The sequence below is a fragment of the Bos indicus genome, chromosome 20, assembly GCF_029378745.1.
Source record: "Bos indicus isolate NIAB-ARS_2022 breed Sahiwal x Tharparkar chromosome 20, NIAB-ARS_B.indTharparkar_mat_pri_1.0, whole genome shotgun sequence".
Classification (NCBI taxonomy): Eukaryota; Metazoa; Chordata; class Mammalia; order Artiodactyla; family Bovidae; genus Bos; species Bos indicus.
In genome coordinates, this window is record NC_091779.1 from 35,745,554 (window position 1) to 35,867,449 (window position 121,896).

Consider the following 121,896-nt stretch of genomic DNA (forward strand, 5'->3'; position numbering starts at 1 on the left):
AGGAGAGCAGGCATCCCTGGTCCAGCGGGTTCCAGGAAGGAAAAGACCCTGCCCCTTGCTTTGTCAGCCTCTCACCCTACAAGCTACTTCTGTGTCTTTCCTATGTGCAACACTGAACTCTCCAACTCAGACCTCCAGGTCCTGAGTTGATAATCTCATTACGACTAATCCTGTTTACGGCCACTCTCTTGGCAGAACAATCTTGCCAGGACCGAGGCTCTTTTCCTTGCCACCTACTGTTGTTGCTGTTCCATTGTTTCTGGGGACGGTGGCCTGGCCGCGTATATGCTTTCATTGATAGAGCCTATCCTGTTTACGAGGAGTCTGCCGAAGGGCCCCATCAAATACTTCCATCCCTTCCTTCAGTAAATGGCTCTCTTTGATCTGTGAGAGGCCAAATAGTGCTTATCAGAAGCGGAGCTTCCTCTCGCTAATGATGGGGACATCCTGTCCCAGAAGACTCCCCAAAATAACACTTTATGAATTTCAGAATATTTTCAGGTTTCTCTTTTTTGTTTTTTCATAAGCGTTTTTTTTTTTTTGTTTTGTTTTGTTTCGTTTCTCAGCTTATCTCTTTATGACAAGTAAAGAAAAGGGTTGATTTGAGTTGCTGAAGTCCAGGATAATACAAAGCTAAGTGATTTTCTGCAGGTTACCACCAAACAGGAGGAAAGTTTGGGGCTGGTGATAATATAAATATTTGGAAGCAGGACAAGAGACAAGATTAGGGCTGGCCAGGTGAGATCCCTTTTCACATTGTCAGTTTACAGCTTCAAGTTATCTAACAAGGTGAGAAAGAGGTCATGGGTATTAGTCATCTGAATACCGAAGTGGTAGGAACTAGCTCAACTATGCAGATGAATGATTAGTGGAGTTTTATACTTGTCATAACTTTTAAGAAATTTCCAGAGAAGGCAATGGCACCCCACTCCAGTACTCTTGCCTGGAAAATCCCATGGACGGAGAAGCCTAGTGGGCCACAGTCCATGGGGTTGCTAAGAGTCGGACACGACTGAGCGACTTCACTTTCACTTCTCACTTTCATGCATTGGAGAAGGAAATGGCAACCCACTCCAGTGTTCTTGCCTGGAGAATCCCAGGGACGGGGAAGCCTGGTGGGCTACCGTCTATGGGGTCGCACAGAGTCGGACACGACTGATGCGACTTAGCAGCAGCAGCAAGAAATTTCTGGGTGAAGAGATTCTCTCTGTGTTGCAGTGGTTCTCAAAGTGCAGGACCAAAAGCCGGTGTGGGAACTTGTTAGAAATGTTGATTCTCTGGCTCCATCCCAGACAGTGAATTTGGCACCTCTGGAGATGGAGCCAGCATCTGCACTACCCAGCCCTCCCCTGATTTTAATGAAGCTGAGAAACATGTCTCTATCCATAACCCTCAAAATGCCCAGTACCTATGAAACACATAGGGACCTGATGAAAATGCAGGTGTCCAGAGCCCCATCCTTAAAGACACAGCTTCACTTGGTCCAGATTGGGCCCTGGGAAGCCTGCTTTGTTAATAAGTATCCCAGGGTGATTTGAATGCAGAGTCCAAGGCCCAAGCTTAGGGAAGCCCTGATTTCTCTTCCCAGGGGCACTAGAAATTTTCTACAGTGCTCCAGTTCTGTTCCAGAGAGACTCCCCTGGGTCCTGAGAATGAAGTGGGTATCACAATTCAGCTTCCCTTCCCAGTCATTCCATGAAGCTGGCTGCTAGGGTTACCTATTGTGGCAGGTGGTTCTTTTCAGGATTACTCAAAATACTGGAAGGTCAGGCTGGCCCCATCATTTCCTTTTACTCTGCCGTCTAAAGCACTTTGCTAACTCCTATCCTGCCCTGGGCTCACGCCGCTAGCCTGGAAGGAAAAGCTTTGTATCCCACTACTAGTTCCTTGAACCACAATCCAAGACACAGCTTGGTTTTCCCAGGAGTTTTGGTTTGCACAACTGATGCATTCCAGGCATTGTTGGGACGCATTGTTTTCTCCTCTTTTCCTCCACCCCTCAGCCTATGCCATATGAGTAGCATATATAGCCTCCTGGAGTGACCATCCTCAAATCCTAACCCTCTCTCAAAGTTGTCTCTCCCGCCAGATACCCTGCCTTTCACCGTGCAGAACTGCACTCGCCAAGACCACTATCGGCTCCGAATTCCAGCTCCGAGAGGGAGCTGTGGCTGCTGCTATATCTAGGCTTCCAGGTACAGTATTGCTGTAGTTGGGCTCCTGTCTTCCTGGTTTTGTTTCTCTCATTCTTTTTGACGTTTTACCACTTAACTTTTCTGCTGCTTCTGAATGTCAGGTTCTTTTTTTTTTTTTCTTATGTGGTTTACTATGATCTCTTCTTGACAGATTCTTCCTTCAGTTTGGCACCCTAGACATAGGGTCCTCCTTTGTCCCCAGTCACTGTTTGGAACCCCATAATAGCGATGGCTGGGGTCCCCTAGAGCCGCTGCATACAGCTGTGCAGTCCGTGCACTGCACAAAGACACCCGAAGAAGGCAGCAGGTACCGACTGAAATCCAGCTCGTGCTCACCAAGATGAGTGCCTGACACTGTGCTGTGGACAGCCGCAAGAAGGTACCCTCTTTTGTTTTCTCTACGTGACAAATATGTATATACATCTCTCTCTCTCTATGAACATATAATTACATGAGATTATCAGCTGAGACTAGGTTGATGTGTTTTATTGTCATCTCAGTGTTTACATGAAAATGAAGACTTTGAGAGGGCTTGAAAACATTTTATGAGAAATAGTTAACTCATAAGTTTTATTTCTTAGGACAGTTTTAGGTTTACAGAAAAACTGAACAGAAAGTACAGAGCGTTCCTGCACGGTCCCACCCACCGCCTCCCACCCCACCTCCCATTTCCTCTATTATTAACATCTTGCACTAGTTGAGGTACATTTGTTATGATGAATAACCTAATATTAATCCATTATTATGAACTGAAGTCCATAGTTTACATTAGGTTTCCCTCTTTGTAGTTGTACAGGTTTTGGCAAGTATACAATGTCTTGTAGTCACCACGTTTGTATCACACAGAAGAGTTTCACTCTCTAAAAACCCCCTGTGTTTCACTTCCCATAACTCCCTCCCTTGCTTCCCTTCCCCAGGCCCTAGAAACCATTGATCTTTTCACTGTTCCATAGTTTGGTTGAAGGTATACTTTTCTTTGTACAGAGGAATATCTACCAGCTAAAACCACAAGGTTGCTTCTGCCCAGAGACATACCATTTAAAAAGAAAAAATTAGTCAATGCCTAGTTTAAGTTCTTTCTCTGGATCCCTTCAGTGTATACCATTTCCCTCATTTCTTCTTATCCAGTACCACTCTTTTGAATTACTTTATGGTCCCCTTGCTCCATTTAGCCACCCCTCCCCTTCTACGACGCATCTTCTGTGTCAGTATTGTCCCAGAGACCTTTCGGCAGTGATGAAAATGCTCTACATCTCTGCCACCCAATACAGCAGCCACTAGTCTCATGTTACTTATCGAGCACTTGGAATGTGGCTAATGCAATTTTTTCATTCTATTTAATGTTAATAATTTCAACTTACATAGCCCATGTGGCCAATAGCTACTGTACTGGACAGCACAGATTGAAGTTTTTGCATCAGCCAGATCACCCATCCTGATAGCATTCAGAATCTCCCCTTCTTCATACTTGAATCCTCCCTGTCCTCTTGAATCCTCCCTGGCAAATTAGAAAAGTAATTGAATTCTGCCTGACCCCGTTCATCACTACAATACATAGCTCTCACATCGGCGACATTTATCACCATCAAATATATTCTTTTCTTACCCAGAACATTAAGATGTCTTATAAAATGTACTTAATGTATGAGGCTCTCCCACATTCCTTGTCTATGCCTTTTTATGTCTCTCTCTGTTAAATGTTTTCTGTTCAAGACTCCATACCCCTAGAAGACAGAGTAGAATTACATAACTCATGCTTTATTTGGCAGTCACTATAAGCCATTGAAAGTGGGCTAATACATGCCATTTTAGAAGATTGTGTCACAACTTTGAAGGGTTGAAAGGGGAGGAAGAGAAGAAACAATAACATCAAAGAAAATAAAGGGAATTAAGAGTTTCATCTTGGAGTCAGCACGGTCTGAGTCAGGAGTTGTGGCTGGGGGTTCTCAGGAGGCTGGCTTTCTGTGCCACCAGGAGGCCCATGACCTTGGTCATACTGGAGGCTCAGCTTTCTCCTTCATAGAATGAAGGGGCTGGACCAGAGGCTCTGGTTTGACCTGCCTCCCACATTAAGATGTTCCTTGGGTCCACAGTAGCCTGGGAATGACTAGGGCACTGGAAACAGGCTGTGATCACATGGAATATTTCACACAATCTCACCCCCACCACCCGCTTCCCCAACTAGCAGTGTCAATGATGAACACATTAACTTTGCTAAGGACAAGACTGAAATAATATTTTAAGAACCAACGGAACCCAGTTCAGAGTGAGTCATTGGTCCTGACTCTAGTGGCTCAACTGACCACAAAAGTTTGTGAATAGTCTATATGGTGTCCTTAAAACATCTGCACAGACCTTTTATTTCCAGTGCTTTGGACAGAGATAAACACAGTCTTTCATCCAAAGCCTACATTCCACAAAACAGATGAAAAGTTGCAGTATAAGCGCGGCCTCCCTGGCTGAGTCTGCCTTGCCTGTATGCCCATGTGAGTGGTCAGTTAAATGCCTGGTCTCTGTTGTATAAGCAGTAGGAAGTCTCTGCATTTAAAAATAGGGTGAGTTGTACTAAAGTAAAACTCATGTTCTGGAACTCTTAATGTGCATGTAATTACCATTTAGGATTCCAAGTTAAATGATTTGCTAATGGCCACTAAATGTGACATACCCCTGAGTAAAATCATTGATTCCTAACTTGGGAGAGTTTGAGTGAAGTGTCCTCAGCCAAGTACTCAAGTATGTTTTCTTTCTCTCCCTAAACCTTGCTTCTGCGGTGAAGAATAGGAAGAGCAGCGTCGTGATGACTACAGGAGACCAGGGCATAGCACTGCATAAACCCTTCAGAGGCTTCAGCGCCATTGCAGTGACCCATTTGTTGATATCACTTGCCTACTGTCTCTCCCTGCTAAAATGTAAGTTCCAAGAGAGGAGGGATTGTGTCAGCTTTGCTCAGAGTCTGGCATGGGAGATGGAGTCAACACAAATCTTTTGAATGAAACATGTAAATCATCTAGCGTCCCTGCAGTCAGATCCCTGGGCTTGGCTCCTGGGTTCTTGGACAAGTAGCTTTCCTGCCTGTGTCTTTGTTTCTTCTTCTCTAAAGGAAGATAGTGATGGTATCTACTTGATTGAGTAATCATGGAAATTAAGTGAGATGATATATGCAAAGATCTTAGAACAGTGTCTGGTACATAAAACCCAATAAATGTTAATAATTTTTAATGATGATAGTTGATGTGTAATAAGTACTTCATAAATGACATTTCTTCTTCCTATTTGCTATCATTATTGAAAGTGTTTTTCCCCTTTGAAGTAGGAGTTACATGGTCCCCAGTTATGTGTATTACTATAATAGGATGGCTGCTTTCCCTTTTTATGCTATGCCCGGCACAAGGGTGGAGACATCATGTCAAAGAAACACCAAAATGCTATTCACAATCGTACATGGGTCTTTAGGGTCCAAGGAAAAGTTACAAAATGATTCACCTCCCTATATTACATCATTCCTCTCTGACCTCCAATACCCTCCTTTCATCTCTATTTGACCAATCGTCCCAGAAAGTCCCCAGTTTGCAAATCAGCCTCCCCTACAGGATCTGTCTCTACCCATCAGAGTTAAAGGATCCTTTTTAGCAATCTGTTCTCTCATGGAAATAATTTATTGCCAGAAGGTAAGCGATAAAAGTCTGTCTCTTTGTATTTAGGACAGAAAGGGAAAATAAGAAACAATACTTGAAACTAATTCTAGATCTTGCCTTTACTAAGTCACTTAGTAAAGTCACTTAATCATCCAGAAGGTAAGTTACTGGATGGAATATGTCTCAGAATAATATCAGATGGTACTAATCAATATGTGATCCACCTCTGGGCTTTTGAAAATTAAATGAGAAAAAAACATGCAAAAGACCTAGTTCTAATTAAGAGAAGAGAGTTTCTAAATTGTGAAAAGAACAAATTTTACCACCCCCACCGTAGTCACTCTGAGTTTCCACGTTGATCTGGAAGATTTAGCTAAGGGCTTTTTCCTTTCCCTAGGGACCCCGTTTTTAAATGGTGGGGCTACATCCTGCCTGAGGACAAAGGAGGGGCGGGGAAGGACACAAACACAGGCACACATGCACACACGCTTTCTTTTTGCCTTCTGACCTCTTTTGCAATTCGTAAGTAGGATTTGACTCATGCTGTAATTTCATTCCGATATTTTCTACATACTGTTCTTTAATCAAATAAGGCAATCAAATCTTATCCTTACCCTCTCCCCTAATGTGCTAGATTTAATGACACCAGTTTTGAATTTTATAGCATTTCAAGAACAAGCTTTTTCCCATACAAAGTGGGATTCAATTTCACTTATTTGAGAACTGACTGTTGTTAAAAATCTAATTATTTTTAATAAGCAAAATCATTTTGATCCATTTTATTGTTTTTTATGATTAAGGAGCATGCACTTTAAGATCTGTGGTTCTTTGAAGTATAACATTATGCATTACTAGTTCAGGTTTAAACATGATCTAGCAAGATCCGTACCTACTTGTAAAAAAATGGGGGAGGGGTTAGCTCGACACTTTAAGAAGGCAGTATTCTAAAGAATATAATTGTGATAAATGACAGTAGTATCATAGATCTCCTCAGTTTAAATTAATACTAAGAAATATGTGCATAAGCTGATCCATTTAATTCTAAGAGAGTATATAAAAACGTTGCTAACCTAGAGACAGATGGTTTAGACTGGGTAAATGATCTGGAAAACAAAGTGAAAAGCTTGGAGGATTTTATAAAGTTTGCCAAAGCAAACCTAGTTCTAAAGAAAAACATTCAGGCAAGTTCCCCAGTTCAGATCTTAATATACCTTTTATCCTATTAGAAGCCATTCCTTTCTTGAGCTTTGAAAGACAAAATCTGAGAGGTGCTTGATTAATCCTCAGGGATCTAAGGCCTTTTTAAAAAGGTACTCAAAGACCTAAGCAAATATTACCTCTGAATTTTATATTTTATTCCTTATTTGTCTGAGCAAAATCATATGTCCTACTAACAATTCTAAGTGGATACAACTTCTAACCTAAAAGAAAAAAAAATGGAAAGTTAAAAATGTACTTTGGGATTTAGCAAGAATTGAAAATCCATTTTTTTTTCTATGAAGTAATGACTTTTATGGGGCTTTTATAACAATAAGTTTGGTTAAAAATACTTAAAGCCAAGGGGACTAATTGGAGAGTCTCAATATCATGCTTTGGCTTTCCTAGTGGCTCAAATGGTAAAGAATCTGCCTACAATACAAGGGTTCCATCCCTGAGTGGGGACGATCCCCTGGAAAAGGGAATGGCTACCCACTTCAGTATTCTTGCCTGGAGAACCCCATGGACAGTAGAGCCTGGCAGGCTACAGTCCATGGGGTCACAAAGGGTTGAACAAGACTGAGCAACTGAGCATGCACACACACTGCCTAGCAGAGAGCTGGTAAAGTTAGAAGATGGTAGATAATGACGGGTAAAGAGCAAAGGGTGGGAATCAAGCACACTGAGATCAGATTCTAGCTTTGGAGGACAAAGGTGGGAATTCTCTGAATCTGCATTTAAATCTGATTATTCTTCTCCCTATTCACCCCATGGTCTTTACTCCCCCCTCCACACACACACATTCACACTCACACAGAACTGTGACAACTACCACTCTAGATGGCTTCACCTTGTCTTTAGGATAAAGTCCCAAGCGTGCTCCCACAAAGTAGTGTCCCTCTCACATCTATCCCTGGTTCTCTTAGCTCCCCCAGCAGTGCCCCTTTTCAGTCCCCCAGAAGTGCTCTCTGGCCCTTTCTTGACCCCGTGTTATCCAACCATGTCTTGTCTCGTCTGCCTGGAAGTAGTTTATCCCGAGTGCCAGTACCTCTTCTCCCATTAAGTGAGTAACCCTGAATGTCTAGGTTTAAACATCATTTTCTCAGTAAGATTTTACCTCCTGTCCCCCTCTAAGTTAGGGCTTGACATTGTGCTCCTAGTTTCCCTCTTTCTTCCCTCTTGTTTCACTGGGATATTTCTTCCCCCAGCCCTCCATTAGACTGCGTGAGACATCTGTGTATATGCAGAAAGTGGTGCCCAGCATGGAGTGGGGAGTGGCAGGTTTGCCTTTTTCTCTACTGCAGTCCCAGAGTCCAGCCCGGAGGCTGCTTGTAACACGCACTGACTGGATGCGTGAAGGACTTTGTATCGGAAGACTGAGATCTCCTCCCAGATGTGTGAGGGCCAGATGTCTGCACAGAGTTCAGAACCTCTCTCAGCACCTGGTAAATATCTCAGCCAATGGTGGCTATTATCATTAATAGAAATGTTTAAGTGATGAATTTGTTTCATTTCTAAATTTTTTGGTGGGCACCTCTCCAATTGGGAGAGCTAAAAGATTAGCAAAGATGCCCATTTCTATCCATTCTTTTCAATACTATTGCAGGGTTTTGGAGCAGAACAAGATGAAACAATGTGCCAAACCAAAATTGGAGCCAGGATAGAAAATGGCTTTGATGTGATGGATCCAGTGTAATTGTATGTTTGCATGGGCCTGGCTGTACTCCAGGTGCACACATCCATAACCCAGTCCGTCAACCAGATGTTACCAGTTTTTTTTTTTTAATAAAAAAAATACAGAATATGATCTATGCCTATAGAAACCTACATGTTAGCACTTGGAAAATGATGGCAATGAATATCATATAAAAACATAATTTGCAAAAGATAATTATAGAATCCACATGAAAGTCTTATACCTGAATCTTAAACTTGAGTAATAAAAGGTTAAAACTGTACCTCCCACTGGAATTATCTTCTTTTATTTAAAATTATAAATAAGTGTAAGACTTCTATTATTTTCAATCAACTAAGCCTCTTAAGTTACAAACTCTGCTGAAATCTAAAAGGGCAGGATAGATGCTAATGATTCTTAGTACTGGAAGAAACTTTATGATTCAAAGCAATGAAGTCATAATATTGGTACATCATATATCAGGACTGATATTTTAAAATGGGAACTTTTAATTCCATCTTCTATGACTGGTCTGGGGCTTCCCAGGTGGCTCAGTAGTAAAGAATCCACCTGCCCATGCCGGAGATGCAGGAGACGTGGGTTCCCTCCCTGGGTCAGGGAGATTTCCTGGAGGAGGAAAGGGCAACCTACTCCAGAATTATTTCCTGGAAAAACCCATGGACAGAGGAGCCTGATGGGCCTCAGTCCATAGCGTTGCAGAGTTAGACACCACTGAGCAACTAAGCACGAGCAAGATGACTGGTCCAAAATTTCATGAGGATGTTGCAGGCGAAATGAAGGGACATTTGGAAATGGGGAGAAAAATCTGACTAGCTTCTACCTCTTCTAAACTGTTATCTCTCTACTGCTAATAGCCTGAGACTGGCTTTCCCCTGAGAATCCTTAATTTCGCTTCTGTTGATAAACTTGGTATATAAAGTTAGGGATGTCTTAGACTGCAAATAACAGAAAACCCAAGCCATGTAGCTTCAGTGAATAGGGGATTCACTCATTACAAAAATCCAGAGTTAAGTGATTGCTAGAGTTGTTTATAGTTCATAATGCCATGAGGGACCCAGGTCATTCTATCTTTCTGCTCTGTTATCCTTAGAGCCTCATGTTTCAAGATGTTCCAAGATGTTTGCTGTAGTTGACATCACATGTGCTATGAAAGCAGGAAGAGAATGTTATCCCTATCTCCTTCTAACAGGAAGGCAAAGGCTTTATCAGAACTCCCAGGCAAACATCTCCTTGTGTTTTATTGGCTGGAAAAGAGAATACTTAGCTGGACACTTAACACTTAGTGTTAAGTGAGGAAAAAGGGGGAAGTGGATATTGGATAAGCAGCTGACCATGGTGCTTCCCTTGGCTTGGCCTTCACACTATCCTGGTTGCTGATTGGAGGTAGGAAAAGGTTTTAGTTGGTCTATGTGATCTGTCCTTCTCTCTTGGTAGGGAGTGGGTGAGTGAGTGAAGATTTGACAGGCCATTTCAGGAAGCTTCCAAATCTGAGCTTAGCTAGCAAAGGAAATCACTAATAATATTTTGCTCTTAACTTAGACTTCAAAAATCATACTGTTGTTTAGATTAAGGTAGACAGCGATTCTGAGTTGAACTAGATGCTTTCCTGTCTGGAAGAGGAGTAAGTAAGTAACTATTTGCAGCGGTTCCTAGGTGTCGCTATGGCTGTGTGCCCCTGAACTCTAGAAATAGCCGGGCCTTCCTGATGTCCAGACTGGCATCTCTTGCCAAGTCGGAAAGAGATCTGAAAACTCCCATTCCATTCCGTTTGTGGAAGACACCACAGCATTTCTTCTTCCGACCCTAATGGGAAGCACATGGAGATCACTGAACATTGGGAACCCTTCTTTGCTCAAATTATGTTTTTCGAGCAAGGGCTATGATAAAGTAACCTCTAAACATGACCCTGGCAGAAGTCAGTAGCCTTGCTTATTCTGGCCACGTTCCTGGTGCAATCCAGGGTTCTGGGAAGATTTACTTTAATTACAACTTCTTTCGCCTTTTTTTCCTCTCCCTCTTGTACTCATGATCTCTTACATAACATGTGTTAGAGTTACCAAAACTGAAAATTTCATTCTCGAGCTAAATTAGATAAACGTAATTTGCACTTGGCTTCTTTTCTTTCAAGAGATTTGGCCAAATTAGCATGTCATACTGTTTTTCTAAGGCACACATAACTTAAATTCTCTTTCTGTCTTTAGTTTTTATATCTCAGTAAAAATTTCATTTTTGTTTTCAGTGGCAAGGATAATAAAGAGGCATTGTATCTTCTAAATTTTCTTTAACCATACAAGGTTTTATGAAGGGTAATTTTTATAGACTTTTTTCTTAGTCTACTAAAATTCACATGAGAATTAGTTCATTTCCAAAAAGTTTTGCAGAGAGCTTATATATAAAGGTTAAAAATCATATAAATTAAATCAAAACATAAGCACTGCATTCTTCATGAATCATGAAAATCACACATTAAAAGCCCAGATCAAAATCTCCTTTCAATTGTACTGTATTATTTAGCACAAAATGTGTAAGCTGTAATTTTTGCCTTCAGTTCAACAGGACCTCAATGTACCAAACATTAATTGAGCACGTTATGTGTGTTCAAAGGCACTTTGCTCTGATTAAGAGATGAATCTTATACCACAATACTTACTCTCAGAAAACTCTTATTCCATTAAGAGGAAACAGACATATAAACAAACAAGTACAATGTGATGTGATGAAACATGATGATAAAAAGATATACAGGGAGAAGACTTAACCCTATTGGAGGACATGTAAACAGAGGGCTGATTTTGAAGCTGAAACTCCAATACTTTGGCCATCTCATGCGAAGGGCTGACTCATTTGAAAAGACCCTGATGCTGGGAAAGATTGAGGGCAGGAGGAGAAAGGGACGGCAGAGGATGAGATGGTTGGATGGCATCACCAACTCAATGGACATGAGTTTGGGTAAATTCTGGGAGTTGGTGATGGACAGGGAGGCCTGGCGTGCTGCGGTTCATGGGATCACAAAGAGTCAGACATGACTGAGCAACTGAACTAAACTGAACTGAAAGAGAGGGCATTGGAGAGAGTGTAGAAGGAAGGTGATGCCTAACGAAAATGCATCCTTCATCAATTAAGTCATGCTTGATTAGAGGAGGGTATTCTGGGCAGAGAGAAACCAAGAAGGAGTTTGTAGTAAAAGTGCAGGTAAGGAGTGACGAGGGCTTCCCAGGTGGCTCAGTGGTAAAGAACCTGCCTGTCGATGCAGGAGACATACGAGATGCCAGTTCAATCCCTGGGCTGGGAAGATTCCCTGGAAGGGGAAATGGCAACCCACTCCAGTATTCTTGCTTGGAGAATCCCATAGACAGAGGAGCCTGATGGGCTATATATAGTCCATAGGGTTGCAAAGAGTCAGACATGACTGAAGCAACTTAGCACGCATGTGTGCAAGAAGTGATAAGAACCTGAACTAAGACGGTGCCAGAGGAGAGAGATGAAAGAGAATGAGTCTGCAATACTTAGGAGGTAAGACTGAATACTTTGTCAATTTGATTTAGTATCTTCCCAAAAAGCTGCTGAAGATAAGACTTATTGATAGTTCATCAAGACAATTTTACTGGTACAGTCTTTTCAGTAGATAACTGGATTTGAAACAAAGTTTTAACAAACTATATAGGCACCATCTGCTTTCTTTTGAATATGGCATGTATATAAATTCCCAAGGCTACATGCACAGATAGTATATTTCCAAACCATTTTGTCTTGGTACACAGCCATGGACTAAGGGCAAAATAAGAAAATGACATAATATTTGGTGGGCATGGAGGGAAAAAAGCACATGTGTTTTTCACTGGTCTTTAAGTCTCCTTTCTGCCTGCATAAAGGAGTTACTTAGTTACTTGGCCACCTCCCACTGAGTATTAGCAGAAAAGCTTAACCAACCTTGCCTATAAATGGCCAAGCAACAAACTGTCTCATTCATTCATTCTGTTGACATGTTCTGAGCCCTAGGATGCTTAGAGCCAGGGATAGAGAAATTGAGAAGTTGTAGCCTTTGCCCATGAGAGAAAAGGGGATGTAAACACATACTTTTAATAACAGCTTGACAAGCACTTTATTAAAAATGGGGCTGGAGTCCTGAAAGAATGATGAGAAATGAGCTGTCTGGTGCCAACAGAAAAATTCCATAAGGGAAGTGATAAGAAGGCTTAGAAGATTTTGAAAAATGGGGAAAGCAGGGACATGTGAGGGTGTTTCAAATATAGGGAATGATGGGAGACTATATTATTTCTTCTGTTAGTTTCTTCTTCCTAATATAGGGAGAGATATGTAGGGACAGGAGAGGTTGTATCTCCCCACCCTAATTAAAGTCAGGCTTAGCCAATTTACTTTCTTTGGCCAATCAAATCTGCATAGAAGTGTTTTGTGCCATTTCTGAACAAAACCTTTAAGATCTATCATAACATTCCAAGGTCACTCTTTCCCCTCTGCCACATGAAGAGCCATTTGCAGAAAGGGACTGCTTATTCAGTGTAGATCTCGGAGTAAAGGAGACTTCTGGAGTAGAGTTGAAGCTGCCCTGCAGACAACCTATAATTTAAGTAAGAAGTAAACTTATGTTGTTGAAAACCACTGAGACCTGGGGATGGTCGTTAAAGCAGCACAACTTAGGAAAGCTGACAAGCATGGAAGTAGTTCATGCAAAGGTGCCGAAGTATCAGTGGATATAGCTGCTGCTGCTAAGTCGCTTCAGTCGTGTCCAACTCTGTGCGACCCCATAGACGGCAGCCCACCAGGCTCCCCTGTCCCTGGGATTCTCCAGGCAAGAACACTGGAGTGGGTTGCCATTTCCTTCTCCAATGCATGAAAGTGAAAGTGAAGTCGCTCAGTCGTGTCTGCCTCTTAGCGACCCCATGGACAGCAGCCTACCAGGCTCTTCCGTCCATGGGATTTTCCAGGCAAGAGTACTGAAATGGGGTGCCATTGCCTTCTCCAATCAGTGGATATAGAGTGTCTGGGAAATGGTGAGAAGTTTAGCGCTGACCCAGTATTTAAAGCCTCATGTGGCCAGAAATAAACCCAAAAGAGCAGTTAGGAAGAGATTTTTGAAGGGTCTTACATGTCCTGCTAGGAAAGTTAACTTTATCCTTTAAATGGTAGAAAGTCAGTAGAAGGTAAGGAGTGACATGATAAGATTTATCTCTTAGGAAGGTGATTCTAATGAGAACGGAAAAACACTAGTACCAGTGAAATGAGCCAAGATGTTGTTATGATACTAGGAACTAACACCCAATGTGCATTTATAATGTGCTAGACATTGCATATATATTTACCAAAGTAATCCTCACAACAGCCCCATTTAGTGACTAGAAGGATCCTTATGCTTCCCAGTGGCACAGTGGTAAAGAATCTGCCTGCCGATGCAGGAGATGCAGGTTTGATCCCTGAGTAGGGAAGATCCCCTAGAGTAGGAAATGGCAACTGATCTAGTATTCTTGCCTAGAAAATTCCATGGACAGAGGAGCCTAGCGATTTATAGTCCATGAAGTCACAAAGAGTCAGGCATGACTGAGAGGCTGAGCACAGCATGACGCAATGATCCTTCTTTGTAGAAGAGGAAACTCAAGCCCAGGGAGGTTAAATAACTTGGCTTCATCAGTCTATAAGAAGTGGTTAGAGTCAGAATTCCATCCCAAGCTGTCTGGATGCCAGAACCCATACTTTTCACCACAATTCCACACTCTCAGTATCCAAGCAGATGGAATCAGCATCTGAATCAAGACAGTACATGGAGATAGAGAGGAAGTCTCAAGTCTCATACTTCTGTTATTGCATTGAATATGGGCATGAGTTGGAGTCTTGGGTAGAAGAAATGGAGGGGTCAGAGATAATGTCCCATTCTTAATCAGGAGACTAAATAAGTGGTAAAACAATGAATGGGAAACAGAATATTACAAGTCTGGGAGGAAAATGAAGAGTTTTGTTTGGGATACATTCACTTTGAGTCAGATATCCAGCACCAAGTGGAGACCATCTCTTGGCAATTAGAATATGATACCAAAGCTCAGGGAGGGAGGTATCTCCAGTCGTTCAGATGGCAAAGAACCTGCCTGCCAATGTAGGAGACCCAGGTTCAATCCCTGGGTCAGGAAGATCCTCTAGAGGAGGAAATAGCAACCCACTCCAGTATTCTTGCTTGGAGAATTCCATGGACAGAGGAGCCTGGTGGGTATAGTCCATGGATTGCAAAGAATCAGACACGACTGAGCAACTAACACACACACATACACACACACACTAAACCTCAGGAGCAAGCTGGAGATAGATCCAGGTGGGGCCCAAGCCTAGAAAGTGGACTCATTCACATTGGCAGGCATATGCAGAGTGAGTTGAGAAAAGGTCAAGGGACTAATCAGAAGAACTCCATTATGTGATGGATAGATCAGGAAGAGGAGCCAGGGAAAGACTGAGAGGCAGTGATAGAGCAGAGGACAGCATCAGAGAACAGAGCATGGGTTTTCAAAAATGGTGTTCACCACCAGTGACTTAACCGGGGAAAAATTGGGCAATGACCACAACCACCTCTGTTTGTGGAATGCTCTAGCCACATAGTAACTTGAGAAACAACACCCTCCACTTACACAGCAGCAAAAACACTGTGCATCACCAGCATCCCAGCAGGGATACAAGGATGTGTTGGGTGGAGGTAGAGAAAAAGTAGGAAATGACCTCCCCCATCATGATGCTGATAGATTTGAGTACTTTTGTGTTTATTTGTAACTACAGAACTGCTGATCAACTTGTAAAATGACAAGTTCCCATAAATGGGGAAAAAAAGTGCATTGCTTCAATTTACAGGAATTGCCTAATCCCAAACATGGTAATGAGGAAGATTTTAAAGTAAAATCTTTTCTGGAATACTCTCATCATACCTGGAAGAACCGGGTTTATTAGATTTACTTCTTAAGTGCTCTCTAATAATGCTACTAAATTTCAACAGACTTTAACTAGTTAGAATAACAAGACAGATATTTGCATAGAGTTCCCCAGGCTTTTCTGATGACTTAGTAGAATATCAGAATTTTTTAAAACACATGAATAGCTTGAAGCTACACGAAATTTATTATGCAATATTCTACTAGGAACATCCCACATGCCTGCTTTGCAGTCATAGAAGAAGAAAATATTATTTTGTCTACAGCACAAATTATGTCTTTTTCCAATGTCAAATTGTTGACATGTGTTGAGATGATGTTTGAAAACACCATGGAAACAAAGCTTGGAAACTAGGGGTTAATAATATTAGTTGTTTTCTATTGCAGGACTTCTGAGAGCCTTTAATATGCTGGGTTACATTGTGCAGCTCCAGAAGTGGCTAGAGTAAGCAGCAGTCCCCAAACTTATCTGACCATAGGCTCCCCCATGTTTTTCAAGAGCACATAATCTTGTTGAATTTCCTATGCAGTAGATTACATTTACATTCAAAATGTTTGCTGCTCTTCCCTTTAGTATCCTTTTCTATAGGATTATCCTTCCCTACTCCACTGAACACAAGAACAGTGATGTGACCTGCTTTGGTCAATGGAATATGGCTGCAAGTAACATGTATCACTTCTGAGCAGAGACTTTAAGAGCCAGCCTGAGGTCCCCCTATTCCCTTTACCCTCCATTAGAGGACCAGCTATGTCCCAGATAAAGATGGTTCCAATAGCCGTGAGTTCTGGAGTGTTCTGTGATGGATATGTAAATGCATAAAAAGTCAACCTTTGATGTTGTAAGCCATTAATATTTTAGGCCCTTGTTACCACAGAGATTCTCAAGAATGACAGAATGATCTCTGTTTGTTTCCAAGGCAAACCATTCAATATCACAGTAATCCAAGTCTATGCCCCGACTAGTAACACTGAAGAAGCTGAAGTTAAACAGTTCTATGAAGACCTACAAGACCTTTTAGAACTAACACCCCAAAAAAGATGTCCTTTTCATTTTGGGGACTGGAATACCAAAGTAAAAGTCAAGAAACACCTGGAATAACAGATAAATTTGGCCTTGGAGTACAGAATGAAGCAAGGCAAAGGCTAATAGAGTTTTGCCAAGAGAACACACTGGTCATAGCAAACACCCTCTTCCAATAACGCAAGAGAAGACTCTACACATGGACATCACCAGATAGTCAACACCAAAATCAGATTGATTATATTCTTTGCAGCCAAAGATGGAGAAGCTCTATACAGTCAGCAAAAACAAGACCGGGAGCTGACTGTGGCTCAGATGATGAATTCCTTATTGCCAAATTCAGACTTAAATTGAAGAAACTGGGGAAAACCACTAGACCATTCAGGTATGACCTAAATCAAATCCCTTCTGATTATACAGTGGAAGTGAGAAATAGATTTAAGGGACTAGATCTGATAGACAGAGCACCCGATGAACTGTGGACAGAGGTTTGTGACATTGTACAGGAGACAGGGAGCAAGACCATATCCAAGAAAAAGAAATGCAAAAAAGCAAAATGGCTGTCTGAGGAGGCCTTACAAATAGCTGTGAAAAGAAGAGAAGCGAAAAGCAAAGGAGAAAAGGAAAGATACAGCCATTTGAATGTGGCATTCCAAAGAATAGCAAGGAGAAATAAGAAAGCCTTCCTCAGCGATCAATGCAAATAAATAGAGGAAAATAATAGAATGGGAAAGACTAGAGATCTCTTGAAGAAAATTAGAGATACCAAGGGAACATTTCATGCAAAGATGGGCTCGATAAAGGATAGAAATGGTATGGACCTAACAGAAGCAGAAGATATTAACAAGAGGTGGCAAGAATACACAGAAGACCTATACAAAAAAGATCTTCACGACCCAGATAAACACGATGGTGTGATCACTCACCTAGAGTAAGACATCCTGGAATGTGAAGTCCTTAGGAATTGGAGTGGAGTCCCTAGGAATGTGAAGTGGGCCTTAGAAGTATCACTACGAACAAAGCTAGTGGAGGTGATGGAATTCCAGTTGAGCTTTTTCAAATCCTAAAAGATGATGCTGTGAAAGTGCCGCACTCAATATGCCAGCAAATTTGGAAAACTCAGCAGTGGCCACAGGACTGGAAAAGGTCAGTTTTCATTCCAATCCCAAAGAAAGGCAATGCCAAAGAATGCTCAAACTACCACACAATTGCACTCATCTCACATGCTAGTAAAGTGATGCTCAAAATTCTCCAAACCAGGCTTCAGCAATACGTGAACCATGAACATCCAGATGTTCAAGCTGGTTGTAGAAAAGGCAGAGGAACCAGAGATCAAATTGCCAACATCTGCTGGATCATGGAAAAAGCAAGAGAGTTCCAGAAAAACATCTATTTCTGCTTTATTGACTATGCCAAAGCCTTTGACTGTGTGAATCACAATAAATTGTGGAAAATTCTGAAAGAGATGGGAATACCAGACCACCTGACCTGTCTCTTGAGAAACCTGTATGCAGGTCAGGAAGCAACAGTTAGAACTGGACATGGAACAACAGACTGCTTCCAAATAAGAAAAGGAGTGTGTCAAGGCTGTATATTGTCACCCTGCATATTTAACTTATATGCAGAGTACATCATGAGAAACACTGGGCTGGGAGAAGTACAAGCTGGAATCAAGATTGCCGGGAGAAATATCAATAACGTCAGATATGCAGATGACACCACCCTTATGGCAGAAAGTGAAGAAGAATTAAAGAGCCCCTTGGTGAAAGCAAAAGAGAAGAGTTAAAAAGTTGGCTTTAAGTTCAACATTCAGAAAACGAAGATCATGGCATCTGGTCCTATCACTTCATGGCAAATAGATAGGGAAACAGTGGAAACAGTGGCTGACTTTATTTTTCTGGGTTGCAGAATCACTGCAGATGGTGATTGCAGCCATGAAATTAAAAGACGCTTACTACTTAGAAGGAAAGTTATGACCAACCTGGGCAGCATATTAAAAAGCAGAGGCATTACTTTGTCAACAAAGTTCAGTCTAGGCAAGGCTATGGTTTTTTCCAGTAGTCATGTATAGAAGAAGGCTAAGTGCTGAAAAATCGGTGCTTTTGAACTGTGGTGTTGGAGAAGACTCTTGAGAGTCCCCTGGACTGCAAGGAGATCCAACCAGTCCATCCTAAGGGAGATCAGTCCTGGGTTTTCATTGAAAGGACGATGTTGAAGCTAAATCTCCAATACTTTGGCCACCTGATGCGAAGAGCTGACTCATTTGAAAAGACTCTGGTGCTGGGAAAGATTGAGGGCAGGAGGAGAAGGGGACAACCGAGGATGAGAGAGTTGGATGGCATCACCAACTCAATGGACATGAGTTAGGGTAAACTCCGGGAGTTGGTGACGGACAGGGAGGCCTGGCATGCCGTGGTTCATTGGGTCACAAAGAGTCAGACACGACTGAGCGACTGAACTGAACTGAACTACCACAGAGAACTTAGCCTGAGCTGACTGCATCCTGCCTCTAGGCCTTTATAGATTACCTGAACCTTACTGCTTTTTATAGGTGTGCCAATTCAGCTTCACTCTTATCAATAATGAGATGTTCTTAGAATTACTCATTAGATTCAGACAGTAACACTTGAAGGTTTACTAAAAATACATACACGAAGCAGGACTTAGAAGCAAATTGTGCTCAAACTCTTGTATGCCTAGACAGTACCCTGGAATTTTATCCAAAATGAACATTCTCATGTCCAGTTCCCAGAGATGCTGATTCAGTGAGCTTGGAATGGGTCCAAGGAATCTGAATTTTAAACCATCCTCCGGAGAAATTACCAGTGTAGGTGGCCTGTCAGCCATACTTGAGTGTGTTACTCTAAAGCTATTCACTTATTTACCAATCTTATGATAACATGTATTTAAATGCCATATCAATTTAAAGAGGCACCATGGAGACTCCTCTTTGGAATTACTAGAAGCATGTATAATTATTTTCACATTTTAGTTCATATTAATTATATTTCATTATATTTGACTGCAAAATATTTCATGCACACAATGGTACTCTCTGCTTGAATGCCTATCACATAAAAAAAACCTGATTCTGGGTGACCCTTGACTCTTCCAAAATAATCAACATGCTTGAAAAAAATTATCTGCCATCTATGATGATTAAGGGCATTCAGTTGCAAGTGACAGAAACTGAATTTGAACCACCCAAAGCAAAATAGATTTATTGGTTACAGAACTAAATGTGCATGGTTTTGAGGGAATGAAGTTTAGTTGCTGGTTGAACAAGCTGGACATGTTAAAACTGGAGGCTATACCTATCTATGGGATGGTTGGGAGTGGGGGAGGTTGTACGCAAGAGGGCAAAATGAGGGTGTGCAGGTTCTCATGGGAGGAAGACTCTGGAGGGGGTTCTCCAGGGCACTACCTGGAGTACTGGGGACTGGGAGTGGAGTCTAGGCAGGTAATTTGTACCAAAGCAGTTTGGCAGGATGTGATCAAGTAGAAGTCCCAAACCTGAGCAGGTAAGGAGCAGAGTTAAGAACATCAGTCAGCCGGAATCAAGGCTTCACCTATGGCTGGGTCTAGATGCTCAGAAGACAACTTCAGGGGACTTCCCTGGTGGTCCAGTAGTTAAAAGTCCAGGCTTCCAATGCTGGGCGCGCGGATTCGATCTCTGGTCTGGGAAATTATATCCCACATGTCACATAGCATGGCCAAAATATTTTCTAAAAGATGGTTTCAAGTGTATTTTGTTTCGTTTTTTTTCCCCATCTCTCAGCTCTGCTTTCTTCTGTGTTAGCTTCACTCTCAGGAAGATTCTCCCATGAGAAGCAAGATGGCGGCCACCAATTTAGTTATCCCCCAACTGGGCAGGCATCATCGGTCTGGCTTGGGTCAAGGCCAATCTTTGACACAATCACTGAGGCCAGAGATTGACCTTTTGAGCCCTGCGTTCATCTCTGGAGACAAGAACGGGTTACAGCTACTGAATCACAAAGGTTTCCCAAAAGGAAAAAGGTTCATGTTATTCCCAGCAGGAAGGGGGCAATGAAGACAGGGCAGGGAAAATTCAATCTGTCTACTGTAGCTGATGACACTTCTGCTCTGGATCAGCAATCTGACAGGGAAGGAAACTCACACACTGGATTCTTCTTTCCCGAAAAGAGATTTTTTTTTTTTTTCTAAAATGAACAAAGCAAGCAATTATATTCCAAAGTGTTTGAATTGAGCAAACTGCCTATTCCTTCTTGGAAAATATCTGCAAGGAACCCAATGTTATAGGTTTGTTAGGTCTAATTGCAGTCATAGGAACTTGTGTTTTCTGCTTCAAGGTTGCATGTTAATGAATTTTTTTCCCATTAGATATGTTGAGCCTGCATACCTATTAATCTTGCTTGAAATTCATAATTATTTAGTTTCCATGGGGGCCAGATTTTCTATAGATGCATAAAGTTAAGGGTAAAAAAGTGCTGGCAACCTTTTGTCCCTTAAGTCAATTATTAAAAGGCTGAAATCGGAGCTGTTTGCTACAGAGTTCTCAAAATATCACAGAGAAAAGCAATTTGGTCTTCATTATGACCTTTACTGACTCACTTATGAGTGTTAACCCAGAGGCTTCACATCAAGTTTCTTGACAAAAACAGGTTTGGAGTTTGCTGTGTCTCTCTATTTATAGTTCATATTTTCACTTATTTATTATCAGGGAACAATGTTAAGGTAAGGAGGTTCATAAATAAAGTTGTTTCTCCATTATCCTATTCCTTTTATCTAAAAAAAAGGCATCCTTTACTTATTGCCTTAGTATAATTAGACTCCCTTTCTTGTATTTTTGTTTGTATATTGCATTAATACGACGCCTTGCATACAACAAGTGTTCAATAAATGTCACTAATTAATGACTCAACACAAGCTCAACATGTTTTGCATTATGCCACCATTCACTGAAGCACTGTGGAGTAATTTCTGAGATGACTTGGAACTCTTTCAAGATCTAGATATTTGGGCATTTTACCAGAGACTTGGGAAATTCCAAACATGAGATTTTTTAAAAATATGGCTTCCTTTTTTTAGAAAAAGAAAAAATGTAACTGTCACTTTTATTTCTTAAAGTTCAAATGTAAAGGGAGTGCAATTAATAACATGAGGTATATTTAGGAAGACTATTAAACTCTATGCAGATCTTGACAACCTTGGCACTCAATGTTTCAACATCTGACTATAGAAAAATATACATATGATGCATATAATCCATACATAACTTGTGTGATCACGCAGACTGAACTGTTTCTGCCCTTTCCCATGTCACATTTCCTCCTCGGCAGGGCTGATATGATAACAAGTGTATTTATCATTTTCAGACCATTGTAGAAAACAGAGACCCAACCAGGAAACCAGACTCCTGTCCTGCCCCTGCAGCCTCCTGGCCACTGTGAAGGTGATAAATGGCTGTCTTCCCACATAACACTCAGGCATTGAAAAGTTCAAGGGCATGGAGGACTTATCTGTCAGTTCCTTCCTTGGTAGGCCAGATGTCCAGAAACCAAATCATAATCATCTTTTCAACCAGTGTCCTTGAATTCCTTGAGCTAGCCATGAACTTCTCAAAATCTTGATTATCTGTTTATGTCATCAGTGTCAGTTCAAATCACGGATTCTGTGGACAGTTTGATAAATGATCTTCGGTTTTAACACAGGCAAACGCATTATGGTTCAATCAGTTGTTTTGTTTATTGAGGACTTTGGGATTATGTCCACAGATCTATTTCTAGGTAAAAATTTAAAGTGTTGCTTTGCCAATTTTTCTAGGTTTGTGCTTTGGGTGTATCTGGATTTTGGCCCAAACGCCTTCCCACAACAGGCATACAAACAAACCTTATGTAGAAAGATCCTGTGTCTGGTTATTTGATTCTTACTTATCACAGGCAACTAACTACCATATCTCAAGAAGTCCCTGCTGACATTATTGTGATGTCTGCTAAAGAAACTGTCTATTGTCACATTAATGCAACAAAAATGATGACCAACCTTGATTCCAAGTTCCCCTTCACTTGAGGCATCTTGACTCTTGGCATTTACAGCTGCTTGCTTATTGAACAGTGTCAGGTTTCTGTGGCTCTGAACACAGGCTCATATTATAGTCAAGTGGAAGCAAGAAAACTCAGGCAGCCTTTCATGGAAAGACAGGCCTGCCACAACTTCAGGTTTCATGGTAAATGAACAGAGGAAAAAGAGAGACGTCACGTCTTGACTTTTCCAAGATTTTGGCACATGGAAGTTACAGAGTTGGGGACGTAAGTAGATTGTGTTAGAGCCGGAGATCAGAACCACGTCCACCTCTGGGAAGGTGGTACCAGGGTGAGGGTTTGCTGGGACAAGAGGAGAGATGGGGACAGTGTGCAGGGGCAGGGCAGGGAAGGAGAGAAACCAGAGGGTCACAGCACTGGGAGACTCTAGGGACAGGAAGGTGGTGGTCCAGACAGGTCACCTGCATTAGGATGGTGGAGGCGAGGGAGGGACAGGTGAACATCCTGGCAGGTGGGCTAAGCACGACCAGAGGAGGTGGGGAGGAAGGAAGTGGTCACAATCAAAAGTGCTAGTTGACCAAAGTCACGGCGCCATGTGGAGGTGAGGGGTAGACCCTAATCTTGGGGGGATGGAGGTTACAAGAAGAACAGTGAGACAGTGGTTAAATCCTAAATTAATCTGGATGTCATATGCGTGTCAGACACTGAACTGGGCTTGCGACTGTATTCATTCATTTAGTCAACAAATTTTAATTGAGCATCTACTATGTGTCAAGCACTGTTCTGGGCACAGGGGACAGAACAGTGAAGAAAACAAAATTCTTGCCCCTTTGGATCTTATATTTTCTTAAGGGAGACAGATATCAAACAAAATAAGTTTTATGCTAGATGATCAGGTTATAAGTGCTCTGGATAGAAATAAAGCAAGCTAGATAGAGAGTACAGAGGATTCAATGTTTACGTAAGAAGGCCAGGGAAAGCCTCACTGAGAAGGTAACCTCTGGGCATATCCCTGAAGGAGGTGAGGGGGTGAGACCCCAGATACCTGGAGGGGAATGTTACAGGCAGAGGAAACAGCTGGTGAAGAAGTGAGGCGAGAACGTGTCTGGACACCAAGGAGTACACCAAGGAGGCCAGGTGGCTAGATTTGACAGGTCAGGGGCAGAAAGTGGGTGAGGGAGGAAGCTGGTAAGGGATACAGGTGGGGAAATCAGTTAAGCCCTGTTAGGCCAGTGGTTCTCAACTGGGGTCAGTTTGTTTCCTGGGAACATTTTTGTTGTCACCATTAGCAGTTTTTTTTTTTCAAGTGAGATTTTGAGCAATTCAAAGGAGGCTCTTTGCGTGCACAGGAAGCTCCCACTTGGGAAAAAAGCAGGCAGCATGTTGGACAGTAGCATTAGATTTCAAACTGGCCTCTGTAAATTGAGGTTGTCAGAAACAAACAGATATGAAGTCATTTCATAAAACCTATTATCAAACTCTAATATACATAAAGAACAGTATACACACTATGAATGCACATATTGATGTATCTTTGCAAGCAAAACACTGATACCTAGGTAGCATATAGATCAAGAAACAGATCATCGGTGCCATGAAAATCTTCATCATCTCCTCTAATTGCTATTCTTCCAAGAGTAGCCACTATCCTGACTTGTGATATTATAGTTTGCCAATTTTTGAACTTTTTAAGTATTGAATTTATTTGTTTATTTTTGGCTGTCCCGGGTCTTCATTGCTACGTGGGCTTTTCTCTAATTACGACGAGCAGGAGCTACACTCTAGTTGCGGTGCACAGACTTCTCATTGCAGTGGCTTCCCTCGTTGCAGAGCACAGGCTCTAGGGAACATGGCCTTCACTAGTTGGGGCACGAAGGCTCAGTAGCTGTGGCTCCCAGCCTCTAGAGTACAGGCTTAATGGGTGTGGCGCCCAGGCTCAGTTGCTCTGCAGCATGTGCGATCTTCCCGGACCAGGGATCAAACTCATGTCTCCTGAGCTGGGAGGTAGACTCTTTACCACTGAACTGCCCGGGAAGCCTTTGAACTTTTTATAAATAGAATTATATATTAATAACATGTACTTGACATTTTCCCCCTCAACATTACGTTTGTAAGACTCACCCACGTTGTCATGTAAAGTTGTAAATCATTCATTCTCATTGTCACATTATATGACATTATATTATATGCCATTATGTGGATACAAAAGAGTCGGTCTATTCTACTTGGATGGGCATTTGGATAACTTCTTGTTTGGGATTATTATGAGTAGTGCTTTATGAAAATTACCGTGCATGACTTTTGGTGACACACACATTTCTGGTCGGTATACATCTAAGAGTGGAATTGCAAGGCTGTCGGAGAGAAAAGAGGTCTGAGTAAAATGAAATGTAGCATATGCTAGAGCAGTAAGTTCTATAAATATGTCAGGGAAGATCTGAATTGGTTCAAGGATGAAAGTAAAAGTCCAGATCCCAGGATGGAAAACATTGCAACAGAAAGGATGCAAAGTAGAGTGGAGTTAAAGCTGTGGAGAATAATTGTGTGCAGATAGGCAGGTAGTGTGCAGAAATCAAGTGGCAGTCATGTGGGGTAATAAGGAGCTTAGATAGAAATAAGAAAGACCTGACTGTGTGACTTGGGTGTATCACTTGGCAGCTCCAGTCTTTGACTTTTCCACTGCAGGAAATAGATTGTTGAGAAGACTAAATTCATTCATTCGACACCTATTGATTGACTATCTACCTCTGTTCAGGATATTGGGGACTCAGTGGTGAACAATAGAAAATGGTCCTGTCCTCATTGATTTTACTGGGAATAATACAGTGAACAATGATCAGTTAATTACAATCATGGTTAAGTGCAATGAAGGGATCTAACCTAGTCTGGGCACCAGGGAGGCTTTTCTGGGGCCAAGCAGACATGAGCCAGGACAAGAGTTGGAGGTGAGAAATTCCAGGCAGAGGAAACAGCATGACAGAATTCTAAGGAGGGAAGGAGCTTGGCACATGTGAGGAAAAGGGACAGCGAGAGTGCAGACAGAAGGCACGTTGGAGGAGGGGGAAGATGGGTGAAGGGGCAGACAGGGTTTTTAAGTGATGAAACTGACATCAATTGATTTTTAAAAATTTTAAACAGAAGGTAAGGAGAGTTGGAGTCAGGAAATGGACAAAATTAGTTAAGTGAAAAAATATAGATTAATTTGTGCATTTGCATCTCCATATCTATCAAAGAATTTATTTACATTTATGGGATGTGGGACTACCAGGTGAATCTGGTAGTATCTGAAATTACTTAGGTATCAATAACTATTAAATGGATAAATACAGAAATAGCAATATACAAGGTTAATGCAACTTGAATCTGTTTAACATTATTTCATTCCTTTTGCTATGATATTAACTTAGTTTAGCTAGATCTCCACTCTGCTGCTGCTGCTGCTGCTGCTAAGTCGCTTCAGTTGTGTCCGACTCTGTGCGACCCCATAGACAGCAGCCCACCAGGCTCCCCTGTCCGCGGGATTCTCCAAGCAAGAACACTGGAGTGGGTTGCCATTTCCTTCTCCAATGCATGAAAGTGTAGGAACAACAAACATTTATTATGTTACTAGGCTACAACCTCTCTGTTCTGAGTGGAATGTAACAAGTGTATGTGTGCCTGTGCTCATTCTTGTCTGACTGTTTGCGACCTCAGGGACTGTAGCTCACCCGCGTCCTCTGTCCATGGGACTCTCCAGGCAAGAATACTGGAACTCCAGTGATCATTTTCTCCTCCAGGGGGTTCTTCTGACCCAAGGATCCAACCTGCGTCTCTGCACTGGTAGGCAGATCCTTTCCCACTGCACCACCTGGGAAACCCAGCAAGTATATAATCTCATTCAATCCTCATCATAACAGTCCAGGCAGGTACATTTGTTATTATTATGCTCATTTTACTGATAGGAAGACAGACTCTGCAGACACACTGACTCACTTGCCTGAAATCACCAGTAGTAAGCACAGAGGCAGGCTTCATGCTCAGGCAGTCTGATTCTAGCCCACAAGCTCTCAGGGACTACTCTTTATAGCCTCCAGAAAGAGGTGACAAACATGCCCACACAATCTTCCGGTTGGTCGGGTTGCTCCACGTCTCACTGTAAATTAATCAATGAGCGTGTGTGGTGCACATTCACCTCTAGTGAGTGGCTTAGCATGATTCGATTTCCTAATAGTGTACTGAGAGGGCTGAGCTTCCAGACCTGCCAGTCCAGCTGTGGTTCCATGACGACATCTCAGGAGAGTGATCGAAGTAGAGACAGGGGTTGGGGGCAGTAGGCAGGGTTCCAAATCCTGCAGGCCTTGGAGACCATGGAAGTAGTTCAGATCATCCTCTTAGTGCAGAAGGAAGCAATATGATTGGTTAGGAGGTGATTGAAATAGTTTGGGTGTGAGATGCTACCAGTCCAAATGGAGGCGAAGTGAGAGATTCTCAGTAGGAAAACTTGCAAAATACTTGGCACATAGTAGGTACCTTGTCATGAGTGGATATTCTTAACAAAGAAGGCAAGATCAATTCAATCCAGCAGCCTAAATTTCATGGACTGGAAACTGTTGTCTAAAGCATGGCTTTGAGAAAGATTCTGAGCCTTCTTTCAGACCCAAGGGGAACTTCACTTGGGTGAAGAGTTCTGTGATGGATTGGAGATGTCTGCCATGGGAGCTGCATCAGCAGCTAGTTAACACAATGCCGAGGGGTGCTTTCATAATGATCTTCAAGTACAGATAAGATTCTCACACAGATGACTTTGAGTCATTTTTCTCTACAAAAATATTAAAATGCAGCATGAAATACAGAATATAAAAGTAGGCTTAAACTATACAAGGATATTTTTAATTAGAAAAAAGCAATTACCTGATGGACGGTGGATTGTAGAAGCTGACTCAGCTGACCTTGGGCTTGTACATACTCATGGACAATGGACTGCAAACGCTGGATTCCACGAGCAAGTTAGTTCGACTTAGGTCAATCCTTTATTCTCCTCGTAGAGATCCATAATGCATATCAACATGTTAAAGGTTCAGGAAATAAAGCACACTACAAGGAACCTCTTTAATTTTATGCACCCAGAATTTTCCAAGTTGAGGTGACCATGGAACTTTTTTTCACCTAACATTATAGGAACATGATAATATCTGCATTGATAATTGTGTTATAATAACATGATGCTGTACTACAAAATTTAGAATGCCATCTTTTTTGGTTCTGGTGTTTGTGGAGCTCCATCAGTGAGAAAAAGAGAGGGAGAGAGGTAGGCAGAGACCAGTCCATAGTATTTGTTTTTTTTTAAGAGAACAATTCTTACTTAATGAGAATTGGTTGTATGTATGGCAACTTTGCTCTGAGTCCAATCACTGGCTTTGTGACTGACAATAGTTAATCTTTGGCTGATGACAATCAGTTCCGAGCGTGAACACATGTTCTGAAGTTGCTTGAATCTGAATGACCCAGCAGACACACTGATCCCGCAGAAGTAGGCCAGTCACAGAACACTAAGGCTCATTCATTTTAAAAGTTTCCAACTTTCAGTTGACTGCCTGGTACATAAAAGACACTTCACAAATAACTTTTGAGTAAATGAATGAATACATAACTGAAAAAATGATAATGGTTACTATTTGTTCTCACAAGAAAAGCTAATTACGAAACCACTACGTATTGCACCAAATCAAGCAAAAATTTTTAATTAAACAGTAAGTCTGAGAAATAAATGAGATTTCTTTTTTTGTTCTTTGGAGAATTAGCAAGTTAGATCTACATTTGTTTGAATTATACATACTAAAGAAAATAGCATCTTTAGGCAGAAACTGGATAATGTTATTGAGTAACTCTGTCCTTTAATAACTTGGATAAGTTTGTATGAATTAGACAAGTCACATAATTTCCTTGTTTTCTTGACTTCAGGACTAGGTGATCTCTAAAGTTCTTCTCAGGTCAAAAGTGAATATAAGTGAATCTATTCACTTATAAATGTGATGCTTTGTTGCTTTTTCTTTTCCCCTTGCAACATTGGAAAAGTGCATAATCTTCATTATAAAATCAGGTCAGAGTCCAGACTGAAAAGGCCCCAGGAAAGCAGAGAATTCCAGGACATTTTGCAAGAATTTCTTCACTCATTAAAGGAATGTTCATAAGAGAAAAACAAGAGCTCTGTTAACAGATTTCCCTGCAGAAGAGCTGTGTGAAGGCCTTTTCCCTGAATATATATTGCTTAGAGAGGGCAGTGGTCTCTTCTGTGGCCATCTTGATGACCACAGGTGAGCATGGGTCAACAAGGGGACTGGTGTGGCACAGGCCCTAAGAGGGGCCAACACTTACATGTGCTTATTAAGTAGGAGCCACTGTTCCAAATGCTCTAGTTATACTAGTTTATTCCTGACAACAATCATATGAAGTAGGTGTTATGATTATGAAAATGAGGATTTCACTGATGGATAACCTGGGGTATGCAATGATCAGTCGCCTCAGTCATGTACGACTATAGCCCACCAGGCTCCTCTGTTCATGGGATTCTTCAGGCAAGAATACTGGAGTGGTTGCTATGCTCTCCTCCAGGAGATCTTCCCCCCAGGGATTGAACCCACGTCTCCTGCATTACAGGCATATTCTTTGCCTCTGAGCCACCAGGGAAGCCCAAACTGGGGCATAAAAGGATAAATTTGCCCAGGATTATGGACCTAGTAAGTGATGGAGGTAAATTTGAACCCAAGTGGTAGAGATCCAGAAGTTCTGCTTGACCTTTTGTTCTGCTGCCCTCTGTTCAGGGTATCGTTTAGCCACTGATGAAAGCTGAAATAGACAAGTCAGTCCACATTTATGAGGAGCCCCCTGTGCTAGTGCTGCTGGGGGTGGAGGAGAGGTGAAAGGATGAGGACTTCATTGCTGTGCTTACCCAGCTATAAGCAGAATGGAATGATGACTAGATTAGAAATTCTGGGGAAAGAGGAAGTGAAATTTGAGTGAGCCCTGAGGGATGGATTTTAACAAATGAAGTGGGAGGAGAGCATTGCAGGTTCAAGCAACAGTGAGGATTTTGTTGTTGTTGTTGTGTTGTTTAGTTGCTAAGTCCTGATCAACTCTTGGGACTCTGTGGACTATAGCCCCCAGGCTCCTCTGTCCACCGGATTTCCCAGGCGAGAATACCGGAGCAGGGTTGCCATTTCTTCCTCCAGGGGATCTTTCTGACCCAGGGATTGAACCTGCATCTCCTGCATTGGCAGACAGATTCTTTACCACTGAGCCACCTAGGTGGATTTTGCTGTTGTTTAATTGCCAGCGTCTCCCACAGGTCTCCTGCATAGCAGGTGGATTCTTTACTGCTGAGCCACCAGGGAAGCCCAGTATGACTTTTACTTGGAGTATAATTCTGGAGATAGCATGGTGGGCTCTATCCTAAGCAGGAGGAATGAGGAATTAATTCAGGGAAGTTTTAGTGACAAATGTAAAAAGGGATGGGTTGGTGGATATTGTGATATGGTATGCAGAGCCCCTTTCAGGATTAAAAGTCTTACTCTCCTAGTCACTGGGAATGATGTCATCAGAGAGCCCTCAGCTGTGAAGCCCCTTTACCTAGGGTCATGCCTTCCTCTTGGAATGACTGGCATCCAATGACTGACTCTTGTGGGGGTATAAAGGCCCTCATCTCTCACTCCAGCTGGGAACAGCTCTGAAGGATCATCCCAGCTTCAGAACTCCTTACTCTGCTGTTGAAATTCTTTTCTGCCCAGTCCCATCCCCTTCCTTTTCTCTTTCAAAGGTCATTATTCCAAGAGCTGTCCCTAATTCACCTCCTCCTTCATACCTTAAAGTCTGCATTCTGGGAAACTCCACCTGCTTCCAATGACTGCAGGTGCTCTGTAGGAATAAAACCCACAGGTGGGCATGTAGCAAGTGAAAGAGAAGGCAAGTCAAAGAAGATGCCCAAACAAGGTAGCTAGAAGTTTGATGGTCTAAGCTAGCATGCTGTCCCCCCATGTACTAAGTCACTCCAGTCATGTCTGACTCTTTGTGGTCCCATGGACTGTAGCCCACCAGGCTCCTCTGTCCATGGGATTCTTTACCACTAGGGCCACCTGGGAAGCCTGATGCCTTCCTTGGACAACTGTAAAATTCCCCTTAATGACCTCCTTATTTCTCTTCTTGACCATCATACAAATGGTCCCCTCTTCGTGCATACACCAGAGGGATCATATACATAAGAAAATGAAAATTCCTTATCCTTTCTACAGTGTTCTACCTAATCTGACCCCCTGATGCTTCTCCAACCTCACCATGCTACTCCAACCTCTCCTTGCTTCTCCAACCTCTCCTACCAGCCTGGCCTCTGTTCATTTCTGGAACATGGCAACCATATCCCACTGTCCCTAGATATTCCCAAGGTTACATCTCTCATTTATTCCTCATTTATACCTCTTTCCTCAAAAGCTCCTTCTCTGGGAGGCAGCCCAATTACCCCATTTAGAATATCAACCTCTGTCATTTTCTATCCCTGAAACTCATTTTTTCCCCCCAAAGCAGTTATTTCCAGTTGACATTGACTTTATATTATTTAACCTGTTTGTTGGTGTGTTTTTTTCTCTCTAGCATGAGTGCTCTGTAAGGACAAGAACACTGTGTTCTTCTCTGTTGTATCCCTAGTAAGGAACATAATTTGTGCAGAAGTTAGTGAAAATCAGGGACATATAAGGAATGCACTTTCAGTAGAAAACATGAGTTTCATTTTGAATATGTCGAGTCTGAACAATGTTTAGAACAGTTACACCAGAAGTTTAGAAGACAGTTACCAATTTAGGTTTCTAGGTAAAGACAGAGACAAGGAAGTTCCTCAGAGTGTCCAGTACCCTGTAAAGTGAATGGAGGGTGGGGGATGAACCTGAAGAGCAGTTCCTAGGTTGCTCTGGGAAATGTTAATCTCAGGAGAGACTAATGAGTCTCTTTTTGAAAATAAGAATAGAACCCAATTCAGAAAAGTGAAAGTGAAAGCCGCTCAGTCATGTCCAACTCCTTGTGACCCCATGGACTATACAGTCCATGGAATTCTCCAGGCCAGAATACTGCAGTGGGTAGCCTTTCCCTTCTCTAGGGGATCTTCCCAATCCAGGTATCGAACCCAGGTCTCCCGCATTGCAGGCAGATTCTTTACCAGCTGAGCCACATGGGAAGCCCAGTGCAAACAGATGTATTAAAAGAAAAATAAGCAAAGAGAGAGAGAGAGGGAGACAGAGAGACAAAGAAAGGAAGGCCGGGAAGGGGGATTTGTTGACTCATGTGATTGCAAAGTCCAGAGGCTCAGGCTGGTACAGATCCAGGGACTCAAAGAGTGATACTAGAACTTGGTCTCTCTTTACCTCTCTGCCCTTCTCTTCTCTGCATTGACTGCTCTCAGCTAGCCTCCTTTGAAATGGACCACATGGCATGCAGATACCAGAATCAGTTCCAGTCTCTTCAGTCAGCAAACCTAGCTAAAGACAGTATGCCTTCCACAACAATTTTCCCCCACCAAAAACTTTCAAGGAACTGGGCCTAAGGGGCTGATCTGGCTCAAGTCATGGGCCCAGAGGGCTAAGCGTTCTGATTCTGAGTCTCAGTGTATCTGATATGGTATGCTAGAGGCTTCCACAACTCAACTGCTCCGTGCCTCTCTTTCCAACTCCACATTCAGTGATTTCACTTGGTAGCCTGACATTGGCCATGGTGGGAGTATTTATGCCATGGAAACTGGCAAGTACTATAAATCAAGGCTCCTTTTCTTTGGAGAATGAGTTGTTAAATACCCAGGAACACCTCACTTGTCTTATGATCATTTGTAAAGCCAAGGAATGGAAAATGGACCCCCAGAACTGAAAGAGTAAGAATGGTGGGGGAGTGGCTCCCTAACCAGAAATCAGGATACTGTTACTGAAAGATGAGAGAACGAATGTTGGGCAGTGTCCTCTACACTGCATATTATGTTATATTTTATTATCACATCGCATCATATCACATTATATAACTCCTTGCACCCAAACTTCTGTGATTCAGGAGTCCCTTGTTTTCACGAAGCTCTAATTAACTTCCTAACATCTTTGCAAACTAGTGAACCAGACTTTAGAGATAGAACTTAAGAGAACTAAGAAGAAAAACAATATGTAGACCTATTGCGTGTTTGTGGCTGGGAGCGAAAAGTCCACAATTATTTTCTGGTTCACTGTCTCTTGAACAGAAACTAGAAAATATCTAAAGTGAATAAAACGTTGACTTTATGCCAACTGAGATGTATGCATATTTTAAATTTTAGCCAATAAAAAAAGGTTTAAAATCAAAGGAATAACAAATTCCCTATATATATTTTAGGCTAGATAGTGTATGTTAATTTTTAGTACTTTTATGAGCTGTAATTAACCTTGGGCCTTTGAGAAATCAAATGTTAAGGCTTTAAGCATTTAGATATGAACCTCAGTCTAGTTATGTAATATACTCTGTGCTCAGGTTTTCAGTTATGTATCACTCTTTTCGACCCTTGGACTGTAGCCCACCATGCTCCTCTGTCCACGGGATTTCCCAGGCAAGAATACTGGAGTGGGTTGCCATAACTTCCTCTAAGGGATCTTCCCGACCCAGGGATAGAACCCACATCTCTTACATCTCCTGCATTGGCAGGTGGGTTCTTTACCACTAGCATCACCTGGAAAGCCCAAACAAAGAAACAGAAAACTGTGATGCTGAGTTGCTCAGTCATGTCCGACTCTTTGCGACCCCATGGACTATAGCCCGCCAGGCTCCTCTAGCAGATCTTCCCAACCCAGGGCCCAGACCCAGGTCTCCCGCATTGTGGGTAGATTCTTTACCAGCTGAGCCACCAGGGGAAGCCCAAGAATACTGGAATGGGTAGCCTATCCCTTCTCCAGCAGATCTTCCATACCCAGGAATTGAACTTAGCTCCTGCAATGCAGGTGGATTCTTAACCAGCTGAACTACCAGCAAAGTAATTTCTATTAGTTAATACTTAACTAGTAGGAAATTAATTACATTCTGTGTTTTGAAAGAGTCTTACAATGCAAATTTCATGAGGATAAGGGCTTTGTTTCACTCACTGTTGTACCCTTCACATTTGTATGTAGTAAGCGTTCAGTGAGTAAGTGTTGAATATTGAATTTAAAAATCTAAAAATGACAATCAGTTGAGTTGTTCAGTCGTGTCCGAATTTTGCTACCCCATGGACTGCAGCATGCCAGGCTTGCCTGTCCATCACCAACTCCGGGAGCTTGCTCAAACTGATGTCCGTCGAGTCAGTGAAGCCATCCAATCATCTCATTCTCTCTTCATGGATGTCTATTATACTTAAAACTGTATCTGTGAATTACCGATCTTTGTTCTTTAACTGAAATTTCTTATTTTCTAAAGATGGAAACATGTATTGAAAATTCAGGATTCAACACATATAATTATATGGTAATTCTAAGAAACTCCTAACAAACTGCTCTATGTGAAGTAAAAATACCGTTGGCAGGCATAGGTGAAAGCAACACTCTCTCTAAATCCATTGGAAGTATCTGGGGTGCTCCTGGCCACTGGGGTTCTGAGTATAGAGACACTTTCACTTTGAGGAAGTAGTAACCCCACAGAGGTAGATGCTAGCGTGAAAATCTGATCATGAGGTCTATTGCAATGCAGAGGGGAGAAACTTGGGGATGGTGGGATGGGCTGGGCCCTGTAGACACAGTCCTGCATGAGATGGCAGAATGCAAACAATACCCAGAAGAAATAGCAATTCATCTCTCTCACTGAGTAAGAAAATCTGAAACGGGTATATGAGAGAAAGAGGTCTGTGCCAACAGAGGCAAAGGAGAGGAGCAAACTGGACTCAGGAGAGATGGGAGAACACTCAGAGTGTGGCTTCGGACTGAGAAGGGCTTTGCAAAGCACTGGTTCAAAATGACGGCAGCAGCAACAAACTGGAAGCAGTGCAGGGGTGAGCAGCCAGGCTGGCACTGACAGCGGAATGCAGAGCCCAGTAATCAGGTGTGGGTTTTGGAGGCACACTGCAGTGGTTTGAAATAAACTGTTGTCAACATCCATGCAGCCTCGTTTGTAAATGTGAATGACAGCCCTCCTTGAAACTCACTAGGTTGCAGGGAGCATGGAGCAACTCGGTATAACCTGGAACTCTGTAAGCGCTCAATAAATGTTCATTCCTGGTATCTATCAAGTAAGTGTTCTGAACCATACTTTTAGTTAATGTCTTTTAATTTAGAATAATGAAGCTTTTGAATTAGCCTGGAATTCAGACCTTTGTTATTTTCCTTCTTTTGCTATTGAGCTTTGGTTTCGTCATCTGTCAGTGGGACTAATATATATAACACAAAGAAAGTGCCCTGCACTGAGACTATTCATGCTAACAACTAATTAATACTCATCTCCCAACTTGAGGGTCACATGTACACCTGTTTCTCTTTCCTAGAGTTAAGAAAAAAACATCTAGTGAGACTAGATTAATTGATGTAGTCCATGTTAGGCCTATCAAGGTGGGTAGAACAAAATTCTAAATGCACTTGAGTTTGATTTGGATGATATCTTAATTTCGGCAGTTTTAAGGTTTCTGTCAGCTCTTTAAATGTAAGATTCTGTAATGAAACAAAATAGTCAGAAACTTCAGATTTCTTGGACATGTCACAGAAGAGAATCTGAGAGTTGTGGACTTCTTTGAGAGTGTTGTCCTCACGGAAATCATCAACAGCAACGTCCCTATTGGCCGGAGCTTCCATAGTGATGGCCACTTTTGTTTTCCGATGTGAGACCCAGGCGGTGTACCAGGTGAGGTGCCCAAAGGAAACCCCAGGGACACTGCAGTTATTAAAATTAATTATATAACTGACTCATTATTTTTCGGCTACCTGATGTGTTAGAGACCTTGAGTTAGCTCCGCTGGCAAATGTGTAACCATTAAAAATTCTCCACAGTCAGAAACTGGAAACAAAAACTCACTCTCTTTCGGTTTTAGATTTTTTTGGTCTTGTACAGAACATTGAAGGCTGTGGATTAAGTGCATTAGTTAGAATAATATATCCAAGGATTTAAGGAATTTGGGTCCAATTTCGAACCACTCCACTACCTCTGGCTTGACCTCAGCTCAATTCCTTAATCTTTTGGCTTCTTTCTCCATCTGTGCAAGATGCCTCTGGCAACACACTGAGTGCAGTAACTGTAGGAACAAATTAAATAATGGGCTTAATATCACCACCAGGATTGGAGTAAAGAGCTCTTTTGCTGGATCCATTAGCTCAACTGAGAGTAACAGCACAGGATTCTGGGTCTATGATGGACTATACGGAATAGCATCGCGTCAATTTGAAATGTCCTGCTTTGCCCCTCAATGACTCTAGACAACAGATAAAGAATATTGGGAAAGAAAGAGACAAGCAAGGACAGAGGAGAGAGCTTGGTAAGTCAAAAAGAAGAGCTACAAGTTGAAGGGATGGAGGACCAAAAGATAAGATGCGTGGTGTGATTGGAGACAGAAGCAGAAATGAGAAGACGGAAGAGGCAGGGACAAAAACAAGAAAATGAGGGCGATGAAGGCAAGGCTTTGAAGTGAAGTTTCAGACAGTAGTTCTGAAATTGGTACCTGGCCGGAGGTAAGGAGATTGCAGCAGAGCAGAGCATGGCAGTGGGGCAGGGTTCATTCCAGGTGAGGCTTTGCTGCTGGTGCTGTCTTCAGTGGCTCCTTCTACATTCCTGGTACCCCAGACCTAGGCTCTGGTTCAGGGTAACCTCAACAACTTAAGACGCTTAACCTCTCAGAAGTATGAGTTTTAATAGGATTCTTGAGATGACAGATCTTGTGCTCAGTCGCTTCAGTGGTGTCTGACTCTTTTTGACCCCACTGACTGGGGCCCACCAGGCTTCTCTGACCATGGGATTCTCCAAGCAATAATACTGGAGTGGGGTGCCATGCCCTCCTCCAGGGGATCATCCCTATGTAGGGATTGAACCTGTGGCTGTTGGGGGTCCTGCACTGCAGGCAGAATCTTTACCACTGAGCCATCTGGGAAGCCTGGGTTTACCAGGGAATTAACTAAATGTTAGTCTGTTGGTGGAAAGGACCCTCAAATCAATTTCTAAGCTTTACTCACTGAGGATAACAGCATTTATAACCACCCAACTACCACAGGTAGTCCCAAAGAGACTCATCTACTTGCTTTGATTGATTTAAAAGTGATGTTAGATGTGGTTATAAGGATACAGTTTGTAGCTAATATTCATTGCTTACTTTGTGTCAGTAGTATACTCCATGCAGTCTTCCAAAAGGGATCTGAGGTGATTTACCATAATAGACATTATAAGAGAGCAGGAAAAATTATACACATACACCTTGTCTGAGGAAAACTGCAGTGTGTTCAACACAGTGTAATAAGAGGCTTTATAGAAATTCATTCATCTTCTCTGCCACCTTCTGATAGGTATTTTAAATAAGCCCTTTTCATAAAGAAACTGGGGAAACCAACATTTGATATTATGTCCTTGGTTTGCTTCACGGGGCAGTATTAAAAAACAAGAAAATAACCCTGTATGAGTCTCTCCACTTATGACAACAGCAATTTCAAAGGTTTCTACCAGGAAAAAAAAAAAAATAAATATATATATATATATCGGCTCTGCCTGCCATCAAAGGATGGCTGAAACCATTGAAGTGGATTGAAGTGTCCTGTTAACTTAAGACTCTGGAATATCCATCATATAAGGACCCTTATGACAAATTTCTCTCCCAGCATGAGCCAGGAAAGACTTTCTCCAAAATAAACTCTACTTTGCCATTCCTTGCACTTAACAGTAAGAGTTACAAAAATCTTCATTTCCTTACTTCATTTGGCTGTGAGGAAGCCTGGAGCTAAATTTTGTGCTCAAATGCTATTGTTTGTCTTAGCCAGAAGTTTTTTTTTTTTCTTTAAAAAAAAAAAAATTTTTGTTTTTCATTGTAAACCACCTGAAGTCTCCTTGGAAGAAGACTTTGGTAAAAATAAGCAAAGACAACATACAGTCTTGTTGGGGCCATACTGAGGATATAAACTAAAATAGTTTACATAACACCCCCAAAATCTATTTGAAAGAGAATATTTTAAACAGAATCCCAGGAAGATAATATCTTTCATGGTGTTTATTGCATTTTTCATGCCCCTCACACCACATTTCAAACTACTTTGGTTACTCAGAACATAACATGGAGAGAAAATTAGCTGACTATTCTAATGTATCTTCTTGTCATATATCTAATTAAAGTTTTGTACCTTGTCCAAAACTACTTTCTAAAATAAACCAATTTAAGTCTACATTTATCAGTCAGGCTTAAAATGAAGAATGGCTTCACTCATTTCAACTATTCTCTGGCTAATAACTATGCTTAATTTGTAGTTTTATTTGGTTCCAAAATTTCTTCCAGAAAGAAAGCCATATCTTGTCCCACTGATTGATAACAGCACACGTGTTAGATCACACATCCCAAGGAGCCTGCATGTGAGCCAAGATATGAGTAATTTAATAACAAAACCCCATCATCTCACATTTGCTGCTTTTGTGAGTGATGGATCCCTTCAAAGAACAATGCCTTTCATTTCCAAAATTTTCATTACAGGTGTGGTGATGATTTTTATTTCACTTAAAGATTATTTTTATGTTTAAACATTTCAAATGAAATCTTATTTATGAAAAAAAAAAGAAAGAAATGAACAAAATAGAAAAGCCAGGAGAATAGCTAGAAAGAACATAAATCTTGGGCATAAAATAATTAACAAGGAAATTAATTATAGCTACCCAAGAAGTACTTTATGTTCAACATTTTGCTGCTTTATGCCCTTTCAATTTTAGCTTATTATATACCTTGCCTTCTTGCTTCTAATTATGTAGTCATTTCCATCTCCTTCTTTATTTGTTCAACACAAACATTAAATAGGAACTACTGTCAGACTCTTCATATTATACAACATAAGCATCAAAAAAACAAATTTTATGTTTTGATATCTATTTTGCAATATCTGTTTTTTTGTTTACAAACTTTATTATTATATAAAATAGTATTTACAGAACAGACTTGTCATGACAAGGGAAATAACAGTGTCAATCCGTGGCACTTTAAATTAAGTTAAATTCCTTTAAGAATCCAAAGAGGTTAATCCACCTTTTATACAATCATTAAGGAAAATTTCCTACCATCAACTCAGCAGGACCAGATCAAGTGCTGCAAAAACTGAGTTTCTGGTCGTAATCAGAAAATTGCTAAGATATTTTTAAAGCCCCTGCTTTCCTATGGAAATATAAAATCTACTTTTTCTCATGAAAAGTGTGTGTAACATGGCTCTTCAAACCAGACCTCAGTATGGTGTGGGTCCTTGGGTGCTCCTTGAAAACTGTGGCAAGTTCCTGAGCTCCCCAACTTGTGATAGGGGAGTGTGCACTGGAGGCAAGTTTCTGAATCTAATTAAATCTTTAAGGCATTGTTCCAGCCCCACATCCAAGTCCCTGGCAGGAGACAAGGCAATACATTCACATGGCCGTGTTTTTGTACAATTGGCAAAAGTAAGATATTTTAACCACCATCAGCTGAGACTGAGATCTCTTTTCCTTTCAGTTTTCCCTTTGTCACTTTCCCTTGGGTTGGGTGGTGCTGGAGCAGCTTGGGTGTGCTGTATTGTTTTGTTTTTCCTTTTCCTTTGGGAGGACCACCCAAATTGCATAAATTTCTCATAAAATCTGCATCAACACACCCCTATGTGTGATACAGTACCTGTTTTACAGGTATGTTGTGCAGGTTCAAAGAGCTGACGGATGGCGCCAGGCACAGAGTGTATCCAATAGTTGCTAGGCATTATTATTCCCCCAAGAGTTTCAAAGTCTAAGTAATAGAAGTAAGCATTCTACGTAATATGCTTAAAAACTATGATTTTTTCCCACAAAAGGAATTTCTCCAACTCATGTAGGGGCTACATCACAATTTTCTTAGACTCTAGGCACTTGAGCCTCTTTGTTGAACCCCTTCATCCATTAAACTCTTTTTAAATGAGATAAATGTCCCAAACCACCAAGGACTCAAGAACCAGGGTAACACAAAAAGCAGCATCTTCAACAGGGGTTCAGGTACACATACTGGAAGCCTGTTTTGCAAACAAGGTCTCAGAGATAATAGGAAGCATTAGTTTTGGCGTTTAAAATAGCTATGAATGAAGCTGGCCGTTAGAACACAAGTGGGGTCCATGTCTTACCGTGAAACACACACTTTCATTTAGGGAGACTACATTTCCGTGTACCTGATGGTGTTTTTGTGCCCATTCTAGTTACATTATCAACAGGGAAATACTGCCTCAGAAAATAAGGTTCATTTTGCCAATTTAGAAATTGCTTTGGAATTTCATCCCAAAGGTCTCTTATAAAAACACGTCGGCCTTTGTGCTGGTGCATCAAATAAATCACAAATGAAACAAACAAGCTGGCTTCCTATGAAGGTGTGTCTGCAGAGCCCTGGGACTCTGCGTGCCAGGGGCTCCATCTGGCACATTTCTGAACTTTGCAAATTAATTGTGCTGAAGAGAACATCATCAAACGTGTCCGGCATAGAGGGTAAACATCTTCAAACCATGATTCTGCGCCATCAAACGCTCTCCAGCTAATTACATTTGGTGCTCTACTCTGGACGAAAACCGAGGCCAAGTGAAACTGCGGAAATGGGAACAATGCAAGGAGGAAAAATCTCACCCCATTAAGAGATCCGTTTTTTCTCCGCACAAATAAGCCCACCACGTCTTGGAGGCAAGACTAGATGACTCCGAATGCCCCCGCAGGCCCTCTCCGGCTGAGCGAGCCCTGCGTGGGCAGGAGGAAAGTGCCCGGAGTGGCAGCGCCCCAGCCCAGGGAGCATTATAAGTTATTCATACAATCTAAGCAATCGCTCCCCGTGTCGTTCCCGCCCGCCCCCAACCATTCGCGCCCCAGCATAGAGGCTAGTTTTCGAGTGTATTTACAGAAGAAGCTAAAACACGGCCGCAGGTCGTCCTCTCCTCCACGCAATGTTTGCAATGCGCTTTGACAGCGTCTCGGGAGCCTCTCTCCTTGCAGGGCCGCCGCGCGCTAGGCCGGCCTTCCCGACCATTTGCACAGGCCAGGCCGCTCCTCTCCCCGACTCTTCCGTGACCTTCCGAGATGGGCCTCGCGACGGGACTCTCCGCGGAAGCACCATCCTCGGCGCTGGAGCCCCGCGCGCGGCCGCTCTCCTCCGGCTCCAGGGGGCGGCCCCGCGAAAAGCGCCGGACGCGCGCGGCCCCGCCGAGGGGCGACGGCGGGGGCGCGCGGGCGGCTTCCGGCGGGGGTGCGCGGGGCGGGGCCGGGGGCGGGGCCGGGACCCGGGTAGCGGCGCCCCCCGCCGAGCGGCGTGCAGGCACCGCCCCCGCGCGCCGCAGTCGGGGCTGGAGCGTCTCGCCAGTAGTGGTGGCCGTTACTGTTGCCTCCGCGCGTCTGTGGCGGCGGCGGCTTCTCCCGGAGCTCGCGGAGGGCAGCGGGCCGCCCCTCGTCCGCGGCCGCCTGCAGCAGCCCTGCTCTGGGACTGGGGGAGGCGAGACGGCGGAGGCGGCGGGTGGTGCCCGGCCCCCCTCCTCTACGCCTCCAGCCCACGGGCGACTGCGAACTCCGGGCAGCCCCCGGGCGGCGGCCGAGGATGGCTAGATAGCGGCGCGCAAGCGGCCCGTGAGTACTGGGAGCGGGTGGGCGCGGCGCGAGGCGTGGGGAGTGGGAGCCGCGGACCCCGGAGCCGGGTCCCCTGGGCGCATCGTCGCCGGCGCCGGGCGGCCGGCGCGGGGCTGGGGGCAGCGCTCCGGCCGGCTTTGGCCCCGGGGTCCGGGAGCGCCTGAGAGGAGTGACCCGGGCGGGGGATGGGGCGCACCAGGTCTCGCCGCTCTCCGCGCCCTTGGGCCACCCGGGCTCCCGGAGGACGCCGACTCCCCGGCCGCGAACTTCTGCCGCACGTAGGGCAGTAAGTTCTGAGGCCACAGGCTACCTGGGGGATGGGAAGGAGCTTTAATTTTTATTTTTCTTCAGTGATGTAATCAGCCAAGTGACCCCCGTGCCTCATGTCTTCATTAAAGCTAGTTCGCTGTCCCTTCTGTATTCATGCTGTATTTGATTTACCTTTATTTTATGTGCTTGTATCCGAAGGTGCTATACTGATTGAATCCAGAGTTTAAGGAGTTGACCATCAAACTTAGGCTTCCTAATAGATTCCAGTTTTAAATGCATCGTTTCAAAAGACAGAGCTGGAATCATAAGTTCTGACCGACAGAAAATTCTGCACTTCACATGTTTTGAATTTACACCTTGAATAATGTGATTCTGGTCTCCACCTTCTGCATCCCCACCTTTGGCTACCAAAAATATATGAGGTGTTTTATTTGCGGTTGGGTGCCTCTGAGCTCCTTTTTGTATGGTGTGTTATTGCACTCAAATATTGATATATATGCTGCTACTGAATAGCATTTGTATGGAAATGAATTTCTCTGCATTTTTTAATGTGTTCATTTAAGATACGTTTTTTGACAGAAACGTTTCAGTTTAGAGTTTGCCTTCTGATTTGTTTGTTTTCAGTGTCAGATTTGTGTTTAATTTAAAAAAATTTGCTTGGAGTAAAATGAAGTGACTTAGTAGTATCATTTAGTCAGGGGTCCAAAAATGATTCCTAAATTAAATTTGAAGCAAATTCCCCTTCCTAGAAAAGTGAAAGCATTTGTTTAGTGCAAATGATGCTTGTCCCTTCCCTTAAATGCTGATTTTGCCACAGATCTGAAATCACATTTCACTAATATCAGAGGGTTCCTTGTCTTAGCCTGGCAGGGGAAAGGAAACCTAAGTATAGAGTATGTTTTTAAAAACACTGTCTTCTTACTTGTTTCATAGGTTGACTTTCTGTTTTATAGCCAAGGGGAAACTGTTGATTTGGAGACTTCATTAGGTAGTTACAAGCTCGATTTAAATTTCCCTTCCAAGAATTGAATTGAGGTTTATTTGCTTTGTAATAGGTGAGATCACAAGCTCGCCTCTCTAATTGCTGGTGACTTGGATTCTTTTCTGGGAAATAAGGATCAGGAACTTTGATGTCAAAGAGAACAAACTTATGTGATTTTTGAAACCTTCCGCTTATTGATGGTCATTGTTCAATAATATGTTGGCAATGATATAAATTATTATAACATTAAAATTTATCAGCATTATTTGTGGGACCAGCTGCCTATGCACCCTCTAGAAGATTCAGCATGTATAAAAAGCTATGGAGTGAAAAGTGTATCTCCTCTCCCCACCCCCCACCCCCCACTGCACCCTGTTCTCCCCAGGACCCTGTGTATATCTTTCCAGATAAAGCGTATGCTAGTATAAACATTTTGTATGTGTTCTTTTTATTTGTCTTTCCACAATTGAGGACACATTGTATATTCTGTTCTGCACCAGCTCCCCGCCCTCCCCTTCCCGCCCTCCCCTTCCCTCCCGGCACAGTACTAAATCTTGGCAGTCTCTACATCAGTACCTAAGAGCTGTCTCATTCTCCAACAGCTGCAGAGTACTCCATTAACGATGAGCCATCATTTATTTAACCTCTTCTTTATTGAGGTATGTGTAGTATTTCTACTATTTTGCTATAGAACTGTTGTAAAACATTAGTTTCTGAGGTTTTTAAGTGAATTTCAATTATTCCCAAAGGCAGTGGTAACTTATTTCTTTGCATCATGTTCCAGGAAATGAATGCCCCTTCTCTCCAGTGTACATTCTTTCCTTTTATATAATTTCAAAGTGATCCATAAGGGTCTCTGGTGTCTTTGTGGTGAAGCATGAGACACCAGGGCCAGTTACTAAGGTGGTATTCCTTGATTAACACCTTAGCTCTTTGTCTCAACAAAAGAAATAGAAGAACAGATATAAAATTTTAAGAATAATCTGTAAGAAAAATTCTTAGGAGTTTAAATATTTTGAACATAGAGAAGAGACTCATACCTTTGGTTAGGTTGGAGATAAAGGCAGGTTGTGTTTCGTAAAACTTGTTTGCCATTAGGCACCGACACCCCTGCCTTCTGCAAATGATCACTGGTATCTCTGTTGCTATAATATGTTTATAGATTGTACACTTTGGGAGAAGGTTACTCATTACTCCTAAGGAGGAGTATGCTTTTAGAAAATATTTGGGCCTTTTAAATTAAAAATTGAGGTCTTTTAGAGTGCTTTTAAAACAATAAATTGTAGAAGTAAGACTAATGCTAGCTAGCAGTTGAGCCAAATACATTATAAAATTTGAGTATTATTCAGTGTTGAGCTTTATATTTCCATTATGCTTATTTTTGAAAGTGTTTTTAGAGCTAATGTAAGAAACTATAATAATCCTTTTTTTAAATGACCAAGGAAACCTTTTCATGTTTAAGGTGTTTTGTTTTTCCTTTGTTATTTAATACCTGTCATTGTACAAAACTGCTAATATTGGCTGTATTTGCTCTTCTTAAATAAGTATTTACTGAGCATGTGTTACATCCCAGGCAACTTTCTAGAGACTAAGAATGTAGCAATGCACAGGACAGAGACCCCATTCTAATGAGTTCACCTCTTAGTGAGGGAGATGGATAAAAACCAGAGAAGCAATAAAGACAATAAGGTCAGAGTGAGACATGCTGGAGAAGTGATAAAATAGGGTTGCTGGGATAAAGAGAGGCAGGGTGGGGCTGCTGTTTTAGACTGAGCAGCTCTGGAAGCCTCTCTGAGGTGAAGAAATTTAAACTGAGAGTTGAGTGTGTTCTTGGAGATCTGGAGGAGTGGTGGCTCAGGCAGAGGGCATGACACACGCAGAGGGCATGGCTTGTGCAAAGGCCAGGCGGTAGGACCGAGCCTCGCACACCAGAGGAACAGACGGCCGCCAGTGTGGCTGGAGTTTCTGATCAAAAAGTGGCTGGAGAGAGCAGGTGCTGGGATAGGTGTCCTGGGCATTTGCAAATGGCAAGGAAGGTTCAATGACGTGGGAGGGAGACCTTGGATGGTGGGGTTCCTCCACCTGCTGGAAGCTCCAGGAGGGCAGTTGTGGATCTGCTGCTGCTTCATTGCTTAGCCTGGGTCATAATGTGCTGTGAATATTTAGAGAATTAACTAATAATCAGTTTAAAAAATAATCTTGTCTGGTTTTTCTCAAAATACTTAGATTTGGGAGTCTTTGAGCTGAGTTTTCTCTATCTTGGCTGTGGCCCTTGACATTACCAGATCCATCCCACTGTTAAAGCATCTTCTCAGATTGTTGCTTTAAGTGAGTTGCATTTTGTTTCTGTTCCCTGAAATTAAATTATGAAGCCTTAAAAATGTGCCTAATTTTCCAGGACATTATAGTGATTTCTGAGTACTTGAAACAGAAGTTCCATCTTTGATTTCAGTGTATTAGCCCTTTGCTTAAGTGTAAAAATTTCAGAGAGGCCTTTTTTAGTATAGTGAATGTTTGAATTCTTTGGGGGCAGATTACAGACTAATGAGCCCATAAAATATATGTGCTTTATGCAGGTACTTTTATTCTCACAGGAAGAATGTGTGCCTGTTCTATTTTAGGGAGTATCAGGAACTGTGGTATTTCCTCTTCCCAACTTCTAATCTGTTTGTCATTCTAAATATATGTTCCTTTAGATTAATTGAAATCTTGGGAATTGAGTGTTGTGCCAAGCAATTGTTGTAGGCGCCTAATTAGAATCTGTTGTCTTTTTCTTAACTGTGACTTTTGAGGTCCTGTCCAACATCAGGAGCTGGGATCTTGCAGAATGAGGGGATTTGATATTTTTATTTCCTGTTCTATTTGGTTGATACCTGAACCCAATAAGCTGCTCCCATGTAAGATAATTGTATCTTCCAGCATTCTCTCATAAGCTCTGGGCACATGCTATGTGAAGGATGGATTCTGTGACTCTGAAATCTTAAATCAAGTTCCTTTTGTCTTTTGTCAGTCTCCTTGCAGCAAAAACCCTTCAGGCAAACTAACAGACGCCCGTAAGCATCTGTTTTATAGGTCACTGGAACACGTACAGGCCTAGGTGCTCGAGTCAAAGTGCAGTCACCTTTACATTTCCTTTGTGGACTTTAGAGATGCAGGACTTGAGGTTGACTTTACATTGTCCACAACTGACAACACATACATTCTTACCGTCCTGGCTGCTCCTGTTTGCTTCTGCGGGCAGACGTTGTGTATATCAGTTACTGTTTTATGCTTTTATGTTGGAAGTTGAAGAAAACCTTTTTAGTAGGTGAGTTTTTCACGTACTTTTGCAGAAATGTGAGAAAACCTTGCCTCAACACATTCTTCTGGTTTGTAGGGCAGGTACAGAGGAAGACTTGAAATCACATACCCAAAGCTGAGAATCTGCACCTATATTATTAAGTGGTAGTATCCTGAAAGACTACAGAAAGGTGCTAATGCTTATAGAAAGTGTGTGGTTCTTCTCTAAGGGTGACTTGGGATACTGAGGCCCCTTGCCTTCCTCTCACAGCTCGCAGAAACAGGCTTCTCCAAGGAGACCCTGGATTGGAGGACAGTTGAAATGGTGGTGGTGGGAGCATGTGGTAGAAAATATCAAGTGGTGGCAGAAGGCATGCCCCCATTTCTCCCGTTAGAAATGCTGGAGGGGCCGTGAGTTGCAGACATTCTGTAGACAGAATGTGCCTGTGACTTGGGGGTGAGAGTAAGCTGGAGCGAGGTGAGACTCCACCACCACAACCCCAGTGCTGCAGCTGCCAGCACGCCACCTTAAAGCTGGGTGCCAGCCTTCCCAGCCACAGGCCTGGAGACCAGCCGCCACACCACTGTCTCCTGTTTCACGTTTCACGGTGTAGTATTTATAGTGCAGTGCAAAAGCGAAGGACACAAGAACGTTTTAGGATCCTTTTCAGAGAAACAGTTAAATTGGGAGCATAAATCTTCATCTGAGTGAAACCTGATCCTGTATTATCCCTTGAAGTTACCTGGATCACCAGAGTTTTACTCTAGATGTAAAATTTGGGAGGAAGGGACTGAGAGCCTGGTTCGGATTTCTAAGGAAGGACTATATGTAGTCCTATATATAGCTTAAAATGCAGAGTACTGACAGCAGTAGGAGCTTAAGCATTCAAACAAAACCAAAGAAGGTACAGAATTTAAGAGCCAGAAAGGGCCTTGGATCTTCTGGTCAACTGTAAGTTTACTACTAAAGAAACCAAGCCGCAGAGGTGTTTTCATTTGCCTAAGAATCCAGTAGTTCCAGACTGGCATTGTAACTATGATTTGCTAATTCCTAACTGCAGGCAGGGCTCTGTGCTCCACTCTGGAACAGCAGGGGATCCGTGGGGTTCACAGCTGTGTCTCCATAGAACAGTACCCAGCCCACAGTAGACATTCAGATATTTATTGACTAAGTGAATATGTAGGAATTTTGAGAACTTAAGATTGCACCTTAACTATAAGATAGTACTTATAAAATTTGAGAGAATATGCAGTAATTGTGAGTTTCTTTTCTTGTAAACATTAGAGCATGTTACTATTAGAGCCCAACAGTGAAGCCTGATATTAACCAGGTGGGCAGACAAAGATGTGGAGTCCTACTAGCTTGGCACTTTTCAGAGCCCAGTGTCACTAGATTTTTTTTACCATTCATTCTGTTCATTCTGCTGGGATCTGCTGTCAAAGTTTTGTATTTGAAAACATGTATACTGTAAAATCCAACATTTATTTTCCACATTGTTTGCTATTTTTCTCGATATGTTTTATCAATAGTTTCACTGTTTTTAAAACTTAGAGCCGTATAGAGATTTGACTGTTCAAAAACAAATCTTGCTAACTATTAGGTTTGGGGGATTGTCACTTTCGAATGCTGCTGGTGGGTATTTTCAATTGTTACAACTTTCCAGGAGGGTAATTTTGCATTACTCATCGAAAGCCTCAAAAATGTGCCATGTCCCTTAGTCAGGCATTTCCACCACTAGGAATTTAAACTAAGGGAAAAAAAAATAAAGCCTGTGTATGGAGACCAATCTATAGCAGTGGTTCTCGCCTACATAGGCACGTGGGCCCCGTGTTCCTGTCTGCCGCTTTCTCCTGGCACAGTGATTCTTCCCTTGATGGGAAGCCCACGTCGTGGGGTATCTCGAAATTGGGCAGGGGAGTTCTCTCCCAAATTAGGAAAAAACCTCATCTCCAAATTCTGGTGACCTCCATGAAAAGTACACCAAAAAACCCAACCTCTAATTTGCAAAAATGATTTTTGCAGCTTTGTTTATGTTAGTTATAAACTAGAAGCAACTTAAACGCTCAATAATAGGGATATTGATTACATAAATTGTGACATACACCTATAATGGAAAACCCTTTCTTCATTGACACTGAGGTAGGGAAGTATTTATTGATGTAGAAAGATATTCTGAGTTTGTAAACTGAAAAAGCAAACTTGCAAAACAGTATGTGAAACTTGATCTAGGAGTGGTTTTTTTGGTCTTGGAGAAAGAGGCAGAGAGAGAGCTCAAGCAAGCGAATCAGAGCCTCAGTTTTCTACCTGTTATGTAGGAAAATGCCGGGGAGACTATACACCAAATGCTTTGTGTTTTGTGTTGAAAGTACAGGTGACTACTATTTTTAGAGTCTAGCGGGCTACAGTCCATAGAGGTCGCCAAAGAGTCAGACAAGACTTAACGACTAAACAACAACCATTTTTGGTTTCCTGGATATCCAACATTTAAAGCATATTTCGTAGTGAAGGGAATGAGAACAGATTCCCTTTTTGATCTACTGGTTGTATGAACTTGAGCACTTTCTGTGTCTGATTTCTTACCTGTAAAAGGGAATAATAATATCCAGCTCATGGTGCCCACAGCTAGTATGTGTTAGGTAAATGCTACCTTGGCTTCACAATTCTGTTATGGTTAAGGCCAGTATTCCTACTAAGACAGATTTCTAAGCAGAATAACTTATATCAACTCTTGTAAGAAGCATTTTAAGGCATTCTGATGAAATATTTCATTGCTTCCGGTCACTGGGAAATACTTTGTTGAGTTATTATTTACTTTAAAACTGCAGTGCTTTCCATTGCCAAGAGATTTTATTTTGAGTCAAAAGCTTTTTTTTCCCCTTTTGTTATCGACTTTAACAATCCTGTATGATAAGTTCTTGAATGTCAGGGTCCAATCTCTTTTACTCATAGAGTTTTTAAAATGAAATGTGATTCATTCATTCAGCAACTGTTGAGGGCTTTTTCCCCCCAGTCAGTGGGTAGGCATCAAATAGGCAGCAGTGCCCAGGGCAGACACGCCCTCACTACTTGGATGCCATGGAAAGTGACCAGGGCAGTCCAAGGCCAGGAGGCATACCTACTCAGTAAACCTGTGTTACCACGGCTGACAGTCAAGTGGGCCTCATTTCCTCTCCTGCAATTTTGAAAGAAACTGTGTTGTGATGTTACTTTTCAGTGAACACAGCCATGGCCTCCTGCTTGATCCACCAGGTACATGAGGTGCTGACTGGGTTATTTCACCTTGACAGTCTCTGATGATTTAGTGATGACTTGTGTTACACATCTGTTAGAATATCCTGGGCTAACAGTCTTAAAATTGCTACTGTGTATCTTCTGTGAAGGACATGCCTTTTTGAGATTATTTTATGTAAAATTACTGAAATAGGTTCCTACTCATGAATTTAGGATGGATGGATATCCATAGATATACCATTTGAAAAATTCTAGCACATGGTCTCACTGAGGATGAGGCAATAAAACCGGCGGTTTAAAGTGAGGTTACCATTTGACAGTTATATCAAAATACATTAATTTTGTAATTTGTTTTTTGAGTCGAGACAGTTCTTTTAAAGTTGGTAGCAGCTGTAAATATTTTGATGTAAAATAAACCCTCAGTGTTCATGAAAAATGTCTCAGGACCTTTATGACAAAATACTGACCTTGCATTTTATTTTTCTCATATAGCCTAGTAAGATAAGATGGTATCATAAATCACTTTTTTCTTATTCCTGTGGAGAATGCATGTAGAAGTCATGTCACAGATTGGCGCCACTCGCAAAGCTGACATTTTATTCCTTCTTTATCTCACAGTTTTTTTCCATCTATACCTCTGCTTTCCATGGCCCACTCTGCTCTCCTGGCCTCTGCTGGAACCAGCGATTGGCTTTCTTGTTTTTATTCGGGTGGGGGGTTCCCTTGTCACAAATACTCTTTACCTGTCTTGAGATATACTGAATATGTAATAGTAAATGGAGAGCAACAAAGCTGTGTTGACCTGTAGACATTAGACTGTTGGCTCTGTTGGCTGGGTGTAGAGTTTAGCCAACTCACTGCTTTCTCAAATGCCAGCTTCAATAAATTACAACTGTGTTTTGGAACTTTTCAGTTCACAAATCGTCAAAGTTTTGATTGCTGTACTCACTCATTCCATGGGCTGCATTGCTGGGATCAAACTCTAATGCTTACAGCGACAGAAGAGGTCACAGATGTTGCTGAGTGGGTGTGATCTGCCTTTTGTCTTTATGCTTTTGATAAAAGCCATAAGAAATATTTGATATTTTTACTTTCTTCTTAATTCTGCTGCATGGCAGACAACACTGGATGCTTGGCAACTGAAATTTGTCTCAGTTTGGGGAATCCATAAGGAAAGACACTGAGGAGGGTTGGATCAGGAGTAGTGTGAGCTGAGTTTTGAAGGACAAGTTGGTGTTTGTTAAGTGGATAAGGAAGAGTGGAGTGGGAAAGACATTCTGGGTAGAGGGTAAGGTGTTCAATGACACAGAGGACAGCAGAGCCTGGTGCTTTTGTTGGAACTTGAATATAGGGCCATTGCGGGCAAAGGCCTGAAGTTAGCTTGGAACAGCAGAGAGCCTCCTGCCATGATGACAGCTGGCACCTTCTCCATAGGCCAGGGAGAGCCAGGGGAGATTTCAGGGATGTGAGACCAGTGGTTCAGAGGGTGACTCCAGGTTGTGTCAGGGAGGCCTGGGAATCCATCAACCTGGAATCCAGGAATCCAGCAACCTGGCAGGAATGTAGACCAAAGGGAAGATGCCCCAACAGGGCCCCAGCCAGGCCTGGCCCTAGAAATTTGTCTTTATTTTCCTAATAATGTTGAGGCAGTGTTTCCTAATAATGAAAAGTGCAGCAGTAATGACTCTGTTCTCCCCAGGCTCAATCCATCACACCCTTCTCTTAAACTTCTATTCAGTGACTAAGTCGTGTCTGACTCTTGGCGACCCCAGGGAGTGCAGCACGCCAGGTTTCCCTGTCCTTCACTCTCTCCCAGAGTTTGCTCGTCAGTGAAGGCGCTCAGTGTGTTTAATCTGCTGATGCCTTACCCTTACAAGTTTAAAAGCTCAAGTGATCCTCAGTGTGGGTGGTTAGAAAACGGAGTAGGTGAAGTGGAAGTGAGGAGGTCTCTACTTAAGCTAAAGGTGTTGGTGAAAAGGCAAAAACTTTCAGTTATAGGATGAAGTCTGGGAATTGATAGTTAATACTACTGTACAGTATCAGATCAGATCAGATCAGTCGCTCAGTCATGTCCGACTCTTTGCCACCCCATGAATCGCAGCACGCCAGGCCTCCCTGTCCATCACCAACTCCTGGAGTTCACCCAGACTCACGTCCATTGAGTCAGTGATGCCATCCAGCCATCTCATCCTCTGTTGTCCCCTTCTCCTCCTGCCGCCAATCCCTCCCAGCATCAGAGTCTTTTCCAATGAGTCAACTCTTCGCATAAAGTGGCCAAAGTACTGGAGTTTCAGCTTTAGCATCATTCCTTCCAAAGAAATCCCAGGGCTGATCTCCTTCAGAATGGACTGGTTGTATCTCCTTGCAGTCCGAGGGACTCTCAAGAGTCTTCTCCAACACCACAGTTCAAAAGCATCAATTTTTCGGCACTCAGCCTTCCTCACAGTCCAACTCTCACATCCATACATGACCACAGGAAAAACCATAGCCTTGTATACCTGAAATTTGTTACGAGAGTAAATCCTAAGCATTTTTGCTACACCCAGAAGAGAAGACTGCTCTGAGGTGACATGAGCTTGGTTGTGGTAATCATTTCACATTGTACACATATACATATCGAATCATCACATTGTGTACTTCACATCCATACAGTTTTGTTTGTCAAATTATATCCCAGTAAAGCTGGGGGAAAAATAGGGAGTAGATTGCATCCGTGAAGAGAAAAGCTATGAATACTTAGAGTATGGTTTATATTGAAGTAAGAATTTATAATAATTTGGACAGTAATAAAGATAACAGTAATAGCTTATGTTTTATATTAATAATACTTTAATGTTAGTTTATCTACTTATTTTTTTAGACTAAAAATAAATCCCTCAATTTTAATACCACAAGAGGACAAGATTTCAGACATTATGATAAAATAAGCAGATGGTAGAGTTGTCCCTCTTCTTGTTATTTTGGCATTTCTATTACATTATTGGCCCACTTCATCAACCAGTGGTGTTTTGGTTTTGTTTTTTCCACATGTTGCTGTTAAGTCACATCTCCTCCAAAATGTACAATTTTTATGTGTTACTGTTGTCATCACCATCATTGTATTTGAGACCCTGAAATTATTAATGCTAAATTTATCTTATTGAATTAGTTTGTTAAATTAATTATAAGAATCTTCATTATTGCATCCAGTATATTTGTTATTTTGCCCAATTTTTGGTCCACAAATTTGATGAATATGATTCCTGTATCATCTTCCATTTCATTAATGAAAATGTCAAGGAAAACAGAACTCTGCCACATCTTTCCATAATCTTCATCTAGCTTGGCAGCATAGATTAATTAGCACCCCTTGGGTAGGATTGATCATGTTGGGAAAGAGCCCTCATCCCTCTTTATATACAACCTGTATCCCTCCGTCTTGCTCATAAACACCTTTCAGATATCAGGAAAGGTCTTTTCAGAGCCAAACCCTTTGTGTCCGATTCTGACACTGGCTTTTCCAACTCATTGGTCTCATCAAGTAAGGGGTTAGGTAGGGCTGGATTGCATTGAATTAGGGCTCCTTGCCTAATGCGTTTTGTAATCTTAGCCAGGATCAACGTCAAGCTTAGGTGTCTCTGGCCGATAGTATCTGCTGTCCTGATTGAATGCCCCTTTCCAGGATAGTTTTGACAAATGCCAATTATTTCAGGATCTGTTTGTCATGCTGTGTTCCACCTTATGTAGAAGACTCAAGTGTAACGTTAGGTAAGTGCTGTGCTTCCTCATGCTTAGAAGACCTTATAACCCTGGTCAGATGCTCAAGGTTTTATTTCAGTCTTCATTTGTTTTTTTGATAAGCATTCGTATTCTAAAATGATGCCTAGGATATTAAGATCTGGAATTAAAGAATACAACCAATTGAAAAGGTACTTGAATTCTTTTGGAGAAGGGAGTCTTCAAATTCCAACTCTGAAGAATGTTAAGAAAACATGTAGGTACATTTTGGTCAATATCTGTGCCCTGAAATATATGTCTTCAGTATATATTTTAGGGTTATTCCACAGCAAGACAAGAATTTTTTTCATGCTGATGCATTCTGAAACAGGTTGCTAACTGGTGCCTTAAGAATTGTAGTTGGCCTGCAAATGTGTTTTGTTTGGCTTACCTACTGATTTTTGAAGAAGGAATTAGTTGCCAACATTTAAAAATAAAGATTTCACATTAAAGGGGGGGTGGACACCAAAACCCCTGCATTTCTGCCTCTTTGTGAAAACCTTGAAGATCTGTGACTCCACCAGACTCTCCTGCCTGGTGGTAATGTGGAAGTAAGGTGCTGACTGGGGGCTGCCCACCACAGCTTTCCCATCCTCACTGCACTCGGGGCCATCATCACCCCCTTCGTCAGGCTGGCCCTTGTGGTATGTCTCAGCCCCTGCTGAGGCGTAGCTGACCAATTGGAAATGTACTTTGAGCTGGAAGGAGAATAGTAAGATGGTAACTGTTTGCTGTGTTGCCCGACCTTTGGCCTGCTGTGATGGTTGGAAGGGCTTGGTAGAGTGAGGGGTATTTCCACCAGGAACAGCGCTCAGCTGTCCAGGGTTGGGGAGCAGCATTGCTGTTCACATTCTAGATCTCCCAGTTCACAGATGGGACAGGGAAGGTATCCCATGAGCAAAACACTGTAGGGCCCTGGGTCATAGCTGTGTGATTTTAGAGATATGAAGGGCTTTGTCCAAGGCCCCATGCCTGCTGCCTAGTGAGTGGAATGGGGACTGGAGCCCTGGACCCACTGCCCCACTTCTGTGACTTCTGCTCCACATTTAGTGTAATGGTCTAGACATGAGATTTGTAATCAGACCTGGATCTAAATCCAAGTTCCACTCCTGACTAGCTGTGTGACCTTGAGCAAATGTCAAAAACCTCTCTGTGCCTCATTTTTCTTGTTATACAAAGAAGGACAATCATGATACGACCTCCATAATGTTGTTATGGGGATTAAATCCACTTTTGGATTTGAAGAACTTAAAACAGTGCCTTGCCTATTATAAATAATACATAAACAATGCATGATATCTGAAAAATAGTGGTTATGAATTACATATTAAGGTTGACTCAGCTAAATCCACCATTTCACCAGCTCAAAACTATGATATAATTATCAATTTTTTCATTTTAGAGTTTAGAAAGAGCTTTAAGGATAGTTTTATTTCATCTGTTTTTTAAAAAATCCTCTAGCAGTATGAGCCAATATTGTTTTTTTAATTCATAAATTTATCTATAGCAGATGGATCCATTCAAAAGCATAGTATTCAGCTTTCTCTTCAGAAAGTAAAGAAATAATTGGGTATCATCAAAATATTGTAAGTCTTTACCCAAGATGCCATTTGGGTGGATTTGTTCAGTCCACTAAATAAAGCGTGTATTGCATATAAAGCTCACTTGGATGCAGGAGTGTTGTTCAGATGAATCTCTGCTCTTAGGTAGCTTTTAATGGGGGTGGGAAGGAGGGCAAGAATACTCTTTGAGATACTGGTACGATGTGATAAATGACCAAAGTAGAAATGCGACATGATACAGCAGGAACGTCAGGAGACCATCAGTGTCTTGGAAAGAGCCAGGAAGCAGAGATGCCCCAGGGACAGGAGTAGAAGGGCGGTAGATGTGACAGCCTCCAGGCATTCAGCCTAAAGTTTGGATGAATGATGAAACTTAGATGGTCATGCTGTTCAGAGCTAGGTGATACACTGTGGAAGATGGACTGTGGGAAGTCCCTGCCCAAGACCATGGGATTAGTCAGGTAGTGATGTGGGTGACCTGTGGCAGAGATTCTGATGAGGGCCTGCCAGAGCAGTGGGGGTGGAAATAGGGGTAGGTTCTAGGGCAAAGAGTCAAGGCATGTTTTGGAGGTAGAACTGGTGAATAGGTGGAAGGAGTGGGGAGAAGTTGAGTGTGACCCAGGAGAGGCTGCTGCTGTGCATGGGAATAGGGCTTGGCAGGGGGATAGGTTTGGAAGGGGAAATGAGTTTAATTCTGCACATGTGGAGTTTTTGAGGAATCTGTGAAATATCTAAGGGGGTATGTAACATCAAAATATTTTGTCATTCCTCAAAGACCTCATTTGCATGGGTTTCTGCAGGTAAGAAGTTGTCCTGCTGCTGCTGCTAAGTCACTTCAGTCGTGTCTGACTCTGTGTGACCCCGTAGACGGCAGCCCACCAGGCTCCCCTGTCCCTGGGATTCTCCAGGCAAGAACACTGGAGTGGGTTGCCATTTCCTTCTCCAATGCATGAAAGTGAAAAGCGAAAGGGAAGTCGCTCAGTCGTGTCTGACTTAGCGACCCCATGGACTGCAGCCCACCAGGCTCCTCCGTCCATGGGATTTTCCAGGCAAGGGTACTGGAGTGGGGTGCCATTGCCTTCTCTGAAGAAGTTGTCCAGTCGATGCTTAATCTGTAACTGGGAAGATAACAATTCTGGAAATACCTATTTAAAAGTCGTTAGTTATGCCATGTCATGCCAGGGTGCTTCAGTTGTGTCCACCTCTGCCACCCTGTGGACCATAGCCCGCCAAGCTCCTTCTGTCCATGGCATTTCCCAGGCAAGAATACTGGAGTGGGTTGTTATGCCCTCCTTCAGGGGATCTTCCTGACCCAAGAATAGAACCCACATCTCTCACGTCTCCTGCACGGGCAGGTGGGTTCTTTACCATTAGCACATTAGTTATGAGTGATGGTTAAAGCCACAAGAATAGAGTATGCTGGTCAGTGAAAGGATGTGTGATGAAGGAGCAGTGGGTTAAAGGAGTTCCACGAAGGAAGTTGAGAAGGAATGGATTCCTAATTGCATCTCAAGTCAGTGGAGGAAGGATTGTGTTATTTAATAACCAGCATTGGGACAAGTAGTAACCTCGATGGGGAGAGGGGACAGCTGGGTTCCTGGCCCTTACTGTTCACCACAGTTAATTTCATATGGATTCAAGTCTAAAATGTTAAAAGTCTTAATTGTACTTGAAGACAGTGACAAAGATTAGATATTTCACAGACTTCTCAAAGGTGATGATTTATAGAATCTTTGCATGAGAAAGAAGTTTACAATCAAAAACTATAAAGAACAGAATTGAGAAGTCTGAAAGTCAAACAGAAACTTCACTGAAAAGTAAGAAAGCAAACTGGGATATATATTTGCAATGTATATAACACAGTTAATGTGCATATTGCGATATTTCTTTCTAATTGAGCAGTAAGGAATAATGCCTAATTAAAAAGAGAGGCAAAACATAGAACAAGCAGTTTGCAAATAAAGCATTGTAAATCACCAGAAAACATAGGAAAATGTATTGTGATTACATAAGCAAGGAAATGAGATTTTTGGCTAAGAGTTGGAAGAGATTAAAATTTTTTAAAAAAGAAGAGAGAACCCTTGATACAGCAAGAGTGTGGGCAAGCGTGGACTGGGAAATGGGGCTGCTCCTGGTTCTTTCTGAAGGTGAGCTAGTATCATGCTTTCTTGCATGTTGAAGATCTCTTGACATGTTTTTGAACAAGAAGGAATGTTCTTCGGGTTGTTTCTTTACTGCAGTAGTAGAGTGTTTCAGGGGAGAACAAGTTTATTTGTCTGATAGATGCTTGTTGACATTTCTTGAAGGCTGTTGAAGTCACTCCTGTTACGGCTGAGCTGAGGTGAGATTTGAGTGGATGAATGTCTCTCTTCAGTGGGGTGGAGCTTCCAGGGGCCTCTGAAGCTTGGTAAGCGCTGGGGTGTGGAGAATGTCGGTGGGTAGAAGGGGCCATTCCCTAGAGTCACGGTTTGGGAGGAGACCTGAGGACTATGGAAGTGTGGAGGTTCATTCTGCCAGGCAGAACAAGGCCCTGCCTGATGCTGGAGCAGTGGGAACCTTCAAAGCATTTTAGGCACTGGAACGACATGCTCAAATTTGTTGTGCTGAAGTTGATAAGGAACAGGCTGTTGAATTAACAGGTAAGTTCTTGCTAGAATGAAGATGACCAAAAGTGACCGGAATGTCAGGATCCAAAGAAACGAAACATCAGGATGAGAGTGTATAAAAAATTCCTAGGAAATTCAGAAAAACAGCAGCTAGATTCGTATACAACATAGCAAAGCTTGAATTTCAGCATCGGGATGAATATCATCCGGGATAATGCATATCATCCCGCACGCAGAAGGCAGGCTAAAATAAGATACTGGAATTTCCTGAGCACTTCAGCTGTCCTGTAATGCAAATTCCAAATTTTCTTGGTCTATAGTGTCCTTAGTGTTACACTGATGTTTTTATAGTGCCCCCAGGTCAAAAGAAATACCTTACAGTTCTTTTTATGAATTTGGTAGGTCCTGACAACTTAGCAAGTGTGTATGACCTGACACTTGAAGTAGCAGTTTGAAAAAATTACGCATATCAACCTAAAAGAAATAATATTTTTATTCTTTAAAAGTCATGTGTATGAATCTGCTGTGTACTCCATAACTTCTCAAAACTTGGGAATAGATTGGGCACTGCCAGCCTCGTTTCCACGCCTCTCCATTGATCTTTGGGTGGTGCTTAAGCTTCATCACAGCATCCAACAAGCCTTCCCTCCGGCTCTACAAAGATAGGATGCCATTGAGAGGACTGTGGCATGACCAAGTGTTCAGACCGAACTACACTGAACTGAAGGTCCTCACGGTGTTGGACAGATGTCACTTTGTTACCTCCGAAAATTTAAACTATAACGTCATACCCCAGTTCTTGGGGCACCTGAGTGCACGGTGTGGGAACTACAGCTCCAGCTTATGTCCCCAGTGTTGGTAGTACATGAGTTAGTATGGAGCCAGCAGCCGGAGCATAGTGTGCAGACGTACACGTGTTCATGCACCCCTTGGTGTTCCTTCACCAGTCAGCCGGCTGGAATTTTGAGTGTCTGCTCAATGCCGGCAGTGTGCTCTGCCAAGGCGGGAGTAGGGGGCCGTGGCTTACAGTGAAGACAGAGACAGTGTTTTCTCTCAGGGAGCTTGTAGTCTGTGGGAAGAATTACAGAATGGAGAAGGGGTCAGCAGACTTTCTAGAAGGGGCCAGGTGGTCATTATTTTAGGCTTGGCCACGCAGTCTCTGTGGGAGCCGTTCAGTCCCAGTGCAGTGATGTGATGTGATGGGCGCTGTGTACACAAATGGGCTTGGCTCTGTATAGTGAAACTTTATTTTTGAAAGCCAAGGTGGGTCCTGTGTGGCCCAGAGGCCAGAGTTTGTGCAGCCCCTGTCGTAGAGATGGAATCACGGTGTCATGGAAGCAGAAGAAGGAGCAGCAGGCCTTCAGGGAATCCTGGGAGCGGTCACGGAGGTGATGGTGAGCTCATCCTGCTGCTCAGCAGGAGGCTCCCAGGTGAACTGAGCAGAGGGTGGCAGAGAGGAGTACAGAGGGAACACCAGGCAGAAGGGAAAACGCACAAATAGACAGCGTCATGAAGGGGTCTGGGCAGCTAGGGGAACGCAATCCATCTTAGTGTGACCTGGAAAGAGATCAGAGGGTAAATTCACCTGTTAATGCAGGAGACATTGGTTCGATCCCTGGGAGGGGAAGATTCCCCTGTGGAGGGGAATGGCAACCCACTCCAGTATTCTTGCCTGGAGAATGCCATAGACAGACGAGCCTGATGGGCTGCAATCCATAGGGTGGCAAAGAGTCAGACACGACTTAGTGACTAAACAACAATAGACAGCATCCTCTAATAGCCTCCAAAGAACGGTCGCAAGGAAGAAGTATCTTCTGAGATCTGGTATGTCTTTCTAAAATGTATTTTATTCTCTCAGTATTTGAGTATAGAATTCAAGCGTGGAAATAATTTTCAGTCAGCTTTTGGAACACGGCCTCTAAGCTCTCAGTGTTGAGAAGTCTGTGTTTTCCTCTCCTCACTGCTCCCCGCTTCCCAGTTCAGCCAGATTGGGGGTTCCCATGGGTGCATCTCGTTTTACTTAAATCCCTGCACTTGACTTTACTAATACAGTAGAGTCTACCTACCTGCAGTTTGTGTTCCTGGGGAGCCTTCTCCAGAGGGCTGAGCTTGAGGAACTTGAGACCTTGTGAGTAGGGGGTACAAGTGAGAAGTGGAATTAGGAAAGTGGATGATGATCAGAGGGTTTTGTTTTTTTTTTTTTTTTTTAATGATTTTTATCTTCCCTAATAGATAACAGTAAGAAAAGAGACATTGGGAGGATGGGAGCCAGCAGTAGGACACTGCTTTCCACCCAGTTTCCCTTGCTCGGGGTGACCATGCAGACACCGCCTCTCCTGCAGACTCAGCCACCTGCCTGCACATGTGTTTCGCTGTCTTACGGTTAAGCGGCTTTCTCCTTCAAGTGTCTCATGCTTGATGAGTTAATGACAGGGGAGTTATCTCACTGTGATGACAAGGATAGGGGCTCAGGGTAAAGATGCTTTGGGTTTTTACTCACCTCCCCCCACCTAAGCAGCTGTCTCAGGGCAGGATAGACTTGCATCAGCCAAATGCACTCAGTCACTCTCTGTCACATCCCCACCCCCTCTCTGCCCTCCTGTCTCCCCTTCACCCCCTGAAAAGAAAACAAAAAAAGCTGTCACAACTAAACAGAGTTTACCAGGACTGCAGTTCCTGGTGCTCTTTTGCCTTTATCTTTGCTTTTCTCCATTTTTTTCTCTAACTGTCCTCAGCAGAAAGATCTGGGACCTCACACATCCTGGAGGCAGAGCTCTCAGAGCCTAGGAGAATGAAAACAGCACCTGTGCGGAGCTTTCATGGGAGGGGCCAAGCTCTGCACCCCGGCTCTCAGGATATACACTCAGGGCCGATATATTCAAAGACATGGAAACAAACAAGCAAAGGATAGATCTGGGTTTTTTTTTTTTTTAGGTCAGCAGTTTTATAAATTGATTCTGTGTGATCAGTTTTCCTAAACAGAAGGATTTATTGACATTTTGTAATCCTTTAAGGTAATTACATCACTCAAGAGACACTCTGGTAGCCCTTGGACAGCCCAAAGACATAGCTCGTTTGGCCTTTCATTATTGTTCAGTCAGTAAGTTGTATCCGACTCTTTGCAACCCCATGGACTGCAGCACTCCAGGCTTCCCTGTCCTTCACTTCTCCGAGTTTGCTCAAACCTATGTGCATTGAGTTGGTGATGCCATCTAGCCATCTCATCTTCTGTCGCCCCCTTCTCCTGCTGCCCTCAATCTTTCCTAGCATCAGGGCCTTTTCTGACGAGTCCACTGTTTGGCCTTTAGGATGTTTGAAAAATATGAATGAGCTGCTTATGCTTAAAAATTTGAGTATTTCATGTAAAATCCCAGATTTCTACCTACTCTTTAAAAAGAAGAAAATCTGGCAAAACAAGTCCCATAGCTGCCACTTTTCAAGCAGGTGGCTCTCCCCCATGCAAGGACACAGGGCTCTAGTTGGCACCTGCCTGTGTGATTTCTTCCCTCTTACCCCTTTGGCATTTACATTTGTGTTCTTCTATGTGTCAAGAGACAGCTTGCCTAGTTTTGAAAATAAGCTCCTGAAATTCAATAAAAGGTATGCTTTCCTCTAAGGAATAAGGCATTGGTGGAAAAAAGTAAGTTCTGACAGTGTATCTGTCAGGAGGGAGTCGAGACAAGTTTCCTGTGTCCTCATTTTCCTGTTCACTGGAAAGCTCTGTTCATGTGTTGCTCCAGCCTCCAGTCAGTCCCTTTGGTAGAGAAGTCAGATACTTTATGAGCATATTGATACTGTATGGCCTAAATGTCTTACTCAAGGTTTTCTGTGTAAATGTTGTAACAAGAAAGTCCTTTTTATCATCTTGGCTATTTTCAGTTAAGCCAGCCTTGGTGACAGTGACTTTGATTCTTCTGTTCCTGAGCACCCCGACCCTGACGCTCTCAGACCTGCTCAGCGGAGTCCCTAATGGGACTGTTGGCACAGTGTGCTTGTGCCAGCTCACAGGAGCGGAGTGTCCCCGCCTGACTTGGGGAACCTCTCACAGAGACCCTGGGCAGAGCTTGCCTCCATGCACCCTGGTTGAGGCTGAAGCCAGGAGGGGAATCTCTCATGGAGACCCTGGGCAGAGCTTGCTTCCATGCACCCTGGTTGAGGCTGAAGCCAGGAGGGATTAAGTGATTTGCACTTAGTCACGCCATCATTAGTAACGGAGCCAGGATGAAAGTCTTAAGTCCACAGCACCCCCATCCAGAGCTGTCCTCAGCCGCCTCCATCCCCCACCTGCCACTTCATGGGACACTCTCCTCTTTTCTAGAACAAATGTAATCTTGTAGTGAGGGATTGTTTTATTTCAAGATAATGTATAGACACTCTGTGAATATGAGTTGTGATTGTTTTAGTCATGGTATGGTCATGTTGGGTCTCTTTATTCAGCTATTCCTGTACACGCCACCTAACTTTAGCAATTGGCATTTTAGACATTCCATGAATACATTTTCATTCTAATAAGTAAACTCAGCAACCCTGTGATTGATTAGGAAGTTATTCACCCAGAAACTAATGGCGAACTCTTGAATTGTATGCTTGTCCCTCGTATTTGTTTGGTTAAGACTCTGTGTGACAGTGCTCAGCAGTTAACAGGCGGCATCTTGTCAGTTGCTTTCACTGAGAAATGTGTTTCTTGAATTCTCTCGTTAGTAGGCTCCAGTTTTTCAGATGTTCAATCACTGTGTTTTTTCCCCCCAATTTCCTGTTGCTCATATCTCTTCTCACATTTTTCTGTCTTGTTTATTCTGAAAGATCACTCAATGTTTTATCTTTCATTAGAAGTCTTTTAATATCAGCCAGTGTATGTAATGTGTAAGAGCTATTTTTGTTTCTGATTATTCCTTTTTTATTGCATCCTCCTCTTGTTTTTATGACTGTGCCATGCCTACATAGAGAATACTGGTTAGAGGTGGTTTTCTGTTTGTTTTGTGTGTGTATGTGTGTTTAGTTTTCCTGTTTCTCATATTATCTGTATTTCCTCTGGGAGTAATTTTTATTTTCCTTTTGGCGATATTTTTTATCCTGAATTTCTCATTAATGATTTAGTCTTTGCTTATATGTTTTATGATCCTTAGTTGTCCATCCCAATATACAAATGAGGTAATATTAGGTCTGACAAGGAATTTTCAGCACACTTTGAGGACTTGTTGGCTGGCAAGTTTCATTCAGTAACAGTGGATGGGAACATCATTACTCAGAGGATGCATCAGGGTCAGTTGTGAAAGGCTTTCCTCTGACAGCCATGTCTTTGTTAGTGCTCTGTGTCCTCAACATTTCTTTGATGTTCTGCAGGGAGGACACTTCTGTTAGGAGTGGGGCATAGGAGCATGTCAAAGTTGACTTCTGTAACAGATCTTGGAATCCTTGAGCTCCGGCTCCATGAATCACTGCCTCCATCTTCATGCAGGCAGAGAGAACTTAAATGGTACCACTGTCCATCCAAGAGGGCTTCCCTGGTATTTCAGCTGGTAAAGAATCCACCTGTAATACAGGAGACCCCAGTTCAATTCCTGGGTTGGGAAGATTCCCTGGAGAAGTGATAGGCTACCCACTCCAGTATTCTTAGGCTTCCTAGGTAGCTCAGTTGGTAAAGAATCTCCCTTCAGTGTGGGAGACCTGGGTTCAATCCCTGGGTTGGGGAGTTCCCCTGGAGTAGGACATGGTAACCCACTTCAGTATTCTTGCTTGGAAAATCCCCATGGACAGGGGAGCCTGGCAGGCTACAGTCATGGGGTCATGAAGAGTCAGACACGACTGAGCAACTAAGCACAGCACATCCATCCAGGGACTTGAGGTGGCTCAGTGGTAGAGAATTTGCCTGCCAGTGCAGGAGACATGGGTTCGATCCCTGGGCTGGAAAGATCCCCTGGAGTAGAACATTGCACGCACTCCAGAGTTCTTGCCTGGAAAGTCCCATGGATGGAGGAGCCTGGCAGGCTGCAGTCCATGGGGTCACAAAGAATCACACATGACTGAGTGACTGAGCATGCACTATCCATCCAGTGTTATTTTCCCACCAAATATAGTAGTCATTTTTGACTTCCCTTTTCACCTTACATAATATACAAAATACACTTATAGCACTTATATGTCGTTGGCACTATTCCAAGTGATTTGCATACATTTACAATTTAATCTTCACAACAGACTTAAAAGAAAGATACGGTTATCATCCCCACTTTACCGATGGGGAAACTGAAGCATAGAGTGGTTCAGGTTACACAGTAGGTACAGAAGCTGCAATTCAGAACCTGTCTGTTTTTAATGACCACCCTGCCCTGCCTATAATGGCTTGTAAGGTCCCCCATCTCTAGAACAGATCCTGAATCTGACGGCCTCTCACCACCTCCTTTTAGAACCCTGGTCCTCACCACTGATTATCATATTTGGACGTTGGTTCCCCAGCCTCTGTTCTCCCCTAGAGTCTGTGCTCCATGTAGAAGTGAGAGAAATCGTCCCAAAGTGCACATCGAATCATGGATCTCCCCTGATGAAAACACTCTAGTGGCTTATATCTCGACCCCATAAAAGCTCGTGTCCTTTAGATGACCTCAGGCTCTCTGTGGCCTGACCAGCCCATGTCCTCTCAGCCCCTCTTCCTGACCTTTGAACCTGGTGAGCTGTCCTCATCTTAGGGTCCTTGTATTTGCTCTTGCCTTCTTTCCCTGATCTTATCATGGCACGCTTCTGGTCAGTCACATCCCAGCCCAGAGAAGAGACCATCACTCACACACTTCCATGCACATCGACTTACTCTGGTTTTTAGAGCTTGTATCAGGGCCTTAAATTTCTTCCTTGTTTACTTGTGTATCTCCAGAACTAGCATCTAAGGTCCTCGATGGCAGGGACTTTGTCTGGCTCAGTTTCTGGTGTCTAGAGGGGGACCTGGTGCTGGCTGGGCTGACAGGCACCTCTGGGAGCTCTCGGGTTGGACAGCGCCTCCCTCTGAGGCAGCTCCTCCCTGCTGCTCACCAGGGCGTCACTGTTCGTCCTGTGCTTTCAGTTTTCAGCAGATAAGGGTTGAAATCTCGTTTACCAATGGTCCCTTCCCGGCTGGAGCTGTTGGAGCGGTCATTGCGTTTCAGTCATTTGTGTGTCACTGGCAGTGTTTTTGTCACATCTGCAGTCCCCCATATGTGACTAATGACCCTGCTGTTTTCCTTAAACTGTTTAAATGTACGTGAAATAGAAACTTAACATCACAGTGTACATGGAAAAGAAAACCAGTACTCTCGTAAATAAATGACTGTAAAAGTTAATATATACTAATTAAAAATGCCATTTCATGTATCACTTAAAATTGTCAAGACCTCGGTTTTAGGCACTGCTTTTCTCTATTCTAGCAGTACTGAGGGTTGATAAATACGTGCTCTGTTGTAATCTTGAACTTGAAGCCTATCATTTGAAAATTGGCCCTGTAACAGCTCCCGGAGCAGCAGCTGTGTCCGACTGGCACGTCCCCCAAAGCCAGGCCAGCTGAGTCTAGTTGTCGCTCCATGGCTTTAATGCGCATCAGGTTTTGGTATTTGTCAGTATGCATTTTCAGTGTTGATGTGCACAGGATAAGGAGTGTCTTGAACCAGTTTGAACACCATTTGAAATTCTTCTCCTTATGCAGAACTGATTGCAGCGCGCAGATGATGGACATTTCTTTATGTGTGAAACGACCATCCTGGCTGGTGGACCGCAAAAGAATGAGGATGGCTTCAAATTCCCAGTGGCTCTTATTAACAGCTGTGCTTCTGTATTTAACAAATCAAGTAAACAGCCAGAAAAAAAGTAAGTGCATCAGAGTCAGAGAAGATGAACTGATTGCAGTGTTATTACTATTTGGATTAGGAAGTGATCTTGAGTCTATATTGAACCCTTCAGGTTGTGGTTAAACTTCATTTCTTTGTCATGTTTTAAAACATACTTTTGATTTCTTTTAAAAAGGCCCATAAAGAGATAGATCTAAGTAGTCTTTCTTCTTTAAAAAAGTAAGGTATGACTTCCTGTTAGAATGAAATAAAATTCAGCCTTTTAAGATAAAGTTCTATTAGTTTTGACAAATGCATACAGTCATGTAACCACCTGCGCAATCAAGACTTAGGGCAGATCCATCATTCCAGAAAATGCCCCTGCTCCTCTGCTGCGAGCCCCTCCCTTCCCCACCTCCAGCCGACACTGGTCTATTTTCTGTCTGTAATTTTGCCTTTCAGAATGTCACATAAGTGAAATCCAAATATCTACTTTAAATTTTATATTATTCATTTTCATCTTATTTAAAAGCATTAAGAATGTTTGTAGGTGTTACCTAGCTTACTGTACAAAGAACATTTTCATCCTCTGCCTCTGAGCTTAGTTTTTATATTATTTTCATAATTAAACATACCTTTTTTCCCCCAAATTACTATTAAATAACATTGTTATGTTACTAATGATTTATAATATGTTTCTGATGTTTTTGTTTTCTATCTTATAGCTTTATAATTTATTGCTATAGTGAATATCATACCAATAATGTGTAAAAATTAAGGAAGAAGCCTTTTTAATAGATATTTATATGGAGACTCTGAGATAGAATACCTCTTTTCACACTCTGGTTGCTTTCCCTCCTTCTCTTTTCTCCCTTCTTCCATTTTTCCTCCCTATTCCTTCTTTCTGGCCTCTCCTTTCTTTCTTTACCATTGTCTTTTTAGAATGACAGTTCTTCATTGTATGGTGTTTATGTACTCCATGAGCCAGTGTTGTGTCAGTCAGTACTATTAGGACTATAATCTTCTGAACTGCTTGTCACCTTTTAGTTGTTTGCTGCTAAGTCGTTTCAGTCGTGTCTGACTCTGTGCGACCCCAAAGATGGCAGCCCACCAGGCTCCCCCATCTCTGGGATCTGGAGTGGGTTGCCATTTCCTTCTCCAATGCATGAAAGTGAAAAGTGTTTAGGCCTACACAAAATATCTATTTTCCAAAGACTCATGTGAGTTTATTACCACGTATATGATATGCTTCATAAAACCTAAAGATTGGCTATGGGATTTCTGTATGGGTGGCAGTCTGGTAACAAGCTGTGAAGCAGTAATAATTAGGAGTACTCAGAAGCTATGTTTTGGACACGAGTGAGCGACTTCACTTTCACTTTTCACTTTCATGCATTGGAGAAGGAAATGGCAACCCACTCTAGTGTTCTTGCCTGGAGAATCCCAGGGACAGGGGATCCTGGTGGGCTGCCATCTCTGGGATCACACAGAGTCGGACACAACTGAAGTGACTTAGCAGCAGCAGCAGAAGCTATCTTTGTGGTATAAGAGATACATAGTTTTTATTTTTACTTAGAGTCTTAGAGTTACTTGAAAAATTTTTTTTTTGTTTTTTTGCAAATGGGGTCACTGTAGATTGAAATTCTCCCAGGCCCTTTCTTGGTCCCTTCATCGAATCGGTACAGTCACTCCCTCTATTTATATGAGTTGCCTGGAAGTGGAATTTTTGAGAGAGGCCTAACCCCTGAGAGGTTGGCCCACTGTCATCAGTTTACTCACCAGCTTCTTTAAACCAAAGCTACAAAAAAGAAATAGAAAGCCAGTCACGTCCTGGGACTGCAGGCTCATCTCTGCGTAGAGAACCTGGGCCCTCTGCAGACACGTAGCTTGTACTTACATCTGGGGATGGTTTGACTTGTTGACCTTTCCAGTGCAGTTAAATTAATATCATTGTGTGTGTGTGTGTGTTGTTTTTCCTTCTCCAGGTACTCCTCATGATTTGAAGTGTGTAACTAACAATTTAAAAGTGTGGGACTGTTCTTGGAGAGCACTTTTTGGAGCAGGTCGTGCTGCTTCTTATGAAGTTTGCATTGAAAAGCGGTAACGGAAATACTTTGGTTAATTTACAGTTATAACCTAAAGGTTCCTTGTCTTTAATCTTAGAATATAAAGATTTTATTCTGGAAGTTTTTAAAAGAAATTTTAAATCCTAGCTCTCTATTTCCTAAAAAGGTGACTCTTAACTTCAGTCAGGGTGGAAACAAATCCTTCTCTTGGCCATGACTTTGATTCTTTTGTCGTGGGAATTTTGAGTATGGGACACACTTCTCATGGGCTGTGGGTTCTGATAAGCTGTGGGGAAGTTTTACTGATCTGTCCTAAACCAATGCCTGCCTGTATCAGTGAGGTTCAAGTTTAGATTCCAATAGAAAACGTCAGTAGTAGCAGTTTAGTAGACAGGCATTTACTTTCACGTAAAAGGTCCGGAGTGAGCAGTTCAGGGCTGACGTGGCCACGAGAGACCCCATTTCCTGTTTCCCATGGTACTCTGCCATCTTGAGTGTGTAATCTCCTGGTTCAAGATGATGCTCCGGCGTGGCTGTCATGTCTGCATTCCAGGAAGCAGGAAGGACAGGAAGGATGATTTTCTTCAGAGACTCCTTGAAGAGATATCTGCCTCCATCTCATTGGCAGAACTTCACCAGTGGCCAAACCTATTTGCGTGAGAGGCTGGGTGATGTGTTCTCAGAGCTGATGGCAAGCGCCTGAGTGAACCTGGGGTAATGTCACTCAGGGGAGGTGGGTGCTAGGAGGCAAGTGGCAGGTTCTGTCACACCACCGTACCCCCTCAGGTGATCTTGCAGTAGCTGCAAGTCCCAGGGCCTGCAGTGGAAGCCCTCAGGGTGTCTGCAGGCCGGAACACTCTGCGTGCTCCTCCCTGACCCCAGCAGGCCTCAGAGCTGTTTAGCAAGGCCAGAGAAGTTCAGTGCAGCGCTCCCGGCACCAGTGTGCTGATGAGTGGTCCTCCTGGAAATGACATAAATGTGGATATAAGTACACTCGGGTTTTTCCCCAGTGCATGTAGATTTATCGAGCATTAGTCTAAGTGTTGTGCTCGTTTATCAGCCAAGTTGAGCTTGGTTTTATTGCAGAGACAACCCTCAGGTTTTATGTCGTTGCTTTCTGCAGTGAAAATAAAGGATTACTCTTGCTTGTGTCTTGTGTCTATCGTGGGGTCATCTGGCATCTCTGCCCCTCGTCCTGCTCTCAGGGACCCAGGCCAGGGGACCCTTATCTTTTAATGCACTGGGACGAGGCAGAAGGGGAGTACGGCCTTTCAGAGCTTCCTTCCTGACATGAGAGATGTGACTTCCACTCAGTTTCTCCATGAACAGTGTCACATGGCCGTGCCTTGCTTCAGAGGAGCAGGGAAGGGCCATCCTCCTTTGAACCCAGAAGGGGAGAATCCGAAAAATCTGTTAAATCACACTAATAACCACCGCAGGCCCCACAGAGAGGAAGTTATCCTGGCCCCAGGAGTTCACAAGAAGCAGATCATAACGATGCTGTGGATTAAGTGCTGATGGAAATTGTCTGTGACGGTCTGAGGGAACACTGACTAAGGAGTATGAGGTCCAGAGAGGCTGTCAGAAGCATGGTTGTGGAGTAGGAATACTCAATTTGCTCAGCAGAAATAGGACAAAAAGCCATTCCAGCCGGGGAGGATATTGGGTACAATGGTATTAATGTGTGAAACGCCTGATTTATAGAATTCAGGTGGTCTTGTGTTGCTGGCACATAAAGAAACCTCACAGGTGAGGTTGAGAGGAGGCGAGCCGACCCTTTCAAGTCCTCAGTCCTAAGTGAGTAATGTGAGGAAGCCTGTGTGGAACAGGGCGGGGATGCAGGAGGCACCCAAAGTCCTTTTGCTTGAATTAAAGTTTTTATGGAAAGTTAAAAATGTATGTGAATAACAGAGCGTATAAACATGCCCTGTGAAGATACAAAAGCCCATGGAACCACAGAGGAAAAACTGACTTTTGTCTGAGAGGTAATGGGTGGGAACTAGAAGCTCTTTGAAAGCAGAGCTGATGAGAACGTTTGTATGACTGAACCATGGGCCAAGACAGAGGAGCAGACAGGCTGAGTTGAAGTCCCAGTGATGGGAACCCTGTGATGATGGGGTCCACAAGTTGGGGGCAGGTGTGTGAGGTGGGGGACAAGCCTGCCCAGAGAGAGTTGGGGTGGGGCTTGAAGGGCATGCTGAAATCCTGAGTTTCTGGAGAGAATCATCTCTGCTTACTCTGTTTACTTTCTGATCCAATCTGGTTAGTTTTACTACCACTACATTGATGGACTTACCACTTTCCTCTCTTTTTTCAGTCTTGAAACGCAATATGACCTGTCATATTTTTGTATACAAAAGAACATAAAGTATTTTTCAGTGCATCTTTTGTCAATCAAGTTTTTATGAAAATTGCACTCAATTTTATCTGCTAATTGAATTTTGATTTCTTATATTTCAGGTCCCGTACTTGTTATCTATTGGAGAAAAATACTACAATCCCACCTCTTTTACCTGGTCATTATGAAATAACAGTACACCCATTATATGAGTTTGGAAGTTCCAAAAGTAAATTCATACTAAATGAAAAAAACATTTGTAAGTATTTGAAAAGAAAATTGATTTGAAAATATCTCAGAATGGTGCCTTTGTTAATATTGTAATGCTTTATAGTTGACAGAAATGTACCATTCTTTGATATCTGTTGTTATACTAATACTCCATGTACCCAGTGATCACACTTCCAACTGTGGAGCACAGGCAAGAGCACCATGAAAGCAGACTCTTCCTCTGGTCAAGCAGATAGATGCTGCAGAGGCTAAGGTCCTTCCTGCAGTTGGAAACTTTTCGCCTCCCTGTCTACTTTGTTGATTCCTGCACGCCCTTCAGAATTGTTTAGCCATCTCAAGGAACTAGTCTTTGACCATCCCTGCCCAGAGGAGACCCCATTCCTTTTGGCAGTCTGTATTTCTCTTTTGTGGCATTTCTCACAATTGCATAAATAATTTATTATGTAAGTAGGTGCTCCCTGTGTGTTTCCCTTACAAGAAAATAGGCTCCCCAAGGGCAGAGACTCTGTCTCCTGCTGCTAGTGTCTAGTCCAGTGCCTTGCACTTCGCCAGTATCTTTTACAGATGTGTTGACCGAATACCTAGGATATAATGCTTCGAGCTGGAAGTGTGAATAAACCCAGGCTGATGGAAATGGAAATTTTTCTGTGTAGTGAGATCTTAAAAACCCTAGTTGTCTTGACTCTTTTAATGATTGGCTAAACACATGTATTGCCTTCTGACAACTATTATGGGATGGTGTTATATTATAGTGAGTCTTACAAGGATGACTTATGCTGAAGCAAGGGAAAGAAAATATAAGTGATCTTTCCAGTTTTACAGACAGAATGCATGTTTGGAATGGTCTGTGTCTGAGATGGCACAGATTTTGAAAGGATAATAACAAGCATGCTGTCCAGGAATTTAGAACCTGTCTCGTTTCCTCTCATTTTCTGGCTGGTGTGGGGAAAATGCTGTTTAAGGCTGTCTTCAAGATAAAGGAGAGAAGAGCCATGTGTGTTATTTTCTTTCTGTAGTTGTACGTGAGATCCATGTGAGATTATTTTGTATAGATCAGCCACGATGCCAGTACCTGCAAAGAAATATTGTTAATACTTGTATTTTGTTAAATAGTGTTAATTACATGTATTTTCTGTGTGTGTGTGTATATATATATAAACAGTAAAGTTTATATTACTTTATAATAGGCTTACCAGACTATATTGAGTTTCAAGTCATTATGTAAATCTCCATTTTTATAGGTTGCATAGTATTCCATTGAATGGAGGTACCATAATTACTTTGTCATTGATTTATTTTTTTAGCAAATTGTATTTTATTTTTAGCAAGTTAAATTTTATTTTTTAGCTTATTATACTACTTATTATAATCAAATGTGTGTGTATGTGTGTTTGTCACTTGTGTCTGACTCTGCAACCCCATGGACCGAAGACCACCAGGATCCTCTGTCCATGGAATTCTCTAGGCAAAAATACTGGAATGGGTAGACATTCCCTTCTCCAGGGAATCTTCCTGACCCAGAGATTGAACCCAGGTCCCCTGCGTTGCTGGCAGATTCTTTACCATCTGAGCCATTAGGGAAGCCTCATTTTCTCATTTTAAGTAGAGGCCTTGTAAAGCTGAACTAGATTGATGTCTTTTTTTTTTTTCCCATTTATACATACACATGTATCTGTGCTTTTCAGATTCTTTTCCCTTGTAGGTTGTTACATAATACTGAGCAGAGTTCCCTGTTCTATACAGTTGCTATTATTGTTCAGTCACTTAAGTCCTATCCAACTCTTCATGACCCCATGGACTCCAGAACACCAGGCTTCCTTGTCCTTCACTATCTCCCAGAGTTTGCTCAAACTCAGGTCCATTGAGTTGGTGATGCCATCCAGCCGTCTCATCCTCTGCCACCCCTTCTCCTCTTGCATCCTCAATCTTTCCTAGCATCAGGGTCTTTTCCAGTGAGTCGGCTCTTCCCATCAGGTGGCCAAAGTATTGGAGTTTCAACTTCAGCCTCAGTCCTTCGAATGAATGAGTATTCAGGGTTGATTTCCTTTAGGATTGACTGGTTTGATCTCCTTGCTGTGCAAGGGGACTCTGAAGAGTCGTCTCCATCACCACAGTTCGAAAGCATCAATTCTTTGGCACTCAGTCTTCTTTATAGTCCAACTGTCACATTCATACATGGCTACTGGAAAAACCATAGCTTTGATTATATGGACAGTAGGTCCTTATTAGTTATCCATTTGAAATATAGTACTCTGTGCATACCAGTTCCAGACCAGGTGGGAAGGGTAGCAGGAAGGGATAGTTAGGGAGTTTGGGATTGTCAGTGATTATTATCATTGAGATTTTTACTTCTAGTTTTTCAATATTATATCCAATGCTTTAATGAACATTTTTTGCACATCTACGTTGCTGAATTTGTGTGATGATTTTCTTAAGCTAAATTCGTAGAATTGGAAATGCTGTGTTGGAAACATTCCCTTTTTATGACTCTTGACGTCCATTACCACTTGTTCCTCCAAAATTTTGAATCTTTTTGCATGCTCGCAGACATCATATTAGAGCACGCCTGCTTGGCTGCATCCTGGCCAGGACTACGCATATTGTCCTCCTCTCTTAATTTGGCCACTGCAATCTGATGGCCCCCCAAATTACAGCATTGTTGTTTTTATATTTCTGTGTTTACTTTTTAAAAATTATCTGTCATTTTTATTCTTTTTCTGAGCTATTTGTGTCCTTTGTAAATTTTCTCTCATGTTGAAATTTCATATTTCCTTCTCAGTTCACAAGAACTCTCTGTATGATTATCAATTATGTCCTATTTGTTATAAATCTTTTCCCATAAATATTTTCCTAAATTTAAACTTTGTGGTGTTTTTCACACCACAAGTTTTCATTTTTATATAATAGAATCTCATGATATTTGGGGGATTTTGGTTTTGTTATCATGCTTAAATCTTTTATCCATCTGGAATTATTTTGTAGTGAGGTATGAGGAATCTAACTTAATTTTATTCCAGATTTAAAAAAATTTCCCCAGGACTCCGTCAAAGAGCCAGTTTGTGTTGTCTGCTTTTTTAGTAGGGAGTAAGAACATTCCATCTGGAAAACTACTTGAAGATAACAGTGTTAGAAAGGCAAATCAGGACGGACTCTAGGTAACATTTGATTAATAGACCAAATCTTACAAAGAGTTATTAAGAGATTAAAAATCTTGCAAAGACTTATTTTTGTGCTTGTCATTGTCAGTTAGAAGTTTATTGTGCATGCTAAGTCGTTTCAGTCATGTCTGACTCTTTGTACCCTGCAGTCTGCCAGCTCCACTGTCCCTGGGATTTCCCAGGCAAGAATACTGGAATGGGTTGCCATTTCCTCCTCCAGGGGACCTTCCTGACCCAGGGAACAAACCTACATCTCCTACATTGGCAAGCGTGTTCTTTACCACTGAGCCAGATAACATTTTTAAATAATGGTTCTGATCATGATTAGAATATTAGATAAACAGTATCCCAGTGCTAAGTTATTACTACCACTACCCAAGAAAACAAACATCAAATTACATGAATATAAGAGAGGGAGGCAGGTCCATCAGTAAACCTTTGAACATTTATCATGTGCAAGAGATGCTGTGAAATGGTATGGAGCTGTACATCAGAAGATTTGGGTACTTTGGCAATTTGCTGCTAAGTAAAACTATGAGAAATTAAGTTTTTTCCAGATCTTAAGATCCTTTCAAAAGTATACATACAGAGCAAAGAAGAGATTTAAAGTATATACATATATCTAATAAACTTCTGGGCTTCCCAAGTGGCACCAGTAGTAAAAAACCTGCCTGCCAATGCAGGAGACAGAAGAGATGCGTGTTTGATCCCTGGGTCAGGAAGATCCCCTGGAGGAGGGCATGGCAACCCACTCCAATATACTTGCCTGGAGAATCCGCATGGACAGGGAACCTGGCGGTCTACAGTCCATAGGGTCACAAAGAGTCGGACACAATTGAAGTGACTTAGCACGTACAATAAACTTCTAATTGACAAGGACAAGGACAAAAATAAGTCTTTGTAAGATTTTTAATCTCTTAAGTTTCTTTGAGGCAGAATTTGTCTGAGGCGGAATAAATACTGTGGATCCTTTTAGAAAGACCTGGGAAAGCTCCCATCTTCTGATGTCCTAAGGAGGAAGGGACGTGGAGATTATGGGCAAAGATATACCAGCTTCACAAATAAGACTGATAATATTTTTTTCTAGCTGAAAAGTTTCTAGAAAGCAAGTTAACATTGTCCTCAAGTGCATTTTAGCTGGAGAGAAAGGCAGATGACAGTTCATGGGCGTTTAGGGGAGCTTCCCAGGTACATGAAAGCAGTTTACTATGAAATTGTGAAAAGAAGTATGTTTAATCTATTCACTTGTAATTATGACTGCTTCTGTTTTTAGCTTGAAATATTAGCTATGACTTGGGTTTTGAAGAATAGACTACTGTTGTTTTCGATAAAATGTTAATCATGTGTACTTCTCAGAGAGGGAAGCATTTTAATAGATGAGTGTTGCCTTAATAAAATACTCTGATGTTGCATAATTTTAAGTTACTATATTGTGACTTCTTGAAACATTTGAAGGATCCAAGTTCTTGGCAGCCTCTGCTCTCTGTGGTTGCCCTGCCACCTTGAACTTGCCCCTTCTGGCTCTGAATCAGTTTGTTGCTCCTCATTTGCTCCTTCTTTTTTTAAAAGCAGTTTCCCACTTAAACTTCTCCTATAAAGAATCTTCCACTGTCCTTAGGTAGCTATATAATGGTTGTAGTTCAGTTACTAAGTCACGTCCAACTCTCTTCGACCCCATGGACTGCAGCACGCCAGGCTTCCCTGTCCTTTACTATCTGAGGGTTCACTCAGATTCATGTCCATTGAGTTGGTGATGCCACCCAACCATCTCATCCTCTGTTGCCCCTTTCTCTTCTTGCCCTCAATCTTTTGCAGCATCAGAGTCTTTTGCAGTGAGTCGGCTCTTCACATGAGGTGGCCAAAGTGTTGTAACTTCAGCCTCAGCATTGGTGCTTCCAGTGAATATTCAGGGTTGATTTCCTTTAGGATCAACTGGTTTGATCTTGCAGTCCAAGGGACTCCTCAAGAGTCTTCTCCAGCACCACGGTTTGCAAGCGTCAGTTCTTCTGCACTTGCCTTTCTAATGGTCCAGCTCTCATCTGTACATGACTACTGGAAAAACCATAGCTTTGACTATACAGACCTTTGTCAGCAAAGTGATGTCTCTGTTTTTTAATATATATGCTGTCTAGCTTTGTCATAGCTTTTCTTCCAACAAGCAAGTATCTTTTAATTTCATGGCCACAGTCACTGTCTGCAGTGATTTTGAACTTACCTTCACCTTAACTGTCATTTGAGGAGAGAACAGGCAAGAAAGAGCCCTACCTACTAGAAAGCCTGAATTTTATAGAACGGGCTCATACTGTGTGTGTTTTCCACTGACTGACCCCCTAAGTTTTTCCATACCATACTCATCCCTTACAAAAACTTGAAGATTTTTAAGAATTCCTTAACTCTTTCTGCTTTTTTTTTTTTTTTCTTTTTTAGTTTACCAGTTTTCTCTCTGTGAGAGGCCCTATCCTTGAGCATGGTTTTTCTCTTTACCTTTTGTAATGCAGCTACAGAGCCATTTGCCCTGCCAGCATTGTTTCTTAAGAATTGATGGCACCCTCACCACCATCAGTGGTCTTTTCTCAAACCTTCTGAACTCTGTTTTCCTGGGCCCGGATGACAGCCCATTTCTTTTGATCTTAGTGATCCCAGATTTTCTCTGCCTTTTGCTGCTTCCACATCTTTTGCTCTCAGGATTCTTGCTGGGTTCTCTGGTTTCTTGAAAGTGTGACTGTGGGTCACTAGCTCTCAAGCTTTGGCTGTTTTGTATCTGTGTATTAGGTTCATTTCTTTAGCCGCACTCAGTGAGTTCCTCTTGAGTCTGTGTGCATGCTCTCACTGGTCCCTATTCTTAGTGTCTGCTCCCTGCTTCAGTGATGGTCTGTTCTTCCTTGATGCTTAGCCATGGCCTGGTTCCCACCTCTCTTCACAATGGTCCCTGGTTCCTTTTGCGTTTCTGGGCTGGTGACTTGAAGAAATCTTAGATGTTTCCATGTTTTATTAATACTAATCCTTCATTTCTTTGAAATGTCCATTAGATTTTTCCTTTCTTTTCCATATATGGCATCCTGAGCCGTATCCTTTTTACCATAGCCTGGCTGTCTCCTGCTGGGTCACGTTATCTCTTTCTCAGTTCCCTACAGGCCTTTTGCCCACCACTGCAAACTAACCTTTCTGAAAGACTTCCCACATCCTGCCAAGTGCTTCTTCGATCTGCATGGAATCCCATTGGCTTCCTCATCTCATTACCACCATCTTGCTGCTATTTACTGCTGCCTATGCCAGTTGTGGGCTTCTCTGGTGTCTCAGTGGTAAAGAATCTGCCTACCAATGCAAGAGACTTGGGTTCGATCCCTGGATTGGGAAGATCGCCTGGAGAAGAAAATGGGAACCCACTCCTGTGTTCTTGCCTGGGAAATGCCATGGACAGAGGAGCCTGTCTATGGGCTGTGGGGTTGCTAACAGACACAACTGAGTGACACCAGCGTTCAATGCCAGTTGTAGTTGACTGCGTCCGGAAGTGGGTGACTTTCCCTAGTGTGGAGACTGTGACATTGAAGACGAGTGGGGAGGGAGCCGAGGACGCAGATGGAAAGCTTTGCCAAGGCCAGCTTTACATAATCCACACACTGGAAGCTCTGTCACTTCCCTCTGATGTTGCCTGTTTGGAGATCCCAGACCCAGTGACACCAGAGTGTTGTGGGAACCCAGTCACTGTTTGTGTTATGGATTTGAAACAGCTGGCTGGTAAATAATTTCCTCAGATTTGGCTGATGAATCACTGGGAGCTGCTTGTACAAATAAATACATATATTTATTCTCTTTTCAGTACTAGGTATAAGAATTTGCTTTACTCCTTAATTATTTTTAGATCAAGAAGGAATAGAGCTTAAAATTAGTTGATTAATGGAATTACAATATGAAGACCATTACTTCTTTTACTAAATTTTATCTTTTGTCTCCTTTTTTAAGCCTTAATTCCAGAAACTCCAGAGATCTTGAATTTGTCTGCTGATTTCTCAACTTCTACGTTACACCTAAAGTGGAATGACAAAGGTTCTGTTTTTCCACATTACTCAAATGTCATCTGGGAAATTAAAGTTCTACATAAAAAGAATATGGAAATTGTAAAATTAGTAAGTTTAAACAAAAATAGATTTTCTCCTATGACACTAAAGAAACTGAGTAATTTTTTAAAATTTTAAAGTGAACCTTTTGATTATTAAAGAAGTAGATCAGATATCCCTTTGGAATTCATTAAAAACTGTATGCTATGACTATAAAAAATCACTAAATTAATGAAATAATGTAACAATTATAGAAAGTTTAGGAAATTAAGGGACGTGTAATCCATGATTCTGCCACTTGAATATAATAAACAATATATTTGTGTATTCCTGTCTAGCCTTTTTATATGCATGTTTTTGCATAAATGGAATAAAAATATACATATAATTTCATTTACTTACTATAAATATCTAACATTATAAATATAAACATAAATGTTTTGAAACATATTTAGGCATAGTAATTGTTGATAAATTTTGCATAAATCTGTAAGTTTGAATTTATCTCAATCCAAAATAACATTCTTATATTAGTAGTACTGCTTTTTTTTTATACTGTTTATTAATAGTTACTTTATGGTATGTCTGCAGTTTGTTCTTTGTCTGAGGAATAATGAGACATAGTAGTAGTAAGACGGGTTGACAGTTAGTATGTGGGAATTCCCTCTTTATTCTTTTACTCTTTAATGCACTTGACTTATGCCTAGTTATAGACTTAAGAATTAGAAGAACATGATTTTACAATTTTTTTGCCAAAGTTTATAGGTAAGATAGTACAGATAATAAATAGGGTTATTCTGTATTTCATAGTTACAATCTTATTTTTCCTTATAGACACCCTATATATTACAACCTTGAAGCAACAGCAGCCATAACTGTGGTTATCATGTATCCAGTGCTTCTGGTGTTACTGACATTGATGTGAAAGCTCTCTATATGTTAATAATTTGCATCTTCACAACAGGCCTCTAGGGGAGGCACTGTTAGTATCATCCCCATGTTACAGATTCAGATATAGAGTCTCAGGAAGATATTAAGTGAAGGAGCCAGGACTCAGACCCCAGCTGACAGTTGATTGCAGAGTCTGTGCTCTCCCTTAACCAGTAAAGTTTATATTACATAATCAGCATTGTTATCTTCATCTACGATGCCCTCCCTCTCCTTTTCACCTGTGTAAACTGAATACCTATTTCATGAGCCAGGTCAAATCCTTATTTTGAAGCCCATTCTAATTACCTCAATCTAAAATGCTCTCTCTTTTCTTCAATTATAATGTCAGTCTGATTTGCAGCCTTTGATATCATCTAGCATTGTTGTCTTAGAACTATGACTTCTTGAAAGTTCTATTGTGTAGCTTTTTATTATGGTCTAACATTTGTATTTTGGGTTACTAATTACCAGCTTAGGATGACTTCTCAAAATCTTTTTCTTATTTGTAAAGTAGTGCTAATATTTGCTGCAGTAAATGATGTGATATTTATAAAGCTACTTAACAGCTCTTCATTGTCATTACTTCCTTTGGGGAATAGGTATTTTTTCCCCTGACTTAGGGATGCTAGAATAAGAGGGATACTGTTTGATACGTAAGTGAAATCAGGCAGAAATGAATGGAGATATTATTCTAGGTTGTGTGCCTCACTGCCACAAGATGCATAACAAGATAGCAGTGTCAAAATAGTAATTCCCTACTTTGGGGAATATGATCTTTGAAGAAGAATCACAAGAAGCAAGAAAAATAGCAATAGAACAAATTAATTTTAAAACGTTATTCCTTTGCATAGTAAAATGTGACATTTTTATTTGTTATTATATTGTTAGGATTAGTATTTAAGACAGAATTGCTTGTAATCAGTCATCCTATGACAGATTATAATGCTATTATTTTGTAATAGTTTAAAGATCACTAAAGATCATAAAACACTACTAATATAAATGTTTCATTTATAAGTTTCTTTTATAGTGTTTCACTTACAACTTGAAGATTTCTGCCCACAGCCTCACAAACAGCTGTGGAAGCTGTGCTCTGCACAGACCAGAATGTGCGTGACACCTGGGAGTTATGCAGGCCCCTTTCCTCCTCTTGTTTTTCCCGCCTATAAACAATGCATTTAAATTCTTTTAGCTGATTATTTATTGTCTCCATTTTTTCCAGTTAACACACTTATGTTACTCTTCCTTTTTTTTTTTTTAAGTTTTCAGTTCAGTTCATTCAGTCGCTCAGTCATGTCCAACTCTTTGTGACCCCATGAATCGCAGCACACCAGGCCTCCCTGTCCATCACCAACTCCCAGAGTTCACTCAGACTCACGTTCATCGAGTCGGTGATGCCATCCAGCCATCTCATCCTGTGTCGTCCCCTTCTCCTCCTGCCCCCAATCCCTCCCAGCATCAGAGTCTTTTCCAATGAGTCAACTCTTCGCATGAGGTGGCCAAAGTACTGGAGTTTCAGCTTTAGCATCATTCCTTCCAAAGAACACCCAGGACTGATCTCCTTTAGAATGGACTGGTTGGATCTCCTTGCAGTCCAAGGGACTCTCAAGAGTCTTCTCCAACACCACAGTTCAAAAGCATCAATTCTTCGGCACTCAGCTTTCTTCACAGTCCAATTCTCACATCCATACATGACTACTGGAAAAACCATAGCCTTGACTAGATGGACCTTTGTTGGCAAAGTAATGTCTCTGCTTTTTAATATGCTATCTAGGTTGGTCATAACTTTCCTTCCAAGGAATAAGCGTCTTTTAATTTCATGGCTGCATTCACCATCTGCAGTGATTTTGGAGCCCCCAAAAATAAAGTCTGACACTGTTTCCACTGTTTCCCCATCTATTTCCCATGAAGTGATGGGACCAGATGTCATGACCTTAGTTTTCTGAATGTTGAGCTTTAAGCCAACTTTTTCACTCTCCTCTTTCACTTTCATCAAGAGGCTCTTTAGTTCCTCTTCACTTTCTGCCATAAGGGTGGTGTCATCTGCATATCTGAGGTTATTGATATTTCTTCCGGCAATCTTGATTCCAGCTTGTGCTTCTTCCAGCCCAGAATTTCTCATTTTAAGTTTTAAGCACTGTTTTATTAACTTCCCACAATGAAAGATAAGAATTTAATCACTTCTCACTTCCCAGCCACAGACACACTCTCCCATGCACATGCACTTATACATGTGCTCATGCTCTTTCCACTTCCTGTTTTTCCAATATGATTCTGTTATAATTTTTGGTAGGCCAGTAATCATTATTTGTGTTAGGATTATATAAACACTATTCATAACTGAACCAAGTACTGTATACTGTTCTTACTTTTCCTTTTTGGGAGAGGGTACATCTTTTCATATTGTCTTATGCTTTTAGTTTTACTTGTCTGCTTCATCAATTCTAAATTCTTTCTGGGTTGTATAAATCTGTCGAAATGTTCAAGCACATTAATATTTTATCAGTTTTGCCTTTGTGAATAAATCTCTCTGATGGCCTTCTGAGACTTACTTCCCAACCTTTGTCGTATAAGAGTTCACATGGATGCTGCCAATATTTGTAAAGCACAGAGTGTGATAACTAGCTAAGTATTCTCATGGCCAGAGGTTTCTCGGAAGCTCCAGAAGCCTCCACTTGTAGTAGCCAACCCTTGGTTTGAAGAGATTAATACCTGAGCGTGCCTGTAACCTACTCAGGACAAACCTCTATGTGTTTCAACACATTTGTTAGAAAGCTATGGTTCATCCTCATCCCGAGGATTCCTTTTTTATTTTTCTTATGATGGACTCTCTTTTTCCTGAATTCCTTGTCTTCATCTTTCTCATTTTGGTAGAAGCTTAAATTTATTTGCTGTTTATTGTTGATACCCTGCTAACTGCAGGTAGCTTGCAAGTATATTTTATTCAAAAAATTTTAATTAGTTTTCAACAAAATTAAAAGACTGTCAATTCCAAATGTTGAAAAGATCCAGAACAATCAAAGTTTTCATACCCTTCTGGTAGGAATGTAAAATGCTACTTGGTAAAAACATTGAGACTCGACATTTCTGACAATGTCTTTATTCTACGTTCACTCATGATTGCTGGTTTAGCAGGGTATGGAATTGTAGGTTGGGAAATTTTCTCAAGATTTTGAAGCCATTGTTCTACTATTTGTTTCTTATTATGGATTTATCTTCATCTGTTGCAGTGGACATTCATTAGGCCCCTTTCAGTCTGAAAACACATGCCTGTCAGCTTGGGATATTTTCATATTTTATGTCTTTAATTTCCTCTGTTTTCTCTTTTTTTCCTTAGAATTTCTGTTCTTTAGAGACTGGACCTTTCTAACCTTTTCTCTAATTCTCTTAGTATTCTTACATCAGTATTAAGACTTCTTAGCATCCTTAGCATCAGTATCTTATTTTCTGAGCAATTTTTCCTAAACTTTATCTTATGCTTTTGAAGTTTTTATTAATGCACTTTTTAATATACAAGAGATCCCATTTTTATTTTTAGTCATTAAAAAAAATTTTTTTATCATGTTCTTTCATAGATGCAGTATCTTTTCTTTGAGGATATCAGATTTCAATTTTTTATTTTTCTTTTCTATGCAGTCTGTTTTTTCTAGCTACTTTTTTCTTTATTTTGAACTTTGACTTTCATATTATAACTTTTTCTCACTTTCTGGTCGTTCTGATTGCTGCTCTTATTTAAATGAGAGTCTTAAAAAATAAAGCAAGTCTAACTGGAACTTCTTTTTGCCTGGGTGGGACTTGTTGACTAGTGCTTCATTATACTTGTTTAGGATGGACTGTCAGGCTGTAAAAATCTTAATATTATTTTAGGTTTTTATCTTGACCTGTTCATATACTCCTTAGAAAAGTTTGTTTAGACTCTTAACCTAGTGTATGTACTTGGCTGTCAGAATCCTGGGTGCTGAGTAGGGGAGGAAGGGAGGAGTGTCCCAGCCTTTAGAATGCATAGTGAGCAGTCTCCCTGTTTTTAGTATGGTATTCCCCATTGTTAGTTCTTCCTAGGGTTATTAAATTCAGAGGAATTTTATTTCACTTTTACAAAGGGTTAATCTCCATTCTTTAGCCACGGTTAAGAATAGTCCTTTGGTAGAACAAAATGTGGAAGGGGATTTGAGTGCCAAATATATCTTCAAATAACTTTTAATCAGGCTACCAGTTTGGCACCTTACCTGCACTGTGCATTTCCAGGATAACCTAGTACAACCAGTTCCTGAGCCCTGTGACCTTTTTATGATTGAAATCATGTTGTTTCTGACTTTCTCACTGGAAGCTTAAGATTTGCTCTTCTCAAGTCTTCTGAGTCAGTTACCTTTGCCCATCTGTTTTCCAGTGTCCAAAATCTTACTGGTGGTGTTCTTTCAATTTTTTTGCCCATGTGCATCTGTGCCTTTTTTTTTTTTTTTAATCTTATACTGTTGTTAGAGGAATTTCATGAAATAAAGAGAAGGAAATACATTTATTTAATCTGTTATTTTAAACCAGAAGTCCCAAGGTCACTTTTAGTATATCTTCATGTATTTGATTAAAATCTTCCCCATTTTCCACAACTGAAATTAAAATTTTTATATTATTATAAATTGCATATTTAAAAGTAAAATTTGAAATGTATGGTGCTTTTATAAAAAATATATCTAAAGTAATAGTTTATTTTGTAGAAATGCTCTTCTCTTTCTGATTTTAACTCTTGGAGATAAAAATCTATTAACAATTTTTTTCTATGAGAAATGGAGACCATTTTAGGCATTGGTGTATTTTCTCATGAAGTGTATTGCTGCTGCTGCTACTGCTGCTGCTGCTAAGTCGCTTCAGTCGTGTCCGACTCTGTTCGACCCCATAGACGGCAGCCCACCAGGCTCCCCCGTCTCTGGCATTCTCCAGGCAAGAACACTGGAGTGGGTTGCCATTTCCTTCTCCAATGCATGAAAGTGAAAAGTGAAAGTGAAGTCCCTCGGTCGTGTCTGACTCCTAGCGACCCCATGGACTGCAGCCTACCAGGTTCCTCTGTCCATGGGATTTTCCAGGCAAGAGTACTGGAGTGGGTGTTTTATAATATTAACATCAGTATAAAAAGAAGTAGGCCCTAAAGTTGAAGAAGTAAACATAAGTGAATACTGTTACTCCAACTCTCCTTAATATGTTATAGAAAAGGTTTTACTTACTTTGCTGGTAATTGTATACAGTCTGTTTTTTAACCCTAAGGAAAGCAGAACATACTATTTGAAAATAGAGTTTTTGTTTGTGTTTACTTTGTAGGTGACCTACAGCTCAACTCTGAATGGCAGAGATACAATTCATCATTGGAACTGGACTTCAGACATGCCCTTGGAGTGTGCCATTCACTATGTGGGGATTAGATGCTACATTGACGATCCTCAGTTCTCTGGTCACAAAGAATGGAGTGACTGGAGCCTACTGAAGAACATCTCCTGTAAGTGCATATTTAAAAATTTTTGTTTCAGATGAATTAGATTAGTCTTGCTTAAGGGTAGGGCTGAGTTTAAGCTTTTAGTTCTCAACCCCATTTGGATGCATGAGGGTCACCTAGGGATCTTCCAAGTCTTCTATCCCAGAACATTTTGATTCAAAACTCTGAGGCTTCAGAAATCTGTTTTTTTAAAAGAACATTCTGAGGGATTGGATAAATGTCCAGGTTTAAAAATCAGTTTGAATCAGCATTAAAGAACATTTAAGATTTTTATGTAATGATATCAAGTCCATATTTTTAAAAATTAGCTCCCAATTTCTTACCCATAGAGCAGACCCCTGTGAGCTGCAGAGTTATTGCAGAGAACATGGGAATCTGCAAGTTTACCCCAAATCATCTGTACATTGACCAAAACTCATATGCAGGTATAATGTTGGCAGTGTGAGAAAGGGCCTGGAATACTGTTGACAGTAAAATGAAGTCCTTAAAAAGGCTGGTGATCATTGTGGATTATTCACTCTAGTGACAATATGCAGAAATGGCCAGAGGAAGGAGGGACTAGGAGCAAGCAGATTAATAAGAATCTTGTAGTTCAGTGAAAGACAAGTATAAAGTAGGACAGCTGGGTTTAGAAATAAAAAGGGGGAGAAGTATGAAAACACTGAAAAGACAGAATTAGTGACTGTGTATTTGGTAGGGGAGAAATAGAGTCAAAAAAGGCTGTTGGTTTGGGCATCTTGGTATCTTGTGATTCTGCCCAGTGAGACAGAACAACATGAACAAACTGGGTAGGAAAGATAAATTTCATTTTAATGTGTTGAGTGTTAAGTTTGAGGTAGCTGTGAAGTGGCTGGGAGCAACTTCTTATTGTCAGTTGGGAATACAAGTTCAGCCTCCAGGTGATTAGTTGACACGGGAGTTATCTAGTTAATCCCTGAACAACTGGGGGTTAGGGGCTCTGACCCTCCGTGTAATGGAAAGTCCATATATAATTTACAGTTGGCCTCTGCACCCGTGGAACCCCCATATCTGTGGTTTCACACCCAAAGATTCAACCAACCACAAATCCTGTCATATTTACTATTGAAAAAAATCCATGTATAAGTGAACCCAGGCAGTTCAAACTTGTATTGTTCAAGGGTCAACTGTGTATTTGAGAATCATTAACATATGTGATGTGAAATTGTTTAAATCTTGGAAGCTGACATAACTCAAGGAAAGAGCCATGAAGACCAAGGACAGATCCCTTAGAAGCTGGTATGAGGAGGGATGATGGAAGAAAGAGGCCAGCAAAACGAATAGCAGCCAGAGGGTTAAGAGTAGCAAAAGTCAGTAGTCTACACCCCAAGAGAGAGGGGAATTTTGAAAAGGAAGACTTTAGGTGACATACCAGATGCTCTGGAAGTTGAAGGAAAGATTACTAAGAAGTGGCCATATGATTGAGCAGTTGGGCCACGGAACCATTTTAGTAAGTGTCAGAGTACAAGCCAGATTGCAGGAGATTAAAGAGTGAGTAGGTAGAAAGAAGACTAGAGATACTTTTCTTAAATTGGCTACTTAGGAAAATAAAAACAAAGGGGTGCTTCCATTAACATATAGTGAGTTGGGCTTTTTTTTTTTTTAAGTGCTTTTTAGGATGTGGAATACTTAACCATATATGTAGGCTAATGGAAAGTAAGACATCTGATCTAAACACATAGAGTAATTTCAAAGAAGTGGAATTATTTAACATACAGCTTTTTTTGGTGTGGATTTTTCACATGGTGGATATAAACCTGCTTAATATCAACCTTTGGACTTCTTAGATATTAATATTAACCTGTAACCATATACATTGATCTGCAATCCCTTCCACTCCCCCACTATCACCCCATCATAAATAAATAAAACCACACACATTTTTATTTCTTGTGTATGTCTTGCTCCTTTGAAACCTGGAGGGTGTTCTTTTTCTTTGAGTCACCATTATTTCAAAGTACCTAACTGTGGTTTATGTACACTGGGCTAATTTATGTAAAAGACTTCTAAAGTATTTATAATTCCTTTTGCTCTTTCTAGTGCCTCCTGATTCTCAGACTAAGGTTTTTCCTCAAGACAAAGTGATACTTGCCGGCTCAGATATAACAGTATGTTGTGTGACTCAAGAAAAAGTGTTATCAGCACAGATTGGCAGTACACATTGTCCCCTTATCCATCTTGATGGGGAAAATGTTGCAATCAGGATTCGCAATATTTCTGCTTCTGCAAGTAGTGGAACAAATGTGGTTTTCTCAGTAGAAGATAACATATTTGGAACAGTTGTTTTTGCGGGATGTAAGTATATTACTTTTTTTTTTTAAGAGTTCCTATTAATGTTTTTTGGGTCTTCTTGGAAAGCCTTAATGTTTTTTCTGGGGGATGATTTTCTTTCTTTCTTGTTTGTTTTTTTTTTAATTCTTTGATAAATAACATAAGAAGGTACCAGCATTTTTGCTTGTTTTCAAGCAAGTTCAGGTGAGTTCTAAGCTTGTTTTTTACATAATTGTATCTGTATAATTTGTGAAAGTGAAAATTGCTCAGTTGTGTCCAACTCTTTGCAACCCCATGGACTATAGCCTGCTAGGCCTCTCTGTCCATAGAATTCTACAGGCCAGAATACTGGAGTAGGTAGCAGTACCCTTCTCCAGGGGATCTGCCCAACCCAGGGACTGAACCCAGGTCTCCCACATTGCAGGAAGATTCTTTACCATCTGAGCCACCAGAAAAACCCCATATAAGAATATATGTGGTAGTGGTTTAGTCGCTAAGTCATGTCCGATTCTTGTGACCCCATGGACTATAGCCTTCCAGGATCCTCTGTCCTTGGGGTTCTCCAGGCAAGAATACTGGAATGGGTTGCCATTTCCTTCTCCTGTGGATCTTCCTGACCTAGGGATCAAACCTGGATCTCCTGCATTGTAGGCAGATTCTTTACTGACTGAACTACAAAGGAAGCCCCATAAGAAAATATATATATATATATATATATATATATATATATATTATTTGTAGATTTTATAATAAGACTTGAGACATTCAACTGCTAATTCTTAATTTAAATTCTTAGTTTAAAAATAAATTCTTAGTTAACAGCTTTGTTGAGTCGGGGCAGTTAGTATGTAATATTTCTTAATCTTCCATTGTTTAGGAATTTTTTCATATAAATTAATTTCCCACCTAGTATGCCTTTTTATTTAAGGTACCTAAATTAAAGAAATTGTAAGGATTTTGCACAAAATCTTTCAAAAGCATAACCTGCACTTCTCTGATGAGAGAAGTGTGGCTGGAGGACATGTGGGAGGAAGAGTCCCCCCTCACAGTGCTCTGTGTACAGTGGACTCTCTGGAATGCAGGAGCATCTTTTAACATGATTATACCTCTGTCCCATGACACTTCCAAAAGTTGTTGGTGGACTGCCCTACCTAGATGGCTTGTGTTACCCATCCACAGATAATTTTGTGTGTAGAGTTTTTCTCTCCCCTCCCTTGTGGTAACTGTAATGTTAGGAGCACTGATGGTTTTGCCTCCAGCAGTGCTTCTCTTCCACCTCACATTCTGAACTTAAAAGTTCTGAGTGGTCCAAGGATCTCGTGAGTAAAGTGTATAAAATGTAGTGAATAGATTTTGTGATTTTCTTTTGATCACTTGGGCTTCCCTGGTGGCACAGAATGGTTTTTCTTATGCCTTTTTTTTTTAATGATTCTCAGTGGTGCTCTACATCAGCTGCTTTCAGCCATTTTTTACAGTTCCATAGAAACTTATGATGAATTACATTCAGGTGCTGATAGATTTCCAAGGGAATAACCAGCATTAGGTGCCCTTCTCAGATTGATGGCTGTAACCTTAATTACTTCTTGCTTTCACAGTAAACATTTTGGAATTCAAGTGAGAGTGAGGATACATTCAAATTTAAATTTTACAAATTTAAAAAATTAAATTTTCTTTCCTAAATGGAATTTTAGGAAATGATTTGCAACATTCCTCATAAATGATCATGAAGTCTAAAGTTAAGAACCAGTGAAGGGAAACTACTTGATAAGTGATACCAAACAGTGAAATATTCATGTAAAAGAATGAGATAAAAATTAAAACTTAAAAGATGGTAATATTCACTATTATTTCTGACAATTTTCTAATTTTTATTACAGTGCTAGGGAAAACCTACTTAATTCATAATTTAGCTTTCATTTTTAACATTTGGAGGTTGAAATATTGATCAATACTTGTTAGTTCAGGAGCAGCAGTAACCTTCACTTCAGAGAGAGTCTTTAGAAACCTGTAACAAGGGCTATGGTGTGAGTTAGGGATCAAGATTCACTTTTCTATCCCACATGGGTATCCTGCTAACCCATTATTTACTGAAAAAGCTGGAAAGAATTTTAGAATCAGCTTGTTAATTTTCCCTTACACACACATACAGATTCAAACCTGCCAGAATTTTGATTGATATTAAATCTGTCAATTTAGGAAGATTTTTATTGTTACAATATTGAGTCTTCCAATCCATGAACATGGTATAGCCTTCCCTTAATTTAGATTTTGTCTCATTTATTTTAGTGAGATGAGGTCTTTCATATCTTTTTGCAAATTTATTTCTAGGTGTTTGATGTTTTCTGGTGCTATTAAAAATTGATTTTTAAATTGCATTTTCTATATGCTGCTATATAGAAAGACAGTTGATTTATACCAAGCTTTTACCTAGCTTCAGTTGGTTTTTTTGAAAAGCATTACATTTTAAATACTGCCCTTTCATATTTTTCTCCTTCAATTTTCCCTTCCACTTCTGTCTAGTTTACTCCTGTTATTTTGGATTTTAAGTATTTCAACTTAAAAAAATCTGCCAAATCCTAAAATAATCAGCATTTTAAATATCCTCAAAATTGTGGGTATTTGAGTTAAATAAAATGACTAAAAGTTTGGCCTTAAGTTTAAAATGGTTTTCAAAATAAATAAGTCAATGTTAGTTTTATTTACCAGTTGTTAAACTTTCATATAAATACTCATTACTTCTCTTAATGTTACCCCAAGTACTTTGAAGGATGTAATGCTTATCTCTGGGGAAAGTATGTAAAATTTTCTAAATCTTTAAAATTACAAGTTTTTAAAAATAAATTTACCTTTTAGAGTTTTTCAACAAGTAGATAATTGTTTAACAAAAAGTTAAGCTCCTTGGAAGATAGTTTAGATAAATATGACAGTAAGGGACTTCTCTGGTGGATAAGAGAAGAGAATAAGAATCAGTCTGCCAGTTCAGGGGATGAGGGTTTGATCCCTGGTCTGGGAAGATTCCACATGCCAAGGAGCAGCTAGGCCCCCTGCGCCACAGCCCCTGAGCCCATGTGCCGTGACTACTGAAGCCCATGGGCCTAGAGCCTCTGCTCCCCAGTGGGAGAGGCCATTGCCGCGAGAAGCCTGTGTACTGCAAGTGAAGACAGCCGCAGGTAGAGGAAGCCCACGCAGCAACAAAGACCCAGTGCAGCCAAAAATAAATAAATTTTTTTTAATTCTTAAAAAAAAATGACAGTAGGAAATACCAGTTTCTGTGTATGCTTGGTTAGGTAAGATAGAAATATCACTTTCTGTAATCATTGTCACACTGTAGAATTTTAATTTATCACGCTAAGGTCTGTCAAAACAAAGACAACTGTTTTTCTTTTTCTTGTCTTACCCCTACAAAAACAGAATAGTTTCATTAAAAAACAAAAGAGCAGTAGTCACTTTGAATATAGGGAGATGCAGAATTTTACCAAGAATTACTTTGTAAATAATAGTTCTTGTAATTTATTTAAGAACTCTGAAACTTGTAACATGACTTACATTGACTTATGATTTGGTACTTCTTTTCAAGTCACTATATAAAGATGATAGATGATAATACTTTTAACCTGTAGATTTTTCTGATTGAACTAGTTGCACACAGGTTCCTTTGAGAGATTTGATGGACTCTGAAATGGGATTAAGGGAAAAACATGATAGTTGATCTGGTTGCTAGCAGGAAGTTTCCGAATGAGCTAATAGTCACTCTTAGATATATTTTAATCCATCATTCCTAATGTAATATGAACTCTGACACAACATGCTATACAAAGAATGGTAATTGCTGCATCATTCAAAATGTAATAAGCAAATTATTTTATTTTTTAAGAAAATTGCCCAAAATGTAATTAACATTTATAAAATGCAACATTTTTTAGGGAAGGTATATGTAACGAAAGTAACTGCTTTATTTTTTTTCTCATTTTTTAATTAGATCCACCAGACATTCCTCAAAAACTGAACTGTGAGACATATGATTTAAAAGAAATCATTTGCACGTGGAATCCAGGAAGACCGACGTCCTTGGAGGGCCCACGCAGTACAAGTTACACTTTATTTGAAAGGTGAAGGTCTTTGGGAGAGGTTGTCAGACAGCAACGAGCACACTGGAAGGATGTTAAATGACATAAGGAGATGTTCTATTTCATTTATACAAAAGATATAAAACAAAATGTGCTGTAGAAAATTGGGTATATTATAAACACTGTAATTTAAGCACATTGCAGACTCAATATTCTTGTCGTCTTTTTTTAAAAAGCCTAGAAAGAAGAACCCTCAAATATGAACAGAGACTGTCTGGGTAGTGGGAATATGGCTGATTATTTTCTTCTGTTTTTTGCATTGTATGTATTTTCTTCCCTGAGTAGGTAATATATCTACACTTGGAAATATAAGCCTTTTTGGAAAAACTACTTGAAATTTACTCATCCATTTTTTTCTGTAATGTATCTCTTGCCATTTTGAAATTGTTTTAATATTCCTTAATATTCTCTTTTTCAGTTTTTCAGGAAAATATGTTAGATTTAAGGGAGATGAAGTGTCCGCAAATGAAAACTACCAGTTATTCTTTCAAATACTTTCAAGTCAAGAAATACACAATTTTACATTGAATGCTCAAAATCTTCTGGGTCAGACAGAATCAACACTTTTAGTTAACATAACTGAAAAAGGTAAGTCGCTACATAAACCAGTGTCTTAAAAATAACTTTAGAAGTGGTAAAGTGTCTCGAGGTTAATGAAAAGTGCTTCTAGGGATTTGTTTTTTTTTTTTTTTACTGATTATTTCCTTTATAGTTACTTAGTATTCATTTTTTAAATTTCATTTAAAAATCTTTAAAATTTAAATTTCAAGTTTCACTATTTTATTGAATTCAAATAAAAATTTGAATTAGTTTCATAGAAATTGTAAGTGGCTTTATCTAATAATTTTTGATTTCTGAAAATATTTTTGCCCAATTTTTTAAAAACTTTTTATTTTGAAATAATTGTAGACTCAGGGGTGGTTGCAAAAATAATGGAGTCCTCCTTCCAACTTTCTCAGTAGTATCATCTTACGGAACTGTACTTCAGTTAGGCAGTTGACCCTCCTGGTTCAATACTGAGCCTGACTACTGACCTTGCTCTGTTTTCACCAGTTTTTGTGCGTTTGATTGTGTGTGGTATGTGTGTAGCTTTGTGCAGTCAGATCCGTGTATAGATTCGTGTAACCCACCAGTACAGTTAAGAGACAGAACTGTTCTATCACCCCAAAGGAACTGCCTCTTGCTGTCACTTTAGCAGCCCCACCAACACACACACACACACACACACATGAATCTCTGTCCCTGGAAAACAGCTAATCAGTTCTTCATGTCTATTGTTTTGTCATAGGGGAATGTGTGTAAATGGAGTCATACACTGTGGGTTCCTTTGTGCTTGTTTCTGACTCTTTGCAACCCCATGAACTCTAGCCTGCCAGGCTCCTCTGTCCATGGGATTCTCCAAGCAAGAATACTGGAGTGGGTTGCCATTTCCTCCTCCAGGGGATCTTCCTCACCCAGGGATCAAACTGTGTCTTTTGCATCCCCTGCATTGGCAGATATATTCTTTACTACTGCCCACAGGAAGTTGGCATTTTTACTAAGGATGATGTCTTTGATATCCATCCACATAGTTTTATGTATCAGTAAATAGTTTGTTCCATTTTACTACTGATGATTTCTGAATTTTTACTAACCCTAGTAATATATAGATCAAAATAGAAATAAAAGAGGTCAGTCTTTTTGGCATTCATTCCTATGGTCTTTCCACATGTATCAACTGAGACCAGCTCTGCAATATATGGAGCAGTAGCATACAAGACTTCTCTTAGAGACCGTCAGGGGCTAAGGGCTTAAACCATTTACATTAGAAGACAGAGTACAAGTGATTAGTAGATGGTCCTGTTGCCTTACTTCATTATTTCTTGATTTTTTTCCCCTAAGATCAGAAAGGTTACATTTTATATTTGAGTGGCCGTTTTGTATGTATTTATCTGCCCTCTGCCATTTCAACCCTGTCTTTCCCATGATTCTTTCCTATCACTCAAATTGGTGTATGTAGTATAACCAATATAGTGTGTGTTTGCTTCACTGTGCCTTTGTTCTTGCCAGGACTCCAGCCTGAAATGCTTTTCTGCAGTAGTTTAGCCAGTTTCCTTTGGTTTATCCTCTAAGGCTCATCTTAAGTCCCATCTTCACTGTACATCTGCACTTACTTACAGCCAAATTCCAGTATCTGTTAATATCTGTACCACACGTTGGACTTACTGTATATACTCTTGTTGATTTTCTTTCTTTCTGTTTGTCATTCCTCAAGTAAGGGAGGGGTTCCTTAAAGGTAGAGACTACCTTTTAGTATTTCTGGGGCTAACTGAGCAACCTTGAGCATGAATGGTTCTTAAGCAATGCTGGCCTGGTGTCAGGCCATAAATGTGAGGTTTGTCTTCCACAAACACTGGGTGGAACATTGTTGATCAGCACTAATAACACACCTCCTGTTTTTTGTTTTCTTTGGCTCTCATTTGTCATATTAGAAAAGAACTTTTAAAGTAATTTTTGAAAATTATATTTACAGTTCATCCCCGTATTCCTACTTCACTCAAAGCTAAGGATATTAATTCAACAGCTGTGATACTTTCCTGGCATTTACCGGGCAACTTTACAAAAGTTAAACTGTTATGTCAAATTGAAATTAATAAAACTAACTCAGAGCATGAATTGGTGAGTAAGATTCTCCTCTAAACTTCCTTTGACATTATTTTGGATAAAATACGTAGTTTTCAGAAAGAATTAAGTAAATTCACATGTATAAGCTCTCAGATTACTTATTATAGAGGTTTCCTAAGAGCCATTATAAATATATATGTGTGTGTGTATGTGTGTGTGTGTATACACACACGTGTCATAACAGTATTGCATTTAGCACTTAAAAACAATTGTAGTACTAGGTGTTATAGAATATAAGTATGACTTCTGCTACTCAGAATGTGTCCAGATCTAGTATAGTCCCTGGCATGTAACTGGCACTCAATAAATTTGTGAATGAATGAGTAGATTTTGCTGTAGCCTTTGTGTTAGTTAATGGACTAATCAGCAGCAGAGAGATGATGTGGTATTTAAAACTGCTAAGTGCAGCAATGGGAGCAAGTTATAATTGGTCATTATAAGTCAAAACATGACTTTTTAATACATTTTAAATACTTAAGTTGACTTTTATGCTGCACCATCTTGTAATTTGGGGTAGATCTAAAATAAATGACATTCTACTTAAATAGTTATTTGGAAATGTACTGATAATTTCTAAAAAATCAGACTGCAAAATGTAACACAGAAAGTTCCTTTGCAATAAGTAATTGGGAACTCAGAAACTTTCCGGAGGCATGCAAATCCTCAAATTTGTTTCAGATTGCTTCATCTTAATTTTATTTGGTTTAAATATTTGTTGGATATTCTACATGTTTAACACTGCACTAGAGGTTCTAAATGCCATGTAAAAAATAATGCATAAATGATGCTTGACTCCAATAAGCTTCCAAATATCTGAATAATGTATTTAATACTCAAGGTCATCTTAGATTACTAAATTATATTAAGGTGTATTGCATCACCATTAACCATAGACAGAATATCATCATCGCTGCATAATTTAATTGACCATTATTACTTAGATTCAACATTTGGATTAAAAATATACTTTAATTTTTTTGCTATTGCAGAACATAATTTCACTGATTTTGAATTTTATGTAAGAATTAAAATATAGTAGATGAACTGTCTTTGGTTTTATAGAGGTAAAGTCTTAGGACATTCAGTCAATTTATGTTGCAAATTTGGGAGGCTTTCTTTTAAAAAATATATGTATATGTATATTTATTCGTATACACATGATATTACATGTGTAATATATATGTTTGTTTTCTGATAGCGGAATGTCACAATGAGGGGGGTAGAAAGTTCAAATTATCTTACTACTGTGGACAAGTTAAATCCATATACCATATATACTTTTCGGATTCGTTGTTCTACTGACCCTTTCTGGAAATGGAGCAAATGGAGCAATGAAAAACAGTGTTTAACCACAGAAGCCAGTAAGTTAACTGAATGATTTATGACTAATTATTACTATAGATCCTGAAATTTTATACCTTTTTTTTTTTTTTTTTTAACAAAAATGTCACCAGAGTGGCTAAAAGTAGGAGAATGTTTAGATAAATGGTGTAATTATTTAATACCAAGGCAATGGCACCCCACTCCAGTACTCCTGCCTGGAAAATCCCATGGACAGAGGAGCCTGGTGGGCTGCAGTCCATGGGGTCGCTGAGGGTCGGACAGGACTGAGCAACTTCGCTTTCACTTTTCACTTTCATGCATTGGAGAAGGAAATGGCAACCCACTCCAGTGTTCTTGCCTGGAGAATCCCAGGGACGGGAGAGCCTGGTGGGCTGCCGTCTATGGGGTCGCACAGAGTCGGACACGACTGAAGTGACTTAGCAGCAGCAGTAGCAGCAGCAGTAAAATACCATACAAAGATTTTAAATGATGAGTTTTAGTTTTGTGATAATACGAAAAAATATTTGGCTTATGTTAATGTGAAACGGCTAAGCTACCTTATCCACAATATGATTATAACAATATTAGGATGATACATAGGAAACCAAACTTGAAATTTAGTAAGATTATGGGGTGGTTTTTCTCATACTTTTTCCTCCTATTCCTGGTATTTTAATTATAATAATCTATTTATAGTGTTTCTTTATTGAAAGCAATTATTAATAAAGCTAATTTGGTAAAATATTGTGACTTAGGCCTAAGGATGGTCGGGACTACAAGTTCTTGAACTTTAGTTTCTGTGGTACACCCAGATCAAAATATCAATAAAATCAGGTAACTGGTTTTCCGAGTATGATAATTTCTAAAGACAGAATGAGATTCTATTCTTGATTAATCCAGATATCAACTTTCAAACAAACAGCAAAAATTTAGAAATAGGTGTAATTTTCAGAAATTATTCAATAAAAGATAGCAAAAGATTTATTTGCACTGTATAATATAGGGAATATCAAACTTCTTCCAAAAAATGTAATGTGTGTTAGTCGCTCAGTCGTGTCCAAGTCTTTGCAGCCCCGTGGACTATAGCTGGCCAGGCTCCTCTGTCCATATTCCCAGGCAGGAGTACTGGAGTGGGTTGTCATTCCCTTCCCCAGGGGATCTTCCTGACCCAGGGTTGAACCCAGGTCCCTGGCATGGCAGGCAGATTCTTTATTGTTTGAACCATGGGGGAAGCGATAAGCAGAGAAACAGTGAGACAAAAACTGATAGGTATTAACCCAGATTTTGTCTCTTCACATGAAGACGAGCGAGATGAGAGGATCTTTACAACGCATTCAAGAATTACTTGGATCCTGCTTGAGTCCCGAGAGAGGATATACTAGTTATCTGTTGCTGTGACAAATTACCCAGAGCTCAGTGGCTTAAAACTGCAGGCATTTGTTATCTCACAGTGTCTTTGGATCGGAAATTCAGGAGCAGCTTAGCTGAGTGGCTCCGACTTAGAGTTTCTTAGGAGGCTACAATCAGGGTGTGAGTGGGGGCTGCGGGCTTGACTGGGTCTGGAGGATTGGCTTTCAGGATGGTTCACTCACATGGCTGTTGGCATGAGGTCTGCATTCCTCACCGTGCGGGCCTCTCCATAGGGCTGCTGGGGTGTCCTCACATGGCAGCCAGCAGCACCCAGATTTGGTGATCAAAGAGAAAACAAGGCAGCTTCCACAATGTCTTTATGTCCTAGTCTCAGAAGGAACATACATCACGTCTTCGGTACCCTACTGGCCGCACAGGCCAACCCTGATACACTGGAGGAGGGACCACCACACTGAATGTCAGGGGCCGTGACCAGCATCATCAGTCCTTTTGGAAACTAGTTACCACAGGAGCTTTTGCCTTAGTTGATGACCTGTTCTTGCCAAGAGGAAACACTTTATTTATACCTCATTGAATAAAGGCATTTAATTCACTTAAGAAATACTTATAATTATCCACCATGTGTCAGGAATCATCTGGTTACTAGGAATATAGCAGTGAATAAAACAGCACTCTGCCCATGGAGTGTAGAGGATAGAGTATTAGAAATGAGTTTTTAAACTACATATATAATAGTGTATTTTGGGTGGCAATGAGTGCCATGGAAAAAAATAAAAACTAGAGAGAGGGCTAGGGAATGAACGCCAAGTGGTTGGGGAGAGGGGGTGCAATTTTAAATAAGGTAGCTGGGAAAGACTTCACTAATAAGGTAACACTTGATCTGAGATACAAAGGAGGTGGGGAAGGAAGCTACATAGTTAATTCAGAGGAGGAAAGTTGTAGTCAGAGGAAGAGAGAACACAGAAAGTGCAGAAAGACTAGAGTAGGTGTCCTCTGCATGTTGTAGGAACAGTCAGGAAGCTGACCTGTAGCCAGAGCAGGCTTGAATAAAGGGAGGTTGGAGGATGTGACAGAGAAGGCAATGGCACCCCACTCCAGTACTCTCGCCTGAAAAATCCCATGGATGGAGGGGCCTGGTAGGCTACAGTCCATGGGGTCACCAAGAGTCGGGCACGACTGAGCGACTTCACTTTCACTTTCATGCATTGGAGAAGGACATGGCAACCCACTCCAGTGTTCTTGCTTGGAGAATCCCAGGGATGGGAAGCCTGGTGGGCTGCTGTCTATTGGGTCGCACAGAGTCAGACACGACTAAAATGACTTAGCAGCAGCAGCAGCAGGAGGATGTGAGATGGAGAGGCAGCCCCAATCCGTCTGAGGGATGTGAGGGTGATTTTAACCCATTGTAAGGGACCTTGTGCTTTGCAGATGTTCAGAGCTCAGCTTTTCCATTGCTCCATTTTCTAAGTGGAAAATGACTTAGAAGCACTAACTGCTTCACATTTTTATTGAGAATTTCAATTTTAAACCCTGCCATCCCAATTACTGATCTTATCAACTGACATAGTATGCATCTTCAAATATTAACTTTTAAATCTCTTTTCTAGTTCCTTCAAAGGGACCAGATATTTGGAGGGAGTGGAGTTCTGATGGAAGAAATCTAATAATATATTGGAAGGTAAATGTCTTATTTTTCCTTGAATATTTAAGTAACTTTAGTATGCTAAACTACTTAAATTACATATGGTTCTTGGGTTATTAGGGAGCCAGGATTTCCCAGACTGGCTTAGTTACAGTATTGCTGAGAATGTAGCCTGGCTTCTAAAACTCCCAGATTCCTCATCACTGCAGACGTACCACAGTCTTTGTAGTGAGGATCTCTGTCTCAGGTCTAGGCATTCTTCAGTTTGATTTTATGAGACTTATAAAGGACCGAGGATTTCATGAATTCCGTCTATCTCACTTTAGTCAGAAATGCAGCCAGAAACCACAAGTTAGAATCCTAAGTATTTATGTTGTATTTTCTATTCAGTGAATAGGAAACCAATTTTTTATATCTTATCAGTCAGCATAATTTGTTGTCCCCTAAATAAATTGTGTTACAGTATAGCAATTATAAAGTTTTACAAAGTTTTCTAAAATTTCAGCTAAAGTATGAATTGCATTATGTTTTGCTAGAGCATAAACCTTACTGGAGCAAATGTTTTCATTGCTGATTTATGAAAATCAAAACCACAAACAGTTGTTTTCTACATCAGATTTCATAGGAATAGTTATAACCAGATTCTTTTAAATAGTGCATTTTGTTATTTAAAGTAAACTTTTAAAAAAACTTGACATCAGTATGGCTTTGATTAAAGTGAGTCTTTGAAGTCTGTGAGGATGTCGTGTACACATTCCATCACTTGGAGGTCGTCTGTATATGACTGTGCATCCCCTCTTATTCTTAATTGGAAAAATCCCTTAGCTACTCTCACTTGTCTGTCAGATTGTGCAGTAATATAGGAATGATTGTACAGATGACTTCAATGTAGAGTTTAGGATATTTTTCAGACTAGTTGAATGTTTAACCAAGGATTAAAAATATTGAAGCAATTCAGATTCTAACTTCAGTGACTAGTTTATGGTTCTGCCATATTTGGGTGGAAAATTCAGTTGTTTTGGACATGTTGATTATACACAACATGACCATAGGATGATCGAGTATAGTTCAGTAGGCAGTAGTTTGGTGTAAGGCTCTGGAGCTCCAGAGAGGTCTGAGCTAAAGACATAGCTTTGAGTAGCATGTAAATTGATCACTCAGCACACAGTGTAGAAGGAGGCCAGGTGTAGAATTGTGGGTGGTGGCGGCATCTGAAGAACCAGCAGAGGAGGAGGATCCAGCAGAGGAGGTTGGGAAGGTTAGAAGGGCAGGAAGACCAGAAGAAAATAGTGTGCAGAAACCAAGGGAATGGGGGTGATAGGTGAAGGAATGGACAGTATCAAATGAAATCCACAATTCTTGGGATGGTAGCGTGTTCACTGGACCAGGCCATCACAGAGCTGTCCGGGACCTCTGTGTCTTCAGCAGAGTATTAGTGGCTGGATCAGAGGGTCCTATGCACTGCTACATAAATTGGAGGGATTGTTTGGAAAAGCAGTTTAGATATATAAATAAAGACATTTGAATGTTTATTTCCTTTCCTGTAAGTCCAGATTTGGGACCCCGCATTAAGGAATTAATCCTAACTGGGGAAAAAACTGTGGCACCAAAAGGTTTATTTTATTGTGAAAAAAAATGGCAACAACTTAAATTCTGCTTTTTTAAGAAATATTCAGGTAAACTAATAAAAATGCTATATGAAATATGAAGCTGTTAGAAATATATATAACTGTATTATCCAAAAAAAGAGTGTATTGTAGAAAAGTGAAAAAAAAATAGACAATTGTATAATATGATTGAAACAATTTTAATAAAAGTCTCCATCAAGAAAAACAGCTTGAAGGAAATACCAGAATGTAAGAATATTTAAGAAATGGGAATATGGGAGATTTTTCTTCCAACTTTTTAATATTTTCCACATTTTCTGTAATGAGCAAGTACTACTTTAAAATGAAAAAACAGTAACTATTTTAAAAACATGATGCCATACTTTTAATATTTTATTTAAGTAGAGCACTGCTTCTCATCTTCTTTTGGTTTCCTTCTGAAAAATATGAAGCTAGATATTGTTTTGTTACTTAATTTTTATATTTTTATGTACTTGACTGCTTACAGCAAGCGTAGTTTTTGTTCAGCACTGCTTCCCTGATGTATCCGGATCTCAGTGGATTTAAAGTCTGTGCTGTGCACTGTTAACGACTCATGTTTCCTAATGTTACTTTGTCAGGATTAGTGAAGTATCCTGTTTAGACTCAGTGGCCTTGCCTTGTCACATCACCTTTGCCAATTTTTATAACAGAATTTATTTTTCTTTTTTTAATAGCCTTTACCCATTAATGAAGCTTATGGAAAAATACTTTCTTATAATGTATCATATTCATCAGATGAGGAAACAAAATCCCTTTCTGAGATTCCTGATACTCAACACAGGGCAGAATTACAACTTGATAAAAATGACTACATCATCAGTGTGGTGGCAAAAAATTCTGCCGGCTCATCACCACCTTCTAAAATAGCTAGTATGGAAATTCCCAATGGTGAGTACTTAAGGTAGAAGTAGTATATAAGGACAGGAAACCGAGGTGAAACATCTTGACGGTGTTGCTTGCTCTCATAATGTCAGCTTTCTTCTCATACCCTCCGCTGCTGCTAATGAGTAAGGAGGAACAGGCAGTTTGCTGTCAAATATTCGTGGAGAGGCAGTAGCCTTCAGTATGACTGGAAGCATCTACACTGATGGATAAAACCCAATTACTTTAACACATAATGTTGTAGAGTTATGGCAGTAGATACTACTCTTAGGAAGAAATATTTTAACAGTTTATTCAGAACTGCTTTCACACATCTTCCCAAGACCATGACAGTTGACACATCAGCTAGGCTATTTTTAAACAGTTAGGAAGAAATACTCATTTTAAATGACAACTTCATTGATAAGACAATTCTTTATTAATAGGAATCCTTTACTGATAAGAAATTCTTCTTAAAGTCTAAATTTCATCTTCAGTATAAGCTTTAGAAAAGAATTTTGATGTAATTTTAAAATTCCTCATTGCCCCCTTTAAATTTGATGAGTTACAGTGACTGTCAGTTTTCATTCCAATCCCAGAGAAAGGCAATGCCAAAGAATGCTCAAACTACTGCACAATTGCAGTCATCTCACACACTAGCAAAGTAATGCTCAAACTTCTCCAAGCCAGGCTTCAACAGTATGTGAACCATGAATTTCCAGATGTTCAAGCTGGATTTAGAAAAGGCAGAGGAACCAGAGATCAAATTGCCAACATGCCCTGGGTCATCGAAAAAGCAAGAGAGTTCCAGAAAAACATCTACTTCTGCTTTATTGACTATGCCAAAGCCTTTGACTGTGTGGATCACAACAAACTGGAGAATTCTTCAAGAGATGGGAATACCAGACCACCTGACCTGCCTCCTGAGAAATCTGTACACAGGTCAAGAAGCAACAGTTGGAACTGGACATGGAATAACAGACTGGTTCCAGATTGGGAAAGGAGTACATCAAGGCTATATATTGTCACCCTGCTTATTTAACTTATATGCAGAGTACATCATGAGAAACGCTGGGCTGGAGGAAGCACAAGCTGGAATCAAGATTGCCAGGAGAAATATCAATAACTTCAGATATGCAGATAACACCACCCTTATGACAGAAAGCAAAAAAGAACTAAAGAGCCTCTTGATGAAAGTGAAAGAGGAGAGTTTAAAAGCTGGCTTAAAACTCAACATTCAGAAAACTAAGATAACGGCTTCTGGTTCCATCACTTCATGGCAGATGGAGAAACAGTGGAAACAGTGGCAGACTTTATTTTGGGGGGCTCCACAATCACTGCAGATGGTGACTGCAGCCATGAAATTAAACGATGCTTGCTCCTTGGAAGAAAAACTATGACCAACCTAGACAGCATATTAAAAAACAAAGACATTACTTTGCCAACAAAGGTCTGTCTAGTCAAGGCTATGGTTTTTCCAGTAATCATGTATGGATGTGAGAGTTGGACTATAAAGAAAGCTGAGCACCGAAGAATTGATGCTTTTGAACTGTGGTGTTGGAGAAGACTCTTGAGAGTCCCTTGGACAGCAAGGAGATCCAACCAGTCCATCCTAAAGGAAATCAGTCCTAAATATTCATTAGAAGGACTGATGCTGAAGCTGAAACTCCAATACTTTGGCTACCTGATGTGAAGAACTGACTCATTTGAAAAGACCCTGATGCTGGGAACGATTGAAGGCAGAAGGGGATGACAGAAGATGAGATGGTTGGATGGCATCACACACTGACTCAATGGACATGAGTTTGAGTAAACTCAGAGTTGGTGATGGACCTGGAAGCCTGGTGTGCTGCAGTCCATGGGGTCAAGAGAGTCGGACATGACTGAGCGACTGAACTGAACAGCGACTGTCCATTCTTCCTCAGCTGCCTTGACAACTCTTTGAGTCACAAGTTCTCAGTGGCCACTCCTGCCCCCTCGCCCAGTTAGCTCCTCTTCTGAGTCATTCCCTGATCCCCCTGACTTGCTGTCTCACCCTAGTATGGGGTCACCTTTCTGTGATCACCCACTCCTGAAGGAAGAAAAACTGGTCCAGTTTGGGTCCTCAGTACCTTTTCAGTTCTTGTTTGAGGGCACTGGGCAGTGTCTGACTGCTTGTTACATAACTGTTCTTTGTTCCACTCAGTTGTGGACACATTAGGAGGAAGAAATAGGGACACACAGTATGTTTCAAGACACACAGCAGCAGCCAGAGCCCAGGTAGCAGTGCATGCTAGAGAGGAGAGGTCTGCAGGCAGTGCCGTGGGGGCAAAAACAAGGGAAAGACGTATGAACACCCGTGGCAAGATAAGCTGCCGATTTAGGTTAGGTATTTCATGGCTCTCAGAATAATAGGCAATACCTATGTTATCTTTTAATTCAGAAGCTATATTCCTGCCTTTTCTGTGTGTCTCTCAGTTCAGTTCAGTCGCTCAGTCGTGTCCGACTCTTTGCGACCCCATGAATCGAAGCACGCCAGGCCTCCCTGTCCATCACCAACTCCCGGAGTTCATCCAAACTCACGTCCATCGAGTCGGTGATGCCATCCAGCCATCTCATCCTGTCGTCCCCTTCTCCTGCCCCCAATCCCTCCCAGCATCAGAGTCTTTTCCAATGAGTCAACTCTTCACATGAGGTGTATCTCTCAGAAGGTAGTAATTTACCGAACTAACAATGGTCTGGCCATCAGCTTTCAGACAGTTACTGCAACTCAGAACAAATCATGGTTCCTTGCGGATTTCCCCAGTTGGAGGCCTTACTGCCTCAACACAGGCTGACAGTGTGGATTTTTTAGTCACATTGAGCCAAGAAGCTGTTGTATCCAGAGTCTTCTGTATTCCAAGCCGAATTGTTGTCTTATATCCAGTAGTAGTTGCTTATGAATGCAAATTTTGTTCAAAAAAACGTTTCCATGGCTTTTTACTGAGCCCTTAAATATGCATCAGTTAGAGAAATTACTTCTTTGCCCTGTTTCTCTGGAAAATGTCCCTCTTGGCCACGCTGTCCTAACCCACACTAATTACTTACTCCCAACCTTGGGCCTCCCCTATCACTGAGGCTGAGATCTGGCAGGTGGTAAAATCAAACCTCACCATGGCCCCCAGTCCCCTCTGTCAGCTTCTGCACCTCACGCATCCGTACTGCTCTCTGCCCACACTGGCCATCCCATCCCTGTCCTGTCTCCAGAATCCCTTCCACCCACCCATGGGACAGCAGTCTCCCTTGAAGGGAAGCGAGGGGCTGGCACACCCATTCATTCACTGACTGCGTGGGGTTGTGCTCCTGCTTGGCGTGGTCTGTGCGCAGAGTGGAGCTGCAGGCACAGGCCCCGCCTGCACTCGTGGCGCTCACATCCATAATGGATGATGAAAGGAGGTCCTGGCCACCCGTGCCTGCTCTTCTCCGGCCTCCCGTCCCTGTGCTGCTGTGCCGTGACCCTCCATTGCTCATTCCTTCTGCCCCATTCATCATGGCTCTTGAGCTTCATGTCCCTGCCCAGCTATGGCACTACCTGATCCTTGGTTCTTTTTTGTTTTGTTTTTTCCCAGCTGCAGAATTGATCTGTATGACCAAGTAACTGCCGTAGAGCAGCATTTCTAAACTTGGCTGAAGGTTTATCTAGGTTAGCACCATTTTGCAGTGTATGTACAATGAAATGATTTGTATAACTCTGGCTCATTTTCATGAGGTTTACCTTAAAACATTATTTTTAACACTAGTAAAAATCCTTCTTTCTTGAAGATGATCTCAAAATAGAGCAGGCTCTTGGAATGGGAAATAGGATCCTCCTCACTTGGAATTACGACCCCAACATGACCTGCGACTATGTAATTAAGTGGTGTAACTCATCTCAGTCTGGACCCTGCCTCATGGACTGGAAAAAAGTCCCTCCAAACAGTACTGAAACTGTAATAGAATCTGGTAAGTGTCTCTCAGAGTTCTTTAAAGATATTTTTTAAATTTACTTTTTATTGGGGTGACATTGGTTTATAATAACATCATGCAGGTTTCATGTGTACACCATTATGTTTCTATTTCGGTTACACTACAGCGGCTAACCACCAAAAAAACCTTTTTTTTAAGAGCAGCACGTGGAGTGACTGGTTGCAGTGCAGTGACTGTTCCCCCTCACCACTGGGCTGGACATGGATTGGTTTAACTTTTTTGGAAAGCAGTTTCTGGCAGTATGTGTGTGAAACAGTTCATAGACTTTGATCTCGTCATTACTTGCCTAGGAATGTATTCTAAGGAAGAAAATCCAAGAGCAGCACAGATGTACATCTAAGAATGTTCAGCACAGCATTGTTTATAATTATAATGACCTCATTTGCCATCTTTTTGCCCATGTTTGCCCACAAGCCAGGTTACTGAGCACAAAGGACTTGCACCCAATACCACTTCCCCTGATGCAGGTCAGGGGTGCAGTGAGGGGCGGGGGGCAGCTCAGGAGCTGCAAGCCTAAGATGATGCAGCCAAGAGGGGTGTGCGGTTACCTGCAGGCCGAGCCAGCCTTGTCCTTGGGAACCCTAGCCTCTCTGCACTGTCACTGTTCTTCTGAGTCCCTGGCATGAGTGAGTGTGCCTCTGCCTGTGGGAACTGTGGAACCTCTTGGCAGTGAAGCTTCTGACGTCACCACCCCCCAGCCTGGGCCCGTTCTCCCTCACGTGTGAGTGAAGTTCAGGAGCGCGAGCAGCTGCTGAGCCTTCTCTCCCAGGAATCACGCTCTGCTCGTTTACTTTGTTCACTGTCAGATGGTCAGGGTGAGCCCCATGCGTTGGATTCCTACATGGAGCTTCAGGTTTTTTTTTCCAGTTCTACTTGGAATACAGCCAGATTCTTTCATGTGCATAATTGGCCAAGGCCTCGATGGTTGCCTTTCTTTTTCCTTGCCGAGTATGTCATCCCTTACCAGCGAAGTACAGCCCAATCTTACACAGCCGTAGTGTGCTCTGTATAAATTATGACCCCTCTTCCCTCCTTTCTCACTTTGGCCTTGAGAATGATCAGAATGGACTGGGGCAGGGTGGAATGATGCGGAGAGGTGAGAAATGTATCTTTAGCTGGAATATCTGGGATATAAGATGAAGTTGAAACCTGTAGGGTGAGAAGGAGGACCTTCGATGCAGAGGCCCCGCATAGCATATTATTGTTAGCTCTTCACATCTGTCCTGCCAGCTGCTCCAGGCCAGGGGTCCTGTTACATCCATCCTGCTTTGCATTGTATTGAGGAGACATTTGAAAGTGATTAACTTGGATCGAAGTTGAAATGCTTTTCTTGTTTGTCTTGTGGAGTTAATAGCACTAAATGCTGATGCTATAAAGAGGAATAGACTCTTAAGTCCCATTTCCTTTAACCCCGAGGTGTCGTGTAGAGTGGAAATTTTAGTATCTGCTTCTTGGAACAAGGGGAGAGCAATGGGTTCTTCCAACCCACAAATAACCCTAGTTAGGGAAGGGCTTTTCAGAGGTGTGCTACAGACCTGGGACCATTTCAGAAACTGACCCAGGACCAAATCTAGGAAGAAGCTGTCATTGCTTAGTTTGAAGGAACAAAATGAAAACCTTGATTACTATTTTTTTTCCCTTCAAGATGATGTCATGTTATAATACTAAATTTTTCATTGCAACAGATGTGAATTTAATTTTTGTCAAGTCAGTTTTCACTCTGAATGTTTACTAGTTTTGGAAACGCAAATATATTTTCTGTAACCTTTGTAAAATTAGCTTTGGAAATTTCAAAGTGAGTTATTTTCAGTTTGAGATTTCTAAAATAGATATTCATAGTCATATGTACTTAGGAAAGCTTACTGATTGTGTTCATCCTGTAGATCAGTTTCGACCAGGTGTAAGATATAATTTTTCGGTGTATGGGTGCAGAAATCAAGGATATCAATTATTACGTTCTGTAATTGGATATGTAGAAGAATTGGGTAAGTTAAATGGGTAAGTTTTCTTAGAGTTGAAGATAACATGAGAAATTATAAGTAGACATCAATTTTAAGATTGAATTCTAAAAATAGATTGAATTGAGATGTGTATTAGTTCAAGGAAGAAAAATAAGTTAGATGATAACTGTAAAATTATTGATAATTACTTATCCTTACTTCATTTGTTTAATGTTTACATTTGACAGTTTTACTCTTGTCATAGAGAAAACTAAGTCTTATTTTGGATGTCAAAAAGACTTACCATGTGCTTTTACAAATTTTAAAAACTGTTTATTTAAGACTATCACTAAAAGGGGAAATAGAAATAGTCTATTGGAGTAGCCACTTAAAGATTTTGCATAGGTTTTGCAAACCCCACCCCCCCCATATGTTTTATACCTGAAAGTTGTAAATTCTACCTTTGTATATTCATAGTAAAAGTGCTATGATAATATATGTGAAAGTTTATGATTAAATAAAGAATAATGTTCTAATTCCAGGCTCAGCTATTTTTGAGGCTAGAAATCTCATTAAACCTTAATGTCTTGCTCTGTATTAGTAAACTCTCCTTTAAGTGTGGGCTTCTTTTCTTTTACAGCTCCAGCTGTTGCTCCAAATTTTACTGTTGAGGATACATCTGCAGATTCTATATTAGTGAAATGGGAAGAAATTCCTGTGGAAGAGCTTAGAGGATTTTTAAGAGGATATTTATTTTACTTTGAAAAAGGAGAGAGAGACACATCTAAGATAATGGGTTTGGAACCAGGTGAGTAAATTACTAGAATAAGTATATACTGTTTCTTAGAAGTTCTATATTAATTACAAAAAATGGAGAGAAAGAAGAAAGAAAAGGTAAAACAAAATGCTACTGAATAGTTTCAACTGGTCTCCCAAAACTCTGAACAATAAGGAAGTGAAAATGAAGTCATTTGATGAATATGAGATTTTTCAAGATTTTAGTATGTGATAAATGGCATGTGGTCTTTAAGAAATCATTTAAATCATTTATTCTGAGGCCTTTGATTATGATCCCCACAGGACTGAGAACATCTCTTACTAATCTTGCATGATTCATAACAAAGCATCTTATGAAGGTTACCTTAAGAAAAAAAAAGTCTTCCTGCATTTATGCTGATGGAGGCGAAAACTCAGGAACCTGAAGAATGGCTTCAGAGCCTCCTTTTATTTGACAAAGAGCTATCCCCACAGTTAGGCAAGGCCTTAATGAGCTGGGAAACTTAATTGGCTTGATAGAGCATGTGTGTGTCCCTTATATCTTAAAAACTTAGAGTCAGTCGTGACAATTAGTAAGTGTATGCACGGAGGAGACCTTTGAGAATCCTGAAATTTACAAATACAGAAATGTTTATGCAGACTTTTGGCTTTAAATCCTCAATGACATTTCTGTTCAAAGTCAGATGCTTCTTATTTATGACTGAATAACACAAGCATGTATCATCTCTTCAATTTGAGAGCTTTTGTTTTCCTTAATGACCTTTTCTTGGAAAGAAACTGTTGTAACTATTTAATGACTGTCTGACAAGTAGAGAACAAGCAATGCCACAGGGACATGCTGCCCACCTGGGCATTAGTTTAGTCACCTCTGGAGAACAGCAGCATAAACATGTGCCTCCCCAAATCACAGAGTTCTGCATTTCCTAAACTTTCAGAGTTGAGGCAAACCCTAACTATCAGATGCTGCAAATATCCAGAAAAAAAAAGTGCTCAGTCATGTCCAACTCTTTGCGACCCCATGGACTGTAGCCCACCAGACTCCCCTGTCCAAGGGATTCTCCAGGCAAGAGTACTGGAGTGGGTTTCCATTCCCTTCTCCAGGGGATCTTCCCAACCCAGGGATTGAACCCACGTCTCCTGCGTTGCAGATGATTCTTTACCATCTGAGCCACCAGGGAAGCCCAGACATTATACCAGAGTCTGGTGTAATTTCCCTCAGGAGCTCAGAAATTTTGCACTTGAACCAAAGGTTCTCAGAAATTTTGCACTTGAATCAGTTAAAATTATAGCATGTAGACTTCTAGAGTGGATTGGTCCCTAAAATTAGAGTAAAACAGAAGGAAAAAAAAAGAAAAAACCATAAAGCCAATAAAGACAGAACCAGAGAGGCAAAAAAGAGGATATTGAAACTTTAGAACATGGAAGTGGGCTGAGTGAACTAGAGGAGTAGATGGTGGGATAGTCTAGGTGGACAGTCGGGCGGGCATCAGTTAGAAGTAGTTTGGTTTATCCTGAAGGGCCAGCAGTGGAGGCCAATGGTAAGGATGAGTCTGGGCTGAACATCGGGAGTTGACTGAAGGTGTGTAAGCATCAGTTAGAACCCCCAAGTCCTACAGAGTGTCATGTAGCTCACATGAGTGCCCTCTCCCCTGAATGAGAACAGATTTATTCCGAACCAGAGAGCCTCCAGGCAGGGGAGACCACAACAGACAGTGTGACTTTCCTTCTTCCTCCTTTCCACAAGGTTAATATATCTTCAGCTAGGCATGTTTCCCAGACAAGAGGTGAGAGGATTAAATGGTTCCTGAGAAAAAACATAAAACATGCTGAGATTCAGGGGGTTACCCCAATGAAAAGCCAGGAACCCAGCTGGTCATTTCCTATCAGTAAGAGACATGAAGCCCACCCACCAATAAACCCCACCTGTGCTCACCAGGCTTCCAGTGAGCCATTTAGTAGCTCACTCTGAAACATGAGGAGTATCCAGGATTAACCAGATGATTGAGAAAGCTTCTAACCTGCAAGACAGACACCAGGAGAAATCAGAGGAAACAAATGTTATGTGGGAACAGAAGTAAAAAAAACAAAACTATTCTTGGATAATTGAGGTACTGTTGAAAAGACATGATGTTATAAAAAGGAACAAACAAGACAGTTATGAATTCCTCAGAATTAAAACTGTGATCGAGGAAATTTTTAAGGAATTAAATAGAAGTAGAAATATTAAAGGGAAAATGGGGAAATTCTTTTGAAAATGAGACAAAGGCAAAAGAGCCTTGGAGGTAAAAGAAAGTTGCAGCTTGAGTCAAAGACCTACCCTGTCCTCCTTTATAAGAGTTCTGTTAGAAGAGTGGAATGGAAGGAAGGAAATTTCCAAAGAAATAGCCCGAGAAAATTTCCCAAAATCAAAAGACCTCAGTGTATGCAGTAAAAGGTGCCATTAAATACACCAGTAAAATGGAGAAATAGATCTATGCTGAATATGTCATGGTGAATTTTCAGAGCACCTAATACATAAAGAAAAAGTCCTAGAAACAAAAGAAAAGCAGTTATGGTGCCCGGATCAGGAATAAGAATGGCAGTTCTCAACAACATACCGGATACTAGAAGATATTACAGCTAAAATACTGAGTAAAAAATTGTTTTCAACCTAAAATAATACTGTAGTCAAGCCAATTTATCTACAGATACGGTAGTATCTGTACTACTTCTGTGAGAATAGAAGAAGACATTTTTAGACAGCTGAGGCTGCACATATTACTTCCCCCAGCTATCCCTTCTCCAAAAGCTACTAGAAGAGTAGTAGCTCTCAACACAAGGAAATAAGTGGGGCAGGGAGTCCCAGGACAAGGGCCCCTGGAAGGCTTTCAGTGCATAGAAGACGCCCTGGGAAGCAACCTGACGAAAACCAGACAGGGGCTGGGGAAGCCACAGCACTGGGACTTAGTTGTGTTGGATCACATGGAAAATTGTGTTGAATATTCATTGAAGGATGTGGGAAGAATTAGTAACTGGTACATCAAACAAATAAGGAAGAAAGGCAGTTAAAACAACAGAAAAATAAGAAAGGAAACATCATATCTAGCAGTTTGTCTTAGCAATACTTCATGTTTATATAATCATGATAATATAAACACTGAATTTACCAAATTTTTTTGTTTTTCTGCCAGTAATGTGGGGTTGAGGGGAGAAGGGGTAGTGCTTGTGTGTTAGAGCTAACATCTAAAATTTAAAAGTCAAGCACTACCAGTTTAGGTTTCCCTGGTGGCTCAGTCAGTAAAGAAGATGCCTGCAATGCAGGAGACTGCCTTGCAGTACAGTAGACCCAGGTTCAATCCCTGGGTCAGAAAGATTCCCTGAGAAGGAAATGGCAACCCACTCCAGTGTTCTTGCCTGGGAAATCCCATAGAAGAGTTTCATGGGCTGTAGTCCATGGGATTGCAAGAGTCAGACATGACGTAGTGACTAAACCACCACCAATCTAAGTTTATTTCAAAAATGGAAGTGAATACTCACAGAAACTGATAACTTGATTTTGAAGTGATTGGTTGGGGGGAGGGAGATGCAGGCAGGCAACTGCTGCTTTTTATTAGCCATATAGTGTAATTTAGTTTTTAAGCTATTGAACTGCACTATTTTGGTTAAAATTTTAAAAAACAATAGTTTAAACAATTCTTCTCATTTCCTTTTAAAACAGTTCCAAGGCGTCCTCACTGGTGTCTTACTTGAGACCTTGGTTTCCTGAGTAATTTGGAGTGATCTCCATTGATTCGTGCTCGTACTCCCTTGAGTTTCTCACTTGACTCACAGACAGATGGTCAGCTCAAGTGACAGCATCCCTGCCCCCATGGGTTTGGGTTGCAGTGGGTTTTCATGCTCTTAGTAACAGAAAGAAAAGAGGCTTTTATTGATTGCCTGCCGTATGCCAGGCATTATTCTAGAGAATGTGCATGGAAATTTCTGAGAGCTTCGAAACAGCTCTGAGAGCTGAGTCATGATATGGGATTTCACAGTTAGAGAAACTCAGGTTCAGAGTGGTTCAAATAATAGATCCAGATAACCCAGCTACTAATTGGTAGAGGCGGAAGTGAACATGGTGCTGACTGGCACTACAGGCCTTGGCCCTGGAGGCGACTAGCATTCAGACTCACTTAAAAATGATATGTGACAGGTTTGAGTAACCAGGTGTTTAAAAATAGTATAGAGATCAGTAATAATCTTCTTCACTTGAAAAACAGGTCGTTTTGACACAAAGGTTAAGAATATTACTGACATATCCCAGAAGACACTGAGGATTGCTGATCTTCAAGGTAAAACAAGTTACCACCTGGTCTTGCGAGCCTACACAGGTGGAGGAATGGGCCCAGAGAGGAGCATGTTTGTGGTGACAAAGGAAAACTGTGAGTTAAATATTGTGATTGAGTTGCTTTCCATACTCAAATGCATTGGGTTTCTAGTGATTTTTGTTTATATAGAAAACCCCCCTTCTTTAAATTTCACATTTTGTTATACTTTTAAAGTAGGTGGAGGGCAGTGTTGAAAGGCCTGAATGACTTCATATTTATTCTTACCAGTTATCTGAACCTACTGTCTAATGCATACTTGAGAAATTAAGGGCTTGAGGATATCTGAAGTTCAGAGTTCTAAATTCATGTTGAACTTATGGTCAAGTGGTTTAAAATTTTTTGCCCGAAATATTCTGAGATTTTTAACATATCCAGGGAAGAATGTAAGAAACAGCCTTAAAAGAGTATAAAGCATAACACTTATAAATTTGAGATGGAAAGTAGAGGAGATGGACTTGATTAGTTGGTCAACAGCAAAGAACTTTCATTGGTCACAGGCTTGTTCTCTAGCCCTGGCTTGAAGGTCATACATGCCTTTAAATAAAGGAGGGCCATGTGGAGATAGCGCTCACCTGGGGGTGATTTTGCCTCCTGGGGACACTTGGCATTGTATGGTGCCGTTTTGATTGTGCTACTGGTGTCTGGTGGTTAGAGGCTGAAGGATGCTGTTAATCTTCTTCCAGTACATGGAACAGCCTCTTCCCCACCAGCACATGTCAAAGAAATATCTGCCCTAAAATGTTAGGAGTGCCAAAGTAGGGAAACCCTGCCCTAAAGAAGTTATGTGTTAGTATAAAAATCATTACAGTACTTTTTAAGGTTATGTTTTAATAATTTTTCAGTTTCTCTGGAGCAGTTAGGGTTTTTTCTTCAAATAATCTACTGACTTAAATGTCTTATGATATGAATTTATTGAGGTCATATATTAAAATGATGACTTTAACATCTGCAATGTTCTCTCTTCAGCTGAGGGTTTGATTATTGCCATCCTCATCCCAGTGGCAGTGGCTGTCATCATTGGAGTGGTAACAAGTATCCTTTGCTATCGGAAACGAGAATGGTAATGATTTACTCTCGCTGTTTTGTTCTTAAGGGCATGATTGATTAGTTCATGTGTTGAGAGTCTGACACAGCTTGCGACTGAACAAAATAACAAGTCCACCTTTTTGGTGGAAACTAGGTAATAAATATTTATACTGGTCAGAATTAATTTTGGAGATAATATTAGACAAGAACATGGCATATTATTTACAGGTTTTAAAACTTAACAAAGGAAAAGTGTAAATTTTCCCTACTATGGACAGGGAGGTCTGGCAGGCTGCAGTCCATGAGGTCACAGAAAGTAAGACATGACTGAGCATGCACAAAAGCATATTTACTAATTAAAGTAGTAGCCATTGTACTAAAAAAAATATTTAAAGGCATACATACGTCAGTAGCTATATGCAGGGTTGAATGTAGTTTAATGATTGAGCTCTCACTTGTCCTGGTGATCTATTTAGAGAGTCTGGTCATTTATTTAACAAATGTGAATGGCCCTCCCATGTGAAGGGAGGTGCAGTGGTAGACTAAATAAGTATGATCCTTAGACATGTAGAATAGTGGGGAGGATGGACTCGAACCCATAATCATTTAATAAATACATGCGGAGACGTGTGAGTGGGTGCTGGAAAGAGCGCAGGCGCGAGAGAGAACAGTGGGGAGACATGTCTCTGTGGGCAGTCAGGTTCCCCCGTGGAGGTCCCTGGAACAGGGGAAGAGGAGAGCATGTGCCAGGCAGAGGGAAAGGCTTCTCTGAGGGCCTGCAAATTGGAAAGAGCTTGATCTTCTGGAGAAAGCAGCGTGTGTTTGGGTGCAGTGACCACGTGAGTGGCGTGAGCTGAGGTGAGCGGGCTGAGGAAATCGCGCCTCATGCTCAGCCAGCAGGAGCTGTCCTGGGCTGGGCTTCAGGCAAATGGCTGTCTTCATTTGGTCCTTACTGGCCTTCAAAATGCCGTCATTCATGGTAAAGAAGAGAATATGTTCTAGCAATCCTGGCTTATAAATCAGTATAGTAACGGTTTAAAACGATAGAATACCCTGTTTGGTAACCACATTCTCATTGCCAAAAACCACATTTTTAAGGCAATTTCCATTCAGAAAAAATATAAAATAAGGAGATAGAGTGGAAGAGCATTTTGGACATACATTGACAACGTTTTTTTTTTTTTTCCTATAGGAATTTCAAACGATAAAAAAAATTAACAGCTGTAACTATGATAGGGCACTAAGCAAATCTCGTTTTTGTGTTTAGTTTTTGCTTAAGATTGATAGCCTTCCTTTTTCTGATAGTGCAGGAAAAGTCTGTTTTGAGTAGTAGAGAACTGAAAATGCAAATATGTTCCCAAGTAGTTAATGGTACTGAATCCAGTCTGCAGCATGAACATTTTGGTTATATGAGTAATGCCTGTATCTTTTGACTGGATAGCACAGTCAGCATCTTAACTCTTTTCTTTCCGTTTTCATAAGATACGTAAGATATTATAGTTCTAGAAATAGAAGCACTGTTTGTAGTTTTCAGATAGGAACCTCTGAATGCATTGTATGAAAGCTCTAGCGACCGATCACACTGAAAATGATTTTCCCTTTTTATCTCAGGTGTTCATTAGCATATTCATATGAAACGTCAAAATAAACCTGGTAACTTACTAACTCGTTGTCTAACTGATAATCCTGTAGGTATTAAATGTATTTAATCATCTTTATTTAAAGGATTAAAGAAACCTTCTATCCTGATATTCCAAATCCAGAAAATTGTAAAGCTTTACAGTTTCAAAAGAGTGTCTGTGAGGTAATCCTTTATTTTCTTACATTTACCTTTGAAGTACTGACTTCCTTTTTTTAGTCTTTTGTGAAAAGTTTTTAACATGCCAGTGTCATGCACAGTAAAATGTACTAAGAAAATAGCAGTGCTTGAGCATCTGCTGAACTTGTAAAATTATTAATTTTAAATTGTTGGTGCATGCTCTTTTTTCTTTTCACTGCTATTAAGAGCAAGGAGAATACTGATATGTAGAAAAAAGTAGCTTTGCTCTAGTATGAGCTAAAGAATAGTAGAGATGCAATTTTATAAGCATCTGCGAAAAATATATAAAATAATGCTTCTTTTTGTAGGTGGAGCATCGCAGCAGCTTTTCATGGTATCCCTAATCCCTGTTTTAAAATTTATTTCTAGGGAAACAGTGCTCTTAAAACATTGGAAATGAATCCTTGTACCCCAAATAATGTCGAGGTTCTGGAAACTCGGTCAGTGGCTCTCAAAATAGAAGATACAGAGATAATGTCTCCGGTGGCTGAGCGTCCAGAAGATCGCTCTGACGCAGAACCGGAGAACCATGTGGTTGTATCCTATTGCCCACCCGTCATCGAGGAAGAGCTAGCGAACCCGGGAGCGGAAGGCGGCGGGGCCTCACAAGTCATCTACATTGACGTCCAGTCCATGTACCAGCCTCAGGCGAAACCAGAGGGGGAGCTGGACAGTGACCCTGTAGGGGGAGCAGGCTATAAGCCGCAGATGCACCTCCCCGTTACTTCCACTGTAGACGATCTGGATGCAGATGATGACTTAGATAAAACTGCAGGTTACAGACCTCAGGCAAATGTAAACACTTGGAACTTGGTATCTCCAGACTCACCTCGGTCCACAGACAGCAACAGTGAGATTGTGTCTTTTGGAAGTCCGTGCTCCATTAACTCCCGACAGTTTTTGATTCCGCCTAAAGATGAAGATTCTCCTAAATCAAGTGGAGGCGGATGGTCCTTTACAAACTTTTTTCAGAACAAACCGAATGATTAAGTGTCCCCCGTCACTTCAGTCCACCATCTCAATAAGCCCCCATTGCTAGAGCTGCCACATCAACACAAGGCACCTTGGAGGGATCCTGTGAAGTGTTGCTAGTGGGGTGGACTTCACTCTCACAAGTTACACTAAGAAGTGTTAATGTGCTTTTCATGCAGTCTCAAAGCCAAAGTACAGTAACTCAGAAATTGGATCCACACAACTCACAATTTGGAGCTATTTGGGATTCGAGCCAAAGAATTCTCACATTACTCTGCCTTCAAGAAGCTTTTCAAGAACAAGCAGTGCCAGGCCCATTCGTGCAAAACAAACCCTGCAGCAGCTATATTCTGTTCTGTTGTTCATCGGGTTTTCTCACACTTATAATTTATGGAATTGCACGCAGATTTGCAGGCAGGGGGGTAAAATGTCAAAGTAACAGGTGACGTTACTTGCCTGACATTTGCTCCATTCCAGATGAAAACCAAGCACAGATTTGGAAACTTTTGACATTATTCTTTATCCACAGCATTTAAGAAAATTAATATAATTTTTAATGTAGCAGCAGCTATTTAGTGTTTTGTTTGATAAAGTATGCTGATTTCTGTGCCTACTGTATAATGGTTATCAAACAGTTTTCTCAGGGGTACAAACTTGGAAAACGAGCGTGAAACTGACCAGCCCAAATCAGAATCATGTCTCCTTGCTTTGGTAGGCGTTTTATGTTGTTCCATTATTTTTTAGTGTTTGTGCTAGCTTCCCTTATTAGGTTGCCCTAATATTTAAAAGTAAATTTCTAAGACTGTAGATTTTAAGTTTTTTTTTTTAATTGTGTTTTTTTATGACAGTGTCAGTTTTATAAATATATGAGCAAATTCAATATTATTCATAAACACAGGATTCCAGTGACTTACTATTTGAGACGACTACTAAGCAATATCTGGCAGCATCAGCTGTCTGTATAGGTGGGATTGGCCTCAGTTCCTCCTGAGAAGACCACGCTTTGAGCCCTGGTTGCCCGGGCAGCGTGAGCATCTCTGACACCTGCTAACAGGTGTTCTTTCTCATCGCACATCTTAGCAGTTTCTTCCTCTTCATCAGTCCAAGCTAGTTGTTTCAGTCCTCAAACTTTTCAATATAAAACTAAAAAAGATAATGCTTCCTAACAGGGACAGTTGCTCAAGGGCTCTTTCATAGAGAATGTTACTACAGCGGATTTGAATCCATGGGCGTACCTGTATTAAAGGTGCTCTGGGAGATGTCCAGAGGGAGGTCCTCACAGCATTCTCTGTCCACCCCTGATCTTCACACATGATGTCTGAAATGAGTGTTGTTCTTGGAGAAGCAGATTGAAGAGCTAAAAACTGTATCTTATATTTTCCCTGCCCTCAGGTTGTCTGTGTATTTTATCTTTTGAGAGTTAAGGCCAGAGTACTTGAAAATTTGGAAGATCTGAAGAAGTCACGATAAGCCCCTTTTTATTTATCATTCGAGATTCTGTAGTGTATGTGCACATAATGGATCAGGTTTTTTTTCTTTTCTAGCCCATGATGTATCATTATAAAAAACATGTTGTAGAAAAAAGGTTCAACAAGGGACAAAAATCTACTTAGGTAGTACTCTGTTTTATGAATCCTGATTTTAATTGCTAGGATTCAATTAAATCCCAGAGCTTCCTGGTAGATGAACATGTGGAGTGAAATACAGTTAATTATGTATACACATAGTATACAGTAAAACCACATAATAGCTCATAGATATTTTCAACAATGAAAGTTGTATCAAACCAGAGCCACCTCTAAACAGTTTGCTCTGTCCTGTTATTTCTCCTGTTGGGCTCCTTCCCTTAGCTTTCACCCCAGACACTGAGCCCTGGGGCTGCCTTCTCTCCCTGCAGAAGCTTGTTTTTACCACACCCTTCTTTCCCCCAATTCATGCCTCTTTTCCCGTCAGAACTCACCAGTCCTATACCTCATCTCTTTAGGATAAGTGTTTAGTCCTCTAAAGTGTCCCTTTAGGCCAAGGTAGAAGTTTATTGATCTTCACTCCACTAACCTGAGATAATGGAAAAAGGCCGGAAGAGATTGTTTTGATTTCCATTATATGTGTCGTAGCTCCTACCATCTACCTACATAGCGACTCCTTTGTTCGGCTCATGGTGCATTTCACCGGGGCTCTCAAGTCCTCTCACTCCGTCCAAGGCTTCATAGCTTGTTCTCTATGAAGATTCAGAGTGCAGCTCACCTCTCCCCTGCCCCTGGGGATCTACACACAGGATTGCTGGGTTAATGAGCAGCAGAATGTCTCTCTAAGTCTGGGCAGGCTCCTTATTACTTGTGACAGGCTTAGAAGAGTGTGGCTTAGGTCTGAGGTCAGAACAGATTTCTCTATATTTCCCCTGTTGAAGACTGCCAGACCTCAGCTGCAGGTGGAAAGTGATTACCACCCAGCCCCTGGGCACCTGGGGACAGGGAGAGGGGAAGAAGACACCCTCTGACCCATATCCAGTTGTCTGTGTCACTGCAGACCCTGGTAAATACTCAGTGCCAGGACCCTGCATATGGGTGAGAGCTGGTCTAATAGGGCCTTGCTCTGTGCAGTCAGATTAGCTCCTCTTCTGAGGGAGGGCCTCCCTCCAGCCCTTCCTGATTGGAAGAATGATTGGGAAACCCACCTTTCCTGCCAAAGTTTCCAGTTAAAGCCCAGTCATTGGTTAGAAAATTCTAAATGTCTGAAATATATCCCAGTATGTCTTGATTAGTGCCATTAAAGGATACATTTTCACATCTCTTCCAAGCCAGCAAACCAAACTTCCCTTGTGAGGAATGGAGATTCTGATGGTCATTGTGACTACCTTTCTCTTATGAGTGGCCATCTGAAATAATACTTAACATAAAAATATTCTTGGAAGACTTAGCCAGGCTTTTGACACTAGATAGACCTTATTAACTGCGTATTGCATGGACTAGCATCCGTATACAATTGAAGTCTTCAGTGTGCTAAACCTGTAGGAGCCTGGGTTTGACATTGTGGCCCAAATATCTGAATAGTTGGGTGTTTATGTGCTTCAGTGATAGAGGTGCTCCATCCCTGCAGTTTACACAGAGTGGCAGCGATTCCCAGAAAAATTTACAGGCAGGAGTTTCAGCCTCATTTTCCATACCAGCATTGCTTTCACGGCTCATGGATCTGAAGGATTGCATTGAGAACATCTAGTCCTATTGCACTCTCAGAAACTGTGGGAAAAGTCATATTCTTAAACCTTCATGCAACTTGTATTCTTGTTGGAAATTAGTCCTGTGATTTCTTAGTTGTCTTCATACTGGCCATATTTAAAGAACATCACAGTCCTTTTTTGTACTTGAATAATTAGATGTAGTTTAGTGAAGGAGACATGTGAATGTTTTCTTCCAAAAGGAATTTGGAATCAGTTTTAACGAGTTTGAAATAAAAGTGCTCCCTAACCTGTTAATATGCAGAAAATATTATCTCAAATTTTTCTACTGCTGAGGCACATAATCTGATAAAACTTTTTTTTTTTTTCTGTTTAAGGTAGTTTTTACTGTTTTCTGTTCTGAACCATGTTAAAATTTGTATATCTTTTATAACATAGATTTCCCCCCTTATTTTGAAAGTATAAAATTGGGCATCTCAAAAGTCAAATGTGGGATCATTAGTTAATCACTAAGACTAGGCACATAATGGAAATTCAGTCAGGTTTTTTATTGACTGAGTCCCATCCCAGAATGTGTTGATTCAATAGAATTCTCCTGCAGGATGGTGCATGCCAAGATCTAGCTTGTATAGATCTGAGACCACTGGCTCACAGACTCAGATCTACTGTAGAAGTGACTCCACAGGTTGAGTGAAAACTTGGGTCTTACACAGATATCTTATTCTAATCTAATTTTAAATATTCACAGTAACTTTTATATGATGGGTTTACAATGTGGGACATGTTTGTACCAACCAATTAAGTTTGTTCTAGCAAATCAACACACTGATGTGTGAGTTTTACTGATTATAATGAACTTTCATTCTCCTGATAAACTCTTAAAAGCTTTTATTTTAAACTGATACTTCCTGCTAAAACAAAGTTTCGTGATACCATGGCCATTTTATTTTTTATATCCAGAAGAAAATCTTTGACAAAAGAAAACGATCTGTGGCTAAACTTACTGGCAGTGTAGCTTTTAGACATGACCTTAGAATATCATTGGAAACGACTTGTTTTGAATTTGGTCTATTTATACCTCCGTGGATTATGTGCCAAGGCTATTAATATTTAAACCTCTTACTTCAATTAGGTGGTGAGATTTTTATTCCTTTTCAGTTAGTACTTTTTGTCTTTTAACTATTACATGATCATACTCATGCTGATTTTAACACAGATGAACTATCTTTAATGCTGGTAATAGATTAACAAACAACATTCTGTTAATTGAGATGTCAGACTTTGTTGTATATGGTAAAGTTTCATGGGATGTGATTTGAATATATCCAAATCCTTATGATACTGGATTATGATGGAATTCTATTATTTTTAATCATGAATAGCATTTCTTTCTCTCTACATTAAGAATGTTAATATTTTGGATTATAAATCATGTTATCAAGAGAACTTACACGTGTGAGACAAATTCTAACTGTGGGACATTTTTATGAAAATTAAAAGTAGTGTTTTTAGAGAGAAACCCTCTGAATGTTTTTTTAATGTGCAAGTGCCTAGTTGAAGAAATACAGAAACAATAAATACAAAAGCTTTTAAATAAGTAAACTGTAACTGATTGAATATTAACCAAATACAAAAAGTAATAAATATTACTTTTTGGTTGCTATAACTGAATACCCAAAAACCTAAAAGATGCATTGGGGAAAAAATGAATGCTTAAGTGATAAGGAATTAATTTTTATTACATTTATTAATGCATATATCATCTAAAATTGCCTTTGCAGTAGCCAATCAGAACTTTAAAACAAAAAATTTTCTAACAATATAGACCTTACACTGCACAGAATCCCAAAATAATTTGTAAACCTGATTGAATTTCACTTAAGTGTATTGAATTTCTTTATACATTTAAAATGTACTTCCCTTTAGAATTATCCCATTTTAAATAGGTAGCTTTCAGTTTCTGAACTTACTATTTTTTTCCTAAGCATTCTAGTGGTATATTATAAAAGATCAAAAGATTTCTAGGTGGTAAAGCAATTTTATTTACGAAACATGGACAAGTTAACTGTTAGGTTTAACCTTAGCATTAGTATTTTTGTAGTTGATTATGGAAAACAATACTGAATAATTCTCATAAAATTTTTTTTCAAATCTCCACAGTTTGATTTTCAGTAATTTTCCCTATTATTTATGATATATCCTTCAATTCCAATTATTCCCTCCAGTATAATGTTTCAGAAAAATGACTGTTATGAATAAAACACACAAAAAAGAAACTCTCTTCCACTCATGGTTGTGGAAGGGTAGATATTCCTGGGATTGGGATTTATCCAATTATTTCCTCCAAAAGGGACAAGGCTTTTTTTTTACATTTCAATTAAGAAATTGCTTGAAAAAAATTTGGCCTGGATAGAGAGACATCCTCAGTTTGAGATAGAAAGTGAAGTCGCACAGTCGTGTCCGACTCTTTGCGACCCCATGGGCTACCAGGGAGTCTACCAGGTAGTCTACCAGGCTCCCAGGCTCCTCCGTCCATGGGATTCTCCAGGCAAGAATACTGGAGTGGGTTGCCATCTCCTTCTCCAGGGGATCTTCCCGACCCAGGGATCGAACCAAGGTCTCCCACATTGCAGGCAGACGCTATAACTTCTGAGCCACCAGGCTTGAGATGGTGCCACCCTAAAGTATGTCCAAAGGTAGAGTCGTTTTAAAGCACTCAGCTTTGCTCATAGAAGTGTGTTCCCTTTCCTTCTCTTTTGTCAGCCAGCTACAAGTCAGAGGTCCTTGCAATGCTAGACAGTCACCATTTTTTACTTTCAAAATTGCATTACAGTGAATTACTGTTTACAAAATACACATACTGTGAACAGATATAAGTTTTTGTCTTTTATAAGGTTGTTTGTAGAATGAGTGTTTTTTTAAAGGGGATGTTATATGTTAAATATTTTCAGTTTTTTATAAATACTAGTTAACTGTTTACTAATTTTTGTTTGGTCAGGTGTGTGCCAATGTAGCTGAAAGATAGGGAGAAACTGCAAATCCAAAACTGTTTAATTTCTTGAAATGTTACCACTACAGACTTTTTTTTTAATCCTGAATGATCAGTTGTGATGTTCGGCACCTAAAAATTGCGCTTAATCATGTCCGGAAGCAGTTAAATACACACATGCGGGAAGCAAACTGTATAGATCGCAGTATATTTGCGTGTTGCAGTCTGGTTCACAGAATTTCAGGTTTAACAGGGAATAAAATAACTCCACATACAGAGATAACAACTGAAGTATTTTCTGCCTTAATGAAAATTTGGAAATTATGTTGCTGTTAAAAGGAAAAATTTGGACATTTTATATCATTGTATAATTTCAGAATGTAGTGTCCGTATCTTTTGGGAAACATGGTCATAGCAAGAACATAGAAATTATAAGTAACCTATTACTAAGACACTTAAATATAAAACTAGTATGCTTGGCTGTTAACTCTAAAGATGTTACTTATGTCTGTTTTTAAAACATGCATGTATTTAACAATTTTATCATAGTATTGTCATGGAAAAAATAAATATATTTTCTTACACTGACAGATTTGGGCATTATTTAGGATGGGGGGATGGTTTCCTCCTATTTTAAGCACTTGGGAGAAGCGGTTTCTGCTTTGTTGTTAACACTTTTGGTTCTGTCTCAAAAATTACAGTGGCTGTGAAGTAATCACACAGGGCTATGACTAAATTTTTAGTATTTTAATATATTGCTATGTCATTGATAAAACCTTCCATATATTCCACTACATCTACATTCTATTTACCAAAGAAGTTAACTATAAAAACAAGTAGTGGGGAACCAGCATTTTAAAACAAATAATAAATACTGGTCCTTAAAGTATGGCTTTTCATTTATTTCCTCTGAGGATAACCTAAACATTTCTAGAGATTCTAAAAATATATCAAAATTTTATTGTCAAGTTTTTGAATTTGGAAATATAGTCATTGATTCAGCAAAACCCCAATAATTTTGAAGTATGAAGTGATCTTAAATGGAATTTCAAAAGGGGGTGATATGAAGTCTTTAGCATTATGCCGCCTCTGCTCACCCAGAGTAACAACTGATGTATTATGAATGGGTCTGTATTTAACCCGAAGAAACTGTTGACCAATTTTAAATTAACTGTGAAACACATGTTAGTGTTTAAGTACTAGAAGAGCTCGTACATGTGGTCTGTCCTTTAGGGAGACCTCGCTGCATATCTGGTTTCCCAGATGGTGAGTTCTTGAGCCAAAATGTATAGTGCAATCAACCCCGGGAACTTTTAAAAGGGTCAAAAAGAGTGGAATGATGTCATTATTAGGGGAAAACAAAATACAGATGTATGAATAATCATTATTTTAATACATAGCATTCAGCATCATACTAAAATGTTAGCTTACAAACTCACATTCATTACAAAGGGCCTGTGTAAGAATTAGTTTTCAACGGCCTGTAAATTTGATCTATTACCCTTCCCCTGGAATGACTAACAGTAAAATTGAATTAAAAAGTATTATTCAGTCTGTAAGAACCAGTGATGCTGAAGGAACAAGAGATATCTTGCACTGATCTGGGATTAAACTCAAGATGATTTTTATCCCAGAGTGATTACTTTCAGGTTAAAGAAACAAAAGTTGTTAAGGATGATTGTGATAGAAACTGTTAAGTGGGAATTATGTTAAAATGAGTACAATTGCCAAGTATGGGGGGCTTCCCAGGGGGCGCAGTGGTAAAGAATTC

The 121,896-nt window shown here is 40.8% G+C and overlaps 1 protein-coding gene and 2 long non-coding RNA genes across 4 annotated transcripts; all 3 read left to right on the top strand.

Annotated features, from left to right (window-relative positions):
- Nucleotides 1-306: 306 nt before the first annotated feature.
- On the top strand, nucleotides 307-5,425 carry LOC139178061 (uncharacterized). Its single transcript, XR_011562492.1, has 3 exons — nucleotides 307-2,195; nucleotides 2,347-2,574; nucleotides 4,972-5,425. It is a non-coding gene; the product is annotated as an uncharacterized lncRNA (long non-coding RNA).
- A 2,816-nt stretch (nucleotides 5,426-8,241) lies between these two features.
- Nucleotides 8,242-8,985, top strand: LOC139178062 (uncharacterized). Its single transcript, XR_011562493.1, has 2 exons — nucleotides 8,242-8,472; nucleotides 8,634-8,985. It is a non-coding gene; the product is annotated as an uncharacterized lncRNA (long non-coding RNA).
- Nucleotides 8,986-41,145: 32,160 nt separating this feature from the next.
- Nucleotides 41,146-120,713, top strand: LIFR (LIF receptor subunit alpha). 2 transcript variants are annotated; one of them, XM_070774739.1, is made up of 20 exons: nucleotides 41,146-41,431; nucleotides 64,788-64,948; nucleotides 66,894-67,008; nucleotides 69,435-69,571; nucleotides 76,665-76,828; nucleotides 83,000-83,174; nucleotides 85,230-85,484; nucleotides 89,440-89,569; nucleotides 90,006-90,175; nucleotides 92,100-92,245; nucleotides 93,450-93,612; nucleotides 96,553-96,623; nucleotides 98,911-99,124; nucleotides 102,878-103,057; nucleotides 104,965-105,066; nucleotides 105,662-105,829; nucleotides 110,037-110,198; nucleotides 111,111-111,204; nucleotides 112,896-112,974; nucleotides 113,359-120,713. In XM_070774739.1, the coding sequence occupies exons 2-20, from the start codon at nucleotides 64,807-64,809 to the stop codon at nucleotides 113,977-113,979; spliced, it is 3,288 nt and encodes a 1,095-aa protein (XP_070630840.1). In that variant the 5' UTR covers nucleotides 41,146-41,431; nucleotides 64,788-64,806; the 3' UTR covers nucleotides 113,980-120,713. The 2 variants fall into 2 exon arrangements, with proteins under 2 accessions (XP_070630840.1, XP_070630841.1); XM_070774740.1 differs by lacking the exon at nucleotides 41,146-41,431 and adding an exon at nucleotides 43,286-43,342.
- The last annotated feature ends 1,183 nt before the right edge of the window (nucleotides 120,714-121,896 follow it).

Bases quoted from the DNA above. Each gene is read 5' to 3' on its own strand.
- LIFR (XM_070774739.1), top strand. From the start codon at position 64,807: ATGATGGACATTTCTTTATGTGTGAAACGACCATCCTGGCTGGTGGAC. The intron at 67,009-69,434 runs GTAACGGAAATA...CTTATATTTCAG, and splicing joins GAAGTTTGCATTGAAAAGCG to GTCCCGTACTTGTTATCTAT. The intron at 92,246-93,449 runs GTGAGTAAGATT...GTTTTCTGATAG, and splicing joins CTAACTCAGAGCATGAATTG to CGGAATGTCACAATGAGGGG.